This window comes from Gopherus flavomarginatus, chromosome 4, assembly GCF_025201925.1.
Source record: "Gopherus flavomarginatus isolate rGopFla2 chromosome 4, rGopFla2.mat.asm, whole genome shotgun sequence".
NCBI lineage: Eukaryota > Metazoa > Chordata > Testudines > Testudinidae > Gopherus > Gopherus flavomarginatus.
The window spans coordinates 12,356,400-12,500,578 of record NC_066620.1 but is presented as its reverse complement, the minus strand read 5'-3'; the positions used below and the strand labels follow the sequence as shown (position 1 = coordinate 12,500,578).

Below are 144,179 nucleotides of genomic sequence, written 5' to 3'. Positions count from 1 at the left end.
GACCATTTATAGGTCGACACGGATACGTATTTGTGACTGAATGAAGATGGGAGCAGTTAGGGAATTCAGATTCTTCTGAGTGTTGCCAATTTTTGTGACTTTATTTTGAATTTCACAATTTGGGGTATTGCCTCAGCTCGTGGAGTCATGTGATTATGCCAGAATCTCAGCCTTCACTTTAAAAAAAAATACATTTCTAGCCCTCATGGATGTGGAAAAATGCTTAAAAATATGATCCCTAAAGGTTCCAGAACCAGAAGGAAAATAAACTCCCCAAATCTGATGTTTTTTTGGACCCCTGATTCATGATTTTAGTATGCAGTGGTGTTGTAGCTATGTTGGTTCTGGGATATTAGACAAGGTAGGTAGGATAACCAGATGTCCCAATTGATATTAGGGGCTTTGTTGTGTAGAAGCAACTATAACCCCCTCTATCCCCCCCCCCAAAAAAAAAGTGTCCTGATTTTTCACACTTGCTTTCTGGTCACCCTAGGTGCATGTGGAACTTGGTCCAATAAATGATACTGCCTCATTCATCTTATCTCTCATGATTTTAGAGTGCTTGAGATTGATGCTACCAGATTCAGCCCTGACCTGGCAATGAAGTCGAAGAGAGCAGAATTTAGGGTATTTCTCTGGGTTCATGCAGGTGTGAGCTATATGCAGCTGCACAGGACTCATAGCCTTAAGGCCTCACTGTCTCCTGGAACGGCAGGTTCTTAACAGCTTATGCAGCATATGTGTAGCCAAGCCATACAACAACATTTGTATGACAAAAGCCCCAATTATAATGCACACATGCAAGGATGGGTAAAAACTGGATTGGAGACAATCACTGAATTTCCTGCTTTTTGTAAGTTAAAAGTTTCACTCTTTAAGTTCCATTAGCAAAGAGTTTTGGTTTTGATTTTGGTGTTAGTGTAACATCCATTTGCTGAATTGGTTTGCTATTATTATAGTTCCAGGTGGTTGTCTGCACACAATTTTTATACCACTTTACCTATAACAGTTTGAAACTAGTATATTTAAAGCCATACAATCCCCAAAGTGGATGCAGTTATACTAGTAGAAAGGTGGTTCTATCAGTATAATTTATTCCCATACATTTAGGGGAATAAGCTATGCTGGTATAAGGCACCTTTATACTGGTATAACTGCATCCACACTAGGAGCTGTACCAATTTAATCATTTCTGTAAAAAATCAAATAGTTAACCAGGTACAATAACTCTGTGGAGACTACTTGTAAGAGGTAAAATGGCTAGAAAGGACGGCCACAATTGGCTTCATAATACAATTGTGTTTTGTGGTATTAGATTCCAAGAGAGCAATTGCACGTATTAAAGATTTGATGAATGTGTAGTGATGTGCTAACATTTGCAGATGGCACAAAATTATTTAAATTAATCAAGACTGGTGGAGACTGTGAATGAACTCAAGAGACCTAGCAAAGCTAGGTGAATGGATAACATGATAGCATGTAGAGTGACCAGACAGCAAATGTGAAAATATCAGGACAGGATGTGGGGGGTAATAGGAGCCAATATAAGAAAAAGATCCAAAAATCAGGACTGTCCCTATAAAATCAGGACATCTGGTCACCCTAATAGCATGAGAAATTCAAGATAGACAATAGTTAAAAGAATCTTATGGTAGAAGGAGTAATATGAAGTACCCATATGTATTGCTAGATTCTAAATGAACTCGGGGGGGAGGGACGGAAGCATAGGTATCATAGTGGACAGCTCAATAAAAAAAACTCTGTCCAATGTACAGCAATGGTCAAAAGAACAAATATGTTCAGATTTGTGAAGAATGAGAGAAAATATTACAATATTATAATACCCTGACTATGAACATTGTATTCAATTCTGGTCACTCTGCCTCAAAAATGATATACCCAAAATAGAAGAAGTCCAAAAGGGGAGCAACAAAAATGACCAGGGATACAGAGAAATTTCCATATAGGTAGAGAATGGGAAAGAATAAGACTAGAGAAGAGACGAATATGAGGGGACATAAAAGAGGTATATATGCACAATAATAAATGGTGTACACACAGTAAAGTGGGAGCGCCTATTTACATATTTTTCATAATATGAAAACAAAGGGACACCCAATAAAATTAAAAGGCAAGACATTTAAAACTAATAAAGGCATATCCTTAAAAAAAAAAACCCACAATGTCCAGATAACCTACGGAACTCACTGATACAAGGTATAATTGATGCCAGTAGGATTGAAAAAAGGCAAGACAGTTATACGGATAATGAGAACATCTACAGTTACAAGGATATGATAATGTATAAAGGGATTTCAGTCTTCATACTTCAGGTCATAAGACAACCACGCAGGGCCTGGTCTAGTGCCCTCTAGTGTCAATGGAAAGGATTCTTCAATGGCCCTTAATTATCTGGGTTTAGGAGAAAACACCTTCTATGAGCAGGTTCTGTATAATGCACCATTCTGGGGTGAAATCCTAGTTCTCTTGAAGTCAATGGCAAAACTCAGATTGAATTCAATGGAGCCAGGGTTTGATCCATGGGGTTTTATAACTTCTGAAGCATGTGGTGCTGGCCAGCGTTGGGGCAAGATATTGTAGAAAAATGGATCAGTGGTTTGCTTGTATGAGGGTATGCCTATCTCATTTATCTGTAACAACAACGTGAAATTATATCACTTGGAGTCAGATCCTCAAAGGCATTTGGGTGCCTAACTCCTGTTGCAATCAGTGGAAGGTAGGCACCTAAACACCTTCAAGGATCAGGTCTTGGTTTGAAATATGAGAACCTCTCTATGAGAAGGTTAAGGATGCTGGACAGAATCTGTCCAGTCCTTATGTGGATGCACAAAGTGTGTGTGTGGGGGGAGGATTTAAGGTGTTTTCCCCCAACACATGCCTGGTTTGCCCAGGCACAACTGCTGCAGAGAAGCTGTATTTGGTGTGCAGTTTGGCAGACTCGGAAATGCTATTTTTCTAAATAAAAGTAAACTGCAGGAAATCCAGAACCAATCAATACTCAACAGACTGATCAAGGCTGTCATTACAAACCCAGAAACCCATAATTGTCTGTAATAGGATTGTAAACTGGCTTTTAAGTTAAGTTTTAGCTGGAATAAGTTTATAAAGTTATTTCAGCCCAAGCCAGGTGAGAAGCACATGCCTCCCTAAATACCACCCCTGAGGAATAAGTGAATAGCAAATATCCCAACCAAAACAATTTTGTTTAAGTTAATAATGAGCTAAGAATTTTATAGCTTCAGTTTTTACATGTATGTTGTAATTAGAATGTGACTGACTTTTAAAATAACACACATACATACATATCCAACCAATAAAAAGAACAATAGATTAAAGGATTCATTTAATGAGTAAAAAACAATGTGGATCTAATGTATACCCTGCCAGTAATTCTAGTGTTTTTCCATGACAGGCAGCATGAATGACAATATAAATGAAAGTGCCAGCAAGTAAGTGCAACAAGTGTGCTTAACATTCCTGGGCAGGAAGAACAAAGAAGAAAAAGGGAAAGACAAAGAGATTTTACATCCATTAACTGTTTTGGGATTGTGTTTCTTTGCATTCAGCTGAATAACATATTAACTACAGCATATGTGCACAAGCTCAGTTTAGGATGAGTTCCTTAACTCTAGAAAAAAACAAAACAAAAGGCGTATCTCTCATTCCAATCCCTGACTCAAAAGGGCACAGGGCCAGATCCTCAGAGGATGCAAATGGACATAGCTCCTTTGACTTTAGCGATTCAACAGACTCACTCAAGGTGGAAGAGCCGAACGTTGATTAGTTTGGTGATCTTGCAAGGGAGATGGTTTTTATGTCATTGTCACCGAATGCAGCTGTGATCATTTAAAACCATATTCCAGGCTTTCCAAAGGGTATTTATCATCATCCTCATTCCGCTGCAGTCTCTGCTAGGGCTGTGCAAGTAACTGAGTTTTTGATTCACTGGGGAAACTGAAAAATGGAAAGAAAAATGTGCTTGGGTTGTTAAAATTTTGGGGAAACCAAAAAACACAAAAAAACAAAAAAACAAAAAAAGTTGTGCATCGAATGAAAATATTTCATTTCATTTTTGATTTTTTAAACTTTTGTCTTTAATTTTTTTTAATGAAATTGAAGTACATTGGAAACAAAAGGTCATTTAAACTCAAAAACATTGAAAGTTTTAATGTAGAAAATGTCAAAATGAAACCTTTTGATTTTTTTTTCTCAATTCTTGTTTTTGTTTTTTGGACTGAAACAATTTGGCAATTTATACGTGAATTCAGGAAATGTTTCGATTGATCTGAATCTGCATTTTTCAGCAAAACTGAAATACTGTACCCAGCTCTATTCTCTGCTCACCTTTGATGATGATCAGCAGCAGGAGTGAACCAGAGCCATAGCTCTTACACAGGAGTGCAGCAATGTCCGAACCAGTTTCTCACATCACTTAAGTATCTGAGCCATCCCACTGAAGCGAATGCTCAAAGTTAGACACATGTTTAAGTACCTTGCTGAATCAGGCCTTCTGTTTTAAGAAAGGATAAGGATTACAATATCTGTGCATCCAGGCTCCGGGGTTTTATCTTATGCTAGATACGAGTTTAAAGGATTTTCCTTCCTTTTCTAGATATTTTAAATTCCATTTCTCCTGGTCTACACAGAAGCTAAAATAAATGAAATTACTACTGAAATATTGGAGAGAGGCTTCTTTAGCTGGATATTTTGGACAGTGAATCCTGAGTTTGGCTATGTCTATACTACAGACCTTATAATGGCACAGTTGTACAGCTGAAGCTCGGTCACTGTAAGGTCTCCTGGGTAGCTGCTCTATGCTTGCGGCAGAGAGCTCTCCTGCTGGCATAATTAAACTACCCTGAACGAGTGGTGGTAGCTATGTTGACGGGAGACGCTCTCCCACCGACAAAGCACTGTCCACACACACTCCCAACTGACAAAATTTTGCTGGCAAAAGTGCTAGTGTAGACAAAGCCTTTTACCTCTTTGCTGCATCTATTCGTAGTTATGGATTTGATGCAATGGTGATTTTTTAAAACTCTGAACACTGTATGGAAGTATTTTTATTTTTACTTTTTTTACTGATATGCACCAGGGACTGCTGGCTTTGCTCCTTTTCTGCATAAAGATAAAGATATTATGTGGAAAAAAAATACAAATAATATGAACATTTTAAACCTGACATTAAGATTTCATCTGGATTTTTCTATAGATTTTTATTAGTGCTTATGTGTGTCAATCACCATTCGTAGCAATAGAATATACATGATAATCCTCAACTAATCCTTGAGTTGTATCCAGAAGGCTAGAGTAGCACAACTTGCTATTTTATTATCTGCACTACCTCTACCCTATGTCAAAAGTACATGTGGCCTTGAGAAGTTTACATGGGAAGCATAGAACTCAAATGATCAAATTAGCTACATCTCACCTTGGTATGTGAATAATAGATCTAAATGAGCATCTAAAGTACACTTTACATGTTTACTTTAAAAATCCTGACTCTGGAAAAGGGACCAGAGAGATCTGTGAGGACTTTTGGGCAACATATAAAGATTTCCCTTCTCTTCCCTCTTGAATTCTGTGGTGGGTTTAGGAGGGAAGGGTTATAAAATTGTGGAATTTTTAAAAGACTTTTCTTTTGTTTTCTGTTCTCCTTGGCTGCGTTTGTATATTTTAATGCCATGTAATAGTAACGCACAAGGAGAACCATTCAAAATATTTTAAATCTTTATTAAAAACAGAACTGTCATTTGTTGCCACTGGACCGAAGTTTATAGAAAACCCATAAAAGCCTACAATGGCTGACAGAGCTGTAACCATCACTTTTATTCAAATTTTTAAAGGACTGTAACAAGACTTTAAATTCTCTCAGTGAATGTAGAATGTTGTACTGTTTTCATATCTCAAACTTGCAGGTACCATCTCTCTGTCTTTTCTTTCTAAGTTTTTATATGAGCCTGATCTCTGTAGTATCTGAACACTTCCTAGGAATCTAAGAGGAAACAACAATAAATCTCTCTCTCACTCAGCAGAGAGGGAAAACACTTTAGTTAGATTATGGATGATTTCTCCATTTAGGCTCTGATTCAGCAAAGCACTCAAGCATCTGTTTAACCTTCTCTGACTTAACATGACCATCACTGCTAAACTGGCTGTCAGTGATGTCACATGATACTAGCACATGCTATATAAAACCTCCTAGGATCAAATTGTTAAATTTAACAATAGAAAAAAGAAGAAGCCGCCAAGATTAGTGGCAGAAGTTCAGCAGCCAGATCGCTGGCCACTCTGGAAGAGTTGGATGTGTGTGCATAAAGGAATGGGAATTCATAATACAAAAACATTTGTGAATTATGATTTCCCACCCCCACCCCAAAAAAGAAAAAAAGGAGGATGCTTTTTGACAAAGACAGAACCATGTTAGCTTTCAGATTCCTTGAACACAAATATTTTGAAGGAGTTCTATAGCGTTGTGACTGTATTACACAGCAGGTCAGCCTAGTTGATCACAATGGTCCCTTCTGGCCTTGGGATCTCTGAAAAGTATGGCTTGTTTATTTTGCTTCCAAGATTGCATAGACCTGCAGGCTCACTCGCACCCATCCACCCACTTACTTTTATAGTCTGTGTCGAAGGAAGGAATTTTAAGGACTTACATGAGATTTGCTCTGTGTGTGTGTGTGTGTGTGTGGGGGGATTAGAAGGTATGGGGAACATTAGGGTTTAGAACAGAATGAGTCCTTCATCGAGGGACAGGTGGCTAGATTTGATGATTTACTAGTCTGCCTCCATCTCTAATGTTTAAGATTCTGCAAAAGTTTGCAGTAATTGGCAGTAAATTCCTGTGTCACTGGAATTCATGGATTTTCTCTACCTATGAATTTCTGTTTCCAACTCAAGTTTATAAAAGGGATAATATGTTTTACCCCAAAATCTGGCCAAGAGCAAGATCTCAAGTTTCTACATAACAGAAATCAAACCTGCTAATGAGTTTAATCCAGACTAATCAAATAGTCCATGTGAATTGCTTGTTGATAGAAGCACAGCTATTAGAATCTGCGATTGATTGATTGATATTGTATCTAGTAAAATGAGCACCAATATTATTCTCAGGCCAGTCAAACGAGTCACTGGATTCTGAAGTAAAGTCATGCATGGAAGATTTTAAGAAAGGAACATTTAAATATGTTTACATAGAAAATCACCGTTAGCCATCAAAGAATCCAACAACAATTTGGTCTGCACTATGCATGCTGAACTTTCCCGTAACTATCTTTGATCTTGAGAAGAGTCTTACCCGATCTTGAGAAGTAAATATGTGGAATACAAAAACAAATAATGAAAACTGCAATATGTCATCATCCTTTTAAAATCAGATAAAACGTTCTCTTCAGAATGTGAACATCATAGTGCTTTATCTCGTTACAATGGAAATTCTTTTTTTTTTCCTTGTGAAGAACTGGGGAAATTTATCTTGAACAAATACCCTGCACACACAGAGTAAACTGACTGATCACAGTCTATTCTCTATTAGCCTAAGAAAAGTATCCAGCAGAAATTACAGCAACGTCACCCTATCTGGAGGGCAGTATATCTTAGGCCATTCGGAGTATCTATTATTGCCAGTTTTTATCTGTCTCCAAAGGGAAGCAATGTCTGACCCCGAAAGAAGGTCAACAACTTAATTATTGTACTCGAGACAAAGCTACTTTGTGCACAGGAAATGAAAGCAAAATAGAAGCACTTTGAAAAGAAAGACATTTTGCTCTCTGAAATAAATGAGACTTGCAGAATCCAATATTCTTTTCATCCTAAACAGCATCCTGACTAGATGTTAACTGATGTGCATCCTGCAAACAGGGGAAATCCAGCATCCTTCCTGCCTTGGGAACACAAGAGTTGTAGAAGGATGAAGCTACTCGGAAGACAGTAACATAAAGGATTTTACACAGGGTGGGTTTTTAAGGCTTTTTGCACTGTGTTTATACCCAATTAGAAGACCAAATACATTTCCTTTGGAGACCCAGCAACCACAGAGAATATTTTTATAAAAACACACATTCTCTGTACAAGGGCTATTGGGGAAAGGGAGGGGTGTAGCATGGAGAGGGTTCAGCTGGTTATTTCTCTTCTCCCATGTCTTGTTGGAAATTAATAACTAATTATGTGGACTCTGCCATTTAAAAATGAGAAGGGGCAAGAGCAAAGTCTGTCTTAGTGAATGGAAACATTCCCTTTCCTGGGTTTGGGATTTTGTTGGGAGGATTCCAGGGGACAGCCCTGTGAGACTTGGCCCTGGGAGAAGGGTGAAGGTAGGGAGGTTGCGGGGAGAAGGCTTGGAAAAGAAAAACTATGGTAGGAAGAAGTCCAGGAGGGCAGCACCAAGGACTATATTAGAGCTGACTTTGACTGCTGGGTATTGGAACCCAGTATAGGGGGACAGGGTGGGCCTGGGTTTCCCTACTAGTCACTAGGGAAGTTGGCATGAGGCCCCTGAGATGGGGCTAAGGATGACTTAGAGCCCTGAGTGAAGGGGCGTAAAGACTGCAGTGCCCAGAGCTGCATGCTGAAGAATCCAATGTAAGGATTTGACAGGCATTTGCTGGCTTTTGTGAATCCCATTCTTAATCCCTGTTCATTGTGTAGAGTGTCTAGGCACTCCCTTAGGCTTTGTGAATGCCAATGCTTTTTCAAGGCCTCTAAAAATTAGGTGTGACAATGCTCAGCATCACCATGCCCAAGTTCCTTTGTGAATCTAGCCGTAGGAGTCTCAGTAACTTTTAGGGTGCACTGAATGTAGGGTGACCAGATGTCCCAATTTTATAGGGACAGTCCTGATATTTAGGGCTTTGTCTTGTATAGGTGCCTATTACCCCCCACCCCCATCCCGATTTTTCACACTTGCTGTCTGATCACCCTAACTGAATGAGGCAGGGGAAAAATGAATATGTGGCATTGTAATTGAAGACCGTATCATAATGCATATGCACAAGGTGGGGGAATTAAGGTTGCAAGGACAACTTTAATTGAGCCAATTCCTAACTTTTGAGTACTTGATTCTGCAACCTTAGCATTCTTTTAATGTAGTGTTTGGTATGTAATAAAGAATATACAACAAGGCTCATTCTATTTTGCATGGTTTAAGTCCAGAAACTCTTCTTTTACCATTTAGCCAGTGCACATTTAAAGCATTTGGAACTGCTTTTCGATTTTTCTTGCTTTGTTTCTTCAGTAGTTACAAGATGCTGAGCTGCTCTAAAACTGGAATCCCTTTAAAGTAATTGATTGTGATAACTAGTAACCTTCACAATAAAATTATCACTGCTGGGGTGAAATAATGCACAGCAGAGGGAAAGGAATGAACTGAGCTTCAAAATCAAAAGCTGATGCTTTCTACCTTTATCTAGGTATGGGGAATTATGGACAGATTGTTTTGACCATGTGGACTTTAATCCCAGCCTACAGTGTGGCTGGGAATGAAACAACCCAACTACGTACGTTACTCTGGCATATTACATAGACTCAGACCGAACAAATAGATTTAAAATATGGAGGGTTGGATTTTAATTTGTCTATGTGTGTATTTACAAAGAGCATCGCATACATAGAGGCCAAAGCTTTTGCAGTCACTGCTTTCCAGGATACAGTCCCCCATCTGCGATCTTTGTTCCCAGATGTATGGTCTTGCATTTGGTTGTATTAAAACATGTTATTCAAATGAGCCCAGTTTACCAAGTGATACAGATTACTGACCTGCCTTATTCATTGTTTACCACTCCACCAATCTTTGTCAGCTTCAAATTTCCTAGCAATAATTTTATATTTTCTTTCAGATCATTGATAAGATATTGCATACCACTGAGCGAAGAACAGATCCCTTCAGGACCCCATTAGAAACACTCCTAGTGGATAGTGATTCCCCTTTTACAATTACTTTCTGAGATCCAATTTTTAATTCACTAAATATGGGCTACCTTGACTTTGCAGCGTGCTAATTTTTAATCAGAATGTCATGCGGTGCTAAGTCATACAGAAGTCTGTTATTATATCAGCACAATTCCCTTTACCTACTAAATTTGCAATCCCATGAAAAAATGTCAAATGTATTTGACAACATGTTTTCCATGAACTATGTTGAGTGGCATTAATTTTGGTGCCATCTGTTGTTTACTGAGTGAATCCATATAAGCTTATAATTACCATTTTTCCAGGCCTCTAGAAAGTCTCCAGTATCCTCATAATCAAGGGCTCAGAAAAGACTGTGCTGATATAAAGCTGGGAGATCTCTGTAGGCTACAAGAAGAGAGAGCTGGCTTGGATGCTTGGAAACAGCTGCTGATTTCAACTCAGTCTGTATAGAATTGGATTGCTTCAGTTCTTGGGGGTTAGCTATGCTAACATAGTCCTTTCTGGCTTTGGTTTATGTGTGTTCAGCTCCCTGAGTGTCACCTCAATTTTTTGAGGTTCACATGAGCCCAAAATCTCAAAGCAAAATTCACTCAGAGTTTTATCTACTCATGCATCAAAACCATGTGAAACTATTAAGCTCTGTCTGGTTCCCACCTGTAACTATAAATTATCCTTGGTTCAGTCTAAATGTGGCCCCAGTTTGCACGTATCAGCACAACTGGCCTGAGTTGCATGTTTTTAATAGGCAAAACAGGTAAGCGTCATCTGGCTTCAGTATGAAACTTTTGCACTGCTCTAACTTCAATCATTTTCATGGTTACAGAGGCAGCACTGCAGAAGTTAAAGATGGAGAAGACTCTATCTTTCAGCCCATCTCCACCCCTGCAAAATTGTTCTTGATGTTGCATTTTCAAGGGTTTTGCCCAGTCTAGTTTTAAAAGTCCCTAGTGATGTGGCCTCCACCCTTACCCTTGGGAGAGTATTTTAATTTCTCTACTGCACTAAATAAATCATCTCCTTCCTTGGTGTTTTCACCTTTCAAGACTATTATCCTGTTCCCTCTGAATAATAGCTTATTTAGTGACTCACAGCTTCTTCCCTAGACTTTACGGTAGCCAGCTTACATCTTGACTCAATGCTGGCAGATCTCCCCCATTTAGTGTACAGCAGGAGGGGTGGCATGTAGAGACAAGGAGGCACCTTCTTGCAGCAGCGTGAGCAATCTGATGGCTGGCTCCCTGGCTGTGCCTGCTGGGGGGAAATACCTCTCTGCTTAAGGCCTAGATCTGAGGAGGGGAAAAAGACAGCCATCCTCACACAGTAAGCACCTCTCTGGAAAGGGAATGTCAAAACTGGCCGCCATGGGGCAAAACATCATTTCTGATTCCTAAGGTTGGACTTGACTCAGTGCCTAGTCCCATAATTCCTGGTGCTTCTAAGCCAACGCCGAGTCCCCGTCTCTAGAACCACCCGTTATCAGGGATTGGAATGCATACGTATGCTGGAGTGGCTGTCTTGGAATGAGCGGGATATGAAGGAGCACGGGGGAGGGGAGAGTATAGGTCAGAAGGAAGAAGTCAAGGAGCATAAGATGATGAGAAAACACAACATAGGAAAAGGAAGAAGGGACATAAAGAGTGATGGAAGGAGAGAGAAGGAAGGATGGGGTAACAAACACTGATTGCGAGGGAAGAAAAAGAGAGACCAGTTTCTACACTGGAGAACACATGAAAGCGTAGAGAAATTAGGAAAGCATAACAAAACCAAGGAAGACACTGTACATTATGTTAAAATTGATTACACTGAAAGTTGGCAAGATGTTACTACTAAATATGCAGGCTTTCTATGATTGGATTCCTTGGTTCATAAAGAATAACTGTTTTGTTCCCTTTTCAATACATCAAATTGCCCTAAATGGCAGGCATTAAATGTTTGTTTTGTTTGGTGTCTCACAACCCACAGGGATTCTTTCAGGCCTGTCCAGTTCTTAACTATTTTGTCACTAGCTCAGAATATACTAACTGGTTTGGATGGATCAGCCCTGTTAGGTGACAGATTTTGGACAGATTTTGTCAATGGATTTACATCAGTACAACTGAAATCAGAATCTTGCATTTAGCTCTGTCCTCATAAGCAGTAAGAGACCATACCGTTTCTGTACATCTGGATGGTATTTTAGGGCTTGTCTACACAGGTACACTCAGGAAAATTAATGTGAATTAACTGAAGGTGTGAATTAAATGTGGATTAGTTACACTGCATTTAAACCCATGTTTGGACACGCACATTCAGAATTAAAGAGGCCTTAATCTGGTTTAGTTTAATTCACTTTGGACATAATTTACTTTGGAAGTGAATTAAATTAAATCAAATTAGAGCCCCATTAATTTTGAATGAGAATGGCCATACTTTTTTTTTAACCCTTTCCATGCCAATGTTGGTGCACAAGGCAGAAAGCATTCTCTTCCATTCCTCTTCGTCATTTGCTGTTGCTTCCATTTGCTCGACCATTCTGTCCTCCCTGCTATGGGTTCTTCTTAAAGTTTCTCTTAAGCACCCTTGTTGGCTCACACCAGTTGGTTTCCACTTGACAGCTTCATGTGGGAATCTGTGTGTTGGCATCTGAAGTACAGACACGTCCAGGGCTTCCTTCTGATTCTGGTGGAAACAAGTTGCTGGTTGGTGATTTCTCAAATCTCTTCACTGGTGATGAAGGCTTCCCAACAAATGCCTAGAATCTTTTGTAGGTGCTCATTTTCAAAGCTCTTACAGCAGTACGGCAGTGCCATGATTACACTTGAATTGAAAGTTCTCCATTTTGGTCTGGCGTGGAATATCTTTGATTTTCATCCATTGTTGATTTTAGTAAATGCTGTGGATACCTTTCCTATCCTTGATGTCACTTTCTTCTCGAGGTCTCAGCTTGCTAATATGGTGCTGCTCAGGTAGGTGAAATATTCCACTATCTTGAGATTTTTGCCTTCTAATGTGATGTTACTGCGTAAAGTATTTTACTATCCTAACGAAATCGACAGAGCTATTCAATGAAGTTTGGGGAATAGTGACCTCTCCTGAAGACTGGAATCATTGTCAAAATACCCAGAAAGGGTGATCTTACTGACTGTAACAACTGGGGCAGAGTTACACTACTCTTTGTGTAGGAAAAGGCTTCTGCGGCGTGATATGATACACGATGAAAGAGGCAGTGGATGTAAAGCATAAAGAAGAATGGTCTGGATTCAGGGCCAGCAGATGCTGGCTAGATCAGATATTCACATTAAGGACCATCATAGAAGAATGGTGATAGGCATGATGGGGCACTACAGAAGTCCTGGCTATCCACTGCAGCTAAAGGAGCCTCCAGTTGTAACAGCCTTTGTGAATTAATCAGCAGCTCAGAGAATGGGATTGTCCCAGTGCAACGACTCTCCCATTTTAATTAACTTCACGCACACGTCATGCATGCACATCTCTCTCTTCATGCACAGAAGAATTTATAGAATAGCAAGTTCACATCTTCATCAATGTCACTGATTATTTTTGAAAGGCATTCAACAGTGTGCACAGACAGACAGACGTAGAATATTCTTCAGTGCTACAGAACCCCAGCTAAAGTTGTCAACATCATTAAAGCCATCTTCAGAGATGCAAAGTGCTCTAAAAGGATGATCAACCAGCCATCAGAGTGGTTCAGTGTGGACACTGGCATGAAACTGGACTGCATTTTAACTCCTCCGTTGTTTGACATTGCCATAGACTGGATATTGAAGAAATGTATTAGGAAAACAAAACAGGTGTAGAGTAGATAAATGGGAAGTGCACATCATGGTTTAATACAGTTTAATTAATCCACTTTAAATTCACACTTTAGGTAATTTGGATTAATTTTCCTCAATGTCCCAGTGTAGACAAGTTCTTACTCAGGCCTGGTCTACACTTAAAACTAAGGCTCAGAGGTGTAAAATATCCTCACCCCAAGCGCTGTAGCTACTGATCTAAGGGCTTGTGTAGCTGTAGCTAGGTCAATGGAAGAAGGCAACTGTTGGTCTAGCTACCATCATTTGGGAGGTGGAGTTCCTACAATGCTGGAAAAACCCCTCCTGTTGTTATAGTCTATGTCTTTACTATGAGGTTGCAGTCCATAGTTATGCTGCTGTACCGTTGTGTCAACGTGGCTTATAAGTAGTTTCTAGGAGTTACTTCCTACTTACCTCATTGAGATTATGTGGCTCTGAGATTTGTAGTTGTAGATGAAAGGGTGTGGGGAGATGGGAAGGGAATGTTAGAAGAAGATCATGTGAATTGCTCTAATATTTTTCATAGAGGAGATCGTAACATTAACATGAGTTAGACAAAATATTTTGTTTTTACTTGGCAAAGTGGTGGAACAACTTAAAGTGATAGGCCTAATTTCATGCACTTGACAACTTTTGAAATATTTAGATTTCCATGGTTTTCTTTAAACCCAAGTTTATGGCTGGAAAAAATGATATTTCCCCTTGAGGCAAGAACAAAATTTTGCTTCATCGGAGGCTTTTTGGATAGTTACAAACTACTGAAAACTGAGAGTTAGAACAGAAACTGGTACACAACCATATAACTAGAGTGGTTATTGCCAAGGCTGCGATAATAAGCAGCAAACTGTATATGAGGTCTGGGGTAAAATTACAAAAGCACATAAATGATTTAGAAGCCTATATCTCATTTCCAAAAGTGACTTAGGTGTGTAGGCCCAGATCCACAAATTTTTTTTGGGTGCTATTGTAAATCAGAAGACTCTCGCTTGGCTACCACTTGAACACATAGGTGCCTAAACTCTCTTATCACTTGAGATTTTGCAGTAGAAGTTGGCTAGGTACTATGTTCCTGCCTCTGGGCACGTACACTAATGTCTCCCTGTAGGCATCTGGACACCTATATCCGACCTGAACCCCTAAATGCAATCCAGGAACTAAGGGAAGATAGGCAGAGGAGCAGCTATCTTGTGTGTGGGGCCTGATCAGATGGGTGTGCTCAGAGCCATCTAACTCCACACAAAACAGCCTGGGGTGGGTTAGGGGGAAGGAGGAGTTGAACATCCCTTATAATCTGTAGCCTACCAGGAGCTGGAAAAACACTTGTTCAGGTTCCTACCCCCACAACCTGCATCAAGAGAAGAGATATGAAAAGGGGTCTGCCACCTCTGCGGTGAGTGCCCTAACCAATGGGCTATAGATTCTTTCTCTGTCCCAATTAATATTTAATTTATGCTGGCTTTGTAGATCCCATTCTAAGGCAACTATGTCTCCCTGTTCATTGTATAGGGAGCCAAGGCACCTAACTTAGGCTATGTGGGTTACAATAGTGTTCCCGTTATTTTTCTAGACAGTGCAACACTCAGTGTTGCTCTGCCTCAGTTCCTTTGTGGATCTGGGCTTCAGAGTGGGACTCAAGGTCTTAAGTCCCCTAATGGAATTCCCCACCTTGAGTCTCCCCTATAAAATGCATGGGGAGACTTAGGCCTGGTCTACACTACGCGTTTAAATCGATTTTAGCAGCGTTAAACCGATTTAATGCAGTACCCGTCCACACTACGAGGCCCTTTATATTGATATAAAGGGCTCTTTAAATCGGTTTCCGTACTCCTCCCCAACGAGAGGAGTAGCGCTAAAATCGGTATTACCATATCGGATTAGGATTAGTGTGGCCCACAAATCGACGGTATTGGCCTCCGGGCGCTATCCCACAGTGCACCACTGTGACTGCTCTGGACAGCAATCTGAACTCGGATGCAGTGGCCAGGTAAACAGGAAAAGCCCCGCGAACTTTTGAATTTCATTTCCTGTTTGCCCAGCGTGGAGCTCTGATCAGCACGGGTGGCGATGCAGTCCCAAATCCAAAAAGAGATCCAGCATGGACTGCACAGGCGACACTGGATCTGATCGCTGTATGGGAGATAAATCTGTTCTATCAGAGCTCCGTTACAGAAGACGAAATGCCAAAGCATTTGAAAATAATCTCCAGGCTACACAGTGCTACGTGACAAGTGTAACAGAAAGCCAAAGAATCAAATGGACGCTCATGGAGGGAGGAAGGGGGTATTGAGGACTCCAGCTATCCCACAGTCCACAGCAGTCTCAGAAAAATATTTACATTCTTGGCTGAGCTCCCAATGCCTGTAGGTTCAAACACATTGTCCGGCGTGGTTCACGGTATAGCTCGACAATTTACTCCGTCTGCCCCCACATGAAAGAAAATGGAAAGAAATCGTTTCTTGACTTCTTTGAATGTCACCGTATGTCTACTGAATGCTGCTGGTAGACGTGATGCTGCAGCAGTGAAGAGCAGTATCCGCTCCTCTCCCCTCCCTGGTGGCAGATGGTGCAGTAGGACTGCTAGCCGTCCTTGTCATGAGCCCGTGAGTGCTCTTGGCTGGCCTCAGGTGAGGCTGTCCGGGGGCGCCTGGGTAAAAATAGGAATGATTCCCGGTCATTCCCAGTAGATGGTACAGAACGGCTGGAAACCATCCTCATCATAGCAACTGGGGGCTGAGCTCCATCAGCCCCCTTCCTTTCAGGTCTAAAGAAAAGATTCTGTACTGCCTGGACTATCATAGCAGCGGGATGCTGGGCTCCTCTCCCCCGCAAGGCTTAATATTCTGCTTTGACTGTCATAGCACCGGGAGGCTGCCTCCCCCTCATTTTATCTCACTAACAAGTCACAGTTTCTTATTCCTGCGTTCTTTATAATTTCATGACACAAATGGGGGGGGCACTGCCACAGTAGCTCAGGAAGGTTGGGGGAGGAGGGAAGCAACAGGTGGGGTTGTTGCAGAGGCACCCCCCCTTGAATGGCATGTAGCTCATCATTTCTGCAGGATCTGACACACAGCAGCTGTGCTCTCTGATACACAGGTTCTCTAGTACACTTGCCCCATATTCTAGGCAGGACTGACTCTATTTTTAGAAACCATAAAGGAGAGATTGACTATGGGAGTCATTCCCAGTTTTGCCTTTGTGCCCCCGGCCGACCTCAGCCAGGAGCACCCATGATAGCAGCAAGCAGTACAGAACGACTGATAACCATCATCTTACTGCCAGTTTACAATGGCAGCAGACAGTACAGAACGACTGATAACTGTCTCTGCAAACGAATGCTGCTGTGCGCTGCAGTAACGCCTCTGTTAGCGGCATCCAGTACACATATGGTGACAGTAAAAAAAAGCTGAACGGCCTCCATGGTTGCCATGCCATGGCATCTGCCAGGGTAATCCAGGGAAATAGGGTGCGAAATGATTGTCTGACGTTGTTTTCCCAGAGGAAGGAATGAGTGACGACATTTACCCAGAACCACCCGTGACAATGATTTTTGCCCCATCAGCCACTGGGATCTCAACCCAGAATTCCAATGGGCGGGAGAGACTGCGGGAACTATGGGATAGCTACGGGATAGCTACCCACAGTGCAACGCTCCGTAAATCGATGCTGGCCTCGGACCATGGATGCACACTGCTGAATTAATGTGCTTAGTGTGGCCGCATGCACTCGACTTTATACAATCTGTTTTACAAAACCAGTTTATGTAAAATGGGAATAATCCCATAGTGTAGATGTACCCTTAGGCACCTACGACTGGCATTCAGAAAAGTCAGCACACTACAGGCATAGCTGCCAAAATATAGGTGCCTTGGGAATATTAAGAGTGGAACTTAGGTGCCTAGGGACTTTAGGCTCCTACAGGGGTAGGCAGCAGCTGAGCAGGGGTTTTGAAAATGTCAATGGCACCTAAATGCTGAATTTAGCAACCTAACTGCCATATTAGGCACCTGAGGGCTCAATTCTCAAGGAGGTATTAGGTGGTTGAATCCTACTGGCTCTCTGAGACTTCTGCTCAGAAGTTCCAAAGTTTTTGAAAAATGGGTCTTAGACCCCTAAGTCACTTTGACACTTCTGAAAATGCCACCTCTGGTCTCTTGTTTCCTGGGTCAGAGGAGAATGAATACCTTTCCCTCCAGCGAGGCCTCTGGAGATCCAGAAGCCATTCCATCCAGCCCTACGTGGCCAAGAGGAAGCTGATTCCTGGAGGCCAGGTTGAGGAGGAGCTGTGCCACAGTAGGAATCTCCACAGACACATGGAATGTGGCACTTCAGGAGCTCAAAAAGAGGAGCTTGTCAGCTGTTGTGCCACTGGTTGATCCACTGATCCATTTTAGATGTTAGTAACGTGACCAGCTGCTAAGAGAAAGCATGCATCTGTAAGCTCCACTCAGGGGTACTTTACAGCATGGGTATGGACTCCATAAAGCAGTGAAATATTAAAGACATGAGGCCTGGTTTACCATCATGTTACTTTTATGCCTGTGTAACACCACTGAGTCAGGTGGCAGGCCAGAAAGTGGGGACCTGCTTATTCCCTTCTAAGCTTAATTCCTAGCTTAGATCTTATCACGCTGTCACCAACCCAAAATATAGTGTTTGGGTACACTCTCTGTCCCCCAAAACCTTTCCTGGGGAACCCAAGACCCAAGTCCCCTGGGTCTCAAAACAAAGGGAAATAAACCATTCCCCCCTCCTTTCTTCCTCCCTATAAGGGTCCAGTGCTGGGGCTCGTCCCTCTCAGGCGCGGTGGGGAGCCAGGGCGCCTCCCTACAGGCAGCAGTCCGTGTAGGCCGAAACCCTCAGCAGGGGCTGAGGGAATAGAGGGTCTGTAAACAAGGCAGAATCCCGGCCCTTCAGCAGGGTCGGGTACACACAAAGTTTATAAGCCCAGGCCCTTGGGCAGGGCGGGCAGGAGGGAGTCAGATTCAGGCCTGTCAGCAGGCTGAGCAAACACAAAGTCTATAAGCCGGGCTCTGGGGCAGGGCGGGGCAGTAAGCAGTTCAAGCTCAGACTCTTAGGCAGGGGCTCAGCAGCAGTTTAAACTTGGAAGGGTGGCAGGGAGGACGCAGGCCCTCCCACTCCACTGCGTCCCAGCCCGGGGCCCTAGCAGCAGCAAGGGTTCGCTGCAGTCAGTGGGGAATCCTGGCCGCAACACACTGACATTGGTTCAGGGTCCCCTGGAGCCAGACTGGGGTCGGCTTCCCCTGGGCCACTTCCAGTCTCCCCCTCTCTAGGTACCTGTCCTCCGCTGGCGTTGTCCGGCGGGTCCCAGACCATGGGTTCCTCTGGATACTGGGTGGCGGGAAGCTCCGGCAGCTCCTACGGATACTGGGCACGAGGCAGGTCAGGCCAGCGCTCCTCCAGGTAGTGAGCACGGGGCAGGCTGGGCCTGGCGGGAGCTCAGGCACCAGCATCAGTCCTCTCCGACAGCCTACGGCCAACTGAGCACTGTGGCCGGGCTTTTATACTTCCTGTCCTGCCCCTTGACTTCCGGGGGGCGGGGACAGGCGGCAGTGACTCCGCCCACTGAGGCACCTGCTCTGGCTCGTCCCTCTCAGGTGCGGCAGGGAGCCAGGGCGCCTCCTTACACTCTCAGATTCTCCCCTTCCTGGGTTCCACTGGGAGATCACTGTGATTCAAACTCCTTGAATCTTAAAACAGAGAGGAAATTCACCTTCCTCCCCTTCTCTCTCCCTGAGAGAGAGACACTGATCCTAACACAGAGAGAAATTAACCTTTCCCTCCCCCTTCTCTCCTTTCCCCCACCAATCCCTGGTCTTACACAAGAATAAAAAAAAATCAATCAGGTTCTTAAAAAGAAAAGCTTTTAATTAAAGAAAGAACAAAGTGAAAATTATCTCTGTAAGCACAAGATGGAAAAATGTTACAGGGTCTTTCAGCTTCACCTAGACCAGAGGGATTTCCCCTCCCAGTCTAAGTATACAAGTTACAGCAAACAGAGTTAAAATCCTTCCAGCAAAATACACATTTGCAATAAAGAAAACAAACAAATGCCTAATCCTCCTGCTATCTAGTACTTACAATATTGAATAGAAGAGACTTTTTCAGAAAGATCGGAGAGCATGTCTGGTCCTCAGACCCCAGAGAGAACAAAAAACAGGACAAAAAGCACAAAACAAAGACTTCCCTCCATCAAGATTTGAAAGTATCTTGTCTCTCGATTGGTCCTTTGGTCAGGTGTCAGCCAGGTTTACTGAGTTTGTTAACCCTTTACAGGTAAAAGAGACATTAACATTAACCCTTAACTATCTGTTTATGACAGACCAGCTGCGAGGAGAAAGCGTGCATCTGTAAGCTCCACCCAGGTATAGTACAGTATAGTAAAGTACAGCACGGGTATGGACTCTATAAAGCAGTGAAATATTAAAGACATGAGGCCTGGTTTACTGTCATGTTACTCTGATTTTATGCCTGTGTAACACCACTGAGTCAGGTGGCAGGAAGGATCTGGATTCAGGCTATAGCTGTCTAGATAAGGATTTGCTGGGGTGGGGGAAGCTTTCAGGTGTCACAAAGTCAGTGGAGCTGGCTTCTGTTGTAGCATTCCCCCCCTCTCCTCCCTGCCATGGGATTGGGGATCATGGTAGGGCAGAAAGGGTGGCAGCTGGAGGTGGGCATGGGCGTGATGAGGGCTAATTCTCCCTAGGTTTGCTCTCACTCCAGGGCCAGCTCAGCCTGGCCCAAAGAACCCGGGAACCATAACTGGCTTCCCAATGCCTCCCTCCCTTCTCATATGCAAGAGGTAATTTAAGGACACAATCCTGCGCCCATGCCATTGGCCTCAACAGGAGCTGGATCAGGCCCTGTCTCTCTACTGTGCCTAAGCCTCTTTGTATAACTGGGAGGAAAAACTAAATGTTTATCCCAGCCTCCCAAGCGAGGCCAGCAGATTCCATCCTCCGATAGCATATCTGATTTCTGCTTGGGTGCCTTAGCATAGAGAAGACTGACCCACTTTTACAGGAAAACGGAGTGTCCACTCAAAACTGAAGCCTCACAGATTTATGAGGAGGTCTGGTAGGTATAAGGATGGCGATTAAAGGGAAAGCAAGGAGAAGTTAGCAGTTGTAACAACATTGGGGAAGGAGAAAGGACAGTATGACTATCACTGAGGTACAACCTTCCAATGGATGCATCTGATTCCAGTCTGACCATTCCTGCTCTTTCTTCTTGAGGGAAATATATTCTTCTGAAACATTAGCCTGTCTTTGATACTAAAGATCTCTGAAATCAGACCCTTAATTAGAGAGGAATAAGAGAGCCTGAATGCTGAGATCACATTAGGAGAAATCAAGCAGGAGAACAGTTCTTTGATTACTGATCTTTCTTAACAGATCCCCTATAGCAGCCCTGCACAACATGAGGCCCGCGTGAGCTCACTGTGTGGCCCGCGGAGGGTGAGTAGGTGGGCTCACTGTGCAGCCCATGGAGGGTGAGTAGGCAAGCGGCGGGTGAGGGAGGGGGGCTGAAGAGGCAAGCGAACAGTGGCGGTGGGTGAGGAGGCGAGCCGGGGGGTAGGGGGGCTGAGGAGGCGAGCAGGCAGGCGGGCAGTGGCGGGGGCTGAGTAGGCGAGCCGCGAGGGGTGGGGGGCTGAGGAGGTGAGTGGGTGGGCAGTGGTGTGGGATGAGGAGGCGAACCAGAAGGTGGGAGGCTGAGGAGGCAAGCGAGGAGTCACTAGCTGACCTGCTCTACTGATCTGGTCTGGCTCCCAGCCCCTCTCCAAGGGTTGCAGCTGTCTGGAGGTGCCTGCCTTCCACGCCATCCTCATTCACACCTCATTTATTCAACAGGGCAGTTAGGGGAAGATCTTATTCTACTTCTAGCAAAAAGACATGTTTATTTTACCTTAATTATACTACCTTAGGGTCCTGCTATAACATATTACCCAGGTTCAATACCGCTGTTTCAGTGGGGCAGTGCTGGGGAAGGAGGGTTTGTTTTCGCGGGGTGGGCGGTGCTCAGGGGGGTTGTTGTGTTTCAGGGGGGACTTGGCAGCGCTGGAGGGGTTGGCGGCGCTGGGGGGGTTCGGCCCTCAGCTGTTTTCTTTGGAGTAATATGGCCCTCGCCGCTTGACGAGTTGTGCAGGCCTACCCTATAGATTTCCACTAAACATACAGTAGATTCAGCTGCTTGCCCCAGTTCTTGTGAATACAGACCTAGTCAGAATAAGGGATCCCCCCTTGCCATCTTTGTTAGGGGTATGTCATATCTGTTTTCTTAGAACATTCGTTTCCTTTCATCAGAAAGAATGGTGTTCACAGATACAATCTTTACATGGACAGAGAGGGTCAAACTTTGTGCATTTTCCGTAAATCCAGACTTTCCCTACTTTCAGCAGTACAAAACTACATAATTACAGAACAGCTCAGCTTTGCTTTTAGGGTTGGACGCAATCTCAGCTTTTTCTTTTAAGAATAACTCTCTTTCTCAATATTCCGTAGGTGGAATTGTCCTACAGACATTAATGAATATTCAGAGGCCCAGCTCCTCAGCTGGGGTGAATAAAACTGTATAAAAAACAGTGAGAGAGGAAAATCCAACCCTTAGATCTTGTTCCAGCAATTGGATCTACATGGGCCTGTGTGGAGTGCCACTGGCTTCACAGAGGTGCAGCGTTCCAACTGCAGAGTCAGAGTTTCCTTGTGAATAAATTTATGTCCTTTAGTTATGAAAGTCTCGTTTGTGCCTTACCTGATGACTCTGCTTGTATTGGGCTCTCCCTGCACCCACTGAAGCTTCTCTATCACTCTTGCTCAATCTTGTTGTGGGAAGGCCACCTGTGTGGAAGCGAGAACAGTTCAGTGAATTGACCCCATTCAGTTCTTGGCTTCTCCGCTAAGATTGCAAACAAGGATAGCTAGTTAGCACCAGATGTAATGTGCTCTCCGATCCATTAGGGATCAGGCTGAGATACCCACCTTCTTCACACATATGCATCAGCATCATCAAACATGCACAGTCTACTGAGGACCATTGCGCCAGCCAGAGTGACCATGGTTGACAGCATTGCAACCAAGCATTGTGTAGTTGAGTTCCCAGATTTGTCTCAGTCCTGTGAATCCACGAATTTCTGGGGCAGCGCCATGGGCAGCACCAGGTAGGGTCAAGGTGTACTCCTCTTCATGCATCAATGGAGAGTTTGAGAGCATGGTGTGCTGAGGTGTTTTTGTCCACCCTGGTGATGTGGCTGAAGAGCATGCAGTGCTGCTTTTGAATATAATGAGAGAGTGGAGGAAGGCCAGATCTCTGTGAGATTGTGTCAATTGGCACAAAGCCAGACCAGTTTATGCTCAGGATTTGGTGCTGACAGCACATGTAGAATACCTCTAGCCACTCCAAGTCTGTCTAAACCAGGGGTCGGTAATCTTTCAGAAGTGGTGTGCCGAGTCTTTATTTATTCACTCTAATTTAAGGTTTTGCGTGCCAGTAATACATTTTAACATTTTCAGAAGGTGTCTTTCTATAAGTCTATAATATATAACTAAACTATTGTTGTATTTAAAGTAAATAAGGTTTTAAAAATGTTTTAAAAGCTTTATTTAAAATTAAATGAAAATGCAGAGCCCCCTGACAGGTGGCCAGGACCCAGGCAATGTGAGTGCCACTGAAAATCAGCTCACATGCCGCCTTTGGCACGCGTGCCATAGGTTGCCTACCCCTGGTCTAAACGATGGTCCAGGTTTCTGACTTGTCTACCAATACAGGTAGTATGCAGGTTTGATAGATCCTGATCTCTGTCTCAATGCAAAATCTGGACTTCAAGCAGGAAACAGTGAGACCTACTCATCAAATAACAACCAGTTTGCTGTGACCTTTTGGACTCTGCCTGCAGCCTAGGTAGATGAACCTGTAATGCTTTCCACAGTACTCAACCCCACCTGGCTCAGCTGTGAGGTTCTGGACCTTGGTCTTCTGCCATGAGACATATATGATATAATTAAGTGAAACCATTAAGATTTGGTCACCATAAGAGCTTACTCCTGAAAGCATAGAAATCCACTGAAAATTCATCTGTTTAATGTGGGCAACTGGAGTAGTGCTGATATTTCAAATCTTTCAGTCCTTGTTTGCTTTGCTTCCCCTACACCTAGAATGTGGTTCTGTTTCTGTCCACACGTGCATGTCCAATGCAGCAGCAAATGGCAGTGCAGTTTATATGGGATATCGGAAAATAAGGGTATTTTCTAGGGCTGTCGATTAATCGCAGTTAACTCACACAATTAACTCAAAAAATTTAATTGTGATTTAAAAAATTAATTGTGATTAATTGCAGTTTTAATCACTCTTAAACAATAGAATACCAATTAAAATTTATTAAATATTTTTGGATATTTCTCTATACTTTCAAATATATTGATTTCAATTACAACACATACAAAATGTACAGTACTCACTTTATATAGTTTTATTACAAATATTTGCACTGTAAAAATGATAAACAAATGAAATATTTTTAAATTCATGTCATACAAGTACCGTAGTGCAATCACTTTATCATGAAAATGCAACTTACAGTTATGTAACAGCACTCAAAAACAAAACAATGTAAAACTTCAGAGCCTACAAGTCCACTCGGTCCTACTTCTTGTTCAGCCAATCACTAAGACAAACAAGATTGTTTACATTTATGGGAGGTAGTGCTGCTGGCTTCTTATTTAACAATGTCACCTGAAAGTGAGAACAGGCATTCGCATGGCACTTTTGCAGCCGGTGTTGCAAGGTATTTACATCCCAGATATGCAAAACATTTGTATGCCCCTTCATGCTTCGGCCACCATTCCAGAGGACATGCTTCCATGCTGATGATGCTTGTTAAAAAAAAAAAGCATTAATGAAATTTGTGACTGAACTCCTTGGGGGAGAGTTGTATGTCTCCTGCTCTGTTTTACCTGCATTCTGTCGTATATTTCATGTTATAGCAATCTTGGATGATGACCCAGCACATGTTGTTTGTTTTAAGAACACTTTTCCTGGTGTTTTGGCAAAACACAAAGAAGATTTCTAAAGATAGCTACAGCACTCAACCCAAGGTTTAAGGATCTGAAGTGCTGTTCAAAATCTGTGGGAGATGAGGTGTGGAGCATGCTTTCAGAAGTCTTAAAAGAGTAGCACTCCGATGTGGAAACTACAGAACCTGAACCACCAAAAAGGAAAATCAGCCTTCTGCTGGTGGCATGTGATGCAGATGATGAAAGTGAACATGTGTCAGTTTGCACTGCTTTGGAGCGTTATCAAGCTGAACCCCTCATTAGCATGGATGCATGTCCTTTGGAATGGTGGTTGAAGCATGAAGGGACATATGAATCTTTAACACACCTGGCATGTAAATATCTCGCAACACCAGCTAAAACAGTGCCTTGTGAACATCTGTTCTCATTTTCAGGTGACATTGTAAACAAGAAGTGGGCAGCCTTATCTCCTGCAACGTGTTTGTCTGAGTGACTGGCTGAACAAGAAGTAGTGGACTGGACTGAGTGGACTTGTAGGCTCTAAAGTTTTACATTGTTTTATTTTTGAATGCAGTTATTTTTTGTACACAATTCTACATTTGTAAGTTCAGCTTTCATGATAAAGAGATTGCACTATAGTATTTGTATGAGGTGAATTGAAAAATACTATTTCTTTTGTTTTTTTGTAGAACAGATATTTGTAATAAAAAATAAATACAAAGTGAGCACTGTAGACTTTGTGTTCTGTGTTGTAATTGAAATCAATATATTAGAAAATGTAGAAGACTTCCACAAATATTTAAATAAATGGCATTCTATTATTGCTTATCAGTGCAATTAATTGTGCGATTAATCACAACTAATTTTTTTAATCATTTGACAGCCCTTGTATTTTCTTAACTGCTATGCTCCAGGAACAATAATAATAAACAAAACCAGATGAAAATCTAAGAATCCACTTTCTATTAAATAATCACTATTAATATTAGGCTAGTGGTGCCAAATTCACCCTGGGTGTAACTTAGCTAACATCAAAAGAATCATTCCAGGAACTAATTTGTCCATGGGATCTAAATGAAGATATAACATGCTATCACAAGAATGACCATCTTACACACTATGCAGAGAACCAATCTAAACAGACTGTGTTTTGTGCAATGAATATGCAACAGAAGTGTACAATGAGTAAACACGCCGGACAAAACATCAGCTGGTATAAATAGGCATAACTCCATTGATGTCAAGAGAGCTATTGCAATTTATATCACCTGAGAATCTAGCCAGCTGCCTCCTCCATCTCAAATGGGAGATCACAGAATACATTTTATTTAGCACCAACGTGATGCTCTACCCCCACCAATGTGCGAGTCCTTTGCTAATAAAACCGGAGAGAAAGCAACTGGAGTTAGAATTTGTATGAGAAGCAAGGTAACCAAAGATCTAAATCAAATGGCAGTATTAATGTGCTAATTCTTACCTCCTCCCCCATCTCTCTCCCTTTCCCACCCTCCAATGGGCTGCCGGGAGGCTTGTTAACTATTAAACAAGAAACACACAGCAAGATTGTTTGTTTTTGTAGAATGCCCCTGTCTGATTTAATTACAACATTGTACAAGTTTAGTGAATTTTTCCATCAATGCAAACTCCAAAATGGTATCACGTCATTAAAAAAAGGGCCTATTTGTCAGCTATGACCTAAGAGTGTTATTGTCCCAAGTGTGTTATCTAATCCTTTGCTGAACATTCCTTTTGATTGTGAGCTACCGCACAGCCTCATTTCCATCAGGAAGCTTTTTCAGTATGGCTACCCTAAACTTATGCCCTTGTTTAGTTTAGAGCCTATAAGTCTTGGGGGCAGATTTTAAAAGGTATTTAGTGGTCTAACCCCCAACGATTTCAATGAGGCACCTAACTCCCATTGATTTATACAGTATCATTGCCCCCCCCCCCCCCGAATCGAGATCTTTCTATGTTTTCTTTCTCCTGCACTGGCAATCCCTCTGCCTTTTGGTACTACTTGACTATTTGATCAGCAGAACTCCTTATTTCAGTTTCCAGTTCATTTAGGTTAGGGAAGTGGTCAAGTACTGACTCTTGTGCATCTGCCCCCACCCCAGAGATTCAGAACTCTTCTCAGTCTGGGAATTAATAATTTGCCACAAGTCTTGTCCCTGATTTGGGGACCAAATTTAGATTTAGATTTTAACTGCTAGTCCATAGCTTGGTTCTCCTCTTTCTCCCTTTCTCCATGTTCCCTGTCCTCTCTCAGCTCCTTAAATAGGTTCCTGTGACCCCCCCATTAGTATTTGTTTTATGCATCAGAACCCATGCTGCTGTCCTTATTCTGTAACTTCAAAGGGAGTTTGGTCAGAAAAGGGATACAATTTGCTATTTAGTTTTATTTTATGACTCTTCCTTGTGGATTTACCTTTGATTTTAATCTGCAGTTGATTGGCCTGGTGCTAGCTAGACAAGGACTCTGGAAATATTATGCCCATTTTTAATAACGCTGTAACGAAGGAAACAATTTTTATTTCCTGAACAAATGGGGCCATTGTGAAAGATCTTTGGTTGGTGTGAACCAGCCTAGTACCATTGCAGCGACACCAGCTTATACCAGATTGGGATCAAGTACCCATGGATCCAGTCCCATGGATCCTTTGAAAGCCAAAGTTCTGCCTGCCCTGAAATATCTGGCACTATATGTAAATGTGTCAGTTCATTGGTTGCATGAGCTCTGGGGAGATGGTGAATTTCTGAGTATTCTCTGCTCCAGCTGAAGCTTTGGCTTCCTTTTCTTTAGAAAGATGAGAACAACATGATGACGACGACGACGAACTGGCTGTATATGAGAATATACTCCATGTTGATCTATGTCACACAGAGGGGTGCACTGGAAAGGACATAAATAAAATCTTCACAGAGCAAGGCAAATATTTCCCCTTCAAGGACCTGGGGGTGGAGGGAACCAAAGTCAATTTGCATCCGCATGGGGGTATTTAGAAGGATATTTGTAATTCGCCACATGGGCAGCCACACTGTCTGGTAACCCTTGAGATCATCTGCGGCAATGTACATGACATTAGATAGATGGTCACTGAAGTGAGAAAAAAACTCAGCCTTCCTTTTAAATGCTAATGGTTCCATATGGATGGGAACTAAACTTCTTTTTGTTGGTTGTAGTAACTGATAGTATTGATAGAGGGAAAGAAATTGTGCACCTTATTGTTAACTCACACTCTAGTCCAGAAATGCCTGCTTGTTAGCAGTGGCCTTATTTTGTATGTAACAAATCTGACTGAAAAGATCTTCAAAGAGCTTTGGCTGGGTTACAAACCCCATGAAAATAGTGAAGGATTATTCTGTCCTGGAGTGCCAGGCAATGGTTTATCATTTAAAATGAAATAGTCTAAGAAGGGTGTGAGAGATCTTGTTATTCATATTATCACCTGTTGGCTGAGTAAACACTCAGGGCTTGTCTACATGTGGATGCTCAAGAACGTTAATCTGAATTAACTAAAATACTTGGATTAGTTAAACTGCATCAAACCCATGAGTGGACACTTTCATTCAGAATTAAAGTGGCCTTAATTAATTTTAATTCTGAAAGAGAATGTCAACACAGAAGTTTCATGCAATTTAAGTTATCCACCTTGAATTCACACCTTTAATAATTCTGATTAATTTTTCTATCTCCATGTAGACAAGTCCTAATAGTAAACACCTGTTTTACGTTTTGACTGCCAAACTTCTTCTGAGAAAGAAGGAGAAAAACATATTTCCTGAGCTCTGGTCTACACTAGAAAATTAGGTTGGTATAACTATGTTGCTCAGGAATGTGAAAAATCCACATCCTGTAAACCAACCTAATCCCTGCTGTAGATCCATCAACCTAGCTACTGCCTCTCTCGGAGAGGTGGATTATCTTTGTGGATGGGAAAAGCCCTCCCGTTGGCCTAGGTAGGGACTTCACTGAAGTGCTACAGCGGCTCAGATGCAGCGTTTTAAGTGTAGACAAGCCCTGAGATTCAGATGTAGGGCTCCAAGCTAAGACACATTGGGTTTATATGCACATCTTGTTTTCCTCCAGTAAGTCTTCTTGTTTTCCTCCAGTAAGTCTTCTGTGCAAATGGAAGGTATACTGGCAGCATAGTATTAACCCGAAGATTATTGGTAACATGATGCCAGTGCGGCAGAAAAGGTGAGCTTTGGGTCAAAGTGCATTCAAGTTTTGATCCTATTCAGCTGAATAGCAATGAGACAATGCACCTTTCAGAAAGAGACCACACCCCAAAGAGTGTTAGTGTAAGAGGAGTGATGGACAAAGTTTGGTATTCTGATCCAGAACAGATTTGGATTGGTCTGAATTAAGGCTCAGGTTAGGAGTCAATGGCACCAAAACTATGGGAGCTGTTCTCAGAAGATTTTGGCCCAAAGTGTCAGAAATCTTGTGAGATCAACTCATCTCATGTCACTTCTGTCATCAAAAAGTGTAGGAATCTTGACAGGAAGATTGAGTGTAAAGTTTCAGGTGCATCCAAGCTAGAAAACTTTCCCGTCTTTTGATTTTGGATCCCAATCAGACACAAATCTCTTAAGGATGGGTTTGGATCTGGGGGTTCAAGAGAGAATGTGAAATATACACTGAAGCCAATAATACTAAATCTTTTAATAAAATCATATTTCAAGAAAAAATATGCACCTGGTAAATAAACCTTTTGGAGCTCTCAGCTGGGTCAGTCCCTTCTCTTTCAGACACTAGGCAAGTCCTCCAGTACATATGCACAGGGGTAACAGAAGCTCCCTAAAAGTTGCGGGGGAAGGCACTGGTGCCTGAAACATGGCCCTGAAATCGTACCACCTATTCTTCTCAAGGCCCCATCATCACACCACCCGTTCCCCCTAGGTTGCGTCCCCTGCTTACTCCTCTCCATGCCTCCCCCTGTCACTTGCCCTTAGGGCCAGTAAAAAGTGGGAGGGCATAGCCCTCTGACCTTTAAAAGTGATGGGGCCATGGCCCCCGGCCCAACCTGCTCCGGCACCCCTGCATACATACTGAGGTTCTTTATGTATGATTCATACTCAGTTCTAGGAATGAGAACACAGACACCCCACATTTCAAGACTGTGGCTTTTTAAGAAGTCTAATGGAGTTGGCTATTGAAATTCCATGGGAATTGGTTGCCTAGATTTACAGTGTAGAATCCATCTTGGTCTGGAACAAAATTAGGCATCTGGGCCGATGAAGAGGCTACTGTCACATGCTGTTAAGCAATGACATGATATGCTCTATTGTAGTTGGACATTTTATTGATTTATATTTGAAATTCTGGATGGGAATGTGCAGAGATGACGACATGTTAGGTTCAGATTTAATCTGTGTATTTCTACTTAAACTGTGATATAATTTGAACACCACTGTTTCAGGATTCTGCCTAAAGAGTAAAACTTTTCGAGCTGCTACACTCTGGTTTGAATTAGCTCCTGGAAAAAATATTTTTAGCTTTGAAGACTGTGCTATAAAATCTTGAACATCACATTAACAAACAGACAACAGACATTTAACAAATTGGAAAAAGGTTGGTTCCAAATCCTTTAAAAGATAAATTCATATGTTAAAAAGATTGAAATCTGATTGGCATTAAGTAGAAAGAACCGTACAAATATAGCAGAAAGCAAACTTTAAAAGCCAGTAAATTACAAAGTTTGTAATTAATCTCTATCATTGTACTAGTTATTAGGTTTGGTATTCATAAACCAGGGGTCGGCAACCTTTCAGAAGTGGTGTCCCAAGTCTTCATTTATTCACTCTAATTTAAGGTTTCGCGTGCCAGTAATACATTTTAACATTTTTAGAAGGTCTCTTTCTAGAAGTCTATAATATATAACTAAACTATTGTTGTATGTAAAGTAAATAGGTTTTAAAAATGTTTAAGAAGCTTCATTTAAAATTAAATGAAAATGCAGAGCCCTCCAGACCAGTGGCCAGGACCCAGGCAGTGTGAGTGCCATTATAATCAGCTCGCATGCTGCCTTTGACACGCATGCCATAGGTCGCCTACGCTGGCATAAACTAAGCACTCTCCTAATACTTTTAAAAGAATAATGGACCAGTTCTGGGATTGATAAATGAAAAGACCAATTCAGATAATAATACCAAGTTTTTATATAGCGCTTTTCACCTGGAGATCTCAGAGCACTTTGAAAAGGAGGTCAGTAGCATTATCCCCATGTATAGATGGGGAACAAGGGCACAGCAAGGTGAAGTGACTTGCTACCAGGGCCCATCGCAGGGCTGGGACTAGAATCCAGCTCTATTGAGTCATAGAGTATGTCTATGCTTAAAATGCTACTGTGGCAGAGCTACAGCACTGCAGCTGAATCATTGTAGCGCATCAGTGTAGAATCACCCATGTAGACGGATGGAAAGGTTTATTTATCAGGTGCATTTTTTTTGGTTGAATTATTAAATGATTCAGTATAACTGACGTAAGTGTATGTTTCACATTCTGTCCTGCAGCCCCCGATTCAAACCCATGCTTAGGGGGTTCATGTCCAAAACCAAAAGAAAGGATTTTTCACACCTCTGAGCGATGTAGCGATGCCAGTGTAAGTTCACAGTGTAAACCAGCCCTAGTCAGCTCTATGCACTAGACAACACTACTGTGAAGAGACTATACATTGTGGCTGCTGGAGTGCGCATCGGGGTAGTCTGAACATTGGGAATTTTTAACCCTGAGCAGGTGGTCCAAGAGCTCTGACAATATCACCTCTATTCTGACTGCCCCAGCTGTAAATAGCGGAACCCTCAGTCTTAAGAATGATCAAAAGGCAGCTTCCCCGAGATTAGAGTATCCAGCTACCATGGTGCCCACCAACGCCTGCACTAGTCAGGAGACCCATCTGGTGACCGTGAGGTAATTGTAAAACAGACATTGATCGAGGAAGCTTTGCCTTTGGAATGCATACACTCATCTCATTGGTCAGATGCCAGCTCAGAATAGTCGCTGGAGAGGAATTGTAGAGAAGGGATTTACTTCAGATCAGGAGCTATCACAGCATACCTTAACTGTCAAACAATGTCAGGAAACATCCTTTTACCTGGAGCTTTGCTTGGAACACTGGACACCAGCCCAAACCTGCAGCTTTTTAGACCACTGGAGATCATACCCAAGCTGCAGGCATGTTACAGTCAGCTGTGATCTGCATATGGAATATAAGATGGGTAAGTTGCTCTCTGTGCTATGGGTGGGGTATGGAGAACCCCCTTTTGTCCTCGTCACAGGCACCAAAGGCAATAACCAGGGACAACACCTGCAGAGAACTCGACTGAATATTCCCCTTCTGCTAAAGATGCAATGAGTCACCAGACACATACGCCTCGGCCTTGTATAAAAGGAGGGTGCCAGCCTACTTTCATGGCTGAATTCAGTCAGAGGGCCTATTTCAGTGGGGGTTTCATGAGAAAGCAGGCTCCACTACCCAAATATTACACCGTTCCCCACCTCTACTCATCCTAATTCCTCAGCCCTAGGCCTGCATGTGTCAGAGAGCCAAGATCAATAGCCAGTTATGTCACTGGCATTGCTTGTAGCCGAGTTACCTGTGAGCATCCATCTCCTCAGACTGGCTTCCACGTCTTGCTTTCCCAGCTACATCTGGTTGATCTGGCCTCCCAGGGGATGGGGGACTCACTTGCTGGAGAGACATGCATGCAAAGTTTTCCTGAGAAAGGAAGATATTGTCATGCCACTACTGGAGCGAGTAGGTACAGCAGCTCCTCCCAATACAGCACCATGCTAAACACACACTATTCTCACCCAGCCACAACAGATGATGTATTAAAACCCCTAGACTTACCCTACTTGCTTCCCAGGCAGGGGGACCCTACTGGAGATGAGGAGGCACTGGAGGCCACACTTCGAGGACCCAGTGACACTGCACAGCTGCTGGCCTGGGGGAAAACATATGATGCGAACTCTCTTGGCCAGTTGCCAAAAGGAGAGGGTCTGTTGGTGTGTTAAGGAGATTTTAAGATGATTCCAGCCTGAAAAATCTTAATTGCACAGATTACATTTACCCATTCATTGCTGGATGACACAAATGAGGAGGATATGATTGCTCTTTATAAATATATCAGAGGGATAAATATTAGGGAGGGAGAGGAATTATTTAAGCTTAGTACCAATGTGGACACAAGAACAAATGGATATAAACTGGACACTAGGAAGTTTAGACTTGAAATTAGACAAAGGTTTCTAACCATTAGAGGAGTGAAGTTCTGGAACAGCCTTTCAAGGGGAGTAGTGGGGGCAATATCTGGCTTTAAGACTAAGCTTGATAAGTTTATGGAGGGGGTGGTATGATGGGATAGCCTAATTTTGGCAATTCATTTGGCAACTGATCTTTGATTATCAGCAGGTAAGTATGCCCAGTGGTCTGTGATGGGATGTTAGCTGGGATGGGATCTGAGTTACTACAGAGAATTCTTTCCTGGGTGCTGGCCGGTGAGTCTTTCCCACATGTTCAGGGTTTAACTGATTGCCATATTTGGGGTAAGGAAGGAATTTTCCTCCAGGGTAGATTGGCAGAAGCCCTGGGTTTTTTTTGCCTTCCTCTGCAGCACAGGGCATGGGTCACTTGCTGGAGGATTCTCTGCAGCTTGAGGTCTTCAAACCACGATTTGAGGACTTCAGTAACTCAGACATAGGTTAGGGGTTTGTTATAGGAGTGGGTGGGTGAGATTCTGTGGCCTGCATTGTGCAGGAGGTCAGACTAGATGATCATAATGGTCCCTTCTGACCTTAAAGTCTATGAGTCCAAATGGGAGCGGTGTGACCAAGGAGGTGCAACGAATGGTCATTGGTGCCAGTGTCCCTAGGGGTGCACGCAGAATCTGCATCAGCCTCTATGGATGCTGGCAGACACTTGCTGGATCAGATGTTTCAGCAAACTCAGCTCAGTCTTTCCCAAATACTGAAGCATTAGAAACAGGTATATGCATGAAGCCATGACACCTGAGCAAAAGGAGGCTGATTTTACGAAGGGTTATTGAGCTCACTAACACGACGACTTGTATGAGGTTGTGTCACATGACATCATGAACAATCTTTATTGATTATCCAAAAAAGTAGGAAGAACTTCTATTAAAAGCTTAAAACTTCTATTAAAAAAACAACTCTAGATCTCCACCTATTCAGATAGAGAAATAAATCTCCCACAAACGTATACTCCTTCAAATGGAATACATTTGATGAATCATATATACCTCTACCTCGATACAACGCTGTCCTCGGGAGCCAAAAAATCTTACTGCGTTACAGGTGAAACCGCGTTGTATCGAACTTGCTTTGATTCGCCGGAGTGCACAGCCACCACCCCCACCCGGAGCACTGCTTTACTGCATTATATCCGAATTCGTGTTATATTGGGTCACATTATATTGGGGTAGAGGTGTACCAAAAATCTGTGATCATTATACTGGATGTGTTAATTTCCCAATAAATAACCCATCACATGATGACTTTTTAAAATGAAGTTAAGTGCCTTCATTACCAAGAGCTGGCCAAATTCTGATCTCATGCTGGTGTAAAGCTGGAATAACTCCACCCAGGTCACATTGGTAGAAAACTAGCGTGAGAGGCGAGTTTCCTGTGGGAAATTCTGGCCCCACTGAAGCAAATAGGAATTTTGCTATTAATAGCAATGAGGCTAGGATTTCACCCCAAGCGTTCAAAGCTGAATACTTATTCTAATATGCAAGATATGGAGGGAATCAAGGGAAAGTATATAATATTTATATATAAACTGACAACTCTGAAAAATAGAGGGCCTGTCTCCTTAATATGAGAGAGCGAGCGAGCAAAGAGTAATTTTTGAGGGCAGGAGGAATTTTGCTTTAGACAGACAACATTCCCCAATAGGATGAAAAGTGATCAGTCTCTAGCTTAATGAAACTCAGGCCTTGCTGAGAGAAATATAGCATGGGTTGTACCAGCACATGTAATGCTGTTTTCTGAAGTATAGTCTGTGACCATAAACTCTAAGATGGGAGGTCAGAAGTCAGCTATGCCAATTTACACTAGCGGAGGAACTGGCCACAGATGTGCAGGAGTGGAGAGCAAAACTCGATATATTAACTCAGTACGAAAGCACTCCAAGGCTGCAGGCTTTTCCCCATCCTCACAGAGTAGTGTTACGCACACACTTGCCCTACAGGCAAATTGCCTGGAAGCTGCATCTTGCGAATAGGTGGCTTAACAAAGAAACAAAAATCACATTAAATGTAAAAAAACCCAACCCAAGAACATTTTAAATATTTCTGCAGTGCATTTACCCTGATGCACAAACATCTTCTCCCTCGATCCTCTTTAGTGCTTCTCAAGCTCAGAGTGAACAATCATATGACACTATGTACTTCTCCTTGTTCCCCAATATACATGTTCTAAGCTGACCTCTGATGCGATGGAATGTTTTGTAATCAATTCTTAAAGTTATAGCACCACTGGATTTTATTAACTCGCATAACAACAACAAACAACGACAACAAAAAACCTAACAAAACCCAGGACCTCATAACTGATCAGCTTTGTTTTATCCTTAAAGCTGCTTTAACAAGCAGGGAGTAATATATTGCAATTGGTATGCCACAATTTAATTGTTCTGTTCTTAAATCTAATATTGCAGCTGTGGGTTAAGTTTACACCAGAGCTTTCAAGAACATGAAAGTGTGGTACATCTGTGCAACAGAAAGCTAAACATCTCTTGATCTGATGTGTTTACAATGACATTTGATATTGTGGAACGGTTTGGAGTTTGTTAAAGCTACAGAACCATTTTTAACTGGTGTCATACAACAACTATGGTCTGCAAAAATCTCCTCAAACTGCTCAGCCTGATGTGAGACAACTAAAGCTGAGGAGGATAATGTTTTCTCAAGAATCTTTGTAGATTTGTCTGATGCAATGGAAATGGAACTCTGACCATAACTTCTCTTTCCGACTGTGGGCCATATGCTCAATTATTTCAATCAAGCATTTGAAAAAATAAACACCATTTAAATAAAAACACCTGAATTCATCATAATAGCATAAAGGGGGAACACAATAGTTCAACGAGTGATACTTAAATCAACTAGGGAAACTTAGTACATTCAGAAATCAAAGAGTCTTCAAGTTAACAGGTGGCAGAACTGTGTATGGTACCCCGGACTTCATATTCTGTATAACGAGCAACTTCAGCATTATTTACTAGTTAGTGCATTTATTAAGCTCATAAGTAGTTTGGGAGACTTGGAAGTGGGCTCATAAATGTCAGCTGCAGTTTGTGAACTGCAAGTATCTGAGTGTTTTGATCAATGGTTTTACAGGAAAGTTAAAGGGTTATTAAAAATGTTTACTACTGCTACATGAAAAGGGAACAAGCCTGCTGAGTAACTTCAGTGGCAATAAGATGCATAAGTCTGCAGCTTGAATGCTGTAGCAGAAAAGAATTTCCACCTTTAATGAAAAGATTCAATCCGCACACAACCTCCGAGTCCACACACTAGGAAGCCGGTTGTGTGTTCTTTCTTCACAATGAACGTATACAACTTTATGGTTGGTTGGTTGGTTGGTTGCAACATTAAGTGACCAAGAACACAGGTTTCTGTCAGAAATATTTAATATGAGTAGGTTTCTGTATAAACGTTTTCTCATGCGCTAGTATGTCCTTCTGACACTTGCTGTCCTTTGAGAACTCAAAATGTGGAAATTAGATAAGAAGATCCTTATCTGCCATGTCCTCGGGGGCAGTTCACATTGACGAATTAGGTATTATCCAGTCTGACAGCTGAAATTCATGCAAGTTAACATACTACACTGGAATCCATTCAGGTTTCAAATTTATTATTTCAACCAGAATTACGAACTAGCCAAAGCCTCTTCACAAAAAGGCACCAAAGCTGCACAGTGGCAACTTGACCAATGGGACACAGTCTGCTTGCATAAAAAATACCTTAAAAAGCAAATAATTCCATGGGAGTAGATCTGTAGCCATAGTCTCTTGCACATGGAAATTTGATACAGTAAAACGCAACAACAGTGCCTCCCCTCAGTTCAATTAATTGAGAAATAAAAATTGCCCTTAGAAGGGAAGAAATGCATTCATATCTCTTAGGCTTTTTCTCTTTTTTGTAACATCATAATGTTCTTTTCACGGGTGGGAAACTCAATCTTCAAGTTCAAAGCTTGTTTCATCCTATAGTTCAGGACGAGATGACCTGGAATGCCGTGAATATTTCAGTTGCAGAAAATCTCCCAATTCATCAAGGGCATTCAGGACCTGCAAGATCATTACACTGTATCAGTTATCTTAAAACGATTTAAAGCTGTTCTCACTTCTGCTTTACATTTGAACAGCAAGTGACATGAAAACATATGTGGTTTTCACAGTGTAAAATCAAAGAAAAAGGAATAAAGCCAAAGGGGTGAATTTTGCTGTCAGCTACACTGGTGAACCTCAGTGAAATCAATTGAGCTACTAGATTTACATTAGAATCACTGAGAACAGAATTTGGCTCTATGGTAGGCTATGTTGCATTAGCCAATGGCAATATTTATTAGCCGACTGTTTGTAAATTGTGTGTATTTCTCAGACATGCAGGGAGAAAAATACTCCAACTAAGAATTCTCATTTTTACATGAAAAAGGCACATATATAACATAAGACAACATTGCGGTATCTGCATACATATCCCAAAGGCCAGTTTCACCATTGTGTAACTCCAGTGGTGGACCAGGCCCAGATGTTTATCAGGGTCATTGTGAATATCTTGAACAAGATGATGTGGTTTGAGAGCACATTTTCCAATTTTGCTTGTATTAATATCACAGCTGGCCTCATCCTATAATGTGAGTGGCTGCACATCCTCAACTCCTATTGGATTCAATAGAAAGCAAGGGCATTCAGAATCCCCCTGGAGAAGATCAGAACCCTGCAGCCTCAAACCCATGCTGAAGAGCAGATAATAGGTTGACATCAACTAAAAATATAGCACCTGTCCTTTCAATCCTGTTTCTGTTTACGCAGTAACATATGCTCAAGAATAGAAAAGTTCCCCCCTCCCCCGGTTTAAGAATGTGATAAAATGAGCTAAATAAAGAAGGACCTGCAAAGTAATTCAAAAAAATTACCAACCTTGGAAACTTTCCCATTTATGAGTCTCCCCCCTTATGTATTACTGCCAGTGGTTTAAGCCAATGGTCGTTGTGATGAGAAATGGCACAAGAGCTGTGTGTTTTTATTTTACACTGGATTTACAGCACATTCACGCAGTGGTTGTCCTTAAAAACATTTCAGCTGCCTGAGGTAACTAAACCACACTAAGGGTATGGCTAGACTTGCAGCCGTACAGCGCTGCCGCGGGAGCGCTCCCGCAGCAGCGCTTTGAAGTGCGAGTGTGGTCGCAGCGCCAGCTCTCCCAGCACTGCACGTACTCCACCTCCCCGTGGGGATTAGCTTACAGCACTGGGAGCCGCGCTCCCAGTGCTGGGGCACTGTTCACACTGGCGCTTTGCAGCGCTGTAACTTGCTGCTCTCAGGGGGGTGTTTTTTCACACCCCTGAGTGAGAAAGTTGCAGCGCTGTAGAGCGCCAGTGTAGCCAAGACCTAAGGGTGTTTCCTATTCCCCACATAAGGCATAGGGAAGTTTAGATCGTGTTGCAAATACTATGACAGCGATACCTAGCTGCAAAGGCAAAACCGGAACTTGTAAAAGGTGACTGCCGGGGAGCGGCATTCCAGGCCCCAATTTGCATACCGCGGTGAGATGAATTGCAAGATCAGTGCTTGAAAATTGTAACTTTCATGTGTTTAATGCTGCTGTTTTAAGGAAAGAAAACCTAAGCGAAATAAAGAGATTAAGCTCTTAATCTCCAGGGTGATTTCACTGTGTATTACTGCAGTTGCGTAATCAAAAGCTTATGCAACTCTGGAACTACAGAGTGAAATAACAGCCTACCTAACTACACCTCGGTAACTAAACATTGATATATATATATATATATATATATGTTACCAGTTAATTTTAACTCCGTGTTGAGTATTCCATTGTTCCTTATTGTAGTTTTAAGATTAGCAGGAACTTCCTACCGCACATGTGCAAACCAGATTTTTTCTGTTTTGTTTCTAAAATGGTCTAAATTGACCTGGAAACTAGTCTTGAGTATAGGGCTATGGTCTCAGTCCTCCATCTGTGTTTGGATCCATGCGCTCACATCAAGTCCCACTGAGGTCTGTGTGGGCACAGGGGCCAGCTGCAAGGAGTCAGAAGCAGGATCAGGGCTCTTCCCACTTGAAAACACTGAGTGTATAAAATGCATCAGTTTCTGAGAGTGATGCTCATGTAAAAAGAGCCTTAAAATCTGTTGGCAACCAAAAAAGTTCCATCCTTGCCTAACTCAAAAATGGATGAGGGTATTTTATCCAAATTTGCTTCCTTACCCTTGGACTGCGAGGAAGATGGAAAATTTCAATCTTAAAAATACTTTTTTTTAGAAAGTTATGAACAGATGGAAAGAGAAGTTTATAATGGACATCTCAACGTAAGCGTAACTGCCCTTCTGGAAGCAGTTAAAGATACAGGGATCAAACTGGTCATATTGCACCTTTTAGTCCTCTTATTAGATCCAAACAATTTCAAATATTGGACTGAAACTTCCACATGTATCATACAAAACCCAAGACGGTGCCATATTTTGCTGCTGCAATGTAACTTACATAAATATGGAATTAAAATAATGGCATAGAAACCCTTATATGCAATTATTACCACATCATTTAGGGTTTCCTGCCCAAGCAGTTAACTTTAGTCTTGGTGTGCTCCTCATGTAGGTTTTTATTAGTTAATACAGATTTGGCCACTCTTAGGAATAGGGGAATATAATACAGTTAATTGTATAACTTAATATTTTAAATAAAATATGTAATCATAAAGGCTTTAAATATCAAGTGACAAAGATCAAGAAAAACAAATGCAAAATGAATTATTGAGATTCAAAGTAACAGACTTGTAGCTTCTCCCAGCCTCTCTAGCATCTGATGTTAATTTCACCAGGACATCTGCTGTTCTTACCGTGTCTAACATCTCCCGTGTATGTGCAGCTGACACACAAAACCGAGCCCTCGATTCTGCGATAGGAGTAGCTGGAAATCCAACCACAACCACCCCAATATTTTTGGTTAACATGTGCCTTGAAAAAGCCCTGGGAAGGGGGAAAGAAGAAAACAGAAGTGAGTTATTGCCAATAAACTGAGCACAAAGGGAAAACACTCATGTGTCAAAAACAATGGTTAAAAAATCCTGGTCCTACTGAAGTCAACAGGAGTTTTACCATCAATTCTGCACTGCCTTGCAGCTTGTGTAGTCATTTCCATCCCTGCAGAGCGACTGTCAAAGACAATCACTGATGTAAGTGAGCAGAGAATTCTGATTAGGAGCAATTTGCAATCACTGAGCACAGGTGCAAATGTCTATGTAAAGTGTAAGGCAGCAAGAATCAGGCAAATATTTAGACAAACAGATGGTAATAAATAAAAATTAATGCCATTTAGATCAAATTTCATTGAACAAGGCACTGAACATAAAGTAGAATGATGGTCTTGTCGCTGCAGCACGAGACTGGGATTTGGGAGACCTGGGGCTAATTCCTGGCTCTGCCAAAGATTCCCTGAATGAGTAGGTCATTTAACCTCTGTGTGTCATTTCCCCATCTGTTAAATGGGGGGGACAGCTACCTGTTTGGTGTCCCAAGGAGAAAATTGTTCATATTTGTGAGGTAAGTAATGCAGAGGGACATAGATCGGTTCATAACACTTAGTGTGGACTAATTGGCCTCAACTACAACCCATTCTACCAATCTGTGCAAACGGGTAGAGGAGACTGTGGTCACAAATAAACTGATCCAAAGGCGAAGCATGCATGAGCCACTGGGACAGCTACAGAGGGACTCTGACAAAGAACTTCATGAGGGAGTTCCAGAGATGGAGCCTCAATGTGAGAAGTCTCTGCACCTTGACCAATCCACACTGAACTTCCGGATGGCAAGGGGAGACATCTTGGTGGATCTCCAATGCCTCAAGAGGGAAACAAGATGATTCTGCAACTAAGGATGTCTCCCATTTCCCCCCAGTACCCAGGCCAGCTATTAGGGTTGTGTTCTGGGCTGAGGATTTTCTATAGCTCATGATTATAAGACCTGCTTTCTGCCCATCAGATAGTCCTTGCAAGAGGGTTTGATAAATAGTTAAACTTCAGACTGAAAGGATCCTGGTGTAACTGGGAGACAGGAGCGTTCACCATTCCCCACAGATCCTGAAGTGCTGATGGAAGGTTGGCCATAGAAGGGCACAAGTTCTCTGTGCAAGAGCTGGCCCGTGTTCACATTGGGATGAGTACGCAACTATCCTGATGGCTTTGCTGTTACCAGGTCTGATGGGCCAGAGTAGGACCCATATTTATGGTATCTAAGAAACAAAGGTTCCTCCTGAGAGCTACTTTTGCAAAGACTTCAACTCCCCACGTTCTGGGCCTTTGTTGATAAGCTAATAGGTTACTGCCAGTTTCACTTACATAAGTCAATCAAGAGATATCATCACATACCGTAAAATGGTGAAATGTATGTTAGTCTAAGACATGTCAAACAACAAAATATCTTCAAAATAATTACACAATGCACAGCTTTTAAATTATTATAATTTTTGCAAAACATCAATAGAAAGAGAAAGAAGAGTTTTGATTTTTTTATTTAGTGTATGGAGAAGCTGGCTCCAAATTAAGGCCAGGATTCAGTTTAAAGCTGCCAATGGCAAGTTCACCGAAAGGAAGAAATTTCTCACTTGCAACATCTCCAGCAAGTAGCCTGATTGAACAGTTTAAAACGTACCCTCCATATAATGTTAGTGTAGTCTGTTTGCCTACCAGGCTCATTTCACCACTTACCCTATTTTACCAGGCATATAAAGGAGCAAGGGGACAACAGGGGAATCATCATTTCCATAAACAATGAAACCCATTTCGTGCAGTCTCCGCCGGAAGTATCTTGTGTTTTCTCCCAGCTGGTGCACTCTCTGAAGCCCTGAAATGAGACAGTCATGAAATCAGTCAGGGCACAGATCCCAATGGGGCTTCTCTCCAGGAAAAACAAAACAACAAAAAAACAGGGACATGTAAGTTCCAGAACCATTTAGCTAACCACGTGATCTTTACGTAGCTATTGGAGCCACAAGAAAAATATTTAGCGAGTCCAACTGTTCAAGCCACGTAAATACAGAGGCACATACTGAACTTATGTAACAGTGCAACTCCACTGATTTCTGCTGAATTACGCCTGACCAACATTGGCATGAAATGAAACTCAAACCTACTATATTCAGACTCAAATGCTTATAGACAGGAGTATTCTCTCTCTGTCTCACTGGACATCGATTATAGTTCATACAGTTAAAAAGGACATGCTGGATGAAATATACTCATTGGTAGCAGTGGTGGTCTGGTATGACAGTATCTGGTATACATCCATCCAATTCTATTATTGTTCTTCCCTGATTAACAATGTCCTGCTATATCCTTTTGCTGGCAAGATGTGCAAATTCCATTCAAAATAGTTGCAGAGATTTTTCAGTCATAACCTATTTTCACAGGCTCTTGCTCAAGGAAACCCGATTCCACATGTCCCATGTCCGAATCGCACTGTAAATGCATAGACAAGGTTCAGGGTTTCCTGCATACGTGAGCTGACCAAGAACAGAAGTGAAACTAGTAGCCATGGAAGAATGAAAGCAGAATTCATCTTGCTGCATTTGAGTACCATCCCTTCTGGAAGACAGAGATGTGTCCAAAGGCAGAGGCTGCTCACTTCCTACCCCGATATCACCCTCTCTTGTTAGCCTAGAGCTAGTGAAACATTTCTGGCTAAAGCAAACAAAGAACAATTAAAGAGAGGCTAGAAAGTCAGCTTTGTATTTTGTCACCTTTAAAAAAAATATTGTGCCCATCATTCTTTTTAAAACAATGTTGAAGAAACCATTTTTTTCCACACATGCATCTTGAAGTCTTCTTCTCACCCACCTCACAATAAGTGCACAGGCACAGACTTTCTAATGTGCCAGGGGGTGCCTGATCCCTCGCTCTGCCCCAGACCCTGCTCCACCCCTTCCTCTAATGGTCCTCCCCTACTCCACTTCTTCCCCTACCCCCAGTGTGCCATGCCCTCGCTTCTCCCCCTCTCTCCCAAAGCCTCCTGTATGCTGTGAAACAGCTGACCATGGCGGCTGGGAGTGCGGGGAGGCACTGATCAGCAGGGCCTGCTGGCGGGTGGCAAACACTGGCAGGCAGGGGGAGCTGATAGGGGGCTGCTGGTGGGTGCTCAGCACCCACCATTTTTTCCCCGTGGGTGCTCCGATGCCTATGATTAAGTGTACATATTTATAAGACCAGACAAATAAAAATGATTTGCAACAGAAAATACAGAGATAGGGAAGGGGAAACCATTTAAAAAAAAATCTGTCAAAATCTTTACTTTGGAAAAAGACAAACGAGTCCCACACAAATGCAGTTCCACATGCACTGTAACCAGAAAGGGTAAAGGAATATCTGATATCAAACTACCTACAAGAGTGTAACATGAAAGCATTACATAAAGTTTCGGGCAGTGGTTAATAGTTCGTAGGAATACAGGAACTGCCAGCCTGGATTAGAGCCCAAAGGTCCATCAAGTCCAGTGTCCCATCTTGGACTGTGTCCAGCACCATTCTGCCGTCAGGTCTGAAGCGGGGTGCCGCGGGTTTTTTTGAAAAGCTATATGTGAAGACAAGGGGAGGAAAGCTGACTTCTAATTAGCCATCTGTCTCACTGCCCCGCCTCCTCTGGGGCAGAGCAACCAATCAGAGCTCAATCACCCTCTCTTCCCCACTCCGCTTCTGTGTGAGTGATGGGTCAGCTCCTTTGCCCCTCCTCTTCCCTCCCGTAACTGCTGGCTGGGGCGGGGAGATGTGGAAGACCCCCTGGAGCTCGAGCTGTGCTGTGGCAGAGAAAAGGTTGGGAACCACTGCATTGGAGGAAGTTGTAAGAACCCTGCAGCAGACAGATGTGGGGTAATCTGCCCCCCCATAGGGTATCAGCCTGGTCTCTAATAGTTAGGGATTGGCTTAAGCCCTTATGCCCAAGCTTTAATATCCCTTCTATGTTTTGCTGCTAGTAGTTATGATAATTCTGGATATTGCTGATATCCATATAAATATCAAGTACATTTTTGGATCTCATTAACTTCTGGGCCTCAACAATGTCCTGTGGCAAGGTCAGGGCCATCTGCTTCCCTCTGCTCCAGGGAGGCACAAAAGAGAAAGAGCCAGTACCATGGCACGCTTCCTCCTTTCTCTCAAACCATGGCAGGCAGCTGATCACTAGTTTGGAAGGGGCAGGCTCAACAGCATTCTCTCACTCTCAAGCCACAGGAGAAAGCAACACAAGTTACAGCAAACAGAGCCTGTCCTCTGTGCTCCACTGGGGGAGAAGAGAGTGACAGGACCAGCAGTTGGCTGCCCAAGACAGTTACATAAGCTAAGTCAAGAATTCATCCTATCAGATATTGTCAGAGTTCAAGGATGACTTTTGATCATTGTAGATCATGTGAAACTTGTGGAACTCCTTGCCTGAGGAGGTTGTGAAGGCTAGGACTATAACAGCATTTAAAAGAGAACTGGATAAATTCATGGAGGTTAAGTCCATTAGCCTGGATGGGTAAGGAATGGTGTCCCTAGCCTCTGTTTGTCAGAAGGTGGAGATGGATGGCAGGAGAGAGCTCACTTGATCATTACCTGTTAGTTTCAGTTCCTCTGGGGCACCTGGCATTGGCAACTGTCGGTAGACAGGATACTGAGCTAGATGGACCTTTGGTCTGACCCAGTACGGCTGTTCTTATGAAATGATTAAAGACACTTCAACAATATTTCAGATGTATTAATTTTCTTACTAAATGACATCCAGGGATGTCTGCATGACAAGAAATTGCATTAATATAATGTTTTTAGTTGCTTTGGAAAGCACTTGTATCAATGTTGAACAGAAAACAGCAATACCGGTCAAACAAGTGTCTTGAAATTCATTCAGACATTTGAAATGTTACACAGTTGCTTTTATTTAATCTCACATGTTATAGTCTATTAAAAATGATTTTCTACTCCTATTGTTTTGATGGAAGCCTAAGTTGAATGTATTTTTAAATAAATTGTTCTTTCCCCCGCTGTCAACCTTGTGAATAGATCAAACGCATGCAACATGTAATGCATGTGTAGTTACACTAAGGATGTATATAAGCAGTTCCATCCAATTCTAGAATAGCTATACAAGTCATAACATTATGTATATTACCCACATTAATTTGGAAAGTGAAATCCCCAGCTGATGATCAGTTTACATCCTGAAGCAAGAGGGCTGATAGACCTTGTCATTTTTTTAATGCTAGGTACTGTAACAGATGCTCTTCCAATTCATATAATTGTCCGATCCTTTGAGTCCTTCTGAACTCTGTATTTGTCCCAGTCATGTCCTGTAGCATTGATTATTGTGAAATAATTATATGCTGAATTAGAAAGTATTTCCTCGTATCTGTTCTAAATTTGTTGCCTTTCAATTGAGAGTGTCCATTTGTTTTTGTGTTATGGGAAAGGGGTAAATAGTATTTAGAATAATAAAATATCAGGGTTGAAGGGACTTCAGGAGGTCATTATACTATGCTGCTCATTGTTTTACAGACCTCCACCATATGCTCCCAGTCCAGATGTGAAAGTAAGCGGGTACGGGCCGGTACGGAGGACCGGTAAGAAAAGGAGACTGACTGAGGAAGAGAGAGAGGGAAGCCTGCTCCCTGCATAAGAATAGTTTAAACTCAGCTGTTTCCTGATGGTTCAGCCCCCAGGGCTAGGTTTCTGGCATCCTTGTTAATTTCACTTACAGTAGCTCGGGGGAGGGGGTCGAGGGGAGGGTGTGTTTGACCATGGCAGGAGCAGTCCTTTTCTGCCCCTGGGGATGAGGGGATCTCTCCAATACTAATATATACAAGAAATACAGGCATTTGGCTGCACAGCTTAAATCCAGAGTTAATAAAAGCAGGTGGAAGGGGAAAACTCACTGTCACATTGGTTTCTTGTCTCCGCCTTCCCCCTCCTCCAGCCAGGCTGCAGACAAGGCTCTGCATTCCTCCCCATTCCCCCCGCCAGCAGAGGTTTTCCTCTAGGCTCTAGCCTGCAGTAGGGAGACTGGCTGAGATGCCTGCTGCTGCTGTCTGCAAAGGAACAGTTTAAACTCAGCTGTTCCCTGTGCAGTTCAGTGCCCAGAGTTAGGAGCCGTTTCTGGCATCCTTGTTAATTTCACTCCCAGTTGCTGTTGGGTGTGTGTGACTATGGCAGGGGCAGTTCTTTTCTGCCCCCAGAATGAGGGGATCTCCTAAACCCAATCAAAATCAGGAGCCATTTCCAAGTTCAAATCTATCCCATTCCCTCCCCAGCAGAGGATCATGGTTGTGATGTCCAAACTGCTCGCAGATCCTTTTTGAAATGTTACTGTTTAAAAAAAACAACACAAAAAAACATGGAGAACATGGTGGAAAGACGTGTCATGATGATTAGAGTTTATTTTGCTAAAGCAACTAAAGAGTCACAGGGAAAGCAAATAGCCTCCACAGACAAAACCACAGAGGGATTGGAGGGGAAAACTGAATATTCAGGGAAATTATTGTGCCTCCTTTGAAAGAAATAGTAGTTTTCATTCCACTCCACCCTCTTTATATATTGATTTAAACACCTGAAATGTCCTTAGGACACCAGGTGCATTCTCAGATCTCTTTCTGTTTTGTCCTGCCTGCAGAGTGCAGAGGCTGAAATTGATAAAACTGTCTCTAAATATCTTGTATATTTCGTGAAGGCTATTCCAGTTGTCCTTCATTCACCCCTGACTTCCCCTCCCTCTCCCCGGTTCCCTCCCTGGCTGGCTGGCTGTGCTTCTTGCCTTGGTTACTTACTCCTCGGCAGATCCAGCCCAGCAGCACCTGCTGGCTCTCTGCAGTTGGCAGCCCACAGGGGCCAGTTGCTGGGGTCGCCACTGGTCGGTGGCAGGCTGCAGCTGCATTGTTTGTGACATATTCATACACATATACACAGTTAGAGGTGAAAGTAAGCCGGTCCGGTCCGGCGTACCAGCAAGAGCCAGTACGCTGTGCTGGACCGCATCGACTTCCATGGTGGGGATTGAAAGGACTCTGGGCTGCCCGTGGCTGCAGGCAACCCTGAGCTCTTTAAATCCCGGCCGCAGCTAAGATTTAAGGGGCTCAGAGTTCCCCGCCGCTGTGCGCAGCCCAGAGCTCTTTGAATCCCGGCCATGGCTCTGGTGACTGGGCTGGGGCCAGGATTTAAAGGGCTCGGAGCTCCCCTCAGCGGCAGGAGCTCTGGGCCCTTTAAATCCCTGCCCCAGCCCCGCAAAGCTCGGGGTTACCCCTGGCGGCCAGAGCCCTGGGCCTTTTAATTTGCCCCTGAGCCCTGGGGGTCTCCCAGTCACCTCTGCAGCTGGGAGCCCCTGGTTGATTTAAAGACCCTGGGTCTCCCAGCCACAGCTGGTTCCCCAGGGCCTTAAATCTTGAGAGGCCACGCCTCTTCCAGATGAGGCCACGCCCCCTCAGGACTCCAGCAGTACTGGAAGTCCTGTAAGTTACTTTCACCCCATCCCAGTCTCATTTTTATTCTTTCCAAACTAAATAATCCCTGTCTTTTTACACTATCCTTTACGCACCTTCTTCTAATACCTCTGATCTTTCTGGTTGCTACTTTTCTTCTGGTGATTCCAGTAACTGAGGAGGTGGCTTGATACCATGTTCCAAGATGTATAATACCATTGTAGAAGTATCCATGTGCTTTATTCCCTAAATACTAGTCGTACCCCCTGGCATGTTTCTGTCTCGCTTGGCCCCTGTCCTCCACAGCTGGGATGGTAGCAGGCCACCCCCGCCCCCTGGACTCTGCTGCCGGGACAGGGGCTGAGTGAGCTGGAGCCTCCTTCCCCTCATGGCATGCTGGGCCCCTGTCCCCGGCAGCTAAGCCTGGGGAGGGAGTGGGCTGCCACTCACTGCCTCCCAGCCAGGCTCTCTCAGGCAGAAGCGGTTACATCCCACTACCCGCCCAGTTGACAGAAAGAGTGGCGAATGTGCCAAGGGAAGGTGCAGGGAGAGAGGAGACAACTCCTCTCCTCATTGCCCCCAGCAGGCCAATCTAGGGGAGCACTTGACCCTCCATGCCCACCCCCCCCAGTGTGTTGCCTCAATGTTTTCTGGAACTGTAACTCCCAGTGTATGGGAGCGGTTTATTTTATCCTGTGCACTGCTTTCCACGTGTCTGTTCTGATTTTCACCTGCTCTTGTCAGAAGCTCTGGCACTTCTCACAACTCTCGCTATTTTTGATTGGGAAGTTGAGTGAAGACCACATAGAATATAAGGGTTGGAAGAGACCTCAGGAGGTCATCTAGTCCAATCTCCCTTTCAAAGCAGGACCAACACTAACAGAGTAGTACTGGCCTGTGAGGCACTCCAGCATAAGGATCAGATTGTCCTTGGTTCTTGCACAGAGGGAGAGAAGAAGGATGAGTTGTGCAAGAGCAGGGAGCACTGCAGTCACTGGGAGCATAGAGAATGCTCCTCCCATTTGGTGCCAGGTGCACGGTCCACCCTAAAGGAGGCAGGGAGGAGACAAGGCCATGGAGCTGTCTGTACCATCAAATGAACGGTGTAGCTGTGTGATAAGGTACAATCCTTCTGGTGCGCCCCATAGGGCAGTGCATCTCCTTATCACACTCAGAGACTAGTGGCTTAATGCCACAGTCCAGCCCTTAATCCTTTTCCACTGTAAAAATTGCCCATGTTTTACCGCCTGCATCTTGAACAGCCCATACTGCATGACAGGGCCTCGTCTCGCAACCCTCGTTTCCTCAATAGCACTGCATAAAGGACTTTCAGTAACAGCTTCTGGAATGTGTAAACAAGTTATGTCCATGAGTTTCTTTGTTGTATGCAGTGTTGTTGTAGCCATGTCGGTACCAGGATATTAGAAAAACAAGGAGGATGAGATAAAAATAAATAAATAAAAGAAATTACATCATCCACCTTGTCTCTCCATGAATTCCTTGTGCGATTATTTTGTGGGTGCTTTCAGAGAATACTTTTGCCATACTGATTTCTCCCCATCAATTTATACTCCCCTAAATTCTATATAACACAGTTTTCTCAGCAAGAAATCCCAGGACTCCTGGATTTACCCTTTCTATTTTTATTAAAAGTTGGCACCATAATTGGCCATCCTCCAGTCCTTTGCTTTAATAGTAGCCTACCCTTCAGTTCCTTTAGAACTCTGATGAGTACCATCTGGTCCTGGAGATTTATTGCCATCTAATCAGCTTTTTCATTTTTGATACCTTTATCTCCAACAGTACTTCATCTTTATTACCTGTGAAGGATAACCACAAATAGACATTTTCCCCCCATTCCTGTCTTCCTGGTGGGGTGAAGACTGATGCAAAAAAATCCCACTTAGCTTCCTTGTTATCGCCTCCTTTATATCTAGCTAACCCTAGCTTCTTAATTCTGATGTACTTCATATACGTGTAATGTGTTTGGTCAACAGCTTTAGCTCTTTGTGCTTCAAATTTCCTCAGAATCACAATTTTGGCTTTCCTTGTAGTAATGTCACTTGAACTGAATTTGCATTATTAAGAGGATTCCTTTTTTTTTTTTTTTTGCCTGAATGAACTTTTACAAACCTGGGACTGAACTGTGGTATCCCATTCACAGGCAGGTGCAATTCATCACGTCCAGAGGGCCTGAACAAAGTTTATGTGCCACTCCAGTTCATTTACTCATACGACCAAGCCCATGGGCTTCACTGGGACTAATTGCATGAGCAAATGCTCACCGATGTAAGTAGAATTTCCATAGTTGGGCTCTTGCTATTCAACTGTTGCCCTCCTCTTCTCTTGTTTTTGTTCTCAGGAATGCAGACTTTGTGCTTCTAATCAGGGAATTCTTTAGCAGTCTCCATTCGGATTCTATGGATTTTCATCTCCTAACTTTCCCCTTCAGGCTGTATCTAACTTCCTCTTTAAAAAGAAAATAAAATCCTCTTTTCTTGAAAGGTACCACCACAATACTATCTCCTGGCATGGGCTCCTGCTCAGGTCATGTCAAATTGTATCCTTTTATGTCATTGGGCCACGAGGCAGTTAGAAAAAGGGCCATAGAATGGTGACGAGTACGGTAAGTTAAAAGTGATCTGCAAAATAAAAAAATGGGTTTCTACCCTTTTTGGTTTTAATGAGGTATAAAAAAAGATGTAAAGTGTTTTTATTTTCCAAGGTATTCTTTCCTGCTTGTTTCTTATCTTAGAAAAAAAGCAAGAATATTAAGCCTAATCTTCCCACTTTAAACTGGGAGACTCATTGGAGGACTGGAGAACCGGAGTGAACTTCCTCAGCCATCACTTAAAGGGGAGTATTGCTGAATGTTTCAGAAAAAGAGCTTTTCTCGCAAGCCCTTGCCAGGAGTTACAATGAACAAACTCAGTCTCTCTCACCTATTCCTTATGTGGCCCTGTTATCATGATCATTCCATGTTGACAACATTTAATAAAATAAAACCTAGATGAGCTCATTTATCTCTAAAAGTCTCTTCCCCTCTCATTTGCTCAAGTCCTCCAGCAAAAGCAGGGTACTAGAGAATCAATATTTATGTTAAAAAAAGAAGTAGTGAAAAATCACTGATGTTTGAAAAACCTTTCAGTCCTTATTTCTACATTACAAGGAAACAGATTTCTAGCAGATTTTGTTGCTTCCCGTATCTAACAACCTGATTGCACAACCATGTTTCCAGTAAGAGGCCCATATCGCATGCTTCATTACTTCATTTCTGTTTCTATAGATTCTACAGTGAATCCAGCTCTGGCTCATCCAGAATTTTTATTCAGATAGTCTACGAATTCCTTGTGGTTAGTGCCATTGCTCCATTGCTGCGAGTGAACCTTTTTTTTTTTTTTTATTTCCCCCCAGTAAATACAATAACCCATAGATTATCCTTATGTCACTATAGCTTCAGAAATTCTCATGTCTCCCAATACAAAGTATTTCAACTTCTCTCTTTTGTTTGTGAAGTGTACTTTATTGGTACTCGACATGAATATTTACAGTTTTTACTCTTAATACCTATTTTTATTTACTTCTTTCTGCTGACTCCATCCACGTACTGGATTGCTGTTCCTTGGTTCCCCATTGTCCTCCCTGGTCCAGCCGTGATTACTGTGCTAACTCCTATTACTAGCTAGGTACTGAACAGATTTGCATTGTCAGACTACACTGTTTCTCAGCACCTGTTATCTTTCATTCTATTCCCTTTTGGTTAATGTGGGTATCACCACACCTATGCAAGCCCTGTTCCTCTAATCATTTCCTACTGCTTAATACATTCTAGGTTTAACTAAGATCTATTGCTTCATCCCTTTTGTATCTCACCGAGTCAAGACGCTCTCCTGACAAGCTTCTGGCTAGGAAATTTATAGGGAATCTGGGACTTGCTCTATAGTGATCAGTGTTTTGTTGAACAAATTAAAAGATCCCATAAAACCACTGCATTTGTAACTTCATGCACAAAACTGCCCACGCAGACAACTGGTTAGTTACAGTTTCTGCCATTCAGTTTAAAACTTTCTGTGCAAGAAATCTGCTGGGTTAGTAGAGGCCACAAATAGTTTAACCATCTCTCCAGTGCTGCTAAAACAAAAACAGCTGTGCCAGAGCAAGGAAAACAAATGAAACACAAAAGCATCCTACTACAAAGCTTTCCAGTCTCTAATAAAAACAATAGTCGGTGGTATTTCCAAAAGTATTTTTGGTGTAGTAGCTCTCAAAAGAACCAGGAGGAAATATTGAGGGGCTGGGGCGGGGGACCATAGAATAACTTGACTGAAATCTATAAAATGAAAATTCTCCCTTCATTTGAATATTAAACATGTTATTAGCACCTCTTAATACATAGAAAGAAGTGTGTGTGTGTGTGTGTGTGTGTGTGTGTGTGTCTTAAAGATTAAAAATAACTGTAGTATTTTAACACTATGCAATCTAATTCCTAAGCTCTCAGTCTGTGGCATTTGAAACTACTGACTTTTCAATTAGGGAAAGTTTTCATAGATGCAGATGTTGCTGGGGGATGTATGTCTCCTTTCTAGTCAGCTATTTACCACAACGCTGGAAAGAGAGTCTCAGCCATTCAGAATTCCAGGCTTTTCAATATTTATCAAACCATTGTATTGTTGCATAGAGCTGACCAAAAAAAAGAAAAAAGAAACAATTTAAGGTGCAGGTAATATTAGTTCCCTATTAAGGGAAAAATCCCACCTCTGAGCGATGTGGCTATACTGACATAAATTGGTAGAATACCCTCAGACAAGCTCCTCAAAATAGAATACCCAACCACCCCAAATCTACATCCTTAGACAATTAGTTAAGTGCGGATGGAGGGAGAGTTCTCCTTTGGAGCATGCCCACAGGGCTCAATTCAGGACATTCAAATGCTGATGTAGGAATGCCTTTTAACATAATGATACTGGACAGTGTGACATCCCAGAACATTAGACTGAATGTTAACACTATTTTGCTGGGGGTGGAAAAAGCCTAGGAAAAGATCAGGAAATACATGAATTCTGAAAAGTAAGTTGATCTCTGCGGGAGAGAATACTGGAAGAGGATGGGTGGGTGGGTGGGTGACCATTTCTCTACCAAGCCTCACCACTTTCCTTTCTGATGTTAAGTTTTTTGGTTAAAGATCATCTACATGCCTCATGCACATTGTCATATGATGTAGTACTGGTCCACTTTTACCACATATAATCAGTTATTTATCTTATACGCTACAGTGGTAGGTGCAGCAGAAAAACCTCAAGTTTGTAATTATATTTCAGAGCTCCTTTTGTTTTCAGTTTTACGCGTCTCTTCAATACTAGATTTAAGGGTAGCTTTCGGTAAAGCACAGGCTTTCATTGAAGGGCCTAATTCCCCTCCCACATACCTGACCCCAATTTCTTCCCCAGGCTTGCTGGCTCTCCTTGCCAGCTGGCTGAATTGAGGAGGCAAAGCCTACTCTTTGCCCATGCCCATTTATTCCCCATCACATGTGGGGGGGAGCAATGGTTCTGTGGTGGCCGCCATCCCACCTGCATTGTGACCTGGAATATGGGTAATCAGTGCAAAGGGAGAGGAGGTGCCTAATGTCCTCTCACTGTCTTAAGTGAGCACATAAGGTAGCTCAGAGTTGAGTTCTCTGGGTACAAACCTGCTTTCACTGGAGTCCTGCAATGTTAATGTTGAATTCAATAGTCTAACAGTCTGAGGACTAGATTCTTAGCTGGCATAAATCATTGATTTCAATGGAACCAGGCTGATTTACACAAGCAAATTATCTTACCCCCGACTGCAAAATTATCATTCCTCTCAAGCAAAGTTTCTTTTACTCTTCCAAAGACATTTGTTTTTCACTTCTGAAAGCTTTTAACCAGCAAAGACTTGAGATGTGTCCAACTTCTGAGCAACATTTTACCTTTGAACTCCACATGAAGGTTTTGAACCTTGGAAATTCTTACTCAACATATTGAAACCAGGAACAAGCAACCTGTAGCCTTTAATGTTTATATCTCAGGTGTATGTTCACTGAAAGAGGGTTATTTTTCCTGAACCTGTTCCAGAGAGGATAATCCTGCTCTTTGTACTTTTCCTCGGCATACAGTGGGCTAAGCAAGACACAAATCCACCTGCTTTAATCTTCTCCAGCTGTTTTTTTTATGGAGACTTTTCAGATAATTAGTTATCCAATCAAACGTCTACATACCAGTGTCAGACTGTCTCTTCAATCCATGTTCCTGAGATACAGAGCTTTACTCTCCTGCCTTCCTCTAGTAACAACTAGATAGTAAAATGAAAACTTTAATAGGCTGCAAAAAAATTTGGAAAACAATAGCTGTTCTTCTCCCCTAAACAGTTACAGATGGACTGATTTTCTTTCCTTCTCTGGTTCCACTATAGAAGTAACACATATGTACCTCCATGTGCACTAAATCACAAATAGAACACTGTAAAACCAGGGTGCCTAAAGGAAATGAACTCTAAGATAACAGTTCTGTATAAAAACAACTTTGTTATGGATTAGGGAGAAGCAAAGGGATTTTCTTCTACACTAACACCATCTATAAACCAAATGATTTAGACTAATACTCCTGCTAAATAAGCCTTTAAGGACGAGAGTCAGTTTAATTTTAACTGTGAATTGCTGTAAAACACTTTTCAGAGAAAAAAGCAACAGTAATTTCAAATAAAGGGCAGAGAAGTGGAGGAATTGTACAAAATGCTGTTGATTTTTTTTATTGGCTAGGTACGCACAGGCACTTACACACAAATATTGATAATGCAGTATCACATATACTAAAAGCACCTTGCATGAAAACAGGGAGAGAGGGACAAGCTCTTGCAGTGCATATTACCAAACACAGGTGATTAATCACAAAGCATGTCAGTCCCTCAGCTGAAAGCCAGCCAGCACACATTGCACTACATCTGTAACATATTAGGTATTACTGAAATGCCAAGGATCTAAATGCATTTAGGAAAGGCAAGTCTCTCTTTTGTGTTCCTCAGACTGATTACCCACTGACAATTGGAGTAATATGACAGCAGCAAGCTTCTTCTTGGAACTGCCAGGGAATTGAAAGCTCTGCTATCTGGAGAAGGAAGAAGGTACTCTGCCATGCCATGGAATGCTGTATTATTGCCTATTGTAAAAATGAGGTTTTGCCTACTAAGTGCCAATTGTGAACCCCTTGCTCATGCTGAGTAATTCCTATTTCCTTGACTTCAGTACCACTACTGAAGGGAATAATTGCACACAAGTGTGTGCAAAGGAGTTCATAATCTGACTTCATAAGAATAACGGTGAGATTTATTCCGTGTTAGTCTGTGGATCTCTTTCACAAGCCCTTTCTCTAATGCTTAATTTGAGACTAAAGGGGAGATCATTATTGTGCAAGGGATTACCAAAAGCACCCAGCATTGGCTTCTGTCCAGGTATGCCAGAACGGAGGGAGGGCGGGGGTCATGGCCCCATCACTTTTAAAAGGGAGAGGGCTATTCCCTCCCACTTTTTACCATCTATAAGGGTGAGTGACGGGGGAGAGGGCGTGGAGAAGTGCAAGTGAAGGGCGGGGTCGGGGGGGCGGGGGAGGAATCATAGAATATCAGGGTTGGAAGGGACCTCAGGAGGTCATCTAGTCCAACCCCCTGCTCAAAGCAGGACCAAGCCCCAACTAAATCATCCCAGCCAGGGCTTTGTCAAGCCTGACCTTAAAAACCTCTAAGGAAGGAGATTCCACCACCTCTCTAGGTAACCCATTCCAGTACTCCACCACCCTCCTAGTGAAAAAGTTTTTCCTAATGTCCAATCTAAACCTCCCCCACTGTAACTTGAGACCATTACTCCTTGTTCTGTCATCTGTTACCACTGAGAACAGTCTAGATCCACCCTCTTTGGAACCCTCTTCCAGGTAGTTGAAAGCAGCTATCAAATCCCTCCTCATTCTTCTCTTCCGCAGACTAAACAATCCCAGTTCCCTCAGCCTCTCCTCGTAAGTCATGTGCTCCAGCTCCCTAATAATTTTTGTTGCCCTCTGCTGGACTCTTTTCAAATTTTCCACATCCTTCTTGTAGTGTGGAGCTTTTCTTGACCTCCGTGGAATAAGCAGGTATCCCAGCATACCTGAGGAAGCCTCTGGTAATCAAGCAGGTCTCCTTCCCCGGTTTGCTCTCGCGTTCCCCGAACCCCCGAGCAAGCAGGTCTCCTTCCCTGCGGTTTGCAGGGTGGTTCGAGGAACGCGAGAGCAAACCGCGGCGAAGCTGGTCTCCTTCCCCGGTTTGCTCTCGCGTTCCCCGAACCCCCCTTGAAACTGCCCAACAGCGCTGCAGTGTGGCCACATCTAACACCACTTGCAGCGCTGGTTGCTGTAAGTGTGGCCACTCTGCAGCGCTGGCCCTATACAGCTGTACTAATACAGCTGTAACAACCAGCGCTGCAAAATTGTAGATGTAGACATACCCTTACTCTATAAGCCTATTACTCAAGTTACCTTGCTTGTTAGAATCAATAGTCCATTGTTCTCTATGGGCGCAATTCTCCTACATATAGGGTGAGGAGTACCTTACTCTGCAGGTGGCCAGGGCTGGCGCAACCCATTAGGTGACCTAGGAGGTAGTCTAGGTGCTAACGTTTGGGGGGTGGCGACCGCGGCGGCTGGATCTTCGGCCACCTCAGTCGTCAACGGTATTTCGGGGGCAGGACTTTCCACAGCCTCTGCTGGGGGTGCCATTTCAGGGGTGGGACCTTCCACCGCCTAGGGTGCCAAAAAAGCTAGCAGCGCTCCTGCAGGTGGCGCCATTGAAATCAGCGTGATTACATTCAGTGTTTGTTCTGCTTCAGCTTGAGTACGAGTGGCAGAATCCAACCTGCCTCATCATCTGCTGCTGAGAAAATGGCTGTGATGCAAGGCCCTGATCCAGCCAGGCACTTACGCATTTTAAGCACATCACACATGGGTAGTCTCATTGCATTTAATGAGAATATTCATAGGCTTAAAATTAAGCATGTCCTTAAGTGTTCTGCTGGATCAAGACCTAAGAGAAGCTATTGCAGTTCATAATAAAAGACAAAAAGAAAATCTTAGGGATTAGAAACTAATGTAGTTCATAATGGCTCCAATTGTGCAAGCTGTTGTGAGTGACTGCCCACACATCAGCTTGCAGCATTAAGGCCTCAGATTTTACAAGAGACACTGACAGCCATATTTAGTTTTACAAAACATTAAAGGCCAGATTTTCAAAAGAGCTCAGCTCCTGACAGCTCAGTGCTAAATGGGAGCTGAGCTCTTTTGAAAATCTGGTGCCAATTGTGGGTGCTGAGCATTTTTGAAAATCTGGTCTTATGTTTTTACAAAACCCAAGACAAATGTAAATGTTTCCAGGGATTCATCACCAATTTTAAAAATAAACCTTTAAAAAACAAAAACATATTCCCCTGCAGGTTTTGCAATCCAAATATGCCAGCTTTGATCTAGTACATGAGAAATCAATTCTGACTACAAACTACTAGTTCCATTTTCAATTTCCAAGCAGAGAGAGAAATTGTGATACAGAGTTAAACCAAAGACCATAAAAGTCATTTGCATTTTAAAAATATCCCGTCTGTTTTAATAATCTCAGGTATTGTTTTGTAACATGCATGAGGATAGTAGCTTCTTAAGAATATATTTAAAATTTGACAGAGTTCCATAAAAGCATATAGTAAGGAATGCTACTTTATTGTTAATGAATTACCACATATTAAATAGAAAAAATATGACTTTTTAAATGCTTTATTAGCAAGTTACATCACTACATTGTATTCTTCGTCAGTATGGAAACTGCTTTTGTTCGTTAGCAGTCTTAAATCTGTCCACTTAGCGGTTCTGTTTTTTTACCTATCAAATTTAAGTGTAAAAATATGCTCGTGATAGTCTCAGTAAGAAAAAAAGGTCCAAGGTCACAGCTGGAAGGGGCTAGCATGGCTTTCTCAGACCTAATCCTAGCCGAGAAGCTCTGTCAGTGCCTTTACAGGCAAGTACACATAGTATAAGCTATCATTAAAAATCAGACAAAGTCCAAGTATTCTGAGCCAAGTGCAGGCTCATCTAGGGGCTAAAACTGCTAAGGCAGCTGTTGAGTTTCCTGAGGTATCTCCAGTGGTGTAATGAGAAGCCATGAAGAGAAGGTATAAAGAATATATATATAATCCAAACTATAAAGTGAATGTCATGGGAACTTCTGCTTACCATATCCCATATGAATGAAGAAGGGTATATTTGAGATGAAAAGGCAATGCAAGTTAAAAAGGGATAAAATGACTTAAAAACAAACAAACAAAAAACACCGCAAACTATCCTATAGAACTCATTGCTGCATGGTATTAGTGAGGGATATAGTTACAGCTGTGAAAGGTTCATACAGGGATTAGACACTTGTATTCTATTAACAATTGTATTATATGAACTACAACAGAACATTTGCAGTTACTCTATCTAGGATAAAAATTGCAAATGCTATGAGTCTTCAAGCTTTAGTGCCTGAACTGACATATACACTCAGGGAGAGGTTTCCTCCTCTTCAACTAAGGGCTTGGCTACACTGGAGAGTTGCAGCGCTGGTGAGGGGGTTACAGCGCTGCAACTCAGGATGTGGCCACACTTGCAAAGCACAGCCAGTGCTGCAACTCCCTGGTTGCAGCGCTGGCTGTACACCTGGTCTGCCTCGGGTATAGCGATTCCAGCGCTGGTGATGCAGCGCTGGTCAGCAAATGTGGACACCACCAGCGCTTTTATTGGCCTCCGGGGTATAAGGAGGTATCCCAGAATTCCTGTCCACAACAAACCAGAAGAATGGCTGAACTCTGATCTCCCCATAGCTACTTGCTAAAAAACAAACACAGCTGCTCTTTGCTCCAGCGAGCGAGCCAGCGAAGGCAGGAGAATTGCTTTGGAATGTTCAAAGCTGTTTGCTTGAGGAGAGAGGGGGGAGGGGTAATGTTGAGCAACTGTTTATGTGGTCTGATGGTTATTTAGGAGTGCATAATTAGCATTTAGTGAATAAGAGACAGGTGGGGGAAAGGTCAAAACTTTTAAAATGATTGAAGGTAGGCACTGTGTATCTTCCAGTCCTTAGAACTTGCAAGGCAGGGAGCTGAGAACAGTGTCAGCTCCAAAAATCCACTCTCTCTGTCTCCCCCACGCTCCCTGTCACACTCCACCCCACCCCCTTCTTTTGAAAAGCACGTTGCAGCCACCTGAATGCTGGGATAGCTGCCCACAATGAACCACTCCCAACAGCGCTGCAAGTGCTGCAAATGTGGCCACACTGCAGCGCTGGTAGCTGTCAGTGTGGCCACACTGCAGCGCTGGCCCTACACAGCTGTACGAACACAGCTGTAACTACCAGTGCTGCAGAACTGTAAGTGTAGCCATGGCCTTAAGAATGCTATAATACTGCACAAATGGCCAGAGGCATTACGGAATTTTTCACCATTTTCTGAATCCTCTGACATAGGCCATTGTGGAGGCAGAATACTTAACTAGATGTACCATTAATTAGAGTGAGCCTGGCATTTCCTGGTTTCGATTTGCTCAGTGAACAGGAGAAAACAAAGCAGAATGAAGGGTATGCAGTAATGTACTCATGGATTCTGTAAAATTGTTACAGGCCATCTAGCGTACATAAGATAGTCAAGAGATATTGGTGACATGATCATGATATGATGCGTAATGGCTTCAGGACTCTATCACAAATTCTGCCAGGTATTAATTTGTAGATACATTTTGGGGGAGACCTTGTATTTCCTGCACCTCGTTTTAGTTATGTAATGTGGGAGTTTTTGAATGATAAAATGGAACATCCCACTGAAAGTAAAACACATTTTGCCAGTGGATTCACAGCTATTTGCTAACAGTAGAGGAATGGTGAGACTCAGGACTCCTGGGTTCTATTCCATGTTCTGAGAGGAGTATACTGTACTGTGCTCCTGTCCTACCCAAGCCTGAAATCTTCTGCTCCTGCCCCTCCAATATATCCATGTCCCAGTTTTAGACCTTCCCCTCCCAATCCAACCTGCAACCCCTTCTTAGTCCCAATCTTCCCCTTTATCCCAATGTCCTTCAACTCCATCCCCTTATTTCAGTCCACTACCTTCCCACCAAACTCTAACAAGTCTCTACAGAACATGTGAAATGGAGATGTTTCAGATACTCACGTTTGGGTGGATTTTCACAAAGATGGCAAAAGGCCATCAGGATGACTTTGTGTCAAGTTTCAAAGCATGGAAGTGTTAGAGCCACTCAATGAAACATCTATACATTGTTTTGCCCGTGTTAAATATTCTTATGTTTCCCTAACTTTATTGAGAGAAACAACAGAACTTTTTTTGTTGAAATAAATAAATAAATAAATTTGGCCATAGGCAGACACCTGGCATCCATGGAAAATTTCAGCCTGAAAGGTTGAAGTTTGGCAAAGTTATAAAAAACTGAAAACAGGAGCTTATCATCGAAACTGTTGGGCAACACAGACTGCAGATATTGATACCTGCAATGCCTTTAATTAATTATATTAAATATATATATAAACGAGGAGTCCTTGTAGCTCCTTAGAGACTAACAAATTTATTTGGGCATACGATTTCATGGGCTAGAGTCCACTTCTTCACCACTACTGCACACATGTATCTACTCATACCCTCCAGTCATGCATCCATTAATTAGGTCTTGGAAATTCAAACCTTGTTTTCCTTTTCAACCAAGCATAATCATGCTAAAGCAAAATAACTGCAGAAAAAACAACAGCAAATCGATCATTTTGATACACGAGAAGGTAAACACAAACACTGGCTGCATTTCTGGGCTTTGATTACATCCAATGTGTAAGCACATTTCTCTTGCTCTACTCCTAGTCAGATGTTTACCAGATCAAGGCAGAGTTACTTTAACAACTAATGGAAGGCAGGGTGGAAGCCGTATAACTAACTTGAGAAATGTAGAACAAAACTGAGCAAAGCACTAGAAAATATACTACAGGGAATAACCTGGAAGTTGTAAGGGACTGACTAAATGATCAAATAGGTCTTACCCTGTCTGATTTCTGTACATCTATCATTCTAGGATCCAGTGATGAAGACAACTGTAAGAACGGGACAAATTTACTCATTTGCCACTAAGGTATTTCACTGTCTCTCTCTTTGTTAAGTTAACATGGAATAACTCACCAAGATGTATTTTCTTTCCTTTTCAAAATATTTAATACATGTGCTGGCAGTTTTCCTAGATATCTGAGAGTCAGCACCTCTCCACCTACAGGAATATCTGTTGGAGGGGAAACACTTTGTGAGGCTCTCCTTATAGAGATCCCCCCAAACCATTCTGTGGGGAATGGGAGCAGCTTTACTCCCATGCAATGAATTCCATTCTCACAATCCAGCAGACCCTCAGGAAGAGGCCATCCCTCCTCACTCGCTCTGGGGTTCCAGACTCATCTCTGTTCCATGATAACACACAATTCATTGCAACTTGCCTACTGGGGCCTCCTCTGCCACTGGGACCTACCCTGAAATGGAGGTTTCCCCAATACAGAGGAGTCTGTGAAAAAAGTAATATGGCCTGCAGCCATGTTATCTTTCCTGGGTAATCGTCACAGAGCTCTTGGAAGACCCACACCCAACTTTACCCATTCCTCATGAAGACCCCATTCTTCATAGAGAGTTTTCTGTGTGGTCCTTAATTTGAGGTTGGGAAGAGAAATGTGTGCATAGAGGTGGATTACTTAACCTTCTGCATGGGAAAGATAAACTCCATATGTCGATGGTTTCTTCTATTTTGGGATTTAGGGATGCCATTTTGTTTGAGTTGAGACTTTCCCGTCATGTGGCATATTGCCCCACAAGGATCATTCAAAAGTTAACAGCTGCTATTTTATATTATATCAGTTGCACAAGGGCCCTGCTGTGATAGGTGCTAAGCAAACATCTAGGAAGATTCAGCCAGAGCACGCGCGCTCTCTCTCTCTCTTTCTTTTTACATTCTGAACCACAATCTCTGTTCCTGATGCCAATGCAGCATCAAAGCCTGATGACCTGATGCTCAATACATTTGTATTCTTTACAAGGCAAATTAAAATAAATTGCCAGAGTTAACCGATATGCGAAGCAACTCAGTTCATGTAAAAATACATTGTGTTACTAAACTACATTGCTGCTGACAGAACTTTTTCTGAAACTCTAATCCTCAAATTCACCTAGGGGTGGGCAGCTTTAAAGGCCCTCTCTTGAACCCAGATCTCCTATCCGAGTGCCCTACACTGTACACAGAATCATGTTACCCCAAAGCCATTTGTAAGCAGCTCTGAAAGGCTGAGATTAGAAATGTTCTACAGATATAATGCTTTACATACTATGTGTCTTAGGCCCTAAAGACATAACTCTTGAAAAGGGTTAGTACAATATTGCCCTCTGTTGGCGAGCATTTTTATAAACCTGATTCAGAGGATTATATAATGTGTCAGGACCATATGAATGTACAGGAGGTAAAATACAAGGAGTACATCAGAGTGAGTCTCTTATATCAGATTTTACTATCCCCAATCCATACCTTTCAAATCGGAGAGTATAAAAACTTCTTTAATCCAGTTTGGATTATTTGCCTAAATGACTATATCATTTCCCCAGCCTGCAGGCATCCCAATGGAATGTTTCCAGATTCCAAGTAACCTTAATTTTTGCTAGTGCATTGAAGTGAATTTTGATATTTTGGGCCAGATTCTCCATTCCTCCTTTTTTTGCACTGGCACCTTGCAAATGCTGGCCTGGACCAGAGGAGTCATTGGCCCCTGGTGAAAATCTAAGTAGCCCCAGGCCTGCTCTAAATTGTACTGGTTTGCAACAGTGCTCTATGCGCCATTGCATCAGTAAAAAATAGTTGGAATGCAGTCTGATGTGGCCATGCCTCCATCACTCTCCATCCCCTGGTTGCCTCCAGGGCTGGTGCAACCATTTGGGCAACCTAGGCGGTCGCCTAGGGCGCTAGGATTTGGGGGGCGGCATTTTCTTCGGCAGTGACCGCGGCGGCCGGATCTTCGGCCGCCCCAGTCGCTGCTGGCATTTAGGCGGAGGGAACTGGGGCAGGGGAGCACGGGGAGGGCCACTGCAGCAAGTAAGGGAGGGGGGCGGCACGCAGGGGAACTCCCCGCCCCAGCTCACCCCTGCCCTGCCTCCTCCCTGAGCACACCGTGGCTGCTTCTCTTGTCCTGCCTCCCAGGCTTGTGGCACCAATCAGCTTAGGCGTCGCAAGCCTGGAAGGCGGAAGAAGTGAAGCAGCCACGGTGTGCTCGGGCTGCTTGTGCTCGTAGCAGGGGTGAGCTGGGGGGGGTGCCTTAGGGAGGAGGGTGGGGAGCTGTCACGGGGGGACACCTCAGGGAGGAGGCGGGGAGCTGTCGCGGGGTGGGGCGCAAGGTGGAAGTTTCGCCTAGGGTGCGAAACATCCTTGCACTGGCCCTGCTTGCCCCACAACCCAGGACTATGAGGGAGGGCTACCAGCAAGTCATTGAGTAGCTCTTCTCCAGGCAGGGACCCCTACTACAAGAAGATTCTACCTTCTTTATGCTGCTGAACCAGCATAAATGAGCTGCTGTTCGGGACACAGTCTGGCTCTTCAAGTGTATGTTATACACAAAATTGCAAAATTCACATTATTCTCCCTAAACACCTCCAGAAAATTAAAATGCATTGGTACATCACCTATTACCCCTGGGTTAGGATAACTGTAAGTCCTAGGAGCTTGGATATATGTCAGTAACATACTGCTTTAGTAGCAGATTGCTACATAACACAGTTGTTCTATAGTTTATATAGTGTACATTATATAGAGACTCTGATCCTTGGCTACATTAAAGTAGATCCCCTATCACAGAAGGAATACAAATAAGACTTATCTTCCATAAATGACATCAACACACTTTTACTGCAGTTTCTCCAGAACTTGGGGACAAAGCATTATTTGAAAACAAATTTAACTTCAGGACACTGCAGTCTAGTTACAAACTGAAGTGTGACATTAATGTCATAATTTTAGTAGTACCATCATGTACAGTGTCACATCTGGGTAGACAGCCTATGGCATGGTTTCAGCTGTTTGCTGTTCAAACATTTACATTCATCAAGAACCTCATACAGCAACCCCTCTATTGAGACAAGGCTGAGCTTGAAACTCCAGGAATGGTCTCTAAGTAGTATTTTTATTGCAATATCTAAGCCCAACAAGATGATTAATGAGAGATCCTCAGCTTTAACTCTGAACTCATGCTGTGAAGTCAATCATAAGATTTAAAGAGTTTATATCCTTTTCAAATACATTTTTTGGAAGCTATGTGGCCTAGTGGCTAGAAAAGGCAATTGAGAGCAAGGACTCCAGAGGGGCATTTCCACCTCTGCCACTGTCTTGCTCTGTGACCTCAAACATATCACCTAACCATAGGGTGACCGGACACCAAATGTGAAAAATCGGGACAGGGGTGGGGGTGGGGGGTAATAGGAGCCTATATAAGAAAAAAACCCAAAAATTGGAACCGTACGTTTACAATCGGGACATCTGGTCACCCTACCTAACCACTGCGTGCCTCAGTTTACTCAACAGCAAAACAGACATCTTCTTGCAGGAGTGTTGTGAAGCTTAGTTTGATAATGGCTTCCAGTATACCCTGAGATCATTGATGAAACTGTGCATAAGTATGTAGAAGTATGATTAAAAACACCCAGGGGCATGCGAGGGTGGATATGATAGACAGTGCAATTTGAATGACTGCATTTACACTGCAGCTTTTACCATACTTTTCTACTGCCTTTGGGACCTTTGTTGTTGGAAGATATTTTTTGCTCCCTGTCCGTAAATGCTAAGATTATAAATAAAATGTGTGTAGTTAATAAAAGGGGTCTTACCTTGTGTTGTTCCGTCTAGTCCCATGACACATTTCATTGCCCGGATGATCTGCTCTGCTACAGGTGGACACATAGATGTGGCGTAAATAGCACTGTGGGAGTGAGTTCGTAAAAAATCCACAAGTTCCTTAAACAAGTGAAACAAAATTTGAATTAACTTTGAGTTGTCAGGAGAGCAGAACAGGGTCTTAACTACTGATACAGGTGAGAACATATGGCATTCGAGGATATTTGACCAAGACATTTCATGACTGATTTATTTTCTTAATTGTTATTAAAAATCTATGGTCTGAAGAAATACAGGTGATACTTGGCAAACGTACATCCTTTAAAATCTGAGCTATGCACCCACAGCTGAAACAAAGCTACGAACGAGAATACTACCTGGCTTATATGATGAGAATCTTTACAGAAGTGGGGTGGGGCAGGGAGAGGGGAACCTGGCCTCACTGAGGGACTAATGAACAAGCTGCATTTAAGGGTACGTCTTCACTACCCGCCGTATCGGCGGGTAGCAATCGATTACTCGGGGATCGATATATCGCGTCTCATCTAGATGTGATATATCGATCCCCAAACGAGCTTATATTGATTCCATAACTCCACCAACCCGAACGGAGTTGTGGAATCGACAGGGGGAGCCGCGGACATCGATCCCGCGCATGAGAACGGTGAGTAATTCGATCTTAGATACTTTGACTTCAGCTACGTTATTCATGTAGCTGAAGTTGCGTATCTAAGATCGATTTTCCCCCGTAGTGTAGACCAGCCCTAAAATACAGAATTGTCCCACCTTTCAGAAGGATGAATGTGATGTGCCAATGGCAAATAGTGCAGTTTGTCTCCCATTGGATTTAGCAGAAGAAAAGTAACCTCACTAGTGTCTGTATTCAACTTCACGATAGTCTTATTAGTTTGTCTTTAATATAAGGCTGAACAGGGCCGGCGCTTCCATTAGGCGACCCTAGGCGGTCGCCTAGGGCACCAGGATTTGGGGGGCGGCATTTTTGTGCACTCCCCACAGGGCGCACGGGAGCTTCCAGTTCCGCTCCTGTTGCGCCGCCAAAGAAGGACCTTTTGCCGACGTGCCGCGGAAAACAGCGACAGGCAATTGAGCAGCTCAATGACTGCCACTGTCGCCTGCGGCATTTCGATGGAGGGTCCTTCTTCAGCAGCACGATGGGAGTGGAACCGGAAGCTCCCGCGCACCCGGTGGGGAGCGCACAAAATGCCACCCCCAAAATTCTGCCTAGGGCGCCAGAAACCCTGGCGCCACTCTTGAGGCTGAACCCTACCTAGTAGTTCCACCAAAATCCATGGCAACTCTCTATTGCGAGGTGCTTCCCCACTTTAACGCACTCCTTAGTCCTTGACATATGCTTCTGCATAAGCTTAAAATGAAAACAGGCCCCAATCGTGTAATTGAATCCACCACCAGCCTGAACCCCAGCACCTGTGCAGATCACTACAGACTTAAATGGGACTCGATGTGGGCATGGGGATTTGTGCTAGTGGCTCCGAGTGCAATTCTTAGGCCCTGATGCTGCAGTGACGCCTCCCCTGCTACTTACCTGAGCCAAAGGACTTTATACAAACTAGGAAAAGTCAGAGGTAGGGGGCCTAATTACAGGACATAAAGCTTTAAGGCCTTGTGTGCACAGGAAAGTTTTACAAGTTGTACTGATATAGTTTACAGGTATAGTTATACCTAGGGTGACCACCTGTCCTGATTTTATAGGGACAGTTCCAATTTTTGGGTCTTTTTCTTATGTAGGTTCCTATTACCCCCCGCCCCCTGTCCCGATTTTTCACACTTGCTGTCTGGTCACCCTAGTTATACCAGCATAATCCCAAACTGGGCATGCAAATCTGTACATTGAAGTATATCTAGCCAAGCTCAGAGCTGGCTGAATATCCCCAAGACAATGAACAGCAGCATTATTTGTAAAGCTCTCCATCTAGGTTTGGGACAAAAGTACCAATAGAACAGCAAATTACCTAATATGAATGTCAAACAAAAATAAGAAAACTGAGTATTTTACCCATTCCAACGTGTAGAATAGCTGAACAGTTCAATCATTCATTTGGGATCCAGACAGGAGCCGTGCATTCTCTCTAATAGCCCTACTAAATGGCAGATTATATGGAAAGGCAGCTATATATGCCATGCACAGATAGGAAGCCATTTGTTTTGGTGTCAAACAGAAACTAGAAGTTTTCTATTTACCTTCTTGCCAGCTATGTATCCTCCAGCTGCTCCAAAGCTTTTGGTGAAGGTACCCATCAATACATCAACATCTTCAGGGTTCATTCCAAAATATTCCACGACTCCCCGGCCAGTGGGTCCCACAGCACCAATGCTGTGAGCTTCATCCAAGTAGAGGTAGGCTTTGTATCTCTTCTTCAAGGCGACTATCTCTGGCAGGCGCACAATGGAACCTTCCATGCTAGAGAATGAGAATTGCTAATGAATCTTTTAATCCTCTGCTCTCTTTAAATATTAGCACTCTGGTACACATTATGGACCACAGGGTTACCCTGATACCAAAAAGGGCCTCTTTAAAGCTCAAACCAAATTCGTAGCTCAAAGAAAAACTGGGAAGTCTTTATGCCCATTGCTGAGCAGGCAGTCACTCACATGAGCAGTCCCAGTGACTTCCTTGGTCTTTTGCAACTTATCAGCCCTACTTCTGCATGCAGAAAAGAGAAGGGAAGGGTTCAAATGATATGCTGGACTTTATCCAGCTTAGTGCATATAATTCATTACAAGCCCCCCACAATTAGAAGGTATTTGCAACTCTGGCCCCCAACTTATGTCTATATGCCACTCTGACAACATTTACAGGTTGTAAAGGCAACAAATCCAGGCAGAATTCCCCCAGTGCAGAAGTCTAGGGTAGCACAGGTGGGAGCCAGGGACAGAAAGATTTATATAGATTAGCTTTAGAGCATCCCACAGGCACGTGTGGGGAGGCTCCCTAACTTAGGGTAGACTTGGCTCTTGGAGAAGGAACAATCTGGGAGGCACAAAGGCGACTTAAAGTGATCTTTGATCCTTCGCTCCTAGTCTGTTTCTTTCAGGGGACACACACACACAATCTAGCACTGTACAGGAAAAGATCCTTAATATTTTATGTTTTTTCTCTTTAAGAAAAGAGAAGAGCAGAATTCAATATGCTGCATTGATGCATTAACAGCATCTTGATACTCCTAGGGAAAAAAAGGATAAGAAACCCAGTACACTCTGAGTAGTTACCTCACAAGGGTAGGTGAACAGCAGGAATTACCCTGCAAGATGAACTCCTCAGGAGACAAATTAGAAATCCTCTTTAATGCAAGGCAGTTTAGTTATCCGTACCTTTGCTGCAGACACTATTATGCCTTGAAAACCTGGGTGAGATTACTAAGGAAGCTTATCACCGGATACCTTCAGATGTATTCAATAGTTTATTTTTACAGTGAGTTAAACTTGTTCTCTTGCACTAGCTGTGGTAAGGGGAAAAAACATCTGAAAAGTGCTAACATATTTCATACCAAAAGCAAGGTGCTGTGTGCCAAGCAAAACCTACATTCTGTGGGGAGGCCCCCTGCTCAGGTGGGTCAAATTGGAAATCTTGAGGCAGCTCCAGCTAAATTGAAAAATGGAGCCTGTTCCTGAATTAAATGTGCAAATGAGTAATACAGTCAGTACGGCCTCCCAGCGTTATTTATCTCGATATCAGTTTCCAACTGTTTTATGCTGCCCTCACAGATTTTAGTATTTGCAACATGTAGCTGCATTGTACGAGTTACAAGGGAGAAAATGGAGGTTTGGCAGTCAAGTAGGCGACAACAGGCTTTTGGCACAGGGGAGGCTTTTCATGATTTTGGCCTCTTTTCTTTCCCTCACTCTCATGGGCAGGGTTGTAGGTAACTTGAAAGTTTTGGGAGGGCTTGAACCTCTGCTCCCTAAATCTAGTTAACTCTTGACAATGAGAAGCCATCCCTCTCCCAATACCCGGCACTACAACCAATACATAATAATAATACAATGGACTTTGCATTACTTCCATGTTTCAGCTAAAACATCCAGCAATGTCATAGTATATTCACATAGCCCATGTTGATCAATGAGAGCAAATTACACCACTGTCTGAGTTATTGTTTCAGGGAGTCTGCAGATGCAGGAAGACTCTCTGCATTTGTTTACATTTGGAAGTTTATTTCCACAGCTAGAAGGGCTAAAATCTTAATTTAAGAGTAGAAAATTTAGATTCCACTGCACAATTCTACAGCAAAATCATGTGTTCGCTCAATCCTGGAATACAGAGGGCTTAGTTAAATTCCCTCTCCTGATATATGACTGCCAGGAGATTTTAAATGTGAAGATAATTTGATGGAATTGTTTTCATACAGTATGACCTAATGATGTAAGTAGGAGTTAATTGTTTTTAGTCTAAACAGGGTAGTGAAATGAAGAACCTATTAGTGTTCTTGAAAGATGCTGGCTTATTTAAATCCTGGGATGGTGGCCAGAGGCTACCAGAACAACAAAAGGCCCAGTTCTTCCACAGAATGGCCAAAACACAGGTAGCTTTACTGCAGGTTTCCCTGCATGCTGCCCTGCTAATGAGCCTCAACCATCCCTTGGTGGGACCAGCTCTAGAGACAAGAGACCAGTTTGGTTTCTGTGCCCATTCTGTCCTTGGCCTCTCTGCTGACCTTTGGCGATTGCGGAAGAAGGCTTGCAATGGGGACACATCTCTACTTAGAACTAGACTGAGACTAAACTCATTTAACATAGGCCACGGAGCAGCCCTTATGGAAGGTAAAACTTCCAGTAAATATTACCCTGGGCCGGAGTTAAACCAGGGACCTAAAGCTGAAATGAAATGTGTCTGTTTGTTTCATTTTGGTAGTGTCATTCTTACAAAACACTCAGGGCATTTCACAGCTCTGGAAGTCTGAAAGGAGGGAGCTTATGGAAGCTTTAACATCTTTTTGGAGTGGGGTGGGGGGGTTAAATTGTGTTATTGTGGCCTGACTGAGCAGTAGCATTAAGCTATGCCATCCACTGAGCAATTCAGGGAGGGATTGTGTGTATGGGGCCTATTCATTTAGTATGGTGCAGGCTGCTCCTCCTCACTCAACTGGTCTTTTCTTCTGTGAGGTAATGAGGAGGAAGTGAGTGAGGCCTTGATTCTGCTTCCTTCCTGTTCCTTTTGGGGCAGTGTGTGCCTTAGGAGAGTGCAGGGACTACAGCAGTGACAGAGGCCCTTATTTCGGCTTCGCAATCTCGTTGGGGAAGCAATCTGTGCACTCCAATTTCCCGCCTCTCTCTCAGGGCGTTCCCACCACAATCTGGCCCCAAATTAATCTACGAAGCTGAACAATGGGTGCATGCTGTCACGGTCAGGGAAACAAGATTGGGGACAGAAGTCCGACATCGCTGTGTTAGGCCTGGTGAAGTTTTGTATGGTCCTTTCGGCCTATAACTTCTGAAGCTGTTTTCCCTCTGTCTGCAGCCCTCTGCTGTTTGCTCCACAGTGCATTGTAGGGCCAGCCTCCCGCACAAAAACAACCGTGACCTGTTCACAACACTGATGTCTCCTGACCCAGTTACAACAGTTCAGATCTGTACTGCAGACAGGATCTTAACCGTGTTCTGCACCAGGGCTGAAGTGTCGGTTACATACAAGGTTTTATCTCTGCTGCATAAGTTGGTCACAACATGATTATGTCCCAGTTGCTCTACAATGCCAATGAAGTTTTAACAAGGCCACGAGACAAAAGTGTTAGAAAGAGGTCCCCTGGCAAGGTTTGTACAGGACACAAATGATGTAGTTTCTGAATCACTGAGTTTAGGTCCTGATTCAAATCCTATCATAGTTAATGGGATTCTTTCCATTGGCTTCCATGAGCTTTGGAGCCTGGGAGATGGAAGATACATATCACTGTAGGTCAACTAATCCTCTTTGTCTGGCAATGCAGGTTTACTCTATACAGCACACTGACAGCATTTTATCCAGTTTCATTTTAGAATTCTCAGGCAACTGGACTTCTATCATTTTTCTTGGTAGACTGAGGCCTTTTCCATAGCCTTATTCATTGCACTGTCAAGAAGATTGATTTTGCTGATATTCAGACAGCCATTTCCCCTTCTTAATTTCATCACACAACTCCTACATATGCCAGCGTGTAATACCCTTCCAATCTCTGCAGATTTACTCTAACCCTTCCAGTATTTGAAGACTTATCATATCCCTTTCTTCAGTCATTGCTCAGATTACATATAAATCTTTCCTTATAAGTCAATCCCTTTGGCCCCTTGATCATGTCTGTCATGGGTCTTTAAACTCCTTTCCTCTGATCTGATATACAACTAGATACACACAGTGTATTCATGTTGATCTTGATCTTCCAAAATACACACATTAAATCTTAATCTTTGCTTTTACCATTATTTTCTTTGGTAAACTTTGTCACAATGTGGCATTTAGGAGACTTGACACAGACTTCTCTATTTTGTGGTTTACAGCAACAGTTTAAAAAGCCAAATAAATTACAGTATTTTGAAAAGTTAGGAAGCAGCCATTGATTGATTAACCCCCTTTTGCTGGTCTCTTGCCAATGACGTAAAATGTTACCCCTTTGGACTAAGGGGCTGGCAATCACCTAATAGCAGGATATAAAAAATTGCCCTAATAGGCTGCCTAGAGTACTGGCACTGAATCACAAAAAAAACCTCAAGTATACATGAAAATGCTCTGGATAGTATCCAAGCGATCAGAGAAATACGACCAAGTCAAATTAAAATGAAAATGGAAAAAACCATCGGTTTTGACCATTGTATGTTGCTCCTCAATTGTTACCTTGGGCCTTGGCCCATCTGACTCATAAGTAAATATGTTACTAGGTAGCGCAAATCTACCAGAAACTGAGCAAGAATGCAGTAATTGACTGATCCTGAACCGAAAACAGTAGAAGCCAAGGAAAACACTAGCTAGAATTTAGATAATAGAGACATGATTTAGCAAGTCAATTTAATTCCTGCCATGGACCCTGCCAAAACTTGTTCATGCTTTTGTACTGAGGATTGATGGCCATGTGGTCTCTCTCAGCTTGGACTGAATATGGAATAAATTTACTCTCAAACTAGTCCAAGTTAAAAGCCAGCTTTCATTAATAGTTACATTTACCTGTGCTGAGCTTTCCTTTTCTGAATGTTAAATACATTTTAAAAACTGAAATATTTTCTCACTGTTTATTTGACACCCAGCTTGGGTCCTTTATAACCTGTGGGCCAAATTCTGCATTTACTTATCCCCATGCAAACTCAGTGGGCTATGGTTCTGAAACACTACTCTGATATTTCAACACCACGCTGGCTCGCAGTAGCTCTTTTCAACTTTTGCCAGTTTGGTAAATCAAGGTTCATGTGCGGTGTTGACGAGTAGGATAACTCTTTCACATACCCTTAACATACCAGTGAGCTTGCAGGAGTGAAAATGAAGGCAGGATTTGACCCTTAATGTTGATCTCATCAGTGTCATATATTGCCATCTTAAAAAAAAAAAAAAGGTGGAACGTTACATCCATGTAAAAAGATGCCAAGCCGAACTTGTAAATCAAGATACTTTAACTTGCATTATGGATCTTACCAAGTGATTTTAATTCTATATAATAGTTAGCAATGATGCTCTATTTCTTTAGAGACTCATTCAAGAAAGCAGCATATGACCTTACCAAGAAGGATACTTTAAAGAATTCTTCCCTCTTCCTCACTACTCTGTGTAAGAATGCTAATTTACCAACTGTCAGAACTAAAAAGAACTAAATCTAGCCTACTCAGGTAGTGGAAAGTCTTACTGCTACTTCAAAATCAGAGTCCAGGAAAGGAAAGGTCAGAATATTACCAATATACTGGATTGGTTTTGGTCTACTAATCTGTACCTAGCAATATTAAATATATGGAGGCTACTTCCCTGTAACTGGATGTTCTTTGAGATGTGTGGTCCCTATCTATATTCCACGTGTGGGGATGCATGCACACCATGAGTCTGAATCTAAAGGTTTTTAGTAAAGAATATCCATTGGTCTGCACTAGCACAATTGTTCTCCTTGTACAAAAGGGCAGTGCGGGCCAATATCTCTCCAATTCCTATATTACCAGGAATCCGTTCATGATTTGCAGCAGAGGGGATGGAGGGTGGAAAGTGAAATGCAGATAGGGACCCCACATCTCAAAGAACCTCCGATTACAGGTAAGTAACCTCTCTTTCTTCTTCGAGTGATGGTCCCTATGTATATTCCATCCATGGGAGATTAGTAAACTGTAGTCAAATGAGAGGTATGTGTGAGGATGCAGATGGTATGGATGTCTAGTCTTGCTATCCCCACAGCTGCACCTGCAGTAGAAGCCTGCAAAAATGCATAGTGTCATGTAAAGGCATGTATGGATTTCTAGGTAGCTGCCCCGTATATATCTGTAAGGATATATCTTACAGAGATGCTACAGAAGTTGGGGGGAATGTCAGCTAATTGGTAACAAAGGATGATGCAGCTTGGTGTCCATTTACAGAATCTCTGAGCAGATAGACCTTAACCTCTTGATCACTCTGCTACGGTGACGATATGTTTAGGAGTTTTTCTGTTTGTTTTGCTTTCTAGATAAAATGTCTAGACCAGTGGTTCCCAAACTTGTTCTGCTGCTTGTGTACGGAAAGCCCCTGGCAGCTTGGGCTGGTTTGTTTACCTGCCGCATCCGCAGGTTCGGCCGATCGCAGCCCCCAGTGGCCGCGGTTCGCTGCTCCAAGCCAATGGGAGCTGCAGGAAGTGGCGTGGGCCGAGGGACGTACTGGCCGCCGCTTTCAGCAGCTGCCATTGGGGGGAGCAGCGAACCACGGCCACTGGGAGCCGCGACTGGCTGAACCAGGGGACGCAGCAGGTAAACAAACCAGCCCAGCCTGCCAGGGGCTGTCCCTGCACAAGTAGTGGAACAAGTTTGGGAACCACTGGTCTAGAAAGTTAAGCTGTCACTTCTCATCAGAGGCATGAGTTTCTGGAAAAAATACTGGGTAAGTGAATGGTTTGATTCATGTGAAACTCCAAAATTATTTTGGGAATGGATTTTGGGTGGAGGCAAAGAAAGATCTTCTCTTTATGAAAGATAGTATATGCCAGGAGTGCTCTCAGCTTGCTCACCCTCCTGGGACAGAGAGCAGGAAGGCAACTTTACCGAGAGATGCAACATTGAACCGGTTGCTAATGGTTCAGAGCGAGGTTTGGTGAGAAGTGAAAGGATGAGATTGAGACCCCATTGTGACGTTGGTCTCCCCACTGGTGGGGAAGCTTTAACAAGTCCTTTTAGGAATCTATTCATTGCAGGATGAGTAAAGATAGTATGGTTCTCAACTGAGGGATGAAAGGTGCTGATTGCTGCAAGATGGATCCATATGGAACTGATTGAGAGGCCCAATGCCTAGGGGCAAGTAGGTATTCCAGAATAACAAGAATCCTAGAGGACTCTGGAGATAGCTGGTGTAGTCATGACCAAAAGGAGAAATGCTTCCATTTGGCCAAGCAGCATCTCCTAGTAGAATCCTTCCTGCTTTGAGAATGGAGTGAACTGCCACTGAATACCTGTGCTCTATGTCAGATGCCCATCCAAATAGCAGGCCTGCAGGTGTAGTGATCCTTGAGAGTGCCTGATTGTACATTGTGTCGCAACAGCAGATCTGGATGCTGTGGGGGAGGGGGGAGAGACCTGGCAGGGGGCAGGGAAGGTGGAAATCCACAGGAGGTCTCAGAACTGTATCTGCTAGTTGGGTGTAGTGAGGATGACCTGAGCCCTGTTGTGACAGATCTCTTGCAGAATTTGTGGTATTGGTAGGGTGAGAGGGAAGGCACACCTGAGGCGGTCTGCACAGGTAGCAGCTGGGCGTTGCCCTTCAGACCATGGCCATAGCTGCTCTGGAGCAGTATAGGGGTAGTTTCTTGTTCCTTTGCAAGAAAGAAATCCCAAGATGGTGTTCCCCACTCGGTGGAGATCTCATTCAGAACAGAATTGCAATTCTCCCATTCATGGCCCGTGGAAAAGTGTCTGCTGAGACTGTCTGCTAGAGAGTTGTGTGCACTTGGTAGTTATATTGCTGAGAGGGTTATATGGTTTCTAATACGCCAGTTCCAGAGGATGACTGTCTACACTGGGGGGAGGGAGGAGATCTTGTTCCCACTCTTTCCCCCATTTATTTATGTAGAAGACAGCTGCTCATACTATCTGACACAACCTGGGTATGTGTGGATTGGAGGAGTGGAGGGAATGCATTGCGGGCCCAATAGACTGCCCTTAATTCCAGTAAATTGATATGGATTCTGGCCTCCCCTGGGATCCAGATGCCTTGTGCAGTGTGATTGTCAATATGGGCTCCCCAACTTAAGAGAGAAGCATCTGTGATGATAGTTGCCTCAGGTGTGTGTGTGTGTGTGTGTGTGTGTGTGTGTGAGGAAAGGAACTCCCAGTTGAACTTTCTCTGGATTTGTCCACCAGGCAAGAGAGGCCATAACTTTGGCTAGAATTGCTACTCTAGCACTGAGGTTATCTTTGGTGAGTAAATGGACTGAAGTCAGGTTTGTAAGCAGTGGAGAAGCCTGGCGAATGGTGTTACGTGGCCACATAAGGCCATATGGCTTAGGAGGGAAAGAGCGGTTCTGACCATAGTCTGAGATGTGAGGGTGATCTGTTTTATCAAATCACCCCTGGTATGGAAGCTTTCCAACAGGAAATAGACCCTTGCTGTAGTCAAGTCCAGAGTTGCACCTATGAAACCTATGGACCTCGTGAGAGTCAATGTAGACTTTTTGTGGCTGACACAAGTTCCCAGGGAAGATAGTAGCTGGAGCAGGAATAGAGCACCAACTGGAATTTCCTGCTGGATCTTCCTGTCTGGAGCCATTCATCAAGATATGAAAAGAAAATAAACCTGTGTCTTCTCATCCAAGCCATTACTATTGACAGGACTTTTGTAGAGACTCTGAGTGCCATAGCTAGTCCAAATGGGAGAACTCTGAATTGGAAGTGGTCTTTCTCAATAAGAAATACGAGAATTCTTCAGTGGGACAGGTGAATGTCTATGTGAAAGTAAGCATCTTTCATGTGGAGGGCCACAAACTATGTATCCCCTGTTCCAGGAAGGGAATTACTGATGCTAATGTGACCATATGGAATTTTACTTTTTGGAAGAATACATTTTGTTGGTGTAAATCATGAATTTGTCTCCAACCACCAGACTTCTTGGGGATCAAGACTTACGGGAGTAGAATCCCTTCCCTTGATGTTAGCGTGGCACTCATTCTATGGTTTCTTTCTGGAAGGAGAGACTTTACCTCATGGTGAAGAACTTCCTTGTGAGAGTGGGTTCCTGAGAAAGTGAGAGGTATTGTAGTGGAGAGATGAAATAAACTCAATTGTTTAGCCGTGGTCTTGTTATTGCCCCTCAGTTGTGAGCGAAGTGCGTAAGGCAGCATAAGGCATGGCAACATAAGAGTTTTGGGGGGCAATAAGGCATGGCATCAACGTTGGTATGCATTCCTTCAGCATACCATCCAAAGAACCCCTTGGACAGTGGGTGGGTGGGGTAGCCATCACAGAGATGGAAGAAGCCATGTATCTGGGTCTTTGCATGCTGCCTTTTGTGTGATGGTTCATAAGGGCACTGGCAATTGAATGCTTGAGGTGAAGGTCTGGACTTGCAGGTTTGCTTCTGATGTTTCCTCTTCAGAGCAGGGGTGTAAATGCCCAGTGACTGGAGGGTTATCCAAGAAACTGTAGAAATGGTCTTTTCAGTAAAGAGTTTAGACGCATCAAAGGGAAGTTCCTTAATGGTTTTCTGGTCTCCTCTGGAGGAATCCAGAGATAGCAGCCACAATTCGTGCCTCATGATTATAGCTTGTGGCAATGGCTCTAGAAAGGGAGTGTCAGCTGCTTCTACTGCCACTTGGAGTGATATATTGGCCATCAGCCTGCCTTCATCAGTGAGGGCTTGGAACTGGGCCCTGTCTTCCTAAGGAAGTTGTCTTTAAAGTGTAGACATTTTGACTAATTCAAGAGATCATATTTTGCTAACAGCACCTAGGAGCTAGCAACTCTGAAGTGGACACTAGCTGATGAAAATATTTTCCTTCTCAAAAGGTGGAGGCATTTAGTTCCCTTGTCAGTTGGGGTAATCACAGGGTGCTTTGTCCTGGACCTTTCTGTAGCCGCTTGTGCCATGAAAGCGTTGGGTACTAGATGAATGAATAAAAACTCTGCTCCTTTATCTGGCACAAAATATCATTTTTCGACCCTCTTCAAGGTAGGGGCACAGGAGGCAGGGGTATGCTACATGGATCTCACAGGTTGGCCTTTCTAGGGTGACTCATCCAGAGGGCTGGATGATATCCAATAGGTCATTCTGCGTGTCCTGGACCTCCTCAACAGGTATCTGAATCTCAGTGGCTACTCTCTATAACTGCTCCTGGTACTGCTTGTGGTCACTGGGCAAGGAAGGGGATGATGGAGCAACTTCCTCCTCAGGTGAAGAGAATAACACACCCATCTGAACTGGCAGAACCAGTGGATCCAGCTCAGCTTCTTCCTCCACAAACTTGGATGGAGCTGGTTATTACTTGTTGGGAGAAGAGGGTCGGTCAGTGTGATTCTTGCACAGATCCAGTACATCTGTTATGCGGATCCCATTAGGCTAGTAGGAAGGATTGAGTGATGGGGGAGATCCCCAAGATATAGGGTAGTAACGGTTCTCTGAATAGCCATAACCTGAAGAAAGTGGATGGTTCCAAAACCTCCTGTGGGTTCTGTCTGGAGCCTCAGTTTTGTTTGACAAAATAATAGATTCCTGCTCTACTGGCGGTGCCATCTGTACCAGTGGGAGGATGCTCTGAGTTGTGGATGCAGTAGGGGGCGATCCTCTTCTTCTCAAAGTGATTTTTTTGGGCATAGGGATGTCTCTAAGCAGGACTGGGCCTGGTAGGAATATTCTACTGTGCGGTAAAGATTTTGGTTCTTCCCGATGTTTGGGGAGCCTCTGAGGAGGGGACTAGCGGATTCAGGGCCAGCAATGGGGTATTCAGAGAATGCCACATGGAGTGAGCTGGAACCATTGAATGGGGTCCCAGCATGGAGCTCTCAGACAGGCCTGATGGGTACTGATCTTATGATCTGGTGGATGAAGCCAGAAACAGTACTGTCGGATCCTTTTTCCTTTGCCTTCTTGAATGTCAGGTTTATGTGGAACTAACTCCTTGTGATCCATGTGATCCTTGTGATCCGAATGAGGCCTCATGACCTGCTCCATGAGGTGTTTCAGCAGGTGGAGCGCTTGTCTTTCACTAGTTTGGAGAGGGAAGGAACAACAGATAATGCCTTTGGGTGAGGCAATAAAGGGCGTGCTGGTGGTCTTTTGCTGACAGAGAAGGAACAGGGGCAGGAGACACAATTCTCTTGGGACTCTTGGCATAGTTCCTCTCTACATGGAGAAGCTTCCCAGGGCATGGAGAACTAAGCTCACTATACTTACTATAAAACAAGACTACATTAAACTTAAAAAAAAATCACTAAAACTATTTACAAATTGTTTTACTGATATTAAAATAGGAAGACTGAAGCAGAATTTTTATTCAGGCCATGAAGTGGTAAGAAGGAACTCAAGAGATGTTGGTTTGCCCTGCCCTTTATATCCTTCAGAGCATGAGGAGAACCACCACACATGTGCGGACCAATGGACCCGGCTTACTAAAGTTCTCTAGACTCAGACACATGGTACGCGTGCATAGTCATGCATACAACACACACAGGGACCATCACTCAAGAAGAACCAGTCCTTCATGGACAGGTCAGCTCTCATCCAATATTGCGTCTAGCCAGTTATGCAATGATATATCATGGTGGCAATGCTGTAGGGATTCCTTCTCGACCCAGTACAGAACTGGTTTGCTATCTGAAGCATGAGCTTCGATTTCTTATTTGCCTACCTCACAAGTATACAATAAAGATTTTAAAACTAGCTAATGTTTGGACTAGTTTCTGATGAGACGCTCTAAGAAAGCTAAGTATTATTACTACTTTTACTCTATGCTTTTTGCTTGCACAGATACAAAGGCTATTAGTGGAAATAAATGATCCAGCACTTAAAACAAAAAAACAAGAGATCCCAGGTACAGTATTTGACTCCATGTCCTCCTATGCAGACTTTCTTTGACAAACACTTAGCAGGCACCACACCGAGGTTAGGATTTTTAGTGGAGACTAAGGGAAATAGGTGCCCAAATCCCACTGAAAGTCAGTGGCTGCTGGGTGTCTAACTCCTATAGGCTGCTTTGAATTGGAGCTTTTGAATCAAACTCTCTCTCTGAAGTTTTACATGCTGTGATTGTGCATAACAAGAGAAAGTCACATGGCTCTTCTGCTTTCTTCAGAAAGAAAATTCTCTGTGAATACTAGCTGCAGATCTAAGGAAAACTATTGCCCAGTGTCCCATTAAATTGGAGATTGATTAAGTGACAAATGCCAGAGCCAGCTGACATTATGGGTCTGTGCAACTGCTCACTTTAACCAATGCATCCATGACACAAAGGTGCCTTCACTTTCCCTTGTTGGTGCACATCCAAAGTAAAGGATTTGAAAACTGAACAAAGTACAGCAGCTAAAGGGTTTTCTGTAGGCCATGTGACGACTGGCAGGAGTATTTGTCATTAAAATGTTGGTGGTCCACTTAATTTCTGCATGATCAAAGTCCTTAAAACGTAACTTTCTTTCAGCGGCACAGAGCTATGTTTATTTGCAGCTTTGTTCTGTTTATTCTGGTTAAAGGGAGATATTCAGCCTGCTTTGGATCAGCTGGTCTGCTGTTAAACTGTTCAGTCCTGAGTGACTAGTGTTTAGATGAGGGCTGACTTGTTCTCTGCAGCAGCCTGTACAAGTTATGCAAAAAGAACATGCTGACGACTATGAAGTTATGACGACATGAAAAAAGAAAAGGCATCATTATTAGAGTTGTGGTTTGCTTGTGATCTGAAAAATTAAAAAAAATCCTTTTTGGGTCAACTTGAAACTGAATTTTTTCAGAAGTTCTGGAAAAACAAAAAGATCAAAAAATGTGTTTCAAGGTGTTTTGGCATTTTTAACTGTTTTTCTTTTCTAAAAAATAAACGCAAATCAACTCCCTTGTAAATCTAGCCAGAAAAAGCAAAACATTTCATTTCAGAAATGGCATAATGAACCATTTTAATATTTTAAATTTTTTTCCTCTTTTTTTTCCCACTGAAACAATTTGCCAAAATTGACACAAATTTGTGAAATGTTGCGGTCAACCTGAATCTGCATTTTTCGGTGAAAAATTTGTCGGCCAAAATTTTTTGCCTAGTTCTAATCCGAATGAAAAAAAAATCTTGCTCAGAATGACTAGCATTAATAAGTCAAAAACCATAAATTGCTGCCATTCAACGTGGCTGTATTTCAGTGATGGATAATGTGATCCTTGTGTGTAACTTTCAATATTGGTTTGTAAATCACTTTGTCATCCTTTGGGCTGAAAGGATGCTATATAAAAAAACTCTGCTGTACAATTGCAAGGTGTTATTAGTATGCATCATACTAGACAGACTTCCAAAGTTGACTCGATTATGCATTGCCCTCTTATATTGGGATATGGGTACCACTACTGTATAATACTTTAAATCCCAATTTTGTACCCACAACCTGAATGCAACTCCATTGGACATTGATTACTGGAGATATGTTTGTTTCACTAAGGCTGAATTTGGTCCTAAATGTTTATACTCAACTGTTTGGGTATAAAACGGGCATGCAAAATGTATAGTGCCAGTACCTGTACCTTTTTTCAATTCATCAACGCGTAACAGAGAACTCTAGAAAGCTGTTCCATTTAATCACCTTGAGGCAGATTGTCAGCTGCTGTAAATTGTCACAGCTCCATTGACTTAAGTGAAGCTACAACAATTACACCAGCTGAAGATCTGCCCTTTGCATTTATATAACATACCCCATCCCAAAGGAAAGTGCTTTGCAAACCAATATTCAAAATCACATACAGGGACCATACTGGAGTTGCTTCTATTTACACTAGGGCTTAGACTGACCTTCAGGATTTATATATAAAACACCGAAACCGTCTTTACTGCCTTATTACTGTTAATATTGCAGGGCAACAATTTTTAGCAAGGCCACTGAAGATCCTACTTGAGCTGTGAAGCAATTAAAAAAAATACACTGAATTTCTCAGGCAATCTCAGTGTTACGCCTATTAAATTCCTTTATAATACAAAGTACTCACACATTTGTAAATGCCTACATACCTGTAAATGCCCTCTACTAGGATGAGAATCTTTTTCCATGCTCTGCGACTTCGAGGCTGCCCATATGCTACTGCATCCCTCAGTAATTTCTCTAGGCTCTGCATGTCTTTATTTAAAAATAAAAGAAAGGAAGAAAACAAAGTATTAACATAAGGGGCGTTAAAAGGAAGTTTTAAGTTCTTTCTGGCCACTAATTTTTTTTTTAAATAAGAAATCGACAGTTAGAGAAATGTCTTCTAAATGCACACTTCAGTTGCACAACGGCTACAGGCCTACTATTGGATTTAATTTGCCTGATTTTAATCTTGTGATAATATGACCAGAAGAGCTTTCTGCAACTATGCACCTCAACAAGGAAAAACTTTTCTTTTAACCATTAGAAACTCTCAGCTTCTCTATTTAAAAATAAAACTGAAACACTTTTGTCAGTTCCTGATTTTAACTGTCTATAATTTTTTAGTTGCACTGAAGAAATACACAGCATCCTGAACTTCACAGGGGGAGATTTTCAAACGAGTCTAAGGGATTTAAGAGCACAATCCCTACTGAAAGTCAGTGACACACGAAAATTTCCCCCTACAAGTGCAAGCTTGTTGTAATAAAATCTATGGGCTAGATCCTTAATTAGTATAAATCACCTTAGCTTCCTTGACTTCTATGGAGGACATTGATGGACACAAACTGAAAATCTAGTCTTACAGTTTTCTGATTATTACAATTCAGGACAAAAGAGGAGATTAAGTAGACAGATTATAATTCGTATGTATTTTGCTTCCCTCCATTAGCACCTTTCCCTTTCACTAAGGGCACGTCTACACTTACAGTGCTGCAGCTGACTGACGCTCTATGCTGATGAAAAAGAGCTCTCCCGTCAGCATAAAAACCCACCACTGGGAGCAGCAGAAGCTACGTTGGCAGGAATGGTGAGTACAAAAGAAAAAGAAAAGACTGTACAAAGATTAGGGCAGTACCAAAATGTGGCTCCCCACTGACAATTGACTGAAAACTGACCAATATTTGGGTTTGGATGAAACCTCTTTGAAGCTGACTACTTCCTGCAGTTTGTGAGAACCTGGAAGTACACATTCCAGAATGCCTCAAGACAGTACCCTGCATGGCATTTGGAAATGTGCAGTCTCAATTTCCTGACTGCTGCCAGAACTAGGATTGAGTTGGTGGTGGATACATGAGGGATGGGTCTGTGTCTACTTCATTTGGCTGAACCCTTTTCTCTACCACTCTACTGTGGTTTAGACGTGGGTCCATATTCCTGGATCAGATCACCTTCAAGTTTGGGTGGGAAATTCGATTTCAGATTGTGAATGGTGATCTGATCTGCATTTCATAGGTGGCCTTTACCACTAAGAGAGGAGTCAGCCAGAATGTTAGATCTGAATACCTTTGAATTTGGGTGTTTGAAACACAGAGCTAGATCTCAATTCTGCAACTCAGGCTCAATGCTCTGCCTCACGTTGACCAAGCATTCTGGAGTGCTTGAAGCCCATGAGCACAATGCAATTTGCAGTGCCTTAGAATTCAGTGACCATTGTAGAAGCACTGGTTGGCACTAGAGCATTAGGGCCCTGTGCTCTCCATTAAAGTGATTTGATAGTTTTACACCCATGAAAACAGTCCTGTGTGTCTGTGTTTGCAGGTCGGTGGCTAGGAGAAGACAATGATACCTTACAAACACTGCTGGCATGTTTTGTATGAACTAATTCCACATTTTCTGCAATAAAACTTGAATGCAGTGTTATTCTTTTAGCATTACGACATCTAATCTTGATCTTTATATTTCTAAGAAAATACAACCCTTCCACTTTATGAAGATGCACTTCAGTCAATACCAACATATTTGAAACTATGCAGAGTAATGAACCGTGTTTGTGCACCTTGTCCTTACACCAGGTTAGATTGGGGACCTTACTCAGTACCTTACTACGTGAATAGTCCCGTTGACTTGATAGCAAAAGGTATTATCCAGCGTCATTAAGTATATTCTGCTTTAGCCCTTAGCAAAAAGTAGGTGCTTCCTCACAGAGCCGCCCGGGGAGGGGGGCGGCAAGAGGGGCAAGGGCCCCCACGAGAGTTTTTCGGGGCCCCTGGAGTGGGGTCCTTCACTCGCTCGGGGGCCCCCAAAAACTCTTGCGGGGCTGGGCCCCAGAGCTTCTTCCACTCCCGGTCTTTGCTGGCGGGGGAGTCCTTCCGCTCCGGGGGGGAAGGACCCCCCGCCATCGCATTACCACTGAGGCGGGACCTGCCGCGGGACCTTCAGCGGTAATGCGGCAGCGGGGGGCCCTTCCGTTCAGGGACCTGCCGCTGCCGCTGAAGTGCCCCGAAGACCTGCGGCGGGGGCCTCCCGCCACCGAATTACCGTCGAAGAGCGGGCTGCACTTCGGCGGCGGGTCCCGCTTCGGCGGTAATTCGCCGGCAGGGGGCCCCCGCCGCGGGTCTTTGGGGCACTTCAGCGGAGGGTCCCAGAATGGAAGGGCCCCCCGCCACCAAACAGGGCCGGCTCTAGACATTTCGCCACGCGGGGGCTCCCTGCCGCTTGCCGGTCCCACGGCTCCGGTGGAGCTCCCGCAGGCATGGCGGCGGAGGGTCTGCTGGTCCCGCGGCTCTGGTGGACCTCCCGCAGGCGTGCCTGCGGATGCTCCACCAGAGCGGCGGGACCAGCGGGCCCTCCGCAGACACGCCTGTGGGAGGTCCACCGGAGCCGCCTGCCGCTGATGGCCCCAGGCCCCCGAAATCCTCTGGGCGGCCCTGCTTCCTCTTGAACTGAGCTGAGTGGTTTGTCAATTTATAAGGTATGATATACTTATTATAAACTGCAAATTTTTTTATTTGGCTATTCAAGAGGAGTTAGAGAATACCAAATTACATTCTGAATGTAGCTGTATCATTAGTATCCTCTTTTGCCATTACAAAAGATCTCTGCGGGTCCCCTCAATGCAGCCAATCACTGGCTGTATTTGCTGCCCTCTAAATGGAGGTTAGAGATAATACAAGGTTCTTCAACAGAAAGAGCAAGAGATTAATGAAACAAATTGACATAGTGTGAGGAGAGGAGTAGGAGTCAGATGGATCTCGGAAAAGATTATTCAGCCCTCCAGCCTTCGCTTCTGCAATCCCCCAAAATATTAATTGCTTCACTTAAAAAACAACACCTTTCATTAGTCAGTGGTGGTTAGAAAAGGCAGAACAATAAAATAATACTCCAACAATGAGAGTAACTGTTGCTGGTGCAACCTGATGTTAGTTTCTCAGGAACATTCCTGTCCTACCGCTTTGAACCAATATGTTGTCCCATCTGCAAAGCCCAGGGCATCTGTATAGACTGAACACATCTGCTACTGCAAGTATTCAAGGAAGAAAAAACCTGGTGTTTCCCTTTGTCGATTTGTGGCTCTGTCTCTAGGCACTGGCCATTTCACTACCATGTCTCCAACATGACCAATCCCTTCTTCCATAATTTCTAGGATGATTCCAGTACAATGCTGCTCCATGGCACAAAGAAAGATTGCAGTCTCCCTACATGGAATGTCCCTTGGCTTGCATTCTAACACAGCAAAACTAGGTTATTTTGAGTCTTGCATACCAGTGGAGAGAGTTCCAAATTTGCCACTTAGGGTGCAGGCAAATTGTGGCAACGATTGCTCACCCGGCTGAGTTCTGAGATTGTGATTGTCGCCCCGTGGAGAATAATGCAATGTAGACAGCACAGTTGTCCACTAGATGGCAATCAAGTAAATAAATTCTCCTGCTGTTTAAACTGATTTGCTTAGCAGCTATTCAGAGCACTCATTTGCAGCCTCACCAGAACAGCCAAGTGCTTTGCATATTTAGTGAGTGGAAGTTCTTCTTTTTGCATTCTGCCTTATCCTATATCCAAACAAACCAAATCATTTAAGCTGAGGGGGGAGCAAAAACCCTTTCTCAAGGCTGGTGTCCGACTACCATTAGTATTTGTAAGGTAAAAGGACTCCAGGGAAGTGGGGCCAACAGAATATGTTACTGGTTGCATGACATCAGCCTGACAATAAGGGGGGAGATTTTCAAAGACACAGAGGGGAACTTAGGCACCCAGTTCTCAAAGAAAATCAGTGTGGGTTGGCCTGATGCCTCTTTGTGCTTTTGAAAATCTCCCCCAGAGTCTACAGGTTCTTTTGGTTTAGGAACCTACACTGTTAAACTGGACTAGTGCTGGAATCTGTCTTAGGAAAAGGCTGTTTGCCCAAGCTCATGAGCTGGAGTTAAGGTTGGAAGGTCTGGTTGTCCTAACACCCATGGAGTTCGAGGGGGAGTGTGGAGAAGAGGGTTAGCAATCACTTGGGTGTGTCAGCACTAGTGAAGAGGTAGATTGCAGAGTTAGGGGAGAGTCTTTCTAAACCCTTGATTCTGCCAACCCTCACACACATGTTCAACTTTGCTCAACACATGTGAGTAATCCTGCTCAAGTTAAAGTTAAGCACTAGTGTAAATGCTTGCAGAATCAGGGCTTAATCTATCTATCCTCACACCTGTGATTGAGGTTGTCAGTCTACTTCATGGTGTGGGAGATGGTGAAGAAAAAAAGCATTTAGTTGCCCTGTATTTTAGAATGTTTGTTTACTGCATTATAGCATTGAAGGAGCTTATGTTTTAATCTTCTTATGCCTGCAAACCTTTAGCCCATAAAGGTGTTACATGTGCAAATGAACTTAATTTCCCCCTTTCCCCCCTTCCTCTGCATCTCTTTAGGACATGGTGATCCAGAATGGGGGGAAGTCTAATACTGTCTCCTTCAAAAAACAGAACAGTTGCCACGCTGACTCTGGTTCCCCACACTGATTCATGCTAAAGTTGATATTGGCTTTGGGTGCCCGAGATTGGAACTTTATAGAGATCAGAGCCTTTTGGGGGCATGTGCCCACCCCTATGGCCTCACCTGTGGATGTGTAAAATTTCTGTTCGTATCAACTACTATAACTCTGAATATTCTTGTTATCCATTGCAATAGAACATGTCCCCCTCAACTTTTCATTACCTGGTTGATACACTGGAGCTACTGCTGGTGTGCTAGTAGTACTGGTAAGAACCCAGATAAAGACAAGGCTCCATCCAATGATTTCTGGAGATTTTAACAAAGCCCTGGCTGGGATGATTTAGTTGGTGTTGGTCCTGCTTTGAGCAGGGGATTTGAATAGATGACCTCTTGAGGTCTCTTCCAACCCTAATCTTCTCTGACTCTATGATCAGTTAAACCTGCTATAGGGCTGGACCAGAGGGACCACCAGTGGTCTAGGATAGACACAAGTTGCGAGTATGTCTGTCTGAAAATAAATCTGTAAATTAAAATATAATATTGAGGGGGAAAGGATTGTGTAGCATCAGCCAAAAGTTTGCAAGTTGCGCACATGTGTCTTATAAAGCATTTTCATCCAGCTAGATTTGGAGTCTCTCTCTCCCTCTCTCATAGTGACATTTAGATTTTACTTTGCTCTATCTGAGTTTTGAAAGCATTTTATACTTCTTTAATTGTGGAATTAGAGGGAAACCATGGATTTGTCAAAAGACAGGATCTTCTGGATGCCTTCTACTATTTTACCTAGGGGAGGAGGGGGATCAACGTTCTAGCTTGCTGCCCTATTTGTACAATGCTAATCTTGATGGATAGGGTGGTTATGGAACACACCTTGCACATGTTTTCCCTATAGTAATTCAAGAAGTATGTGGCCCAGAAAACTTGCTGTTGATTCATGAAAGGGTAGTGTCAGTATTCCCCCTCATTTTAATAACCATTTTCAGCCACCAACAAAACCATAACAGCAACACACTGTTTGCACCTTGCCCTTCTCTCCAATGTATCTTGTATACATATACAATCAAAGAAGTCAGAGTGAAAGTAAATGAGATCTAAACAGTTTAATCAAGGCTGTTACGTTCCACGTAAAAGGAGAATGAACTAAACAGTAGGGAGCAGTCACTTTCTCCAACCTTCCTCATTCACATGTAGGCACTCTTTGGAAATGTCATTCACAAGGCTGCCAACCAATTTGGTTTTGTTCTGGCAACAAACAATACAGAAAGAATGTTTTCGTCACTAGTTGAGTATCCTGTGGCAGTGGCACAAAGGTCTTTGACTTTTCATACCATGTTTACAATGCTGTAATACCAGGTTAAACACTATGCTGGTGTAAACTGGCTCAGCTCCAGTGGAACGGTGCCAGTTTATATCAGCAGAGAATTTGACTCCTTTCTCATGTTTAATAAGTGACTTTTTTAGAGTGCCGTATTACAACCCATTGCTATTTGCCTTCCTGGCTGACCTTATCTTTAGAGCTCTCACAACTTCATAGCTGAATTCAATTCTACTCTTTGACCCTTGGCTTCCATGAATGGAGTATTGTTCCAGCTATCCAGCAGAAAGTCCTTGACATGGTGACATCCTCCAACTGAGGGCAACTACCAGACCCCTTTCAGAGAGCTGTTTGCTCCCCTCATCAGCCATGACACAAACTAGTTCCCATTCCCTGCAGGTAATGAGTATCACCTACCTCCTGCTGAGGTTGTGGGATAGTGATTATTTTTTTTTAAAAAGGACAAAAATACTTTATAATGTTGGGGTCAAATTAATGCTCATTAAACGCTCTGCATAGACTGTACTGGATGCAGAGTTTTCCTTTTATCCACAGAGCCGATACAGCACAGTGAGGCTTCCCCATACACCCAGCAATGTGGCTTGGATAACAGGTAGATCAGTTGACTATTTCCACTAAGTGTGAGAATGAAAACACATGTCTAACATTTGGCTTACGTGTGACCAATGAGCTTAGCAGTTCAAACATCAAGGCCCTGACCCAGCAAAGCACTTAAGCATGTGCATAACTGTAAACAAATAAGGAGTCTCATTAAAGTCAATCGGACTATTCATATACTTAAAGCTATGCACCTGCTTAAGTGCTGTGCAGTATTGAAGCTGAGGGCTGGTATGTCCAGACAAACTGGAACAATAGGTTCAAATATCTGAAAAAGAAAGTGTCTGAGGCGGTTCAATGAAGAACCATTAAATTACTAAAGGCTTGTCTATACTTAAAATATTATAGCTCCACAACTCTGCTGCTGTAGCGGTTCACTGTAGACACTACCTACACCAAAGGGAGGGCTTGTCCCATCAGTGTATGTAATCCACCTCCCAAGAGGTGGTAGTTAGGTAGACCGAAGAATTCTTCTGTGGACCTACCACTGTCTACACTGAGGGTTAGGTCAGCATAGCTACATCTCTCAGGGGTGTGGATTTTTTTATACCCGAGAGACATAGCTAAACTGATGTAAATTCCTAGTGTAGACTAGTGTAGCGTGGATCTTTTGGGCAAGGCATTCCCTATATACACATTACAAATGTAAGGATATTGGGGTAGCCAGCTACAATGCTACTGTCCTCGGACACAGTCCATTTTGCAACGTAAAGAGCACCTAAACATATTTTTTAAATGAAGTCAAAGCCCAGAACATACTGTTTTTAAAATTCACTTAAGTTGCATTTACAAAGCAAACCACAACTTGCTACAAGACAACTGCAATGGTTTACAGTGTAGATGGGGCCTTCACAAAGGGGATTCTGTCTGTCCTGCTGGATGTGTGCCAGTTAGCTGTCCAGCCATGCTGCATTTTGGTAACGTGTCACATGTACAGCTCTGAAAACCACTTGGGATCTTTTAGGATGAAAAAGTATTCCATGTGTGTAAAACTACCATTAGTAGTTATTGGGTGAGGAAAGTGAGTTGGTAGGCAGGTTCTGGATTTGATTTATGAAATCTGTTCATAAGAACACTCCAAAACAGTAGCTTTATGGCAAGGGTATTTATCTATATGGCTTCCTATATGGGGGTGGGTTGGGGGTTGAAAATCAGAAACTTAAAGTTTACAGAGTTATACAAAATGTTCATACCGTTTCACAGTGAAAAGGGTTCTCTAGGTAGAATTCATGTTAAGATCCAGGCAGAATGGGGTTAACTCAGAAACTATATCTAATGCTCCAAAAGGTTCCCACCGTTTCATAATGATAAGCGTTGTCTTACTGTAATACTGGTTAAGGCGATAAGACTCAAAATGGTTAAATGAGTCAGCTTTTAAATAAAACTAGACTGGCTTTGGCAAATCAAATCCCTAATCTAGGGAACAATGGGTTACACAGAAAGAATCTGATGAGCTTCCAGTGGTGTTTGCTGAGGTGCTTAAGGGAATTACCTAATTTTCCATCTGCAGTTTGGTGTTTGTGGGACTAGTTAGTTATTGCTGTTAGTTTTGCTCCACATTCTTTACAGAGAATATCAGCTCTGGTTTATCATAAACCCCCAATAGCAGGCTGATTAGATGTTAGCTCACTGGGGTAAAGGAGAAGAATGTGTATGATGGCTCCTTGACAAGTGATCAGGCATGGAAGGAGTATTAATTTATCAACATATGGGTCAAAAATCAATGTGATGTCTTCAACATTCTTTTAGGAACTGTGATCTGAATCACATTCCCTGAATGGATATCTTCTTTCAAGTGCTATGGGAAATAGCACAAAATAATCAGGGGGTGAATATGGAGATGGTGTTGGTGGGGGAGTTGAGAGCCCTTGGGTTTTGGTGGTTAGAGGTCATCCTTCAAAATGTCATGCAGCAAAAAAAGTGTGACTGGGATAAGTTACTGAATAGAGCACAGTGCAATCTAAGGAAGAGGTCAGAGATCAGGAGAGACACAAATTTAAAAATACTGCCTAGTATGTCTAAATCTCTAAGGTCGGATCACTGAATGTTAGTAAGCGCATCAGATCGTAAATTTTTAAATAGTTACTGTTGTAAAAACATTCTGAATCAGGCTTATTCATAAATGGTGCTTAATGGGGTCATGGAATTGCTTCTTGGCCAATTAAAATGATGCTAATATCGATACTGTATCTTATAATTATAGTGCACCTTTCATCATACGTTTTTATAAACATATACATAATTAAATGACTTCAATCACCTCTGGGATGCAGTAAAGTAGTAACTGATTACACAGTACCTGTACATGGCATGATACAGAACTGTGGAAAATAGCAACTGAAATTAAAGGGAGTATTTAGGTAGACAATATGCGGTGGTCGTGCGATAATCTTTACAATAGGGGTTTGCAAATATAGCAAGTACCACAAATGCCACAGTGTCAGCAGCATTAATGAAGTAAAAGGCAATGTTGACAATGTTTTAAAAGACCATGTAACAGGATGACTGGCCCTTTAAGGGGAGATGGGTCCAGCCCCATCTGTGACACACTTAACTCAGCTGCCCAAGTGGAGACAATGAGCTAAGTCACCTGATAGGCAAGTCATGTAGGGGAGAAATGCAACAGAAGCCTATGGATAGTCAAAGAGAGAGAAGGAAATACTCACACAGAAAGCCCAGGGAGTTGATGCTCAACAGAAAGCAGGGAGAGGCTGAAATGAGCAGAAGGACTGCATTAACTGCTCCACATAGAAAGACTCTCCCCAGCTCCTATGCAGAAGGCCTGGGGATGCATGCCTACAGGGAGCAGAAGCTAGCTAAGGAAGCTAAAGTGTGGTGGGCAAGTCTGCTACAGCAAAATCTCAGCAAGGAAGGGATAGGCCTAAGAGCCCTACACCAAGGACTGTGAGCCAGCTAGGATGTTGGATGGGAGTTCTCAGGGCCGTCCTTAGGATTTTTGGTGCCCTAGGCGGAATTATTAAACTGGTGCCCCTGTGCCTGTCTTGCTCTTAGCAACACGAACATAAGCTTACAGTATTGGAAAACTTGCCACATGCATGTTACTAAAACCAGTTTAACTTAATTAAGCACACTTTAATGCTGATGAACTAGCACTAAAAAGTAGCACTATAGAAAAAATTCTGATTTGACAGAATGATGCAAATAAAATATAATTTTTTAGATTTGTCAACATTTTATTGGAAATTTATATGAAAAGGTATTGAAACAAGGATTAGTTTTTAATTAAAAGCAATCTTTCTGTCTTTTTTGGCTGCAAAATCAGTAATAATGTCATAGTATGACAAAGACAAAGCGATGTCTTGTTCGATTGCAAGAATAGCAAGACCAGTCAAGTGTTCCTGACTCATTGTAGAGTGGAGATAGTTTTTAATGAGCTTTAGTTTTGAGAAACTCCGTTATCCTGATGCTACTGTTACAGGAATTGTCAGTAGAATATGAGTGGCAAGTTTGCTGGTATGAATAAACTGTACAATGTCCATCATCAATTTTGCATGTGGCAACAACTCAATTCTTCGCACAGTTCAAGTCCATTTAAATCAAAATGATCACCATGCTTCAGGAGGCTCTCTAGGTCAGGGGTCCCCAACGTGGTGCCCACGGGCGCCATGGCACCCACAGGGGCCTTTCAGTGCACCCGCGTACTGGCCGGAGGATGAGCATCTGCCGAAATGTCACTGAAATTCGGCGGCATTTTGGCGCCGATGCCTCTGGATGACACTACTTGCTGTCAAATTTCGACAGCATTTCAGCGGATGCTCCTCCGCCACCATGGTCCTTTGTCTGGCGCCCGCCAGACAAAAAAGGTTGGGGACCACTGCTCTAGGTTCCTGCACTTTGTCATTAGTTGCTCTTGTTTTCCTATTTCGTTGAATTTCGTCCTGCTCAGCCCGTTGCCAGCTGAGTGAATGGAACCCCAGGCCGACAGCGGGTTGAGTGACTCAGCCGGGGTCTCAGCCGCCGGCCTGCTCAGCCTGCTGCCAGCCTGGGGTTCCTTGGGGGTCTCCAGGCCAGCAGCGGGTGCTTAGTGGGGCTGGCAGCCGGGACCCCAGGTGCCAATGGGGCAGCAGCCGGAACCCCAGAGCAGCGATGGGCTGAGTCGATCAGCCCGCCGCTGTGTGTCATCAAAAATCAGCTCATGTGCCACCTTTGGCACATGTGCCGTAGGTTGCCGACCCCTGCTCTATACACTAGTAAGGAGATGAGCATATTACAGTTGTTGGAGGGCTCTATTCAGGACTGGCGCTAGGGTTTCTCGCGCCCTAGGCACATGGCCATTTCGCCGCCCCCTGCGCTGATCCCGCGGCTCCGGTGGAGCTGCCGCAGGCATTCCTGCGGAGGGTCCGTTGGTCCGTGGCTCCGGTGGAGCTGCCGCAGTCATGCCTGCGGGCGGTCCACCGGAGCCATGGGAGCAGCCAAGCATCCACAGGCATGACTGTGGCAGCTCCACCGGAGCCGCAGACCAGCGGACCCTCTGCAGGCATGCCTGTGGCAGGTCAACCGGAGTCACCTGCTTCCCCCGCAGCAAAATGCCGCTCCCTCAATAATCCTGGTGCCCTAGGCAATTGCCTAGGCTGCCTAAATGGTAGCGCTGGCTCTGGCTCTATTTAGCAGTAACAGGGCTATAGGAAAGTCAGTCAACATTTTTTGTTTCTCTGATGAAAACTGGCCCGCTCCCTTCCCCATACCAAACTTATCACAAATAATTGTCAACAACTTAAGTTTCTGTTTTTGGCTAAGATATTGATTTTTTTAAAAAAAAAATTATTGAAATTGAATTCAGGATTGTTAGCAAGCATTTTTGGCAAACAAATTTGCTCAAAGACAATCAAAATGGCAACACAGTACTGCTTTCATGCTTGGCTCACCCCCCAGCTTGCTGGTTCAAACAGCTGCAGTAGAAGAGGAGATAGGTGGAAAACTGCAGGACCCCAAAATCCACCTCTTGGGGTGCAGAGTGGCAACAGCAGCAGCAAACCCTCAGGTCCGATCACACACCAATGGGCACCACCGCCAGCCCAACAGACCATGGTAAAGTTAGCACAGCATCTGATCTCAGGGACGGGACACCCATGGCGCCACAGCAGCTCATCCTGCCCTGTGCAGCTCCCCCCGGATGAGATGGATCACTGCCAGTCCGAGGGAGAGATGCGCTCCCCAGCTAGGGGAGCGCATCTCTCCCCCGGACTGGCAGTGATCCAGATGTTCTGATTTTATAGGGTCAATCCTGATATTTGGGGCTGTGTCTTATATAGGCACCAATTACCCCCATCTAGGGTGACCAGACAGCAAGTGTGAAAAATCAGGAATGGAGGTGGGGGGCAATAGGAACCTATATAAGAAAAAGACCCAAAAATTGAGACTGTCCCTATAAAAGTGGGACATCTGCTCACCCTACCCCAACCCTCTGTCCTGATTTTTCGCACATGCTATCTGGCTATCCCGAGCCCAGCCGTGTGTGACCATTCCAATCCTGGCTGCCGCGAGGAAGTGAGTTACTTTCACTGTCATTCCTCAGCAGGTAGGGAGCCAGCCTCATCTCCCCCTCAGTATCTGATCCAACACAGCCCTGACAGCCCTCACACCGGGGGGAAGAGTCACATTCACAGGTGAGTTCCTTCCCCCACCTCTTCCCAGAGACTTCCCAGCATCCAATCCCCTTCCTCAGACTGTGCTGCATTCAGCTCTCTCTAGGACTCAGCAGCCCTGCTCTTACATTTTCCACTGCTTCCTGTTTGTCTGGGCTCCCGGCAGGGTGGTGGCCCCAGACCTAGTGGTGCCCTAGGTGGCTGCCTGTTCTGCCTATGGCTAAGGATGGCCCTGGGAGTTCTTATGTCTCCTTGTGAACTTTGTTAATAAATCTAGGACACAAGAAGGGGCATTACTTGACACATGAAAGCCTATGTTGAAGTTACCGGGGAGTGGTTAGCCTGAAGCTATACCAGTAGGTGGTGCTGGTACAGACCGCTATGCAACAACAGAGTTATAATGTAGCATTAGTATCAGTCTTGTCCTAAAATCCTATTTTGGTGAAGTCAGTATGTGGGTAGATGCTTATATCCCAGCTTTCTGAATACTTGAAAAAACCTGCCAGAAATTTAGGGTGGGGTTTTCAAAAGTGCTCTGCATTAGCTTAACTCTGCTCTCACTGACTTCAGTGGTAACAGGGTTAGGCCAGTGCTGAACGCTTCTGAAACACCTTAGTCTTTTGTACTGCTATTCTGTTGCAATTGTAAATAAATCTTTCTAGCACCGTACAGAATCTCAGCAACACGCCAAGCCAAAAGGGGGGTTATGATGAGAAATATTTTTGAAAATTAAGCTCCAACATGGCTAACCAGGGCACTCGTCATAGTCATGGTCTTTTGTCAACTGCAAACTGTCATTGTATGCATTTCATTTTTCTCTCTCCAAAACCAGAAATCATATACAGCTTTGAGAGACTAATCCCCTGCCCCTTATAAAATATTCTCAGATAGGTGATGGCAAAACTTGTAAAAGGAAAAATCAGTTTCACACATACAGAATGGAAAGAGACTGTCTAGGAAGGAGTACGGCAGAAAGGAATATAGGGGTTATAGTGGACCACAAGCTTAATATGAGTCAACAGTGTGATGCTGTTGCAAAAAAAGCAAACGTGATTCTGGGATGCATTAACAGGTGTGTTGTGAGCAAACACGAGAAGTCATTCTTCTGCTCTACTCTGTGCTGGTTAGGCCTCAACTGGAGTATTGTGTCCAGTTCTGGGCACCGTATTTCAAGAAAGATGTGGAGAAATTGGAGAGGGTCCAGAGAAGAGCAGCAAGAATGATTAAAGGTCTTGAGAACATGACCTATGAAGGAAGGCTGAAAGAATTGGGTTTGTTTAGTTTGGAAAAGAGAAGACTGAGAGGGGACATGATAGCAGTTTCAGGTATCTACAAGGGTGTCATCAAGAGGAGGGAGAAAACTTGTTCACCTTAGCCTCTAAGGATAGAACAAGAAGCAATGGGCTTAAACTGCAGCAAGGGAGGTTTAAGTTAGACATTAGGAAAAACTTCCTAACTGTCAGGGTGGTTAAACACTGGAATAAATTGCCTAGGAAGGTTGTGGAATCTCCATCTCTAGAGATATTTAAGAGTAGGTTAGATAAATAATAATAAAATAATAATAATTGGAGATATACCAATCTCCTAGAACTGGAAGAGACCTTGAAAGGTCATCAAGTCCACCCCTCTGCCTTCACTAGCAGGACCAATTTTTGTCCCAGACCACTAAGTGGCCCCCTCAAGGATTGAATGCACAACCCTGGGTTTAGCAGGCCAATGCTCAAACCACTGAGCTATCCATCCCCCCGGATGGTCTAGACAGTATTTGGTCCTGCCATGAGGGCAGGGGACTGGACTCAATGACCTCTCGAGGTCCCTTCCAGTCCTAGAATCTATGAATCTATAAGCAGGTCTGTCTGGCTGGAACATCTCTGCCACCAAACATCTCCAGCATCAGTACTCACTGTTGTGTTTGAAGATTCTAATGGTAGCACCAGAAAGTCTTGCACCAAGAACAAGAGATGTGTGGTTCAACTCATCACTTAAAATGAGACAACCCTATGGAGAAGGATCACAATAAGTATCCACATATAAACCTTTAGAATATTCACAAGTTAATGCAAGTGTATAAATCACATAAGACCAACCAAACTGCAATGCTTAAATGTGACTTGGAAAATTTCTTAAGGCTGGGGGTATTTGGTCCCAATATTCTGCTTCAGAAACTAATATAAATCTTGGGGACAGATCCTGAATATTCCAAGGTGATGAAAGGAGGCCAGATATTGTCTATAAGTAGCCAGCGGTGAATTACCCTGGTGGAGGGGAGCTTCTTGCTGCTTTAAACCCAGTGAACCTGGCACTGGCGTTTACTGCTTCCTTTCCTCAGTGAGCTGTGGGCAGAGTGCAGCTCCATTGATCTTCCTTTGCTGTAAGATCCCTCAAGGACCATATGTCAGTGAGGTAAGTAAGTAACATTCTGGAGCTGGAGCTAGCACACTGGTCTTACAGAGTCAGGAGCTGTAACTGGCTTGTTGCATGACACCTTGTTGTATCGGAGTGGTGCTTGGGAATGGGAGGAGATCTGTTTGTCTCTTTCACTCACACACACTTCATCTTTAGTAACTTTTACAGTCACTAATTCCAGTAGTTAAAAACTTATTTTCCTTTTAAAAATCCTTAGTGAAATGCGTGAAAAACTAACGTTGCATCATCTGTTATATTAGCAAAAGCCATATTCAAACTGGAGCCTTCTCTTGCCCCTGCTTCAATCCTAAGCATTATTCTATGGTCTTTTGTTACCTGAGCACAATGCAATGCATCATTTTGCAAATATTTATTTTGCAAATACAGGTTAACTAAGTAGAGGTGGAGAAATATTTCACACATGGATGGTCTGAAATCTACCTTGAGCTATGCATGCAGAACTTACTCTGAAATTAATAGGAATTGTGCATATGTATTTGGAGGTCAGGATGAAGCTACTATATTAAATTATGGAGATAAATTAAATGAGAAGTCTCCATAATATAGGGCAATAATTCAACATCAAGAACAATCACTTACTCTGCTGTAACTGTGGTTCTTCAAGATGTTGTAGTCAGTCAGTGTGGATCTCAATCCCCATGCACACGAGCTCTGAATTTTTGGCTTGGCAGGGACAAGCAGGGCCGCACATTCAGCCCCCTCATTGTTCTGTGCAAAAGCATAAAGGGTGGAGTGGCGCAGACACTGGCCCTCAGTTCCCTCTCAACTCAAAGCCTATGTCAGCTGAGAACTCCAAAAGGGGTGGAGAGCAGGTCATGAGATCCACACGGACTACAACAGCTTGAAAAACCCCATTTAACATAGGGTAAGTAACCATTCTTTCTTCTTCGAGTATGTGTGGATCCCACTGTAGCAGAAGGCAAGCAATTTCTTCTACCAAAAGGAGGGCAGGAGAAGCATTAGCTACATCACTTGAATAGGGATTGGAGTACAGCTCTCCCAAATTTCATATCTGATCTGGTAGCCAAGTCCAGCAACATCTGATCTGGCCGCCAAGTGAATGTGTTTCTCTATGTAGCAGTCAGAACTGCATTGGCCAGTAGGGGCTAAAATGATGAGACTCATCTGGTCCCAGCTTACTTTGACGATCACTCTGGGATTGTTGAGAAGGTATAAAAGTGACTTGGGTTCATTGTAGAAGGGAGACATCTGGTAAAGGTCCTGGAATAGAAGTTCAAGTACTTTGCAATGTCTTGGGTGGCGAACAAATCTCTGAATGGAGTGCCACACTGGAGAAATATTGAGTTGACGGTGGGTCTAATTTCGTTCCAATCTATGCCAGATGCATCCGTAACAATGGTCTGGCAAAAGATTCCAAGCTCATGCACACGAGATGCATGCGCACACACAGTGGGATCCACTCTGACACGTACTTGAAGAAGACTACTAGAGATTCTGCTCCTTCCTTCCCATACAGTACCTCTGAGTATCCCAAGACCTCAACATGGAGCTCAGATTCTACAAAATAAGGAACATCATTTTCCCATCATTGTGTCCCTGCACTGTACCCCACATTTCCCTCCACTAGACTGTTGGAGAAAGATTTTTTTTTTGAAATGATATAAATTTCAATAAAATATATTTTTCACAAATATGACTTATTTTATCCTAGGACATAGTTCTCTCCCTTCTCAGGTGCTCCAGGCACTTTGCTTTCAAACTCATGCTTCACAAGGCCCTTATCATTAATGTTCAAACATATACTACACTCTGGGATAGCAACAATCAGCTCCAAGAAGGAAGCAATCTGTTGTTTCACAGTCATGTCTAACTCAACTGAGGTTACAAATTTCCCCAACTAACAGCCCAAACATACTGTGGTTCATCAAGCCATTATTGGACCAACCTTTTGTAAGATAGTCTAAACTTTGTGCTTATGTTTATTGATAGCTTTCTTGCAGTGTTGGTCTCAGATTTATGTAATGTCAATACAAAACATTTCTCATTTCTCTCACAAAACATTTCTCATTTCCCAAAACCTAGCCCAATTCTCTTCTCATATCAGTTTTATGCTGGTGTGGCTCCACCAACATCAATGGATTTACACCTAAGTAAGCAGGAGGAGAATCCGTTCCACTATTTAAATCTTACAACAGCTCTCTGAGATGGGAGGCAAAAACTATTCACATTTTACAGAAGGGTAAACGGAGGAAAAGAGCCTAAGTACTTACACTGGTACTTAAAAAACAAGGGTAGTAAGTGTCTTAGCAACACCCAGTAGTGACTGACAGAAAGTGTGATGAAATGGTGAACCCGAGGTGAAGAAGAGCATTAGTGTCAGAACTCAGAAGTTCCTGGTATCTAATCTTGTGTTCAGACCAAGCCTCACCATTTATTGGGTGTTTGAAGTAGTGTAACTGTTGGCAAAACAATTAGCATGCAATAGTCATACTCACCTTCCCAACTAGTGATGGAATATTCATAGAGTTAGTAGCAAAGCCCATGCCAAACACCATAGCTGCTTCCACATCAAGAAACCGGGCCACCAGGTTCTCTAGTTCTACGTGTTTGTCAAGGTTACCTGGATTAAGAATTACAAGGCATTTTAACATCTCATTACAATATAAAATGTATATAATTCAAAAGGAAGGAAGGATAGAAAGCAAGAAAGATCTGGAAATATGCAGTTAATTTACATGGATGCGTCAGATCTGACAAAGATTTTCTATTTATATCTTGCACACCTGAGACAAAATGTAAAACAGAAGATTCAGATGAATTATAATTCAGCCAAAGAGGTGACCGACATCAATTGTTAAAGTAGCACAACACTTTTCTTGACAGTGTCCTATTTTCACATTCTAATAACTTTCTGAAATATTTACCACTTAGTCTTCATATTTTCCATGCTGTCTTTTTTTTAAAAAAAATCACCTTCAGAAATAAAATTGTCCTTATTTTTGAGTTTTGGTAAAACAGGAAACAAATGGACAACACCCTCCCCAACTTTTCCCACTATTAAAAAAAAACCATACTTTGGTAGCGAGAGATGAAGAAAAATGCTTGTCCTGCATCTTTTTCCATTTTGAAAGCTGTGAAGCGGCAAAAAACCTCTTCTGCCACTAATATTTAACTGAATAGCAGAGAACTCACCCCTTCACAATCCATCCATCTCAATTAGGTGTGAAAGGTCTGTGGCAGGAAAACAGCCTTTATTATTATTTTGTATTTGTATAAGGGTAGTGCCTCTAGAGATCCCAATCCAATATCAGGGCCCAACTGTACTACGTGCTGTACAAACAAATAAAAATGAACATTTCTGCTCCAGGCCTAGTGTGACCCAGACGAAAAGGGACCCTGGTGGCTCCAGTCAGCACAACCGACCAGGCCATTAAAAGTCTGGTTGGTGGTGCTGCAGAGCTAAGGCAGGCTAGTTCCTACCTGTCCTGGCACTGTACTGTGCTCCGGAAGTGGCCAGCAGCTCCAGCTCCTAGTCAGAGGTGGGAAGGGGCATGGTGCTCCGCACGCTGCCCCTGCCCCGAGCACCAGCTTCACACTCCCCTTGGCCGGGAACCATGGCCAATGGGAGCTGCAAGGGTGGTGCCTGCGGGCTAGACCAGCATGCAGAGATGCCTGCTGCACCTCTGCCTAGGAGCAGCACCGAGTCAGGACAGGTAGGAAGCCTGCCTTAGCCGCCCCTCTCTGCTGCGCCACTGACCAGGAGCTGCTGGAGGTAATCCTGTGCCCCAACCCCAAGACCCAACCTGCTGCCCCAGCCCTGAGCCCCCACCAAACCTGGAGCTCCCTCCTGCACCCCAAACCCCTCATCCCCCACCCCACCCTAGAGCCCGCACCCCGAGACAGAGGCCTCACCTCCTGCACCCCAACCCCCTTCCTCAACCCACAGCCCCCTCCCATACCCTAAACCTCTTATCCCCAGCCCCACTCCACAGCTCGTACTTCCAACCAGAGCCCTCACCCCCTCCCATACCTCAACATGCTACCCTGGTCCGGAGCCCCATCCCATACCTTGAACCCCTCATTCTAGCCCCACCCTGGAGCCTGCACCCCAAGTTAGAGCCCTCACCCCCTTCCAGCCCATTAAAAGTGAGTGAGGGTGGGAGACAGCAAATCACTGAGGGAGGGGGAATGTAGTGGCCTTGGGGAAGTGGTGGGAAAGTGGGTGCGGGAAAGGGTCAGGGCTAAGGTTTACGGTTTTGTGCAATTAGAAAGTTGGCAACTCTACTCCAAACAGATCATATTCTTAGGATGATATCAAAAGCAATAGGGAACAGACAAAAGAGTGTGGGGGAGGGGGATGGCAGGCTAAGATATGAAGCAACTTTGCATAAAAAACTAGTATTCTCAACTTGCTATCTGCCTAGCCGCTAGTGTGGTAGTGTTCTGTAGGCACCATGGCAGAAATAAGTCTTAAGCAGCAATTTGATGGCAGAAGGGAGGTATTTTTATGGGTTTTGACAGTGTTTCTCCCAGGAATATGGTTAGGAAGCATAGGATAAAGTGTGACAATGCCGACGGAACAAGTGGACCCATGCATGATACTGGCTCGTGTCACCAGCAGAGCAGAGGTGGAGTTGGTGTCATGACAGAAGAGTAGGTCTGGTAGGTGAGGCAGAGCTAAATGATGAAGGGAACTGAAGGTGAAGACAAGATTTTGTTTCATCTGGTGGAGACAGGTGAACAAATGGAGGGCTAATGAAAGCGGTGCGCCAGAAAGGTGATCTTACCTGTCATAATTAAAAACCAACCATAAAATGGCCTCATTATGGTTCCAGCAGCAATTATAACTCAGCTGGTTGTACTGAGGTAGTGTTTTCTATTCCTGTTTTTCTGTTCACGTATATACAGTAGCTTAAAGGAACATCATCAACTTAAAAAAATGCATATCTGCTGAAAAAAATTGTATGTCCATCTTTCCCAATCTGGTCAGTTGTCCTAATAGTAGTTCTTTCAGGTATGTTTTTGTCACTCTTAGATGGAACAGAAAAGGGCAGCATCTCTGGTATTTCTTTAACCTGTCTTTGTTGACTTTGCTAGGATGATAGACTGAACAATTTGAGATTCATCCATTACTATTTGTGAATGACAAATCCCAGCAATGGGAGCTAGGTGCCAATAAAATGCAGTCACTCTATAGAACTATTGGATATAAATCCAAACCGCAGATCAGAACCATCCCTGAATTTGGTGAGTTTTGTTTTGCAAAACCCAAACCTGACTGACAAGGATTTATAACACCAGCCCTGGCTTTGCACATCTCTAATTATGATTAAACTACCGTAGGTGGTGGGTGAGGTGTTACGAAAGAAATATGATGCATAGACCAGATCTTATCAATGAAAGGCTAGTGACAAAATCATATGGGTGTGGGAAGAACAGAGCTGATTCAGATTCAGCCTATCTAAGCTTCTTGGGTTTTAAAGTGAGAGGATGTTAAATGTATTAAAACCAGTCATTTAAGTATGTAGTCATATAGGAGGATTCCCCCAGCATGGGGAGGTCCCCATCTCCAGGTGCATACAACCAGCTACTCCAGTTATACTTACCCTCACCCACTCAGCCCTCTAGTGTTGGATGCATGTCCAGTGGAATGGGGTTTGGCCAGCGTTCTGGCAATTCCCAGCTAGTGGAACTGTTGCTCCCAGAAGGTGCAAGTTATAGCAACCCTAAGACTGTTCTGTTTTGCTGGGGTTAGACTGGTCCCATGATCAGCACAAAGTCACCTTGATGTTACATTTCCCCTACATCCCACCAGACTCTGCACTGATTGCAGCCCAGCCTGACTGGAGAACTGGGGCCACAGAGCTGTCCCAATCAGGTGGCATAAACGGTCTACTTAATAAAAGGAGAAAAAACAGCCTCAGCAAATTGGAAAGGAAAACCCAAATAATTCCCTCCCATCCCTCTTCCCAGCTGTGAAGCAGTTATAGGATAGTGCGGGTTTGTTAGGTTGGTGTTTGAAAAAGACAAGGATATTATGGGAAATTCTGATAATCAAAAATTGTTATAAAAATTGTGACTTTCATATTTTCAGCCTTCCACACCCACCAAATTAAGTCACCTTTACGTTAATGTCATCCCTCAGCTCACCTGGGTGTAGGGCATGTGAAGTGTACACTTCTACAGCATGTTGCCCAGGCTGACAAAATCCAGGCCCGGTGATTAAAAGTCATTGACAACTTATGAAATATTTAAACAACAAAGTTAAAAGTCCTTCTCACTTTCCATTATCTGTGCTAGCACAATGCTGTAATGTCTGATTTGCAAACTCTGGTGGGCAATATTTAATTTGTTTTTTAAATTAAATTATTTCCACTGGATTTAAAAAAAATAGTATGGAAAATTTTCTGTTACCATTGAATTTAATAAAAGCTGATTTTAAAACAAACAAATCCCTTAAATCTGGGGCCAAAATTGAACTGACAGAGTCCTAATAATCCTGACATTCCAATACAAGTCATAGGCCTAAATTTTCAAAAGTCAGTGGTAATTGTGAGATTTCAACCTGAGTCACATGAAATAGTCCTGATTTTCAGACTTACCCACTCTCTGAAAATCAGGCCCTTTTTAAAGGCGGACACCCACAAATTGAGACACCCTAAATCATTAGTCACATCCGAAACTTCATGTCATAAATACTACAATCGTTTCTAAGGGCTGGTCTACATCTACACTGGTGGGGGGGTGGGGAGAAAGGGAGAGTTCAAACTAAGATATGCAACTTCAGCTATGCTATTTGCGTAGCTGAAGTTGAAGTATCTTAGTTTGACTTACCTGGCCGCCCTCACGGCGGCGAGTCGACTGCCGCAATGCCCCTATCGACTGTGCTTACTCCTCCTGCTGAGGTGGAGTATGGGCATCGATTAGCGGATCGATTTATCGCGTCCAGACGAGGCGTGATAAATCGATCCCTGATACATTGAACACTATCCTCCGATCCGGCGAGTAGTATCGACATACTCTAAGAGTACAACTAAGTTCACATTAGCTTTAGTTTCTTATCACTATATCATCTTCAAGGCAGTAACCATCTCATCCTGTGTTTGTAGAGCACCTGGGGCTATAGGACTTGATCCTGATTAGGACCTTTGGGCACAATTTTAATATAAAAAATAAAATAAAAATAGTAACACAACCACCACCTCCTGCCAGAACATGCTGCTAAAATGTGACATGCAGCCCTAAAGCCTGAAAAAAGTTAAGCGCTATTGTAATTTAAATGTGGACATGGAAATTCAGATTTTCCCTGAACAATCAAAGACATTAAAAGACCAATCAAATAATAATAAAAAACAGAACAAAATGACAACTGATTTTTGGTTGAGCACCAAAATTTAAACTCTCTCCACAACCCCCTCTGATACAACTGACACTCAACTTATTCTGTGCGTGCTAAATCTAGTCCTTTGCTCTTAGACTGAGTAGCAAGGGGAGAATTTCAAAAGGGGCTGGGGAAGAAATCCTGCATGGCTGCTACAGAGCCCTAATGATGCAGTAGACACTACTGCTTCTGGGTGCCACCTCCACAGGGTACAATGGCGAGTAGATCCATACATCAATAGAACCACCAAGTGTTTAAGTACAGAGTCCCTTGAGAGCTAAACTTTGTAGTGGGCAGGGGTGCAGATTCTCATTCAGGATGCACAGCTTTTTAAAACAGGAGGAAAATTCATGTTCAGATTGAAGATCCCAAAAGCTTCCCATAGATTCAAAGATCCCAAAGCTGGTAGAGACCATTGTGATGATCTAGTCTGACATCCTATATAACACATATATAACATCCTATATATAACACAGGCCATAAAACTTCTCCAAGATAATTGATAGAGTATATCATTTAGAAAAACTTCCAATCTTGATTCAAAAATGGTCAGTGACAGAGAATTCACCACAACCCTTGGTAAATTGGTCCAGTGGTTAGTTACTCTTACTGTTAAAATGTATGCCTTATTTCCAGTCTGAATTTTCTAGCTTCAACTCACAGCCATTGGATTGTGTTATACCTTTTGCTGCTAGATTGAAGAGCCTATTTTTAAATATTTGTGCCCCAGGTAGATACTTATAGACTGTAATCAAGTCACCCCCTAATCTTCCCTGTGCCAAACTAAACAGATTGATCTCTTTGATTCTATCATTATAAGGCAGGGTTTCTAATCCTTTAATCATTCTCATGGCTTGTCTCTGAACCCCCTCCAGTTTCTCAACATCCTTCTTCAATTGTGGGCACCAGACCTGGACACAGCATTCCAGCCCGCCCCACTCTTCTGAAAACGTGAATGTGCTACTGGCCACAAAAAGGTTGGAGACCACTGAAGTAGACCATCATGGCAAACTTGGGTGTCAATCTACCCTGCACTAGCCTGCTCTGGATTAACTGTCTTTTTCCACCCTGCTAACGTGCATTAACAGTTCGTGAGAGTGCTTTGATCTAGTCCTCTTTGAACCAGGAGTAGCTCAAAGCGCATTAACAAACTGTTAACACATGACAGCAGGGTGGACAGGGACAGTTAGACTGTGGCAGGCTAGTGTAGGGTAGCTTCACACCGCAGTCATGGTCTAATTGTGTAGACAAGCCCTAAGTACTGTCTTTGGCAATATTCTGCCTTGATTCGAATTTCTTTTGTAAAATGCAGATGTCATTTTAAATATATAAATGGAAACATTAAAATGTCCATGTTAATCTATTTCCAAAGCCAAGCACCTGAAAAATACTCGCATTCTGATTCAGCAGCATCTTACATCTACCAGACACTCTTCACTACACAAGGCTGTGCAGATTCAGGCCCAAGGTTTTATTATATTGTAGATTTTTATTTGGCATTTGTTTTTAAAATAATCATTTTACTTCTTCATTCTCCTCTCTCTTCACTACACTGCTCCAAAAAATGAAATATTCCCTTCATACCCAGACCTATCAATGCTTAGAAAGAACACTTATTAATAAGGCCCTGAACATACAAAGCACTTACAAATGTGTGTAACTTCAAAGGCACTATTTGTGCTCAGACATACTCACATGCTTATGGGTTTTCTTGGTCTGGGACTATAAAGAGTCTATAGCTTTAGCTATTATACCTCAATTTCCTAATACTTCAAGTACATAAGTTCAGCCCAAATAAGTAGTTTTGAAAAAAAAACCTTCTTGCCCGGTCTTATTATGATGATGATAAAAAAAATAATATTTCACACAAAAAGTCAAACCAAAATAATACTCATCCCAAGCTTGTGAGTAAATAATTCAAGTTCTGTAAAGTTGCTTTAGTATTAACTAGCACAGAGTTAAAGCAGCATACAGATATAACACCAAATGATCTAAACCCATCCTTATACCTTCTCTTCCTACTTTTTTTAACCCATTACCTCCTTCTGCTCACTGTAACTCTCCCTCTGAAAAACTACATATTTGAGTAAAATATGAATTCAAGAGAGCTGGAATCCCTTTTAATTCTTACTTATTAAAAATAGCTAGAATCCATACAATCAAGTGCCTCATCTTCCCAGCCACCAGCATTTCCAACAGGAAAGAAATCGAAGATCATGTCACTATAGGACTGACTACAAGCTGTCACACTTTTAAATCCAAACTCTATGCAGTTCCAATCATTTTAGATGTGTGGAAGTCTACTGCAATACGTTCCTTGGAGAAAAAAAGAAGAGAAACGTTTATAATTTAGGCCCTGATCCTGCAAAGACTTACGCAATTGCCTAACCTTACACACAGAGTAGTCCTAGTGCATACAGTCCTAGTGCAGACATCAATGGTGCATCCAGTTAAGCATGTGTGTAAGTCTTTGAATCACTGGGGCCTAAAGGGCTTGTTATAACAATTTATTAAGTGCTGTAGATAAGCATTGTAGGCTATGCTAACAGTATAGGGCAGGGATCTGCAACCTTTGGCATGCTGCCTATCAGCGAAAGCCACTGGCAGGCCGGGCTGGTTTGTTTACCTGCAGTGTCCGCAGGTTCAGCCGATTGCAGCTCCCACTGGCCTCGGTTCTCTGTTCCAGGGCAATGGGGGCTGTGGGAAGTGGTATGGGCCGAGGGATGTGCTGGCTGCTGCTTCCCTCAGCCCCCATTGGCCTAGAATGGCGAATTGCAGCCAGTGGGAGCTGTGATTGGCCAAACCTGTGGATGCTGCAGGTAAACAAACCATCTACGCCCACCAGCCGATTTCCCTGACGGGCTGCATGCCAAAGGATGCCGATCCCTGGTATAGGGACAGTAGAGTGAGTGCAGCCTAGGGGCTGTTGATCAAGGTGTCCACTGTGTGACCTTTGTATATCTGCACATGTGCAGAAGGGACTCCTGGACGTAGAAGCATGGGTCTCAAAGTCCTGTTATGGTTATGATTCATGTGAAGAGTACTAGACTTACTTTGCCCTGCAACAGTTACTAGTTTACCTAGCAACAGTTCCTAATTTGTTAAGCTGTTTACCTGTCAATAACGTCATCATGTTTCGTAGTGATTGTAAATCAGGTTGTTAATATATATACACTGTATATACTGTTACCAGTTCTTTGGCATTATCTGGCTAGGTATTTTCTGCTAGCTAGGTTCTGCCACTGTGAGGCTGCCCAACAAACAGAGTTACAGTGTTTATGATTTCATTTCCATAATAAAAGCTATTGTTTAAATACTAACCAAAGACTCTGGAATGAGATATCTGAAACCAGGCGGGTAGCAGGAGGAACCCGGCAAGGAGCCGTATTGCTTGGGAAGGGAAAGGCCTAGTACTGCCACCAACAAGCATGTTTTCCCCCTGCAGTCAGAAAATGAAATTGACAAGACTCTTGTAGGTGGAGAGCCATCATTTTGATTTTCCCAGTGGAAAATTGAAATTTGTCAGAAAAATTGATATTTTCCCACAATTTTTTTTGATTTTTTGCAAATAAATGAAATAAATAAAAAAGGCATTTTCCATTGAAAAATTATTCTGATAGAAAATTCCTGACCATTTCATAATCAGCAGGGACATTGAGCAGATCAAGAGAGTTCAGGTTCCCATGAACACACATTGCTAGTCAGGTTTCATAAAATTCTGTCCAAATTTTTTAGTATGATAACTATGACCATTAACAGAGATCTCCAGAGGAGATAACAACAACAACTGATAACTAAAACCTCTGGAGACTTGCAAGTTATACTATGTAAAGTTATGCAAGTTACTCAAATTAGTCAAAACAGCTTTGAAAAGACATTACAAACTCTCTTGCAATCACCAGTAGCTGACAGCAGAAATGTGTAAGGCTAGCATGCCTTAGTTCTATATTTTTGCACTACCCGCATCATACATAAAAGAGTTCCAGAAGACTATTCCTCCACAAGGAAAGAGCTTCTGCACAGCAATGCAATTGGAGTTGATTTCAGATGGAGACAGATGCACCTTTCTTGGATGGCAAGCTAGCATATGGGACAAAAATTGACTCAAGCTTTTTAACAATTATATAGTATTGAAAATTAGTATTCCTTTTAATAGCCAAGCAAGAAATAGTTAACAAGCATATAATCTTACAAATATCCAGTTTCATCATGGCATCTATAAAACAACCCATTTAGCAACAGAAACCATAGCAGCAATTTAGCAGTTTACTCCACTTACCCATTTCCTGCCTGGTACTGCATACTCCTGTCCCATAGTTCTGTAATACATCTGCCACAGTTTTCAAAGCATTAGCTTCTGTTTCTGCAAAGCCGAGGTAGTTATAAGAGCCCATGTTGATTACATCCTTGATAGTTCTTCCAGTAAACCTACAATTAAAGCAGATTTTAAAGAAAGAGGCAATAAATAAATATTTATCCAGCAAGTTTGGTTCTATTGCCATATTCCAATTTGGGAAATTACATTCTGTATACTTATAGTCCTACTGAATTTCCAATTGTTTTCTACTTAACTGGGTCAAAAGAGGAGGTCACTTACTGTTACTGGAGGTTCTTCGAGATGTGTGGTCACTATCTGAGTTCCATATGTGGGTGCTCATGTGCGCCATGTGCCTGAATCTGGAAGGTTTTTCCAAGCAGTATCTGTTGGCCCGCACATGTGCAGTATGTCTCCTCGTGCTCCTGACCAGAGGTATAAGGGACAGTGTGGGTCGATACCACTCCCGTTCCTACTCTTACTGCAATGTGGTCAAGTCGCAAGCAGAGGGGACAGAGGACAAGTAGTGGAACACAGATAGGGACCACGTATCTCAAAGAACCTCCAGTTACAGTAAGTAACCTCCTACTCTTCTTGTTCTTCGAATGATTCCACATGTGGGTGACTTGTGATCAGTGTGGTGGTGGATGCAAGGAGGCTACTGGCAGAGCCATTTGCAATACTGCTAATCCCACAGCTTTGTTCACAGCTATTGCATGATCGAGGACATAGCGCATTGTGAATGTGTGTATGGAATAACATGCTGCGTCTTTGCAGATGTTTTGTCACAGAATGTCCGCTAACGAAGCGGAGGAAGTGATTTGTGCCCATGTAGAACTGTAACACCCCTGAGAGCAAGCTGTAACGCTCCCAGGAGAGGGGAGGTTTGATATATCTTGTAGCATTCCAGTATGCAGCGTGAGACCCTCTTGGAGATCCTCTGTGAGGATATGGTTTGGCCCCTTGATATTTTTGCTGGGCTACGAAGAGTGATGGAGACTTTTGAAAGGGTTAGTTCTTTGTAAGTAGAACACCAGGGCCTGACTGATATCAAGGGAGTGTAGTCTCTTGTCTGTAGCGGAGACATATGGTTTGGGGCAGAACACAGGCAAATGGATGGATTGGTTGAGATGGATTCTGACACAATCTTAGGGAGAAATTTGGGGTGTATCCTCAAGAAAACTTTGTCCTTATGGAATACCGTGTAGGGAGGGCCAGCCGTCATGGCTGCTAGTTTACTGATCCTTTGGACCCAACTTGGAATGCCACTTTTATGAAAAGGTGGGACATGATATAGGTTCGAAAGGTAGTCTCATGAGGCCTGAGAAGACGAGGCTAAAGGTCCCCATGAGGTGTGGGTGTGGTGAATGGTTGGAAGGTTTTGAGCAGGCCTTTCATGAATCGTATCATTGTAGGGTATGTAAAGATGGAGCATCTGTCCACCGGGGGAAGAAAGGCCACCAAGATGTACATCAATAAAGCTGAGAGCCAAACCTAATGTTTTTAGGGAAAGGAAGTAATCTAGGATGACCAGAATGGTCACCCTGTCTGTTCAGTGGTGGTGGCGGCAGAGCCACTCGAGGAAGTGAAACCACTTTGCGTGATAGCATGTTTTGGTTGATTCTTTTCTGCTCTGGTTAAGGATCTGCTGGACTGGTGTGGATCTGCTCTCTGTCAGACGCTCATCCAAACACCAGGGTGTGAGATGAAGATGCCCAGGCAGGGATGTTTGAACCTGTCCTGATATTGTGTGAGAAGATCTGGGGATAACCAGAGCCTGATTGGTGCATGGGTGAAGAGCTTCATGAGATCTGTGAACCAGAATGGTCAGGGACGGTAGGGTGCTGTGAGGATGATGGTGGCTCTGTCCCGACGCACCAGAGAACCTGAAGCAACAGGGGAATGGGGGGCGGATCATATTGGGGGTGACTCATCCATGGGAGCAGGAGAGCATTGCTCTGAGAGTCCTCTTCCCACAGTGCCCCTAGAGCAATACAGGGAGAGCTTCCAATTTGCATATGACTTGAAGAGATCCCAGTTGGGGGTACCCCACCATGTGTAGAGATTGGTCAGTTCTGAAGTTCCCATTCGGGATCAGTATGGGAAGTCCTGCTCAGTGTGTCTGCCAGGGAATTCTGGATGCCCAGGAGATACACAGCTTTTAAGGTCATCTGGTTTCTATTGCACAAATTCTACAGTCTGACCAACTCTGAGCAGAGGGAATGAGATCCAGCCCCTCCTTGTTTGTTGATGTATGCCACTTTGGCAATGTTGTCTGAAAGGATTTGTATGTGGAGAGCACGTAAGAGGGGAAGAAAGGCTTTGAAAGTTAGGCAGACTGCCCTGAGCTCCAGGACATGTGTGTGATTCCTGGATTCCCATGGTGTCCACCTGCCCTGCATTATTTGGTGGTCCAGGTGGGCATCCCGACCCATAAGAGAGGTGTCCGTCATGATGATGGCCTTAGGAGTGGGAGGGCTGTAGGGGGTCCCACTCATGACCTTGGATGGACTGGATCACCAAGCAAGAGGGATCAGAATGTCCGAGGGGACAATGACTCTGGATATGATGTGGTCCCTCTTTGGCTTATAGGTCAGGAGGAGCAGAGTCTGTAAGCACTGCATTTGAAGTCTTGCGAAGGGCATCATGTAGGTACAGGCTGTATTGTGCCCCAAAGGAAGATGCACTGGTGGACTGTTGTGTGGGGCTTGTGGCAGATGTAGGCATTTAGGGAGCTCATTGTGGCAAAGCCTTCTCCCAGGAGGAAGGCCCATGCAGCAACCAAGTCCAGTCTCATCTCTATAAAATTATAATCTGTGTAGGTGACAAAACGGACTTGTCTTCATTCATGTAGATTCCTAGGGAAGCCAAAAATATTTGAAGAGATTGGGTCATGGAAACAACTTCTGTCATGATTGTCCCACTAGGAGCAAATTGTCCAGGTAAGGGAATACGGTGTGACCCTGGCATCTCATTTGAGCCGCTATGATCGTGAATACTATGACAAAGTTCTGTCCTTGACTCTGTGGGTCCTGCTTTTCCTGGAGGATGTTTGCTAGCCTCAGAGGCTCCCTGTGACCCTCCACGTAGCCCTTCTTTCTCTAGAGGCAAGGGTCACAGCTTACTGAGCCATTTTCATCATGAGCCAACAACGGAGGTGAGGAGAAGCAATCCTCCCTCGCACAGTCTCTGTTGTCTCCCAGCATCAGTGATTAATTGGGGGCAGGGGGAGAGAGCATGGGCCCACCCTCTACTCCGGGCTCTAGCCCAGATACTCTAAAATTAGCAGCTATGATCGCTGACTTTTTGGAAATAGGATATGTACAGTTCCCTGGGCCACTTCCCCACAGCAGCTCCCACTCAATATCTCCTTCACCGTTACCTCAGGGTCTCCTTCCTTACACCTGATATGGATTTGTACTGCTTCGTTCCTCCAACAGTGCAGCTCTCTCCTATAGGTCCTGACACCCGTGCCTCACTGACTAACTGGGAGGCTTTTAACTAGTTCCAGCCAGCCCTTGATTGGCTTCAGGTGTCCCAATCAATCTAGCTATCTCCACTGCCTTCTAGAGGGATCTTAATTGGTCCCAGGTGTCTTGATTAACCTGGAGCAACTGCCATTTGGTTACCATGGTACCAGGGATTTGTTTAGCGTGGGGCTAAATATACCCGTTCCTCACTACTTTAATGTAGCCATCTGGCCTTGCCCCATCACAATACCTTTGTAAAGATCTGTGGCACCCACTATGCTGAAGAGAAGAAAACAAAATTGGAAATGTCAATGTCCCACCTTGAAACAAAAGAATTTCCTGTGGAACAGATGGATGTCTATATTGAGATATGCAGCTCTCATGTCAAGCTCCCTTGTGGAGAGAGGAAATTGATGCCAATATGATAATGCAGAATTTCAGCTTCCTGGGGTCCTGGATTTCCTCCAGTGGGATCTGTAAAGCAGTAGCCACTCGCTGCAGGAGTTCAGATATTCGTGTTGATCATCCTGTGGAGAAAGCAGCAGAGGGATGACAGCTTTATCCAGTGATAAGGAATAAGGAGACTCCAATCTAAATCAGCGGTGTCGGTTCCACATCTTCCTCCTCATAAACCGACAGAGTTGGTTGATGCACAGGGAAGGAATGATAAGGAACAGTCAGGATGGATTTGTTGAGAACAAATCGTATCAAATCAACCTGATAGCTTTCTTTGACAGGCTAACAAGCCTTGTGGATGAGGAGGTAGCAGTAGACATGGTCTATGCTGAGTTTAATAAAGCTTGATACTGTCTTGCATGACCCAGATGCAACCTAGATAGAGCTACTATAAGGTGGGTGCAAAACTGGTTGGAAAACCACTCCCAGAGGGTAGTTATCAGTGGTTCACAGTCATACTGGAAGGGCAAAATGAGTGGGGTCCCGCAGAGATCAGTTCTGGGTCCGGTTCTGTTCAATATCTTCATCAATGATTTAGATAATGGCATAGAGAGTACACTCTTATAAGGTTTGTGGACAATACCAAGCTGGGATGGGTTGCAAGAACTTTGGAGAATAGGATCAAAATTCAAAGTGATCTGTACAAACTGGAGAAATGGTCTGAAGTAAATAGGATGAAATTCAATGAGGACAAATGCAAAGTACTCCATTTAGGAAGGAACAGTCAGTTGCACACATACAAAATGGGAAATGACTGCCCAGGAATGAGTACTGCGGAAAGGGATCTGGGGGTTATAGTGGACCATAAACTAAATATGAATCAACAGTGTAACACTGTGGCAAAAAAAGCAAACATAATTTTGGGATGTATTAGCAGGAGTGTTGTAAGTGAGACGAGAACTAATTCTTCTGCTCCTCTGCTAATTAGCCCTCAACGGGAGTACTGTGTACAGTTCTGGGCGCCACATTTCAGGAAAGATGTGGACAAATTGGAGCAAGTCCAGAGAAGTGCAACAAAAAATTATTAAAAGGTCCAGAAAATATGACCTATGAAGATTGAAAAAATTGGGTTTGTTTAGTCTGGAAAAGAGAAGACTGAGAGGGGACATGATAACAGTTTTCAAATATATAAAAGGAGAAGATCCAAGGAGGAGGGAGAAAAATTATTCTTCTTAATCTCGGATAGGATAAGCAGCAATGGGTTTAAATTGCAGGAAGGGCGGTTTAGGTTGGACATTAGGAAAAACTTTCTAACTGTCAAGGTGGTGAAGCACTGGAATAAATTGCCTAGGGAGGTTGTGGAATCTCCATCATGGGAGATTTTTAAGAGCAGGTTAGACAAACACCTGTCAGGCATGGTCTAGATAATATTTAGTCCTGCCATGAGTTCAGGGGACTGGACTGGCTGACCTCTCGAGGTCCCTTCCAGTCCTATGATAGGACTCTTGTGACAGTTCTGGGCATCTGTAGTATGAGTCCCAGGTGAGCCCCAGAGGAAGTGGTACCAGGCTTCCTAGGAGGGGGTTATAGGCAGATGGGTAGGGATGCCTCGGTTGCCTGTCTGGGTTCTTGCGGTGCAGAGGTGAAACTTTCTGGACTATATCTTGGGACTCCTCAGAGCTGGATGATGATTTTGATGGAAGTGGTGGGCCCATTGGTACAGGAGGGCTCAGGTCCGATGAAAGGGGAAGGGGCCTTTCCTGAAGCAGAAAGAGCAGTACATCCCCTGGCACAGGGATGTCTCGGAGAATGGACGAGCTTGAGAGACGTGGAGACTGTGAGTATGGCAAGAACACCTCCTCTGGAGATAAGAATATCTTTGTATGTCTGAGTGTCTGCGGGGTGCCCATGGAGACTTCGGAGGGACCCGATTCCATAGTCGGGCCTCTTCTGTCTGCATGTTGTCGAGGTGGCACCGCTGGAGTATCCAAAGCCGTGCTCATAGACGGGCACTCTAAGAGTCCTTGTATCAGTCCTTGTACTGGAATTACTGATGGGTCCTGCTTCTCCTTTGCCTTATCCTTCAGATGGGATTGGTTCTGCGGGGTCCGGACATGACATCTCACCCGACCTGACATAACTTGAGGAGGGAATGCATCTCTTATTAACAGTACTCTGCATGGTTCTGCGTTTGTGCCCATGAGAGTGTTTTTTGCTCTCATGGTGGGACTTCTCCTTACTTTTCAGTGTGGCAGTTACACACTATGGCTTGTGCTTGGAGTGGCACTACCGGGTTGTGGAGGCTGCTGTACGGGGGGAGTCTCTGTAGCCAGGATCTAAGTGCATCCAGGACCTCATCATCTCTTTCATCAGGAACTTGCAGAGATGGAGCTCACAGGCCTTTCTGGTTCTGGTTGGGAAGGTAGATGGTACACTTCACCAAGATGTGTGCTTCTCCCAGGCAGTATAGACACCATCACTGATAAAAAAGACAAAGAGGGCAGGAGACGCAGTTCTTGAAGCCTGGGATCTTAGACATAATCCATCAGTGTTGGGGGGTTGTGCCCCCTGACTGGTGAGTGGTTCTACTAAACTACAAACTATACCACAACTATATCAACTATATCAACTATCCTAACTAAGATATAAGAGTAAAATTAAGTCTAAATTATTTACAGTAGAGAAAGGCAAGTCTCTCATCTGGTAAGACTGAAGGAGGATCAGGGGTTCCAACTCAGGCCATGTGGGAATAAGAGGGAACTGGAGTGGCATTGCCTAGTACTGCCCCGTATACCTTCAGTCAGGGCATGAGGAGATGTACCACGCATGTGCGGGTCAACAGACACTGCGTGTGCACCCATGTGTGGAATACACACAAGGCCCATCACTCGAAGAAGAACTGTTTGCTTACACATAATGTTTGCCACAATGTTCCATCCTATAGGTGACTGTATTTCAGGGTCGAGTGAAACAATGCCTGTATATATTGTTTCAAAATTGCCTTAGGATCGTTCAGGAGGAACAATGTACATTTGACATATGCTTATCTGCTTCCAGACTCTGTTGGACCGTCAAAGGCATGGCTTCCATTAAGTTGTATTAAGAGAGCCATTACCAGAGGAACAACCGTGCATCATACATTGGAAAAAATAAGGACACATTTCAATAATTTGAAAAATAATCCATAAAACCCACATGCTGCAACACTCTCAATATCTTTCTAATTTGTGCATTTACTTTTTCAAAATATTTCAGCAACCACAGTATAAACAGAGACACTACATACACTTTCACTCTAGTGCTTTTCTACCTCAATTTCAATAGAATGACGTTGAGTGTATATAAAACCTTAGGTTCCAAGCTTGAAACTCAATACCAAAGAATCGGTGCACAGTGCTCGATCTTCAGCTGCTGTAGAGCCACTGAGTTTAATGGCTGAAGTGTTAAATGCTGTTTGCCATTTGTAGATGGATCAGAAATTATTTTTGTAACACCAGTAACCTACATTTAAAGCAGATTTTAGAGAAGGGGGCAATATATAAACAAACAAATAAATATTTACCCATCAAGTTTTGTTCTGTTGCCATATTCCAACTTGAGAAATTACATTCTGCATACTTATATTCCCATTATAGTTTTCTATTTCCCTGGTTAAAAAACAATTGCTTGCTACCTGTAGCCTGACCCACCTAAACGTCCAGTTGAAATCATCTGTAACACGTTCCATCAGGTCAAACTGTGGCCCTGGGACGCTGCAGATTGGACGATTCCAATTATCTCGTATTCTCATGTAGAGGTTTCTTGTGTAAAAGTTCTCAAAATCTTGATAAAGTGGCACAAAATCCTGGTTTGAAAACATGTACATGGTTACATTTCTAGGAAAATCACCATCTTATGTACTTTATTTATTTAAATTAAAAAGACAGACTAATTCATTAAGAAACTGGTAGTAGTATACCTCTTCCTCAATATAACGCTGTCCTCGGGAGCCCAAAAATCTTACCGCGTTATAGGTAAAACCACGTTATATTGAACTTGCTTTGATCTGCCGGAGTGCGCAGCCTCGCCCCCTCGGAGCACTGCTTTAACGTATAATATCCGAATTCGTGTTCTATTGGGTCACGTTATATCGAGGTAGAGGTGTACAAACCTCACGTTCCGGTGCCATATTTAAACTCCCACATTTGCAGGTTTGCTTAGTTACCTAGATTACCATGTATGGCCCATTTATTTCTGCCTGGCAAGTAGAAGAGAACTCATGAAAGGGTCCAATCTTCTGAAAGCTCATACCAGGAGGAGTCATCATGCCAGATACACACTATGAAAGTTATTTTGAAATAGAGAGTTTCATTATAATGCAGAGCTGCTAGCAAATGTGGGATAAAAAGTCCATCATAATCTATAAGAAAACAGGTTCATTAGATATAACCTGAAAACCTACAGTGATTTATCTGGATATTTTCAGCCTAGACTAGAAGTTCCCACTTCAGTTTATACATGCCTTCTTCTTGTAGGGCATTGACTTTCGTTGACAAATACTTAACCATGGATTATATATATGTTGCATCACAATCATACTAGTTAGCAAATATATACACATGAAATATGAGAATTAGCAGAATGCACAATGATGTGGTAAAAAGGTTTTATTGGAAAGTTTAGGATCATCATTATTCACAAGTGGCCAAATCACAGAGGACATATCAAAAGTGTGATAATGAAGTCTTTATATCCTGCTACTTCATTATATAGCTTATGCTGCTTTAAAAAAAAACAAAACCTATAAAACCAAAAACACCCCGCCTCCTATTTTAGGAACAGTACCATCTTCCAGATTTTTTGAATGGAGTTGGTATTCTTTTTTCTATCTTTCCTCCTGTAGCTCCAGGTCCCTTGACTCAAACTACAGAGGGCTCAGAAGGAAAAGGAAATTATAAACCAATCAATTTTAGAATCCATACAAATGATTATAAAATAGCTTTTCTGTGTATCACAATGCCATGACTTTAGGGTCCCATATCTTGGGCCTACCAGGGAAAGAAGCAATTCTTGGGTGTCTCGTTGGAACATGAGGATCCCTCACTTATTTTTAGCCCTGATTGTGCACAGGGCTTTGAGTGGTAAACCTGCCACCAGTCCAAAAATGAACCGGTCAGTCCTGGCCCTCAGACCAATGTAATTTTGGATTGGGGACAGATGAAGAAGGAAACGTTTGTGATGTATATGGGCCCATATTTGAAAGCTGCTCAGCGATTGTTAGAAATAGTGCCCCCATGGGAATTGCAGGGATCAAGCATGAATTGATCATCTATAGCTGCTTGGGATCATTCATGCTTCCACTTCCTCTGGCAGGTCTGCTTTAAATTGTCTGGATCAGTATCAAACAGACCGGTATTCGATACTGATATGGTCAATTTAAAGCAGGTCTGCCTGAGGAGATCGAAGCATGCATCTAAGGCAAACTGTTTTTGTTTTGTAGTTGGAGCAGAGGAATCGGACTAATTTATGATCTACTTGGCACACACACACTCTGGGATGGGAATCTGCCATAATACTCTCTGTGGAGTAGTGAGAGGGCAGCACGACAATGGTCTCCATTTTAAAAGCGGATAGTATCATAATATTGTCATTATTGTATGCTGTATATCAACAGGACTCCAGTGTATTCCCAAAAACTCTTCAGGGGCATCATTTATGCATGTGTTAGTGTAACGGAATTAGGGCAACAGCAATCCCCAAATTATCCAGGAATAGTGCTCCAGTTTCCAACAATTGTTACAAATCAGGGTTTTATATTTTGGTATCACAGTTTATTTTCTGCTTGATGGTTACCTATGTGTGAACTTCATTTGTATTTACCGTCTCCTGTGTTTATAGGAAGAAAACAAGTCACTCTCTTAAAATAGCAGTCTGCAAAGAGTGTTATAAATAACATATTCTTAGGTTAAAAATGTTAATGACTAAGCTAAAGAATACCACATGCCTGAGCTTTGTTCTTTCAAGACATATTTTAGCTTTTAAGCAAATAAAAAGCTCTTGATTCTGCAAATTGCCACCTCCCTTCTCCTTTTACTATTATGGGCTGTTAGTAAGAAAATTTCCTTTTGGACAGACAGAAAAGGAAACCCAGCTCCTGGAGAGGCCAGATGGGTTTGTTAGTGTAATGAGAAAAGATAAGAAACAGAGCTCAAGTGTTGCTGGGTGTGCCAAGAAATAAATATATGAGCGTACACTTGGAGACTGCCTCGATTCCTGTCTCGAGGCAAGGTCAAGCAACCAGTCAGGAGGGACAAGGGGGTTGGGGCAGGGGAGGCATAAGACACACTAAATGCCAAAGAAAAGCCTCACCTTGGCCAGAACACAGCCTTACTCCTTACTTTTCCCATGGGATACAAAAGAGGTGGTACCAAAGTGCCCAGACTCACGACCCACCAAAATGGAACATGACCGTAAATTGTAAGGGGTGGGACCAGGGGCATATGTAACCCACAGCCCCCCTGGGTGTGGTGTTCTGTCCCATCTGGTGGCACCGAGACCACTAAGAGAGAGAGTTAAATGAGTCTGCTCTAGAGCCTTAGCTAAGAGCCAGTTGGCTTTTAGCTCATGCAGTAGAAGCTCATGCTTTAAGCTCCAGAGGTCCCCAGTTCAATCCTGCCTGCTAATAACCAGGGTCTGCTGGCATTACAAGTAGGCAGACTCATTTTATCTCTCTCTTTAAGTGGTCTCAGTACCACCAGATGGGACAGAACACCAGACCCAGGAGGTGTGTGGGTTACACATGCATTACAGATAGGGTGACCAGATGCCTCGATTTTACAGGGACAGTCCTGATTTTTGGGTCTTTTTCTTATATAGGCTCCTATTACCCCACCCCCAGTCCCGATTTTTCACATTTGCTGTCTGGTCACCCTAATTACAGGTATAATTAAGCCTGGAAAGGAGGAGGAGGTGGGAAAAACAGAGACAGAAAAGGTTCTGTGGCGTACAGAGTTAAGGATATGCTTGCTTGCTTAACCCCAATAAACATCTAATTGTCTGCACATCAGATTTCTGGTCTTCTGCTTTCCATCTGCATGACAGGAACCAGGAGAGAGCGAAGAGAAAGCCCTTAACACAATACACAAACTTTTTTCATACATACTTTTTGTTCTTCTCTTTCTGCAGCAAGGTTACATCTTTCTAGTCCACAGGCTCTCAAAAAATCTCGCACATAGCCAAATATTGTTCCAACGCCAAAGCCCAAATAAGTCAAAACGGCAACATACATTGGTGCTTGTTCAAAGTGTTCATTAAATGGCCTTTTGTAGAGACCTCCATTTGATATGCCATTTTTCTGAAAATGCAAAATAAGAATTTGTGATTAAAACATTTCAACTGGCCTTAAAACCAAAAATAATTTGCTTCAAGACCTCAGTTTTTTAGACGCAATCTCTTCCTATAGAGTAGCAGAGGTATATCATCATAGCTTTAGACTCATTAAATACCCTAAATTTAAGGAGGATTACTTCTTATGCTGTAGTCATCGTTATAGGTTCTAGGAATAAGATAAGCAATAACAGGGGGTAACCTGGGCTTGTTCCTTGAGTTAGCTTACAAAATTGAGATTGCAGGACATGCCAGTGTTGAAATCAAGGGCTGTTATTTGTGTCCATTTAATAAAATTCAATTTTTCCTGTGTATAGAAAAGATACTTCCACTGGATACTGATTGAAGGCTTTGCAGGCACCAAGAGAAAAGCATAGATCCATTTAAAAAAATAGCGGAAAGGGCAAAAATCAATAATGGTGCTAATGCTGCTGATGCTCAATTTTATTTATGAAAATGTTATAATTTTTACTTGAAAGAGAGAGAGAGAGAGAGAGAGAGAGAATGAATTCTAGCTATATACACATATAAATATATTTTATATACACACACAAGCACTGATTTGCTCTTGAGGAATTTGTCTCTACCTCATATTGGGATTGTAAGGTTACAATCCAATCCTTTGTTTATAAATGTAACAAATTTTGGGTCACAAGTCACTGAATTACTAAACATCCAAGATGAAGGTTTGACAGGCTAAATCAATACTAATCAAAATTGATGTAGAAACATGATCAGAAATATGGATCTTATCAATACCTACAGCATCTATCTGTGTTGCTAAGAGTATGGAAATTCAGAAGGATATTTAGCATGTAGTGTGGCGGTGTGACCTCCCTTCCAGCCAGAAGGGGAGGAACCACCCTCCGTGCACAAGTGGGCGGAACCAGGCCTGACTCGCTCCTCCCACCGGAAGTACACCACTGGGACAGGAAGTATAAAGGCAGGGCTGCCCGCTCAGTTCAGGCCAAGACACCAAAGGAGGCAGCCCAACCCTGCTCGCTCCCAGATGCTGATCTGTTGCTGAACCCAGTGATGCCCTGCCCACTGGGGAGCCTGTTCCTGCCACGGACCTGCTGGGATTGCTACAGGCAACCTACCCAGAGGAGATGGAGGATGCCTGTTGTTCCACGTACACCCCAAGGGGAGGGGAGAAAGTGGCCCAAAGACAGCTGACCTTAGACTGGCTGCAGCTTTGCCTGAGGCACGGCAAACGTGTTACAGTTGGGATCCCCACTGACCCAGTGGCAGACCACTCCACCACTGTTAGGGCCCTGGGTTGGGATTCAGTGGAGTAGGGTAGGCCCAGACCCTACCAGCCACCCCACCCCTGGGGTGGCAGCCTCCCCTCACCAGGCCCAGTGGCCTGTGCCCATCGGTTGTCTGCTGGAGCCAGGATGTCCTACCCCTGGGGTTTCCCCTGGCTCTGCCACAAGAGCCCAGAACTGATTGACTACTGGGTTTGCTCGGTCTCTGCCTCAATAGGCCAGCGCTAATTGACTGGTGGGGTTGCTCTGCCCTGGGCCAAAGGGCTTGGAGCTACTTAATGCCAGTGTTGGCCCGAGCCCCTGCCCCAAGGGCCTCGAGGCCATAGACTAAGGTGGGTGCAGCCCCTGCTTGAAATGTCCAAGGGCCCTAGACGGTTGGCTGCACAACCGTTAAAGTGGTCAGGACACTAATGTCTACGCTGATTCCCCTGATGCGAGGCGGCGGCCCCGATGACGAAGTGAGGCAGTGTAGCCTCCCTCCAACCCAGAGGGAGAGGGACAAGTGCCCACCACTAAAAGCCTCAAAAGTGTTTAGTGAACTGGAAGAATAAAAAAAACACAAACATAAAGCATATTCCCGCTCTGTCAGGTTTAAATGGTGCAAAGTGTTCTGCATTCTTCAATGTATGTAAAGTGTTTATTGTATCAGTCTTTGAGATGGGTTATTTGTTCCTCATCCCAGGATTACACATTGCCAATATTGTCTTATTCAGAACTGGATCATTTACTGCGTTGCAGTTCTCAACAGTAATCAAACAGAATCACGTCTGTAGCTCTCTTATGATGGTTGAAGCTATTGTACCATGGTACCATCCACTCCAGTGTGGTCACATAAGTGAGTCAGCTGCACATTGTGATTAACTGTGTGAAAATTAAAGGACAAGTACTGAGGTTTGGCCTCCAACCACGAAGGTCAGCCTTTGCAACACCAATGGAGATCTCCATGCCATGTCTTGACATTGATAAAGGCTACCACAAACTAAGGGGGCTACATGATGTGCACAGATGATCTAAGTGAAAACATATTTCTATTGTCATCTTATATCCCAGAGCAGGGACACAAGGATAGCAGCTTTGAAGGAGCCATCTTCTCCTTCACCCACAGCTGTGGGATTATATTTAAAACAGTAGTGTGACAGTTCAGATCCAATGTCATGCAGCTTTTCACATCTCCAATTCTTTTCCTCTGTGCTGCAACTCCACTGCTTCATACTAGTCTGGGTCCCTCCAAAGTTGACCCATCTCCAAGCTGGCCTGAACACAATCACAAAATATGAAAGAGAAAACATCTAGGAGAAATGATCTAGTAGGAAATGGGAATATTCAGCCACTGGTAGAGAACACATTGACTAAAGCGCCAACCCAGAGGAGAAATGACCCAGGGCAGTCTTTCCTCAGTGGGGGTGAGGTCTTAGTGGCAATTTGTTTCTAATTTGCCTCCATCACAACACCCTTCACTAATTTAATAAAGAATTCTGCCCCCAAGCAAGTCCACTGTTGCTTCCAGGAGATCAGAGCTGTGAAGAAATGAAAAGGTTCCTGTCTCTTCTACTTATCTTGTGCAGTGTGCACTCCGAGTGAGAGATTGTTTTATAGACAGGCGTATCTCAGAGAGCCCAAGCAGTCTTGTCACAAGAAATCTGGTCCTTTTATCTGACTAGAGAGCTCCTACCCAGAGAGATTACATGCTCTGTAGTGGAGAAGAACTTCAGGCAATCCACTGGGCAGCAGGGGCCCTATACGATCCATTCCTTGGAATCCCATTCATGCTGGTCAAACAAGCTCTGTTCAAATGGCTACATGCCATGAAGGGCTCTAACTGAGACATTACTTGAAATCAATAGGGCTGTGATGCCAGGTAGTTAAGCTGGACATCAGCCAGGAACATTGTCTTCTCCAAGTTCTTATGGCCTTCTGTTCCAAGGGTCACTGTGGTGGTTGAGGTTGGGATGGAATGTAAAATACTCAAATGGCAGGTAAGTATCTTCAGAGGCATCTCCAGCCACTTGGGCAGTGATGGGAGATTCCAACAGTGAGAGGCAAAGATTTTGCAGCATTCCTCAGATCTGCAGGTCCCCTGCTCTCTCATCCGGAATCCTCGACTTTCGTTTTCATTGTCCCCAACCCAAATGTCAGTCAGAGGCAGTCCTAATCTTTTCTCTTGATACAGGAGTAGTGGCTCCTACAGAGCCCACTGTACTGTGGGCCCATGCACCACTAGTAATACTGGGGTTGGATTTATCTCGCCTGGCTTGTATCACACACATACACAAACAAAAGACTTCATGGCTAAAAATTCAGGCCAGGTCCTCAGCTGGTGTAAATCAGCCTACCTCCTTTAAAGTCATGGAGCTAGTCTGATTTACATTAGCTGACGATCTGGCCCTCATTCAATAGTTTCACACTATTCTTTGCTGCGAGTATAGTCTCAAACAAACATTACAATACAGGCATTAGACAAGTGCAGAGTTATGAAACCTTTTCTGCAATGTACGAACACAGCAAGGCTTGTAGAATTAGAAAGCTGTAGACAAGCCCATGTTGACATGGTGCGGCAAATCATGCCAGAGGGGAGTGATTTGTAAAGTGCATTAACGTGCTGTGCTCTAGCTGCCCCGTGTAGTTCCTGCTGGTGCACTCTAAATGATACTTCGTTCATGTAAATGTAGTCCTGTTTGAAACTGGGTACCTTTTAGAGTGTGCCGGCAGGGTCTACCAGGGGCTTTTAGAGCAGATGATGTTAGTGCTCTTTGCAAATCACATCCAGGGGTGAAAGTAACTTACAGGACTTACCGGTAATGCCAGAGTCCTGAGGGGGGCATGGCCTCATCCAGAAGAGGCATGGCCTCTCAAGATTTAAAGGCCCTGGGGAGCCAGCTGTGGCTAGGAGACCCAGAGCCTTTAAATCAACCAGGGGCACCCAGCTGCAGAGTGGCTAGGAGTCCCCTGGGGCTCAGGGGCAAATTAAAGGGCCCAGGGCTCTGGCTGCCAGGGGGAACCCCAAGCTTTGCAGGGCCAGGGTAGGGATTTAAAGGGCCCAGAGCTCCTGCCACTCAGGGAAGCCCGGAGCTCTTTAAATCCTGGCCCCAGCCCGGCCACCAGAGCCGTGGCTGGGATTCAAAGGGCTCTGGGCTGCCTGCAGCGACAAGGAGTTCTGAACCCTTTAAATCCCAGCCCCAGCCCTGCTGCCAGAGCCGCGGCCGGGATTCAAAAGGCTCTGGGCTGCCCGCAGTGGCAGGGATCTCTGAGCCCTTTATATCTCAGCCGCGGCCAGGATTCAAAGGGCTCTGGGCTGCCCGCCCGCAGTGGCAGGGATCTCTGAGCCCTTTATATCTCAGCCGTGGCTGGGATTGAAAGGGCTCTGGGCTGCCCGCACCCGCGGGCAGCCCAGAGCCCTTTCAATCCCCACTGTGGAATTCAATGCGGTTCAGCATGGCGTACTGGCTCTTGCTGGTACGCCGTACTGGACCGTACCGGCTTACTTTCACCTCTGATCACATCCCTTTGCAGTGCACTTTGCTGATGCCGGAGACAAGCCTTAATTCCTTCCTGCCTACTTTCATTTTGCATTTCTCACTTTATTTACCCATGCCTCACACAGCAGAGCAAAGTTCACATGATTCCCTCTCAGAGTAAGAGCTGCTGGACTCTAACAATTACTTCTCTCCCACTCATTCCAAACAATACCCTCAACTGCAGGTGTCTGCAGAATCACTTGACGCTAGGCCCATTCCTCATATGTTTTGAAACTTGTGATGCTTATTAAAGACAGAGAACATATTGTTGTGTAACTTTAAAAAAATCTCACTGGTGATTACATGAGAATCACAAAACTCTTGGTGTTTGCAAGCCGTTTCAAAATGACAGAGGTAAAAGAGCTGCATTCACAACTCCCCTACAGCAAACCTGAATTTCCCCCCATAAGTCTTGGGTAATTCATGGGAGCAGCTAAGCTATATATAAAAAAAACCTTTCTAAAGTAAGAAACTTATACGACACAGTACTTCAGAGGCAAGCAAGCATCCACAATAAATGCAATCTCTCCTTTTCCTTCCATTTCAATTGCATTTTTCCAAATATTTTTATTGGATCGCAATGCATTTTTAGTGGCATGTGCCCTATCTATAAGAACACTTAAAAAAAGGAGAGACATCACATTTTGTCAGTATTTCTGCCTTTCGCAGACAGTATGTTATCTTGTTATGAACAAGTCTTATAAATCAGGGTTGTCATTTTATTTTGGATTAAAAACAATGCCCAAGAACCACCACCATCTTTAATACCAGAGAAGCTAATTCTCACACTATTGCAAGCGTTGCCTTTTCAACACTTCTGCCCCAGACCAAGCTGAAACCCGCTATATTGGCTAAGGATCAGCCTGCCCTTTGAAGACTAGATATCTTCAATTAATCTGTGCAAGGGATCTCTGTCATCTCTGCCAAGGCATTTTAATGCCACCCATAAATGCTACCAGTAGTATCCAGTCTACTAGTCAAATAACCAAGGGTTAGATTCACAAAGGCATGTACGTGTGGCAACACTGAACTTTGACATGTCTCTTTTTCAGCGACCTATAAAATCACTGCCATTCATGAAGCCTGAGTTAAGCACTTAAGCTCTCTATACAATAAATGAGACAAGATAAGCACCTAAAGACTGGGATTCACAAAAGTCAGCATGCTACGGAGTTCCCAACTTAACTTAGCCAGTGGGAGATGCCAACATGTCCTAAGCATTGCCCCCTGAAGGAATTCGTTGCCCATGTCTGGGATGGAGGGAGACACCTTAAGTGACACACAGTTAACAAAGGACAGGCATCACCAATCTTATAGGGCTTCATCAGCTTGGCTGAAGATAATAGACACAGATTACTTAAAGACAGCATCACTACATAATTGAACCCTTTAAATAGTCTCTATGCAACATCAATGTTAGTAATTCAACAAAGAAAGAGCAAAGCTACTGCACTGATGTTGGAACACATAAAATAATGGTTAAAGAAGGATTACTTTAGTCACAAAGTGGATTATGGCCTGGATTTGCTAATGCAAATCATTTTTCCTTAATTGATGCTAGACCTCCTGCATGGCTGTTGGCAGGTAGCTATAGATGGAAAGATAATACAGTATTCATCTTACAAGCAGGGCATCATCATTTCAATGTTATGCTTTTGGACTTTGAAATGTTCCCAGCACATTTTATAATCTAATGAACGTTGTATTGGCATACCTGGTTTAAAAATTTCCTCTCATTTGTCTATTTGGTTGTAGGTTCTACAATGTTTGGTCAGCATTTGCAGAAGCAATGGGACCTCCTCTCCTCATACTGAAGGAAACAGGGCTGGTTATCACAACTCTAGTGTCATTTATGTAGATGAGAAAAAGAGCTCTCTACAAACTATGTCTTGTTTAGAAGGGATACAATCTGATCCAAAAAGAGATGAAACACTCTAATTTCCCTCAACTGACAGATATAATGTAGATCTGCTAATCGCTAGGATCTGTTGGTTATTACAGGAAATTGATCAAAGACTATGTGAATCTGGTTGATCTATTTTTAGCTTTCAGTAGGGAGAACACAAAATTCAAGAGGGATATGCAACATCAAGAAATATTTGATGAAAACAATAAATCACATGATTTCTATGTCTGTTCAGAATTTCACAGGTTTCAAGAAGTCGTTCCAAATGCACACAGACACCTATGACAGTGCATTCCTATGGTAGAAGGCTGATGAGAGGACAGTGATTATTACTGATGTAATCCAAATGCTATATGAGAGTGAGCTTTCTCAGTCAGAGGCAGAATACCTGGGGCTTAGATAGACATTTCCTCCCTAGCACTGAAGGAAAACATTTATAGCTCATCACTGTCTGAAGTGACTGATGATAGTTCTGTTCCGTAAGGAAAACCATCACGATGCAGATTGAGTTTCAAGGAATTTGATGTGGATCTACTTAAATTTTCTAGGACAAAGGCCGCACCCAATACCTTCCCTAGAAACCTATTCCTTGATATCCTTAAGAAATAGTTTAGTTCCACAACAAGTAGGGATTGTAGGTCTGAATCTTACGTGATCAGGCATTATCCTCCTTGAAAGCAAAAGAAAACAAAAAACCTTAAATAACTTCAATCAGAAAACCCAATGATTAAAAGTGTTATTGACACAGCTCCACATGCTTCCATTGATCTCCACTAGTACTGCTTAAAAGATGAGGTATCTTTTAATGTAATGACATGGAATCATTTCTGATACAATTACCCAAGATGTCAGTTTAAATCAGATATGCCAGACTCTTTAACAGGAATACCATTAATAAGGCTATACACAACCGTGGGATCAACGCTGCTGCGATTGATGCACCTGGGGTTGATTTAGCGGGTCTAGTGAAGACCCGCTAAACCGATGGCAGAACGCTCTCCGGTTGACTCTAGTACTCCACTGGGAATGAGAGAAGTAAGTTAAGTTGATGGGAGAGCATCTACCATTGACCCAGGATGGTGTCATCACTGCAGTAAGTCGACCTAAGCTACGTCAACTCTAGCTGCGTTATTATCATAGCTGGAGTAGTGTCATTTAGGTCAACTTCCCGCAGTAGTGTAGACATAGCCTAAATTAGGGATGATCATAGAACTGTTGTATCTACAAGTTGCCAAAACAAGAGTTACAGCAGCAGGTATTTTGACTAGGAACAAGAAAGTATCATTGACTCATGTCCTAGACAGCGAAGCTCAGTCAATAAAAAACAGATTCATATATGGTCACAGTATGTCTACAGTGCCCTTGACTGTAAGAGAACGGTCCCTGCTGAATGCTCAGAGAAAAAATATACCTAATAGAGAAATAGCCTATATAGACTAAGGGTAAAATTTTCAGAAGTGCCCAAGTGACTTAGGAGCCGAAAACATACATCAATACAGCAAAAAAAAGACCCGTGGCAGTGAGTATCGGAGCCTGGATCAACTGACTTGGTCTCGCACAGCAGGGCTGAAAATAACAGTGTAGATGTTCAGACTTGGGCTGGAGCCCAGGATTTCAAACCTCTTAAGGGGGACGGTCTTGAGTCTGGGCTTCAGCCCAAACATCTAGATGGCTATTTTAGTCCTGCAGCATGAGCACTGTGAGCCTGAGTCAGGTTCTGAGACTCATTGCTGAGGGTTTTAATGAGATTTAGGAGCCTACCTCCCTTCAATAATTTTGAAAAATGTTACCCTAAGTGAACAGTATTAATTGTTTGCTCTGGCGCATCAAGTTTCTGCAAGCAACTCTTCCTCTGAACTTCCCACAAGGACAAATTTCATACGGGAATACCCTTTGCTAGTGAACTTTAAATCAAACTACAGCCAAACTTCTGGGCACACAGTACAAACTCATGAAAGCATATGCCTTCTGAGGAATCAGACAGAAAGGTGTGAATAGTACTTACACAGGGAATTGTCATATTAATCGGGACCTGTCATTTCTACAAATTGCTTTAGATTTCAACACTTTTCCATAGTCCTGCACAAATGATAATCCAGCATATCTACTATATGGTAGAATTATTCCAGATCCACTTAATTCAGTCTTGAGAAGTGTCCTGAACATGAACCATTCTACTTAATACTAGGAACCTAGGGATGAATGACTATCATGCTAGAAATGTCTTGGACCAGTTCCAAATACAAAAGGTATCATTAGAATATGTATCCGGGAGAGAAGCTGTTTTGAGTGTAAATAACTCAGTATGAGGTATAACTTATTTCAACTCCAACACAGCTATAGTTGTACTGCAGCTCCCTTTCACGCCATCACAAGTATATTATATTATATTGAATTATATTGAATAGTTATTTGAGTGAAGATGCTACTGTCTACAGAAAATGCTCGAGTATATAATACTGAATTTGGGACTTGGCACTTCTCCCAGTAAAATACATGGGAGTTTTGCCACCAACCCCATTGGGTGGAGGAGCAACCTCCTACTCTCTTACAACACTTTGCAATCTTCACAATGAGAGATTTGAGATTTTCCAGCCAGGAATAAGATAGCTGTATCTGTCAGAACAAGTGCCTTCGCTCTGTTGAAATGTACAGCTGAATTCAGACATGGAGACTCTATACTAAATTCATCAAAGTAACTGAGGAGGTAGCTCATGGAGCCTGTCCCCAAGCTTCTACCTAGTGCTTGCTAGTTAGAGTGGCCTTTCCCTCTCCTTGCATAGATTGCCTCCTGGATTCTTTTTTGTGACACATTGTGCCTCCACCCAAGATGGTTCTTCACTGGACTGGAACACATGGGGTGCTGTGCTTTTGGAAAACGAATGATGCTGCTAATGGGCATGGGAGTATAAAAGCCAGCACAGAATGAAACTATGAAGTACATCAACAGAAACCCCAGCAAAGAAATGACACATCCAAAACTAACAATGCAACAAAGAGGGACTTTACTGGGAGCAGGAATATAGGACCTGGAAAGGAAAGGGTTAACTAATAAGTACTACAGCATCAACAAATCAATCAGTTTCCCACCTCACCACACTCACAATTCTTCCTGATCCCCAGCTCCCTCCTGGCTCCATTCCAGGCAGGTAGTACATGAAGTATGATCTGCAGACAGGTGCACAAAGAACATTTGCTCCCACCCACCTATGGGGCCCCTCCCTTTGCTCTTCTCCTTCCTCACAAGGCCCTGTCCCCTGGCCTGGCAAGAAGGTAAAAGGCCATGGTAAGAGCTGTGCAGGGAGCCCAGGATACTGTGGAGAGCCCTGGACCCTCCACCTGTCCTGGGACACGGGGTGGGGGCTGCTCTTGGGCATCCCAGCCCTCTGACCAAGACACGTGCAGGGTCTGGGGCTCCCCACAGCTCTTACCATAACCTAGGGCAGTAGTGAACATTTGGAGGGGCATGGCAGGGTCCAGCATTGCTCTGCCTCCAGCTCTGCTCCAGCCCCAACCCAGCCCTGCCCACAGCCCCAGCTGTGACTCTGCTCCTGGACACACCCCTACTCACCGCCCCCGGCCCCATTCTTGGCCCCAGCTCATTTGTCTTGTTTGCTCCTGCCAGTTGATCACCAGTTGGCAAGAGCAAATGGGACAAATGCCCAGTCTTGCCAAAAAAGAGCTTGGGGTGGGGGTGAGTGGCAGGGCTCAGGCCAGCCCTAAGCGGGAGAGGAAGGGGGCATCATCGAGTGGCTCAGTCAGACCTGCACCGGGGAGGGGAGAGGGCCAGCTCTGTGCGGGGGGAGGGAAGAGGGGCTTGGAACAGTTCCAGGGGGGAGGGGGAAGTGAGGGGTTCGATCCAGTCTGGCACAAGGCAGGGAGGGGGGCCCTCACTCCAGTACAGCCGGGGAAGGGAGAGGGCCCTCAGTCTGGCATGGTGCGGTGTTCAAGTGATCAATTCAGCCAGCTCTCCCAAGGGATGGGAAGAATATTGCTCATGTTTCCACAGGCTTCTGGCTCGGCTGGAGCAGGGGCCTCAGAGGGAAAAGTTCCAGCCACTCCTATGGGGCCCCCGGGCATGGGCTCTTTTGGCCCGTGCAGTAACCTGCCACTGTCTCTGAGTCAGGCTGATGGGCTGATCAGCTCTGGCTCATTACTGGCCCAGCAAACTGCTTGTCCAGGTCATCCCATGCAGAACCCTCCAATTAAAAAAAAAAAAAAAAAAAAAGGCTCCAAAGTTGATCCTGGCAATTACAGGCTGGTAAGCCTGACTTCAGTACCGGGCAAATTGGTTGAAACTATAGTAAAGAAACAAATTGTTAGACACATAGATGAACATAAATTGTTGGGGGAAAGACAACATGGTTTTTGTAAAGGGAAATCATACATCACCCATCTGCTAGAATTCTTTGAGGGGGTCAACAAGCATGCAGACAAGGGGATCCAGTGGATAAAGGGTACTTAGATTTTCAGGAAGCCTTTGACAAGGTCCCTCACCAAAGGCTCTTAAGCAAAGTAAGCTGTCATGGGATAAGAGGGAAGGTTCTCTTGTGGATTGATAACTGGTTAAAAGATAGGAAACAAGGGGTAGGAATAAATGCTCAGTTTTCAGAATGGAGAGAGGCGAATAGTGGTGTCCCCCAGGGGTCTGTACTGGGACCAGTCGCATTCAACATATTCATAAATGATCTTGAAAAAGGGGTAAACAGTGAGGTGGCAAAATTTGCAGATGATACAAAACTACTCAAGATAGTTAAGTCCCAAGCAGACAGCAAAGACACTGAACAATAGTGACCAGTGGCGCTGGAACAGGGGAGGGAAAGTGGGGACTTGATACCAGTCAGCTCTGTGTTCTTGGAGAACCAGGGTGCAGTGTCCAGCCTGACTCATGAAAGACACCCCTTGCCCCAGGTGACCAGATGTCCCGATTTTATAGGGACAGTCCCGATTTTTGGAGCTTTTTCTTAACATAGGCTCCTATTAACCCCTCCCCCCTGTCCTGATTTTTCCCGCTTGCTGTCTGGTCACTCTACCTCACGCCCAGCCTCTGCTGCCTTAAACAAAACCCATCAGAGGAAAAAACTTGCAGAGAGCAGTGAAGGATGTTGGGAGACAAACCTAGACCCCTCCTGACAAGGGTGACAAGATTAAGACATCTCCATTAGCATACAGAATGAAGAACAGAGACAACTCCCCATGCCTCATCTGCATGAAAGATGGGACAGGGAGACATCTCAATTTGCATACAAAATGGATAACAGAGAACCGCACTGAACTCTGGGACCAGAAAAGCAGGGACGCACTGCATCTTGGGAATCTCTGCTCCAGATGTTAATGAACCTATGCCTGCACACACCCAGCTCAACAGTTATCAGACCAATTCTAGTAATGAATCCTTGATTGATATCCAAAATTCTGAAGCAGCCTAGTTGCATTATGAGCTCCCTGGAAGAAAACACCATCTATAGCCAAGAGTGATCAGCTCCTATTGTCTAGCCTAAAGAAAACCCTTGAGTCATCAGTTTACCTATAAACAAATCTAGTGTTCTCCCTTGAACCATGGTATTTTCTCAGCAAAAATCCCTACTCACCCTCTAGTCAGGGTTCTGATGCTTAGATCCAAACTATGCGTCAGTTCCACTGGGACTCCATCTTCTCCTGACTGATTGTGCTGGAGGCTCTGCCTGTCTCCAGCACTCAGGACCATGACCTACCACCATCACCTGGGAACCCTGACCAGTTCAAGCCACATGGAGTGGTGAGAACTCCCTCTTTCTCTCCCTCTGTTTTCCATTCTCTGTTATGTTGGTTTAGCCCTCCTTGTGTAGCTATCACTATTATTCAATAAATAACTTTTACGATTAAGTTGGTTGCTTCTCTCTCTCTCTGAATTTTACTCTTGTGTTCTTAGCTTCCCCCATTCAGTGTGCAGCAATGCTTCTTTTACCTAAGCTAAAGATCCCTGCAGCATCCAAAATACTGTGGGGGTTTGCTCATCAAGTAGGTTACTGTCAGTACAATTGTGATGTGAGAGTGGGGATAGGGATGTGCTGAATAAGGGTAACAGCCTGAAAGTGCTGCTTGACCCAGTTCATCGAGCCCAGGGGCATATAAGGAGAGGCGGCTTGAAAGTGCAGCTTCCTCCAGCCCAGTGAGTCCAGAGACATATAAGGGGTCAGCTTGACAGTGCGATTTGACCCGGTCCACTCAGACTTGCTCTGTTAATGTGTGTTTGTGTGTGTGTGTGTGTTCATCTGGTTCTGCGGCTGGAGGAACCCAGCCCTGCGGATCCTAGGGACTTTCAGAAGGGAGAAGTAGACCTTCATATGAAAACACAAGTGACACAAGCAGTACATTGATAGAATTACAGAACTCCCCACCCACCCCCAGAAGAGTAACTCGAATAAATGAGCATATCCCAAAGTAACGGGCAAATCTGGTAACAGGCCTAGCCTGTTCACTTTTCACAAGAGTGGACCCCTCCTCATTCCCCTCTTCTTCCCCCCCTGAGGCTCCACCTCCTTGCCAGGCCAGTGTGGAGCTCAGCCGGGGAGCCCAGGAAATTATTGGAGCCATGGCAGACCTTCTACCTGCCCGCAATGCAGGGGGTGGAGGGGGCTGAGATCCCCGCCATGCCCCTGCCCCCCAGGCTCTTCGCCCTCCTGGCTGGTGGAGGGTCCTCGACTCCATGCCAGCTCCCCACAGCTGCCCACACAGCTCTCCCCCAGGAGCGGCGCCAGGGTTTTTGGTGCCCTAGGTGGGGGTCCTTCCGAGCTCCCGGTCGTTGGCAGCAATTCTGCGGTGGGGGGTCCTTCCGCGGCTCCGGTCTTCGGGGCACTTTGGCAGTGGGTCCCAGAGCGAGTGAAGGATCCTCCGCCGAATTGCCGCCGAGGGTGGCAAAATGCTGCCACCCCAAATCCTAGTGCCCTAGGCTACCGCCTAGATCACCTAAATGGAAAAGCCAGCCCTGCTTTCCCCGACCCGGCTCTGGTGCGTGCGTGTGCGTGGGTGCCTCAGAGCCTCAGGCTGGCCATAGTAGAAGCCAGACAGGCAGTTGTGAGGAACCGTGGCTCAGATCCTCCACCTGTCCTGGGTGAGGGGTCTGGGGGGGCAGGGACACAGGCCGGGGGCTGCTCGGGTCCCCCACCCAGGGCAGGTGGAGGATCCGCTGTGGCTCCCCACAGCTTCATGCCTGGCTTTTATCAAGGCTGCGCTGGGGCTCCGAGCCCGCCTCCCTGTCCAGCTGGAGCCAGGTCAGGGAGAGCCGCGCTGGCAGCTGTGAGGAGCCTAGGTCCCTCCACCTGCTCTGGTGAGTCTGTGCTACAGCTCCGGAGCCCTGCAGAGATACAAAATTTGTATCCGCATCCAGCTCCTATGCGCAAAAATGGTCCATAGATACCTGCAGATTTGCAGGGCTCTATAGATGGACCTTTGTTCTGACTCAGTATGGCCGTTCTTATTCACCTTAATGGGAGTTTTTAGTTCATTCTGACTCCAAGCATGCTGAGAAATGGAGTCCGATGGCTCTGGTACCCATTACTGTTTTAGTCCATAGAGTAGGACCCCCTAGAGGCTCAGTGCATTGTTCCTGAAGCTGGTAGACTAAGTAGGGGCTACCCTGACATTATGTCACTTGCACATTTATTTGATGAATTTCCACTTTTAGAAACAGAAAAGATAAAAATTATTTTGGCATCAACCTTCATTTGTGATAGAATGACCTTATTATTGATGAGTCAGTGGAAATCCTAGAATTACAGAGGACGAGCAATCAATTCAGAATCTGTTAAAAACTGAATATTTGAGGAGAACACAACATAAAGAAACATATTGATCTCTGCCTTTGTGGAAGAGTAGTGGCATCATAACTCTTGCACCAGCTAAAACAAACTCCTACATTCCATGCTGGAGGAATCCAAAAAACCCTACAACCCTCTATATCTACTAACAAAGACCCAGCAGGAATACTGCTGCGAATTGTAGCTATGTAATGCACTTTATTAGCCAAAAAGTAGGCAACTGAAACAAGAAAAAAAAATAGGTTTAGGAGAATTTACAGAACCTGTTTGATCTTCTAAATAGTGCTATCTTACAGAATCATTTGCCTGCCAGAACCCTGCTTGTTACAGACATTGGCCTAAAATAAGATAACCTTTATGAACCTGGTTATTACTCTCTGTGCTGTTTAGAACAAAATAAAGAGGAACCAATCCTGTCATTTTAAAATAGCAAGCATCTTTCTTTCCACTCAGTGGTCATTTGCAGTCTATTTCAGTCCTCATCCTCAGCAGCATTTCATCCTGGGAGCAATGTACCTCACATACAACATCACTGGGCTGGGTTCATTGCTATTATTTCCTCAAAGAAGTCTATTGTGTTACTACCAAAAGATTAAGAAGCTGCGAAATGAGTATCCGAAGGCCAGCATTGCAAATGACACCTCTTTTCAGGAGTATTATTAAGTCATCATAGTATAAGAAACACTTTGAAGAGGAACAGGTTTGCATGCAAAAATCATATAGATTGCACCAGTAGCATTTATCAGGAGCATCTGCTATGTAGCCACCTTCATCAGATGAGATAGGAAATATTTGCCACCAAACAGGGCCATTTCAGAAGAGGTTTCATTCCACAGAATGATGAAAGTTTGCCTTCTAGAAGGAGGACCAGAAATTATGTTTTTGAATGCAGAAGATATCTTCTTTCTTAATACTATCTGAGTATAAATTGTATAGGCCAAAAGACAACAGTTGGTGGGGGAGAGGGGGAAGAAGCAGATTAAGCCCTATCGCTCAAAAGAACTTCAGCTTGTTCAGTTCCGTGATGTGTGATATTGACATTATTATTCTCAGTTCAGAAAGTGTCTCCCAGAAATTCTGTCATTCGGGAAATTGTTATATCAGTTTTATGAGACATGGAATCTATGAAAAGTTGACATTTGATTTGGCAAGTTGCAGAATGTGACTGAATGGACAGACACTTTATGATGCTCTAATTCAGTGTTACTAAATGGGGACAGTCTGAATTCTTGACAAAGACATGGCATGATCCACTAATTCAGTTACATGCAAGTTGCCAAGACGGCTAATGGCATCTTGGGCTGTATAAGTAGGAGCACTGCCAACAGATCAAAGGACATGATCGTCCCCTCTATTAGGTATTGGTGAGGCATCATCTGGAGTACTTCTGTCTAGTACTGTGTCTAGTTTTGGGCCCCACACTACAAGGAGCACGTGGAAAAATTGGAAAGAGTCCAGCAAGGGGCAACAAAAATGATTAGGGTGCTAGAGCACATGATTTATGAGGAGAAGCTGAGGGAACTGGGATTATTTAGTCTGCAGAAGAGAAGCATGAGGAGGGATTTGATAGCTGCTTTCAACTACCTGAAAGGGGGTTCCAAAGAGGGTGGATCCAGACTGCTCTCAGTGGTAGCAGATGACAGAACAAGGAGTAATGGTCTCAAGTTGCAGTGGGGGAGGTTTAGGTTGGATATTAGTAAAAACTTTTTAACTAGAAAGGTGGTGAAGCACTGGAATGGGTTACCTAGGGAGGTGGTGGAATCTCCTTCCTTAGAGGTTTTTAAGGTCAGGCTTGACAAAGCCCTGGCTGGGATGATTCAGGATCCTTTGTCTCTCCAATGTTTAGTAACATATCATATCTGCTGTGCTTATATTTTCTCAGAATAGAAAACAATTTATACTAATTATTCATCATAACATCAAGTACAACCAGAGTATTTGTGGCCCACAAATTATATAGAATTGCTCTGTGAACTGCTGAGCTCTTACTTTTTTGGTTCTGCTCTGAGCAAGGGGTTGGACTAGATGACCTCCTGATGTCCCTTCCAACCTTGATATTCTATGAAGTTAAGTCATTATGACTCAGCAAAACACTTCACTTGGCCAGAGAATGCAGTAGTATAAAATGCAGCTCCTTACAGTGCTTTTTCCTCAAGGAGAAACTTTTACAGATTAAAAAACTGATGCTACACAACAGGCTGGAATGGTTGAATCATCAGTGGATTCCAGGGCTTCACCCATGGTATTATGCATAGGCCTGAAACAGAGCCAAGATTCTGCACTGATGACAGGTAGAAAAATAGTTTAATGGTAACAGATGCATATGCTTTTCCAGGATGGATGTATCTCTGGAGCTCCTGGGGCATGGCAAATAGACATCACAATCTTCAATCTTGACAATTTAAAATTACAGAAGCCTTCTCAAGGTAGCATTTGTCACTGACAGAGTAAAATAGCAATTTTGAGGAAAGTTATCAGCAGCTCTTAATGCACCAGGAACATGTATAGACTCACAGACCTCAACTATTCCCTTCACGTTGTCAATCTCATTTTTATGTTGGCATCAAAATAATTGGAACATCATCTTAGGGATCTGAGAGTCATGCACAGACTAAACAAAGCAGGAGTCACTGCAAAGCACCAATGATCATGGATTGTAATGCTCTACAATGACAGCTGAGTAGGTTACTTTATTCTGGCCATCTTTAGTAATTTACTAGGACTCAAGATTCCACAGTGTTTATTGTGCAGTGCTACATAAATCCAGGAGTGTGAGCTTTGCTTCAGTTGTATTATCCAAAACACAAAGCAAAAACTAGACTGGAAAAATCCACTCACCCATATGAGTATGAATCTTTTCTGGGCAAGTGCCATCAATTTTTGTGTGCTAGGACAGGGCTAATGGCACCAAAACATGGAATGCTGTCGAGAGCTCAGATAAATTCATTTATTGGGGATAAGGTAACTTAGCAGGGCAGAGCATTTTGAGAAAACTAACCCAAAATAGTAATTATGGGTTGCCTCAGCTATTCACATATGTACTGGTCATAGAGTATGTCACAATGGCACAAAGTTTAGAGAAGCATTTGCTCAACACCTTCAACAATTGCTTGTTGGAACAGCTAGTTCTGAAACACACAATAGGACCAAATTAAGAGCCACCTCTCATAAGTAAGAGACAGGAATTTGTTGAAACAGTACTGATAGTTGGGCAATTAAGTAACAACGCCTATAGCACAATTAAAGTTCATCATCCATGGAAGACACATCATACCAAGAACTATTTTAAGAAAAACCACCCTGGATAAGTATCAGTGGTCCATTTAATATCCTGTCATCAGTAGCGGCCACTATCAGCTGTTTCAGACAGAGGTGCAAGAAATCCTGCTGTAGGTGGTTACTATAACAGCACTGGATATTCTTGTTCTCCATATAAATGTTTAATCATCAATGTTATCCTTTGTAAAGAGTTCCACAGGTTAATTTTGCATTTGATAGATAATTTTTAAAAAACCTTTATATTAAGTCAAAGTTACAATAAAATATTAATATACTACATCATATATTACTTATTAAGGAACAAGTTAATAGTCCAAGAACCTGGTAAAGTTTCTGGCTTTCTGAATTTTTCACCTTTCAATTTCAATGGATGGCCTCCTGGTTTTATACTATGTTAAAGGGGTGAACAGAAATTAATTTCCTATACTGTTAATGATTTTGTATACATCTATTATGGCCTCTCTCTAAGTTAAACAGTTCCAATCTTTTCAATTGCTCTTTATCTAAGAGGGTTTTTTTTCACACCTCTAGACAGTCTTGTCACCTGTCTCCGAACCCCCTCCACTTCTGCTATGCCTTTTTTTGAGATGGGTTGACTAGGATTAATTGCTTTATCTCAGGCGATAATATAATTCCTTATGCACTTTAGCATTTTATTTGCTTTTTTGATCGCTGCTGCACATTGGGCAGAGAACTTCATTGAGCTATCCATAAGGCAAAATTTGGAGATGATACAAAATTACTTAGGTTAGTTGAGATTACCGTAAACTGTAGAAAACTCTATTGGGATGTAATAAAGCTATGATAGGAGAATGAGCATGGCAAATGAAATTCATTGTTGACAAAAGCAAGGTAATACACATTGGAAGAAATAATTTGAACTCCTTATGATGCCTAGATTTTAAGGCCACAAGGGACCATCATGATCATCTAGTCTGACCTCCAGCACGTCATAGGCCACAGAACTTCACCCATCCACTCCTGCAATAGGCCTATAACCTCTGGCTGTGTTACTGAAGTCCTCAAATCTTGATTTAAAAGCTTCAAGTTACAGAAAAACCACCATTTACTCTAGTTCAAACTAGCAAGTGAGCTATGCCCCCTGCTACAGAGGAAGACAAAAAAATTCTAGGGTCTCAATACACACTGTTGGGTCCTAAATGAATTGTAATCACTAAGGAATTTTTTTTTAAAGGCCTGGGTATTATTGTAAACAGCTCAGTTAAAACACCTGCTCAATACACAATGGTAGTCAAGAAAAGCAAACAAAATATTAAGATATACTATATAAAGAATTAGATAGAAAATAAGAAAATTCCTGTATTAGAAGGTTAAACCATTAGGGGTTGCTTGCACTTTCTTTTCAGTCATATAATATGAGTAGGCCAGAATCAGGATAGGCAGAATTTTGGTGTGATACAATATAGCAGTACTTATATTACAATGCTAGCAGTTACATTTTTTGTGCAACTTCACTTTTTTGTACAAGTTTTGCTTCTTATTAATCATCATTTGAAACTTGTGTAGCAGAGGTACAACTTTGCATCCTAATGGAAAACAGTTTCACATATTTTTTCTTCAGTGGAGGTTCATAAAGATTTGTTTGCTTAACTAACTTCAACAAAGTTCTGTGGTCACTAAACTTTTTCTTAGATACAATAGTTAACAAGAAGATAATGTTAAGGGTAAGTTACAACACCATAGTAAATTCTGGTCTCATAGCTTCTCTGAAGACCTCATTCCTCTGAACCAACATATCAGGAAAATAGAACATGTAGTTAAATATAATCCTAATGCACGTTGGTAAATAGTTTATCTTGGTAGAAGCAGACAAAGAGTGTGAAATTAGATTTTGAATGAGAGAGAATGTTGAGTTAAGACTCTACTATGGATTTGGAAAGCGGTCAGTGAACCTTCGGAGAAATCTAAGGCACAAAGTCTGATATTTTCTTTTATGCTTTATTGTTTGGTGATCTCCTAATGGAGAAATTCTATATAACTGAATAGGGATCAAATCTATAGGCTTCTTTAAATATTATTCTAACACTTTGTGGCGAGGCACCTCCTTCACTTTGCCAGCCTCAGCTTTTCTTCTTGTGGCTGTGGGGGCCAGGAGTAAATTAGTCCAACTCTGTTTTTTTTTTTCAATTTTTCACTTTGGTTTATTTTTCAACATTTACAAGAGGGGCCTCAGGGTAGGCTGTGTAGTTCTCTTAAGCAAAAAACCCAAACTCACAACACAAAGGAAATATATTTCCCTGCTCCCTCCCCAGGGCGTTGACTTATTACGCTGACTTCTGGATGCTAGCTCACCCCTAAACAGAAGTAAACTTTATTATTTCCCCTATAGGGAGGAGAAGAATCTTCCACTTAAAAGAAACCTTTACAGCTTGTTTTTCATTCCTCCTCCTCTCTCATCAGAATAGGCAATTTTAAAGGCCATCAGCAGCCCTTAATTGCACTCAGGTGTGTCTGAATAACCTGAGGTAACCTCTTTTCATAGAGAAAAGGGCATTCATTATTCTAGGATTGATCTACCTGCCTTTCACAACTCTCTGATTTGTGACACCTTATAGAAATAATCATATCCCGTCAATAGTTACTTTTTGATTTTAAAACAAAATCCTATAGAATTTTATGGTGCGGATATAATTCTGTATTAAATTTTGAAGGGTGCTCCAAAGGAACGATAGAAAGTTAGCTTTTATGAAATTAAAAAAAAAAAAAAAGGACTTTAACATGCTGATGTCTTTGAAACATACAGAGAATACATCTTACTCCCATCTCACAAGGCCCTTCCGTGACTCAAGGAGTCAGAATTCCAGAGCTGCACTGGTTTGTGGGGGAGATGCACAGTGGGGCCAGAAAGCTGCCACCCTGTGGTTCTCATGCAGATTTTCTGGTGTATTCAGCGCCTACCCAAAACCTAGACCCCTAGATTTATTTAAAGTTACTGGACCATAAAAGCTCAGTGAAAATCATTAAGTTTTCCAGAAATTATTACCTCAGGTGGGATGGTTTAGGCAGGCATGAAGTGGGCCAGGAGTAGAACTTCACAACCCCACAGACCCTAGAGATCCACTGGGAAGCAGCATTAACTCCTAAAAGGATAACTGCATGGATAGCCAGAGACCAGCTGGAATGAAAGTTGCTGGCCCCAACTCCATCCTCTCCTGCCTCCAAACTCTATGGATCTCAATTCCTGCTATGCACTCACAGAGGGACTTCTGCAGGATACCACAGAGGGCTCAGTAGTTCTACAGAAGAGGCACTACCTACTCCATGAGAGGAGTTTTCTATATTTGTGGAGACAGGGAGAATGATCTGGGCCTTACTAACTTCTGCTTGTGTCCATTTATTTGTAATACTTGAGTGAAAAACAATATTTATTAGCCATGACTAACCTCGAAGTAATTCACACAAAGTAATTCTTGCACTATGTCTCAATACTTCAAATTACTGTCCAAAGTTAGGTAAATCACAAGTATCTATTTTATGCAATCAATTCAGTAAAAATTGCTAAGTGACTATTTTGAGTTCAGTGCCAATGAATATGCTTTTAATAAGCTGCTCCAATAATTATGCAGGTTTCTACAACTACAAGAGTGACACTGGCATTCTCTTGCATACACCTCCAGCAATTACTACATTTGAAGAGACTAAACGTGAGTAAATATTCTGGGCAGGGCTACTCCACGGTAAACCTAGACTCCAGATATGGAAACGAATTGGGCCACCACCCCTACATGTGCCCTGATTCATCTGCAGACCCCTTCCCAATCCATGGCCCCATGTCTGTGCAGAGCCCATGGCTTGAGAGTGGGGGAGAAGGTGGAGAGCTCTGTAAAAGCAGCTGCACAGCTGAAACCTAAGAGGCAGGTGTGTGCAAGGAGAGAAAGAGGAGGTGGAAGGAGAGGCTAGCTGAAGCATGTTGCTTTGGCCCATCCATGACACCCTTTTAAATATCCAGCATGAAGCAGAGTCTCTTGCACCTGCTATTGAATCCTTTACCAATTTTAGTGGTTTTCAATCACATTTCTCCTCTTCTTCTACCCCAAAAATGCAGTTGCTGCACCTGGTGCTGTAAAAGAGGAAACTAACTTACTAAATAAAAGTTAAACAATGACCCTGACAACACACAACATGCTATTAAATGCACAAATAGGTTTATATTTAACACGTTAATTCTCTTTTATACATTAAAAAAAACCCACAACTTTACAAGCCATAGCTTTAGTGCAAAGAGTTCTTACTTTGAGCATAACCAGCAGGTGCAATTTTCTTCTTATAAAAAGAACTTAACTTTTCAAATATACCTAGAGTAGCAAGCTGGCTGCCTCTCTGTAATTTTCTTTTAAATGAAATCTTCAGACGCGTAAAATGAAAGTCTGCTGTCCTAATTCTACTTGCTACTATTACTCGGGCTTTTCCCAGTGTCTCATCCCAGGAACTGTTTATTTGCCTACAGACTAAAATTTAGCATAACAGCTGTAGAAACTGCAGGGAAAATCATTGCTATTATGTTGATGTAATAAAATGTGTGGGTTATTAAGTTGTTTTTCTCAAATATCATTGATCTGGGCAGGGGAAGATTGGTTTTAGGGTCCATTCAATAAAGGACTGTCATTTTCAGGTCCTCCCGCTCCTCTGCCACCTTCATTGAACTAAGATTCTTGAACTAAGATTCTTTCAAATGCAAATCTTGACAGCTCTTCTTATCCAAAAATTATGAGATGACCAGTGAGTAAAGGTCAAAGATAAATCAACACTCACAGTATCTAGGTTGAAAGGGGACGTGCAAGATAAAGGACATAACACCAGGAGGAAGAATAGCCTCTTTTTGGATTAAATTCATACCAGTTCCAATGTGAGCTTTAACAACTACCCTTTCAGGTTAAAGCAACACAGAGGAAAGCTGATCTAATATAATATACTGCTGGAAGATTACAAATATGGGAACGGACTGATCAATTTTATAAAATTGGTCAGGTCTTTGTTGTGTTCTTCTTAGGAGTGTGTAGGAGGAAGATGGGAGGAAACAACAGATGAGTCTCTCTGACCCTACTGTAGGGTGTTAATGGGAGTATGATGGAACACCAGTCCCTTCTAGATACTTTGTAACATTCTAGGCACTTTGAGCTTGGAGTAAAGCACTGTGGGCTTTACAAGCTTTAGCTCTTGGTGAGTTCCCACTAAACACACAAATACCACAATGATGGGCAACCACATAAGAACCTGAGAGACTTTCATAGTTTCTAAAGCCAGAAGGGACAATTACGATCACCCAGTGTGACCTCCTGTATGACACAGACCAGAGAACTACCCCAAAATAATTCCTAGAGCAGATCTTTTAGAAAAGCATCCAGTCTTCATTTAAAAATGGTCAGTGATGGAAGATCCACCTCAACCCTTGGTAAATGGTTCCAATGGTTAGTTACTCTCACTATTAAAAATGCACACCTTATTTCCAGTCTGAATTTGTAGATCTTCAATTTTCAGCCATTGGATCATGTTATACCTTTCTCTGCTAGTCTGAAGAGCCCAATATTAAATATTTGTTCCCCATCTAGATACTTATAGACTGTAACCAGGTCACCCCTTAATCTTCTCTCTCTTAAACTAGATAGATTGAGATCCTTGAGTCTACCATTATAAGGCAAGTTTTCTGATCCTTTACTCATTCTCATGGCTCTTCTCTAATCATTCTCCATTTATCAACATCCTTCTTGGATTGTGGGCACCAGAACCGGATACAGTATTCCACCAATGCCAAATACAGAGGTAAAATAATTTCTCTACACCTACTCGAGATTCCTCTGTTTATGCAGCCAAGGATCACATTAGCTTTTTTGGCCACAGTGTTACACTGGAAAGCTTATGTTCAGCTGTATATCCACCACAACCCCCAAATCTTTTTCAGAGTCACCGCTTCCCAGGATAGAGTCCCCCATCCTGAATGTATAGCCTCCATTCTTTGTTCCTAGATGTACATATTTACATTTAGCTGTATTAAAATGCACATTTGCTTGTGCAATTTACCAAGCTATCCAGAATGTTCTGAGTAAGTGACCTAATATCTTAATTATTTACCACTCCCCCAATTTTTGTGTCATCTGCAAATTATATCATTGATGATTTTATGTTTTCTCCCAGGCCATTGATAAAAATGTTAAATAGTGTAGGGCCAAGAACTGATCCCTGTGGAACTCCACCATAAACAGACCCGCTTGATGACAATTCCCCTTTTACAGTTACATTTGGAGACCTATTAATGAGCCAGTTTCTAATTGATTTAACTTTTCACCCCAGTTCCATTGTCAGTTTTTCTTCCCCAAGTATTTGTGACTTTTTCTCGAATAATAGGACCTCCAAATAAGAATATCATTCAAAACTTGTGGTGTTTCCCCATTACTATGAGTAACAGAAAAACAGCTAGCAAAACCAAATGAACAATAATCACTTCGGACTTGACATGATGCAAGTTCTCAGTGAGGACAGATATTTTCGAAGTTTGAGAAAATTTGTCTTTAAAAGTTGGACTAAATGTTTCCTGCTGAGTGTACATAGTACTTTCAAAATCAGACCATCAAGTCTTTAGAAAGGTGCTGAATACCTGCAGCTCACATTGACTTCACTCTGAAGGGCTGGAACTCTGTTTCTTTGAAAATCAAGCCTTTGAGACTCTAAGGAAGCATCACCCAATATATCATAGTTACTTAAGAGGTAAGAAGTCCCTGCAAGAAGTCATGGGGAAGGAGAACAGGGAAGGTTGCCATGGTTCTGCTTGGCTCAGTAAGGCAGAGCAGAACCTTTCTGCACTAAGGTCACACAGGAAACAGGTTGCTGGACAATAGCCCACATGGATCTGGTGAAGAAGTAGGGAAGTGGTTCTCAAACAGGGGTCTGGAGCTCCCCGAGTGGCTGGGAGCAGGTTTCAGGGGGTCCACCAAGCATGACCAGCATTAGACTCGCAAGGGCTCAGGGCAGAAAGTCAAAGCCCCACCATACAGGACTGTATTCCAGGGCCCAGAGCCCTGCAATTGGGCTGAAGCTGAAGCCTGAGCAACTTAGCTTTGTGGGGCCCCCTGTAATGTGGTGCCCTGGGCAATTGCTCTGCTTGCTGCCTCCTAACCCCAACCCTGGCTTTTATATGCAGGCAAACAGTTGTGGCACAGTTGGGTTGTGGAGTTTTTATAGCACGTTGAGGGGGCCTCAGAAAGAAAAAGGTTGAGAACCCCTGCAGTAGGGGATCTCCAGCCTGTTTCTTCTGGTGAGCGTGTCTCCAGGTCTCACCCCAGCTGATTTATTTGAGGCACTGGTGCAGTTACACAAACCTGTTAGTACCTCAATTAATTGCATAGTCCAGGAAGTGCACAATTAGTCAGATGCCCTGGGGAATAACATTTGAATTATAGCAATACCCAGAGGCCCCAAACAAAATCAGGAGTACCATCGTGGTAGGTGCTGTAGAAATACATGAGATACAGTCCCTGCCCTGTAAACATTACAGTCTAAACAGACGAAAAGTAGGACTTTTGACTTTAGCAAAGCCTTTGATATGGTCTCCTACAGTATTCTTGCCAGCAAGTTAAAAAAGTATGGATTGGATGAATGGACTGTAAGGCAGATAGAAAGCTGGCTAGATCATTGGGCTCAATGGGTAGTGGGCTCAGCAGCTCGATGTCTAGTTGGTAGCCAGTATCAAGTGGAGTGCCCCAGGGATTGGTCTTGGGGCTGGTTTTGTTCAACATCTTCATTGATGATCTGGATGACGGATGGATTTCACCCTCAGCAAGTTGTGGATGACACTAAGCTGGAGGGAGAAGTAAATACACTGGAGGCAGGTGCGGCTCTAGGCATTTTGCCACACCAAGCATGGCAGGCAGGCAGCCTTCGGTGGCATGCCTGCTGAGGATCCGCTGATCCCGCGGCTTCGGCGGACCTCCCGCAGGCACACCGAAGCCGCGGGACCAGCGGACCCTCCT

The 144,179-nt window shown here is 43.3% G+C and overlaps 1 protein-coding gene across 1 annotated transcript; it reads right to left on the bottom strand.

Moving 5' to 3' along the window:
• Positions 1-36,754: 36,754 nt before the first annotated feature.
• Positions 36,755-118,388, bottom strand: SPTLC3 (serine palmitoyltransferase long chain base subunit 3). The gene is made up of 11 exons (XM_050952164.1): positions 118,204-118,388; positions 114,752-114,906; positions 107,161-107,309; positions 97,996-98,120; positions 95,017-95,110; positions 80,770-80,875; positions 66,647-66,866; positions 64,420-64,546; positions 41,738-41,873; positions 39,872-40,001; positions 36,755-37,080 (listed from the first exon to the last, which is right to left on the bottom strand). The coding sequence occupies exons 1-11, from the start codon at positions 118,327-118,329 to the stop codon at positions 36,997-36,999; spliced, it is 1,452 nt and encodes a 483-aa protein (XP_050808121.1). The 5' UTR covers positions 118,330-118,388; the 3' UTR covers positions 36,755-36,996.
• Between the last annotated feature and the right edge of the window lie 25,791 nt (positions 118,389-144,179).

Excerpts from the sequence above, each read along its gene's own strand:
- SPTLC3 (XM_050952164.1), bottom strand. The coding sequence starts at position 118,329 with ATGTATGTTGCCGTTTTGACTTATTTGGGCTTTGGCGTTGGAACAATA. Across the intron at positions 98,121-107,160 it reads CAGTACCAGGCAGGAAATGG|GTAACCTTGACAAACACGTA; the intron begins GTAAGTGGAGTA and ends TTCTTAATCCAG. Across the intron at positions 95,111-97,995 it reads TTCCATCACTAGTTGGGAAG|GGTTGTCTCATTTTAAGTGA; the intron begins GTGAGTATGACT and ends CCTTCTCCATAG.